Below are 108,099 nucleotides of genomic sequence, written 5' to 3'. Positions count from 1 at the left end.
CTTTCTTATAATTCGCATAGACCAGTGTGGTCCATAGGGGTATTATTGAAATGCATTTTCACGTAGTTTTAGTTCGTTGTGTGACTGATGCTTTTAATGATTTCGACTATGATGTTCGGCACAATTCTATGGCTTATGTGAAAAAATAATGAAAATTTCGCAATAAAATCTATTCCTCCATTTACTTTCAAAGTCAGGACAGTTTTAATAATAGGTTACATATATCTTTTAATATTTTTCTGATTCTAAATACGGAAAATTTAAGAGTTATCGAGGAAAAACTTGAACTGAGGAAGTACTACAATTTCTAACTGAGAGCAGTATTTCATGACTTCCGGAAAACATAGAAACTAAAATCGAAATTTGGATAACTAAATTTAACATTTCATGAAATGTCATTAATTATACGTAATTGAAAATGTTATTGGTTTATGGATTTTCAACGATCTTAACGAATAATTTATTACAATTTATGAAATCTTGACTTTTTAGTTTCTTTTTATGTTTTCTGGAAGTCATAGACTACTTCATTCAATGAGAAATTGCAGTTTTCCTTAGTTCAAGTTTTTCCTCGATAACTCTTTGAGTATAGGATTTGCTTCAGACCCCTCTCTCGTTATACCTACGTAAAATTTACTGAATGAATAAAAAATATAGGTTTTTTCCAAAAAACTTTTTGAGTGACTTGATGTCACTCAAGGACCTCAAGGTCATGCACCTATTCTTCTCTAGTTTGTCTTATCTTCAGACAGAACATTTCCGAATTAATCTCAAACATCGTGCTCTTATAATTCTATGTTCATCATCGTTGATAACGTTCCTTGATAGTATATTACAGGTCTAGAATAAAGAATAATCAAATTATAACACCGTAGAATGACATAGTATCATTTTTGATGTAACAGCGAAAGCTACTCACGTCACAAGTTTTCTGAAAGAATCGACATCTGAGTCCCATACCTACGCAAAAATATTATTTTCAACTCAAGGGTTTGAAAAGTGTGCGCCTATGGTTTATGACTGTTTTGCAATTATCTCTGGCCAAGCGTTTTTATAGACTAGTTCAAGTGACTTTGGATATACTATACCGTGTAGCATCTACCATAAGACTAAAGCGTCCCACAAACGAGCAACTTAGTTGCCAACTAAGTTGGCAACTTGGAATACGAATCACCAACTAGCCCACAGACGGGCAACTTTGTCGCCAACTTGACAAGTCGGCAATTTGGTTGGCGACTAAGTTGCTCGTCTGTGGGTTTCATAAGATAAGGCACGTATCTTTGTTCATAAAGATTTGTCAATATGCTCACATGTTTTTGTACGAATCGATAGAGATAGAAAGCCTCTCGAACCTGCTTATGAAAGTCCATTTTTGGTTATTGAACGATCTGACAAATACTTCACAGTCCAAACCAAACACAAAACAAACCTTGCACTATTTCTATCGATAGATTAAAACCAGCTTATTTATTGAAAGATGACCAGGAGGAAAAAGCATCCCCTGACCTCACTTCAAAGTTCATTTTTCTACCCGTTTTAATGATATGGTGTCTAAAAAAATTATGTAAATTATTTTATTTTATTATTGTGTTACCTGCCCCATGTTATTTTGGTCAGTTTTTTTTTGCCTACATATTTGATTGTTTATCATGTAAGTCAAGTTGTTTATTCTCATTCTAATTGTGCCTCCTTGTATTTAATTTTAACATTGTTGTTTCGTCAATTGCAATATTAATTATTTTCATTAAAATCATATGAATATAAATTCTTCAATATAATATTAATTATTGTCATTAAAACTGTATGAATATAAATTCCTAAATATTTTGATAATAAAGTGGCAAGTCCCTATATATGTAACAATAATAAAGAATAAGAGTTCTGTCATCAGAACACATAATGTGAATATCTATAGTTAATGGAGAGACAGATCGCTCTCAAGCTCTCTGTCCCTGACCTTTAAGTAAGCTGGTAAATATAACCTGTAAGTATGTTTTAGAAAGTGTTTTGTTAATCCTCATCTTAAAGGAAATAATAAAACAGTTAGAATAATTCGAGTTACTCGAGTACCCAAGAATAAAAATACACTAACAAATATAGTGACTTTTGAAAGTATTCTACACATTGGCTGGTAAATTGGTTCCAATTTTGAAAGTTACAATGTTAAAATTCTTCATATACCTAGGTACTAAATGGATTTTTCGAAGTTTATGTCTTTCTTATAATATTGCCATTTCATTAACTTAGATACACTAGTCATATTAATCAACAAGTTTTCTTCGCCAGTTTAGCTACCACAGTTTATATGATCAGTAAATCTTGGGATGAAAAAGCACGTTTAAAATTATATGATTAGAATTTTGCAGAAAGATATCCAGTGTCCATCAATCACGCAAAAATTATTGAAGATTCTTTCGTTAAAAGGAACAAGCACTTTTAATGATCTTCAGTGGAGTCTTTCAGGGACGACTCTTAAATGAATGGATCTTCATTGGATTTCCTTGAAATGTGAATGAATTCCATATAGGTTTATATTATAGAACATGAATTCCAGTTTATGAAATCATGACTGTATGCGGCCCTTTGTAATTTCGAAAATTTGGGAACTCTCTGATACAAAAATGATGAAAATAATATAAACTGAATATTTCTATGTTGAACCACATCAATTTTTAGTGATATTTTTGTAACCAGAAATAAAGCCGTGACTAGAAGTTCAAGGCCTACTTCGATGTCAATAATTCCTATACATTACTATACATTATGAATTTCATAAAAAAAAATGAAATTCGTATGTTACAGCCTAAATATGTATTATGATATACCCACACCAAATTCGATTAGTAGTAAGAATTGTTAAGTCAGGTCGTTACAAGTATAGAGACGAAACCAGAGTTAACATAAGCAGTATCCATCCGTCAATCTGAATATTTATATGCTCTTTACTAATTTCTACTTTCGAATCTATTTATATTTTATAAATTTTTCATTTGAAAACGATAACAATAATTTGGAAATAACGAAAGGATCCACATGAACATCTGTTTCAATCGAGAGAGTTGTAATGATATGGATTCATCAGAGAATCCAGAATGAATACACACAAGTACCAATCAATTTCAAATAGAATATGAAATAAATGCATATATGATTAAACTCAACATTTTAATTTTAACTTTAAACTAATAGTGATAACAATTGGTCAGTAATAACTTTGAATGAGGATCAAGTTCTTCTGTGCTCATCAACAGTTGAAACCATAGAAATATTGGGACTCTTAAATGAAAAAAGAGTTTTTGACCGTTTTTTATTATTTATATTGATACAAACCATATATTGTTATATATTTTTCAAATCCAGAAAAACTAAGCTTTCATAAAATGGCACAGAAATCTAGTATTCTCATTTAAAAAAACATAACATGGGGCTATAGCTTCGTAATTTAAAACCCTGTTAAAAAGACGAGGGCGCCACTGGATTCTACGTAAAAAAGTGCCTGTATAATGTTTTAATCCCAGAGCTCCTATCATCGGTATTAGCGGATATATAATTTTTTTTCGATATGACCATTTTTTCGATATCGCTATTTTTCCAATTTTCGCTTATAACTCGAAAACAAAAGAAAGTGGCCAAAAATGAATACTACTATTGTTAGTTCCTCAGAAATGGTGAATGGAAATAGGGTATCAGATTTTGTCTATCTCCTCTGATTTAAAAGTTGTATTGCTAAAACATCAAAATTTGCCCACCCTGTACAGTTTTTCACTTGAACCTCGATTTTGTATTATTCTAGTAATAAACAAATGAAGGATGTTTGATATTAAATATACCAAACTAAAGAAAAAGTTTTTCCAAAATTCAAAGCACAGAAAGCATTTACAAAACAAACTAAGGAAAACTTCAGACTCTATGGCTGGATGATCAGCTTAATGCGATTCACATTGATTTGATATTACACCTGACGTAGGCGGCTATTATGGTTTTCCATCTCACGGATCGTTCATTCTACGGCTGTCTCCTTTTTTCTATCGCTATCGCTTTTCACACATCAGCTGGTATTGTTTTGACATGCGCATACCAGCTGAAAACAATTCGATATCTGTCCCTTCCACGATCATTCACTTACTGAACCCAGAACGATTTCGAAACAGTTGTTCAACTCAGTTTATATCTGTATCAAAAGGAGGAAGGTTCATGTGATTTTTCTATTTGAATATTAATTTATATGACAAATACCACCAACAAAATATTGAAAAATTGAATTGTCTAATTTTGATATATTTGAGAGAATTTATTACTCTTTAAATGAACTTCAATTCCTTTGTTGTTAATATTCTGCTTTCATCATGAGAAAGTTCCTGTGAATTGTGCTGATATGTGACATATTCGCCTATGAATTGTGTTATTTTGTTTTCTTTTTCGAGAAAGTGAACAGTGTCTAGTGAAAATTCTATTGGATTGGGCGTAAATTTTGACAAATCCAAGAATCGATATAGTTTCCCCAAGGTTGCCAGAATTTGTAGTTCCCTTTCTTTTTGCAACGTCGCATCACTGGATCTGATTTTCCCCCGTTTTGAAGAATATTGTAAGTAACTATGAGTGTTAAGCATATTTTTAAGGAATTCACAAAAATGGACAAACAGGAAAAGGTTTTAGAAAAATATAATTTCCATTTTACTCAATGAAAGGCAGTTTTTATCAACTGGTTGGTCTTAATGAAGGTGATCAATTTCGCAAATCGAAAATACACACAATATCTATGTCATAGTAAAAATCATCCATCCAATGACATAAGTAAATTCTATTTTGCAATAGAACAGAATGATCTATGTTGCTCAGTTGAATGTGAGATTAATTAGAAGTGATGTGAGCTTGTGAAAACAAATACAATAAAAAATTAGAGTTCATCAGATAATTTATTTATGAAAAATATTCATTACGTCAATTAAATGAGAATCTTCTTCAAAAAAAAGATTTCGAAGTGAACCACTATGTTGGAACAAAATTCACATTGAAGTGGATTATGTTCAGATATACCTAGGTCAACCTAAATACCTACCTAATACCGAGAATAATACCTACTTTCTTTCATTTACATCTTTAGATATATCTAGATGTTTTTCGACTTCATTACACGAACAAAGTGGAATCTTATTTCGATTTATCATTCACGATATACTTTCCAAATTGCAAGGAAAAAATCTAAGAACCTGAAATTTTAACAGGATATATTGTGTTCATTGAATATCCAACAATCATTTTATTAGCTACCTTATTGTTTGTGAAAAAAATGCAAATTTTGCAACATGATTAATTATTTCCTTTTAACTCATAAAATATTCCAATCATTGAAAAAAGTGTTATGTGTTGTTCCTTGGGACTTGAACCTGAGAGTCCGACCCCACGCAATTCTCAATGTCAAACACACTGATAATTTTGGCTTATATTAAAAAAATATATATCCCACACTTTTGATGTAAGGTCTTTATGGTGATCGAGTTAATACCTATTTCATTGAAGCCCAATAACTAAAAATTGTATACTTATGTACCTATACACACATGTAAGTATTCAATCTCTGAAAATATGAGTTTTTGTCTTCAAAATTCATGGAAAGTATTCTCAAATGATATCAGTGTGCATACTCGAGTATCAATGCGGTATATCAACTGATTTTTGTACAAAACGAGGTACAAAATTTTGTGCGAATGACTGTTTTAGGTAGTTTCGCTCGAGGTTTCCTTGAAAACCTTTGGACGGTGGACAGATTTTTCTATTCGAGTTTAGTAAAAGCTTTCGATTGAATCAATTGCAAATATGGTTGGCTTTGTCCGAGGCTTTGTCGTATTAATGCAATAGGTATCAGGATCACATAAAATTTCAGCTGAATTAGGTTCATCTTTCCTTGATATGATCCTACTTAATTTTTTATAAACTTACTACAATAGAAACATTCCTCGGAACATTCGAAAAAAAATACGCTGACTTGATGTCAGAAGCTTTTGAGCGCTTGTTTATTCATGCGCCTTCTATTATATTATAGGCTCTTAGGTACGAGCTTAGGTATATGAAATTTGATTTCTTTATCTCATTATTGTCGATTATTTTATCTGGACGAGAAGTTTTGATTATACGATCCTTTTGAATTTTGGCATATGGTTATGGTCTCGGTTGTTGTTCAACTCGATCGGAACTGATGTCGCTGTAATATTAGGTTTTTCCTTTCGATATTCTGCTTTGTCCTGCTTTAATTTATTATAGTTCTGCTCTCGGTTCTGATGGATCAGTCAATACAAAATTTTGCTTGATATTACCTTTTATGTTATATCGCCACGCAAAACCCAAAATCGTATCTATAGTCCTTGCTGGAGTCATTGGAATATAATTTGACCCCCCCCTCCTTTAACTTTGTTACTAAAAGAGGTAAAAAAAAAAGTTTCCTACAAAAGTTTCAGAAATCAGGGGAAGAAGAGCTAGTCAAATATAGAAAAATATATCGGGTGCTCCATTTGAAAAAATGAAGTTGCAATCAATATGTTGCCCACACTGTATATATTTCATTTTTTGAAATCATTTTAAAAAACACTAGTGGATTTCGTGAAACTTTTGTACGAAACATTTTTTGTATCTCTTTTAGTGACAAAGTTAAAGGTGGGGTCAAATTATGGTGAAAAACCCGGTACAGGGTGTCCCAGGCGTAACTTTAAATACTCTTGAATAGGACATTACGAATTCTGCCTTTCTTCCGAAAGATACAGTGAGTGTGAGTTTTCCATGAATATGTATCTTTCGGAAGAAAGGCAGGTCTATTCTGTGAGTTTTCATATTCATGGAAAAAATGAAACCATCATCAGAACCAAACTTATCGGTGGAATTTATTGAAACTTGGGATGTTATTGACATAAGCCGCGTTAAAGTCAGATAGATAAAAGTTTCAATTAATTCAGCCGATAAGTTTGGTTCTGATGATGGTTTCATTATTTCCGTGAATATGTAAACTCACCCTGTATCTTTCCGAGGAAAGGCCGAAATTAATTTTTTATAGTCAATTCGTTATATCATAGTTCTACTCTACCTCTTAAGAGTATGTACAGTTACTTTCGGGACACCTTGTATAGCTCGATTTATAGATTATAACTCAAAAAAAAAATTCAGCTTTTAATAGTTTTTCATACTAATGAATTTTGAAAATGCATGGTATAATATTAGCAGAGGCGAGAGCAGAGGAGAAACAAAGATTCCTTGGGAATATTAGAAAATTTGCAATCGGGACCACATTCTTTTCCTATGAAATAATAACGTGATAACTGACAGATTGCATTGTGTGGTTAGCTCGGTGGTTAGTTATATTGATATACCTCTGGAAATTTCAAAGTGGTTGTAAATTTTAAGTACCTACTGGAATCCCAATTTAATCTTTTGGTTTAGTCAAAATATAATATGAATTGATTCAACCCGCAGCTTTGCATGTTTGATAGATTCGAGGATAGATTATTTAAAATGAGTGTAAGGGTTACTCTCGGGGTTACTAACATTTAGCATATTGAATGACACTGTCGAGAACACTGCAGATTTAACAGAATTTGATCCTATCTCGAATATATATATATACAATGTACCCTCGTTAACTCGAAACACCACGGGACCAAGATTTTTCGTCGGGTTATGTATAGTTCGACATAAACGTAGTTCGAGTTAAACAGGTCATTCTTGATTAAATTCGACTTACAGAGGTAATGAGATATATAGGTAAGCCGAGAGGTAAACCAAATGTTAATTCGGGTTATAGAGGTAAAGAATAGTGATATTTATTCCCTATAATAAGAGTAGATCGTACATAATTGATGAATTTCATGAAAAATGAATTGACAATAGAAAATTTCACAATGAAATAGATCAACTTGTCTTTGTGTTGACGAAAGCCAATTGACAAATTCTAAATATTTCAAGAGTTTATCTGATGAAGAAGTCTGATTTAGACTCTAAAACGTCAAAAGAGTCGATTAATTCGAGCAAGTAGAAGGTTCTGGATTATCATCGGAGCAGGTGATGTTTTTTGTTGGAAGGGCGGTTTGATTGATACTTTTTCAGCAGGGGGGCCATCAAATTCTTTGCTTCAGGCGCCAAAATTGCTCGCGTCGTCCCTGATCATTGAAAGTCAGGATAATTTCGAGATTTGGAGATTAATGCTAAGCATGAAGCGTCATTGTGAAGACGAACTGACGAAATGAGGGTCGATTTTGGATATTTGATTTTTTTCGTTTTTATGTTCTCTTCAACATGTGAAAATAATGTTGGAAGGTAGGTTGGAAGTATAACGGAAGGAAGTATGGAGTTGTTTTCAATTAGCAGCAATAATTTATTGGTCTGGAATTGCCAAATTTATTGGTGTGTTAATTTCTTAAAGCAGAGTGTGTAAACTCGACATTTTATTGTAATTTCATACTATTTCGATGGAAGTGAAGTTGAAGCGCGTTCACATCAGACATGTCTTCACTGTTGAAGAAGCAGAATACAGTCCAGAGTTCCTAAATATCCGTGGCGATGATGTTTCTTTCAGTCTTTCGTCATAATAATAAGATTATATCACACCGCGTTCATAACCGGTTCGAAATTTAACAGCCTACCACATCCATTTTAATGGCTCTCAAATTGGTTCGCGCCTGCTCAGACTGGTATAATCTAGTTCGCTGTATGGTGTACAAAAAAACGTTTTGGTCCTTTATCAGATCTATCTACTTACATGTTATCATTTATCTAACTATACAGCTCCTAATTTAAACTTTAAAGACAAATTCGCGAAGAAAATTAGCATATCATAATAAACAAAATAATCGATTGATATACCTAGGAATTTAAGATGACCACTTCAGAACGCTTTACTCCAGATAAGAAATGAAATGAATTCTTATATATATGTTACAATGTTCGCCTAAATTATGTACATTCTAGGATATTTTTTTTTTCATGGAAATTGGAAACGGAAAATTCAATTAAGAGAACAGTAACATAATAAATATACCTAAAAATTGGATCCTAATGGAAGTATTAAAATTAATCAAGTTATTCAATGATTAATGCTGATAAAAATTTATTCTATCGAACCAGTATGATTTCGTCATAACTTCATAAATTTTATTTCGTTGATTTTTCGAAATTTTCGATAATATTTATCCATCATTATTCAAGCGAATACACACGTGTAGAACAGAACATTTCATTTCTGTTGGTCTTGATATATGCTGGACACGAGAACAAGATATCAGAATTATTTCCATCAATTTTCATTGAAACCATAAGTTTTATTTATAGTCAATTTGATACAAAAACATATTGCAGGGCCACACGGGGTTGGTTCTCCTAGCTCACGATCAAGATTAATAATTTTTAAAGCTTATAATCACAGACAAAAAAATTGAACATTTTATGTCATTATGTTCCTCTTCCTGAAATAAGATTTCTGCAATTCGCTATTTTCGGTATTGCGTAATGCGATATGTATCAAAGGATCTAAGATTGCTATGAAATCATGTCTCAACTAAGATGCATAGAAAACCTAGTGTGTTTACTTACACCTGTTAAACTTTCAGACAATACGGGAGATTTTTCAGATTTATACTTACTTGATTTCGAGAGATAGCATACGTTTCGGATGGCGCATATAGCGTTTACATCTGATATTTCTCTCGATTCTCGGCTCTCGTGACCTTTGAGTATAGAACAATAATATTTTATATTCTCTGCTCGTGACAATCTTCTATACTCTGTCATTATATTCCATTTATTCGATTAAAAATTCGGTAGAAAATGAATTGTGATTTATTGTGAAAGTTTGCAATGTTTAAAATCAGTATTTTATTTTTAAACGGCGAGAGACAGATAGCGGGAAAGCGCCACCTTAAAGAATTCTGGTTGAACAGAACACCAAAGCAACATGTGGACTATCACAAAGTCTGAAACAAAATCGAATCCGTACACACACCAGGTTCTCTATGCATCTTAGTCTCAACTTGTACACACATATTTCAAATTTCATCAAAATCGAACTAGTAAAACGTGAAATATTGAGACTTTGGGAATTTCATCGAAATCGGACAAGCAGAACGTGTGATATGGAAATGTCGGGAATTTCACGTTTGCGTATCCTGAATCGCTTATCCTATTGACTATAGGTGTTCACCATGTATACATGGTGAAGCTTAAATTCTTATAGAAACACTTTCGACCAAATCCAATCATACATATTTAACTTCATATGAACTGGACAATTCCAATGCGAAATATAGTTACGCACAGGTAGTTAATTTTAGAATTAAAAACCTCTGTAACTCACCATGTTTATCTATGTTGAATAAACATTATTATTATTATCTGGAATTTCACGATATATGACAAAAGATATTGGAGTAAAAGCTTAAGAAAACTATACGTATTTCAACATCAGAGGTTAACTTCAACACTGACCCTAAATTGATATTGCACAAAGAAGACACCTCAACAAAAGGAACTGTTCTATGCACCCATAATGCGTCATATTATGTCTGAAAACAGAATATGACAGTTATATAGGAAACAATCGAGGAAACAATAGTGCGTAGCCTAGTGCTAAGAATATTTACAAAACGGGAGATATTCTAACTTTTGAACTCAATTCAGTGTGAATGAGCTCTCAAGACTATCCTCGAGGCTATCATGAATGAAATGGGTTTATGGCACAACGATATTGTTCCCCTTTTTCTGTATTTCAGTATCTTAATGAGTTCATTACAGTCCTAAAATAGTGCTGTAATGAACTCATTACATCATTGTTTTCAGTTATATTTTTCGTTTTTTGATTGGCTACACAGACTTCCATTCCATTCGAATTCGACAAACGTCAATATAATCTAATTTGGATATAGTGAAATGATTTGCAACATTATTCACAATTTCTCTTAATTCTGGTGGTGTTAAATCGATTTCGTCAGACATAATTCACGAATTTAATGCGTATTTGTAAATTATTTCATAATGCGAATCGTACCATTCATATTCAAACTCCGTAATCTGTGAATTTTCGTAACAGTCACACCAACTGTAAAGATACAATAGGACTCCCGAATAACCCAGCACAATAGTGTGCGAGTAGAAATTTATCCGACCAAGAGATAAATGGTTTATAGGCTTTATGCCCGAAACCTAAGAAACAGCAGGTTAGGTTTAGTGAGTATTCTTGCTCTTGATGAGCCAGGACGCTCACACTTGTTCCTTTGGATAAGGTTCGTCAGTAAATGGATTCCCCCTGCTTTAACAAAAAAAAAAAAAGATACAATACAAAAGTCACTAGGATATACAGGGTGAGTCTTTGACTTGTACATATATTTTAACCGAAGATTCTTGAGGTCAAAAGAAACACTTTTTTCATTTGCCATTTTGTCCGATTCGGCCCGGTTAGAAAGATATAGCCATTTTAAATGTTCATAATGAGCTAATTCAGCCCTGGAAACCGGAACACTGAAGTTTTTGCAAGTATAAGATATACCATTTGAACCTTGGAAATAAGCTACTAAATTGGAAAAACCATCATAAACTCACTTTTAACATTCCATTTGTTGAACAAAGTAGTATTTATAATACAATAAATGAGTTATCCCAATTTCATTGACGATAAAGTTTAAATATTTTTCTCTTGATTATCTATTTCATTTTCGATAATCATAACGAATTGAGCTCGCTACCACCCATATTGTCTCAGCTCTGATATTCATAATTCATATCCATTCATTTATTATATCGGATTTATAATATATCGTTGTTTATTTCATTTCGTAAAAGAATTGTCATTTAACCTTACATTCCCAAATGAATAATATTCATCTGTGAAAATTCTAACACAAACTATTAGTCTGTGCTTTCAAGTTTGAACCTCAAATTTCGAGTGTTGCAAATTTAAACACAGCACTACAGCAGTTCGAATAATCTATGTTCTAACCTAAAATATTCATTTTAATTTCCTGTTTACACTGTTATTGTGTTATGATATTTGATATTATGTTTGCATAAAATGAAAATCATCGAAGATTTGAAGAAACCTAACAGAATATTGAAGTTCCATACATATTTTCAAGAAATTTAATAACAATTTCCAAAATAATTGTTTGGATACAAAATAAATAAGTGTGCATTCTGATAGAAAGCGATTCCTTTATGAAATGAAGCATTTGATTTGTTCCAACTATCTCATAAAAATATTGATCTGCATCAATATTTTTGAAGCCATCAGTGTGAAAATATGGAAATAAAGTTTTATGGCTCTGTAATCAATGGAAAATGTTGAAATCCACTTGTAATCAATTTTGTACTATAATATGTACCTACATTATAGCCAACCCTACTACATGATTCATCTTGATTTTGCCATTGAAAATAAATGAGAAATATTCAATATAAATATCCACAATTTCTGTTGCCTGTTTCTTTCAACTCAACTATTTGTTTTCACATTAAAACAATTATGGCACTCTTGGAAGTATGTCAATCATATGCTCTAGGATGAATTTATGGAATAGCAAAAGAATAAAAGTATTCAATCTCAATCAATTGAAAATTTGTCTAGTATGTACCTAGTGGTATGTTTCGATGTGAGTTTGAATGGCCCGAAGAAAAATATAGTGTTGTTCGATAGCAGCAGTCTTTAGTGGTATATTGATGGCTTTCATTATAATGGGACTATTTTGTGAAAACTTTCTTAAACATGGGCTTTATGGGTAATCTGGACTTTTCAAAAAGAATGTTGATTTTAATGAAGTATCTTCTTATTATCAGAGCTGTGCCAAAGCTCAGTAATTTGTAATCAAATTGAGGAGTTGAGGTGAGCTTATTCAAATAACTTCATTTTCAAACTAAGTTGGCTAGTACTTCAATTCTAAAACCTGAGACATGACATCATAGTAAATATTCATTTCTGTGGATTTTTTTCCACGACAGAACAGAGTTGCATTTAGCCAAAGTACCCAATTTTTTTAATTTCACAGATAATTTTTTTTTTTAAGATCAAGTCAAGATCAAGTTCTTTGAATTTCTAGTATTTTTATGGGATGTAATGTTCATAATGAAGAAACTGAAAGATGTGTAGGGAATCTTGTGATCGGGAAAGATGTATCATATCAAGGAATAGCTATATTCCAAAAATCATTTCCTTCGATAGAACTATTTACGAGATATAGCCGAAAATCAAATTTTTTAATCGATTTTCAACAGCCTGTATCTTTGTAACCGGGCCGAATCGGAAAAAATTATAAAGGAAAAAAGTGTTTCTTTTGACTTCAGGAATCTTCGGTTAAAATATATGTACAAGTCAAAGACTCACCCTGTATAATCTGAATTTTTCATTGAATTTCGACAATATTTCACAAAACTTGACTGAAATAGAGAAAATTTCTAATACTCGTTGCAGAAAGCAATTCCAACACTCTATTCCAACACGCATTTGTGTTAGAATAGAAGCCCATTCTGCAACTTGTTTTAGAATATACCATCATTTCATATATCATTAACATTATAATGAAATAAATATTTAAATCAATAAATAGGTGAAACTCCGCCTATTGAGTATTATATCGTTTTATTATTTCGTCACAATATCTGCAACTTTCGACTTTTGACACGCTGATGACGAATTCGTTGTGAAAATCAATTTTATATGGCCGTCCGTAAAAAGATAACTCTCGTTAATGAGCAAAATTAAACGAAAGGGTTCCGTAAATATGTTCGTTCGGAATTTTATTTTCCTGATAATTTCAAAAATACATAGGTAATAATTCGCTCGAAATGAATATTTAGATGTTAACAATAATCAGCTTCGTGCTTATTACCACAAATCGATGGGGTTGAGATTTTGGGTGTTTCAAGCTGATCTCATCATCAGAATCAAGAAGAATTAGTAGGTATATGGTGTAACAAGTGGGGAAAGTCCAACTTTTCTCGCGAGTGTGGCCTTCGTTGACAGTATGTGCTAATTTATTGCTTTTCCATAGAAACGACTCAAAAGCCGAATTTCATTGGTCTACCAAGCGAGGTGTGGGCAAAGTGCCGTGAGAAATAATATTTTCCACAGTATGAGCAATTCATAGTTTTGAAATTGAGTAAGCTATGAAGAATACGCTACTTTTCATAGCAGTTGTAGGAAAAAGATATTTGCATGACAGCAAATCCGACCGGGATGAGATTTTGCGTACATATTCAGAATAACAATTTCATTCGTCATCAGTTAGACGAACCGGCTCAAAAATCGTAAAATGCAGATACATATTGTGATATAGCACTCTGTTTGGGGAAAGAGCGCTGAATAAGGAATACACCTTGTTGTGAATACGAATAACGATAAATTCTGTAATCGTACTACGATGTGTATTTTGGTACTTTTTCACGTTCCTCTGTAGAGAACGGGACACGACACGTCCTGGAGTAGTCGGTGATTCGACGAAATTATACGGTAAAACCTCGGGTAAAACCGTGAGAACGCTTTTCCTGCTCAATATGAAAACACGTTTCTTCGTCTACGTCTTTGATCAGCCGCTCGCATGAAAGACTGTTTTCACATGCGATATTTTATTATTATCTTCTCGAAACTGATTACTGATTTATCGATTTGAGTCATGATTGATACGTTGCTGAAATATGAATATTGACGTTTCTATTTATCTTTAAAAATATTTTGTTTTTCAGTCGTAAATAACGATAACAATGAATATCGAATTCTTTTTAGAGGTAGATTCCCAAGTATTTTTTTTTTGGTTAACTGGTATTTGAGGCAGGATTTCTTGAAATGGTCAATGGTTGTGATATTCAAAATGATACAATCCATGGTGCTTATTGATGTTTTGAAATGTTTAGTATTCGCCACGATGGTTTCATTTTATTGTAATAGTAATTGAGTAATTCGAAGTTATTTGAGACTATAAACGGAACTCGGGGCACTGTACCGTTACCATATAATAAAGTTGTGATAGTAAACTTACACCCAGTTACAGGAACGTTAATTAAAATTTAATGCCGCCATTAAAATTTTAATATCCCAGAAGGATCCTATTGGCTACATTACACAGTTTAATGGAGGATTAAAATTTTAATGGACGCTCCTGCCACTGGGTGTTAGTGTTATTATTTCTATTTCGTAATGAAGTATCTCGTAGTCAAAAACTAAAGTTTTTTCTATGAATTGAGGTAATCTATAAAATAGGAGAAAACAATAAATCATGGTATAAAAATGGCAGGATATTTGGAATGAGAATTGAAAATGTTATCAAATTGATGTGGATTGATATCAAATGTTCTTATTGAAAATCAGAATCGATAATTTCCATCGAAGATGTCGATTCCTCTGAATATTTATTCTCACTATATGAGTAAGAATCCTGAAAAATCAAATACTATTGAAAATGTTAAATATGAATTATTGAATAAAGTAGTCGTTGATAGCCTGTAACAAGAGGAAGAAGAAGAATAAAGTAATGAAAAACATTTGAGTTTATTATTCATTTTTCAGCATCAACTTTGGTCATTTGCCAATACTAACAAATAAGCTGTATTTTTATAACATTTTGGAATGTGTAGAATCCCGAAATCGAATATTGAAAAACCACCTGTCCGCTTACCAGTGCAATAAAATCTCGAAAATCATTTGTTATATTACATAGATCCTCTTAGATCCAGAACTCAAACTCTATTGCCATTTAATTGAGATTCTTGAGGGGTTTGTCTACCAATTACAAGTTATCCCCCTCCAAATAAAATTTTCTTTTCCGGAAATATCCGAATGGGCTATTTTATCGTGGCCACCCCGAGGACCACCCTGAATAAATATTGTAAGTATCAAAAAGAAATTAACCATGTTTTACTGATCGAAACAATTGTTTGGAATAATTAAGAAAGTAGCGTCAATGCCGATTTATTATCTGAGATTAGTATCGTTCTTGATGTTTATTACATTTTTAGCAATATCTCATAATACACTAGGCTCGACAGTGAGTATAACCATAAACAATTGTACCAATATTTAGTGTCCGAGTGATTTTGTTACTGAATACGTATGTATTTGTGGGCCTCACAGAATGCTGTGTGTTTGTGAAATTGAATCCTTTTTTTTTGTGATCTTTTTCATTCAATAGCTCGAATTTTGTTTTTATCGCTTAAATTTTTTTATATTTTTGTAATCTTGTAATTTGTGACAACATTACTTATTTAACCATATTTCAGAGTTTAAAGGCTAAGCCTCAACTCTGTATCACGTTAAAATAATAATAATAATTATATCGAAATTTTCGGTCCCCAATCTTTATGGAATTAAATGTTTTATCGTGGAGGTGTCAATAAGAGATTTTAACGTTGGTAAATTAATTTACCGACACTTTTTGCGTATTTATCACAGGTGTAAATGGGACCTACCGTCTTGAAAAAAAAGAGTAACCCAAAAAAATATTATCATGAATAAATTAAGAAATAAATCGAGAAATAAATAAATTATCATTTGTGATATAAAATTTACGATGGATAATACGAGCGAAACGGAAAATATATAATAAAATGAAATAAAAACAAAGTAATTTCCACTAAACTATTCAATTGTTCACAACAATTGTGTGTCCAGTTTATTTTGAGACCTGCAGGTATAAACAGTAATCACGGAGGTGTGAACCCTCGCGTGAGCCGTTTTGTAATATAACACAGTTCAGAATAACAATAGCCAATTTTTATAAACAATTAAATTGTTTGTGTAGAAATAACTATGTTTTTATTTTATTCATAATACGTTTCCGTCAAGTAAGGACCGAATCCATTACAAATTTATTATACCTACTTAGAAAGGTAGATTTTTTTCAACCAACCGTTCAGTTTCAATGGAATTTTCCCTAGTAACACCTTTTTCTGCTGAGCATATTCACGGATAATGAATTCAGCAAATCCTGAGATTCTTTTATCATTATACAAGTACTAATATCAAGTAGCTTATGTAATTATCACCAGTTCTATAATAGTTATTTACAATACAAGTGCAGAAGGCATTGATATTCTTCCACGAGTTCAAAATTCAAAAACGAGCCACGAAGTGGCGAGTTTTGGAATGAACGAGTGGTAGAATGAGCCTTCTGTACGAGTATTATACATTAATTTCTCTAATTCATTGCATTTTTATTGAAATTAATGAAATATTTCCATAAATATTATTTAGTGATTTTTGCATTGAAAAATGTTGGTTGGCAGAACTGATTTCTTTAAGGCAAATTTCAAATTTCAAATTTGATAAGTGTAGAAGACGCAATTATAAATAAATTCTTCAAAATGTCTGACTCGGAAATGAACTTGACTCCTCCAGAAATAAGAGCCATTGCGGAAGAAGGACTGAACAGAATAATTCCCCAAAAATCAAAAAAAAATTATGAGACTGAATATACCAAATTCAACTCGTGGTGTCAGGAGAAAAACATCCTAATAGTAACAGAAAACGTTATGATAGCATATTTTGAATGTTTGAGTAAGATTTATAAAAGTTCAACTTTATGGAAATCCTATTCGATGTTACGTTGTATGCTCAACCTGCAACGTAACATTGATTTGACAAAATATTCAAGATTGCAAGCGTTATTGAAATCTTTGTCAAGAGAATATACACCAAAAAAATCTAAGATTCTAGAATTTGAGGACATTGAAAAGTTTCTGACAACAGCATTAAATTTTGAATTCCTCGATGTCAAGGTATGTATATTATTCTTGATATTATCACATTTATGAATTTTGGAAGGACATGTTCATAATTTTGGAACAAAATTGCAGGTAATATTAATTATTGGATATTCTGGTGCATGCAGAAGAGTAGAGTTGACCAGCATGACTACAAATGATTTTAAATTTGAGGAAAATTCTGTATTCATTACTGTAGCAAAAACAAAAACGAACCAACAGAGGATATTTGCTATTTCCAATCCCATCTGGCTGAAGTTAATAGCCGAATATTATGCATTACGACCAGCACATACTAACCATAATAGATTCTTTGTGAATTATAAATCGGGTAAATGTACAGTGCAGCCGATTGGTATCAATAAAATGGGTTCGATGCCTAGAAGGATAGCAAAATTTTTAAATCTGCCAAATTCCGAATTATATTCAGGCCACTGCTTTCGTAGATCATCTGCTTCTCACTTGGCAAATAAAGGAGAGGATATAATATCCTTAAAAAGACATGGAGGATGGAAAAGCTCTTCTGTTGCTGAAAGTTATGTAGAAGCTTCAGCACAGAAAAAGCTAGATATTGCTCAAACCTTGGCCAGTCAAATTCCTGCATCTAGCAGTCAGAATTCCAACGTTCAAATTTCAAATACCATACCAAGTACAACAAACATAACCACTTCGTATGAAAATATACCTGGTGTATCATTTACTGCAGGGATGCATTCTAACATTACAATAAAAGTTTTCAATTTTTGTACTTCCAAAAATGAATAAAATATTATAAAACAAATGTTATTTATTTTCATAGAATTATATTAAGACATTTGCAGTATTTCTTCTATAGTAATCCAAAAATATAAGTTTCTAAAGGATTAATATTGTTGATTATAATGATATCCTCAATTATATATTCTCTACATCAATATATATACCAAAATTGTTAGGTTTGTTATCTTGCAATCTATTTCATCAGTTTTTCGATAACTTATTCGTTAAGTAAACATTGTACATAATATTGTTCAGCAAATATATTTCAAGTTATTTCAATCCTTTTGGTTATCCAATGCAATTATTAAATTTATAAATATGTATTTTTGAATTGTACATATTAATATTTTCGATTTTTGTTCTCCCCAGAGTTCGACAATTCTTCTGACTTTATAATCTGCAAAACACATATAAATAGTAACAAAGAAATTTTCAATATCAAGTACTTACTTCTCTTAACCATACAAGATGAATTGATCTTGCTTGATTTTACCTCAGATTTCATGAAGCAGTTTCTTCTATACTATTGGATAAATTAGATATTTGATAACACAGGTTCTATATATTTCTATTTGGCAAGTTCCAGAAATTTCGATATTACTAGGTGTAGAGTAAATATTCTCAATTCTTATTGTTATTGTTCATGACTTCTGAGCAGAAATTAAAATGAGCGATGAATTGACAGATGTAGCCGTGGCGGAAAGTTCGTAGTACCAACATAGAATAATGAAATATCACCATGAAAACTGTGCGTTTCTGATATATTCTCGCACGATTTTGTTCTACAAGATGTGGAAGAATGAACGGAATAACCACAGAATTAGAGAAACAAAATAATCATTCAACTAATTTTGAATAGAAAGACCATTCTCTATTGGCAGACGCTCATCTCACTTCTGCAGACATGCAGGCTGAAAGTGCTCAAGAAAACTACGTCTGCGTTTCAGATTATGAATTTAACGTAGCGTTCGAGTGGTGTAGAACTAATTACTTATCTATCGTCAGCCTCGTGTTACGTGATAACGCAATACACATGCAGACATTCATTAATGCGTTATGTTTTGGCTATTCGATTGGACTTCGGTACTAGTAGACCAGTCAGTGGGGAGCTCAGACCGTAAAATATCCGATCGGATTGCATTTCAATTGTTCTACCTGTGGGTTTGTATCATGCCTGAAAAATTTTATACAGAAAATAGAGCAAACACTGAAATTATTTCGGAGCTAATTTGCGTTTGTTTATCCCGATTTATCCATTCATTCCTATTCTATTTGAATTGATTGAAACCACCATTTCTCGAAAAAAAGGAGAGTCAGGATCGAAACCAAAACATTGAACATGTATCTAACTCTACTTTTTTCCTTTTACCAAAAGTTAAACTTATCATCCTTCATATTCGTGAAGTTACTGATTTGTTAACCATTTTCTTAAATTTAGTAGGTTCAAAAATTGATTAGTTGTTATCGATGTTATTAATAATTTTCTCGTCATGAATTATAATTGAATAAAAAACTAGTATTCCTTAACATTTTATATTTACAGAAGATATATCATTGCGAAGAGTACAGTGCATCCCATTTTGGGTGAGACAGCCAGGTTTCTCGCTTGTTATTTAAGATAGAGCCTTGCGGTTTTCTTGTTCCTTTCCTACTTTTTTTGTGAAACTCAAGTTGGTCTAATCAGATTTTGCATAACTGTTTCCGATCAAGAGATACTGGGCGATTTTGGAAATTGATACTTTTCGGACCCCTCCTTCATCTCCGAAGTTAATAGAAATAATGCTGAGGTAAAAACTACGTCTGAATCAGAATTCTGCGTAGAATCCAGTGGCGTACTCAATTTTTTTTTCGGGGTATGTTTTTGAAGATTGAACATAAACCTATATTTTTTTATGGAACACCCTATATATCATTACTTCGTTGAATTCTTTATTTTTTCCCTTCAAAATGATGATTCATACGATGTAGGTAGGATGTTCAAAAATGTCAAAGAAACACTAAAACATCAAATAATGATGATTTTTTGTTAATGAGCAATGGATTTCTCATATGAAAAAAGGATCAATTGGATTGGATCATCACTAACATGAAAAACAAAACGTATGTACCTACCTAATAGCAACAAATGAATAATACAAAAATTCATAAACATTACATAATATCTTACAGATTAAACTGTTCAAATTGCTGTCCATTTTCCCTAATACATAAAATATACTACAGTAAAAGAATCAACAGTCCCGACGAATTTCGTGCATCAACAGAGGCAGTTTTCCAGGATTTACAAAAATGCCCTTTTATAATATTAAATGCAATCAGGCGTATTGAAAAGGTTTGTCAATTGTGTATTAGGGGAAAATGGACAGCAATTTGAACAGTTTAATCTGTAAGATATTGTGCGATGTTTATGAATTTTTGTAATATTTATGTGTTGCTATTAGGTAGGTACCTACGTTTTGTTTTTCATGTTAGAGATGAGTGTATTATCTTTGTTTGCTTACTTTACTATAAATAAAAATCACAAATGAAAATTATCCAATTGATTCTTTTTTCTATGGGAAATTCATTGCCCATTAACAGAAAAATCATCATTATTTGATGTTTTAGTGTTTTTTTAACATTTCTGAACATCCTATTTACATAGTATCATACATCATTTTAAAGGAAAAAAAATAGCGAATTCAACGAAGTAATGATATATAGGGTGTTCCATTAAGTGTTGAATCTTCAAAACCATACCCCGAAAAAAAATTGAGTACGCCACTGGATTCTACGCAGAATTCTGATTCAGACGCAGTTTTCGCCTCAGCATTATTCCTAATAACTTCGGAGATAAAGGAGGGGTCCGAAAAGTATCAATTTCCAAAATCACCCTGTATCTCTTGAACGGAAACAGTTATGCAAAATCTGATTAGACCAACTTGAGTTTCACGAAAAAGTAGGACAGGAACGTGAAAACCGCAAGGCTCTATCTTAAAAAAAAAAGCGAGAAACCTGGCTGTCTCACCCAAAATGGGATGCACTGTACACATTACGGAATTCCTATAAATTGATGTTTTTTGGAATCAAATAGTCTCCATCAAGTCAATGAGTTATTCGATTTTTATAGGGATTTTTTCATTTAAGTTCTCCTCATGATCGGACAATTCTCAATCAACTTTAGCTGTTATTTGAATTAATATTTCCTTGAACTTTTCCTGAAAATCAAGAATTTTCTGAATATTATATTATTCTCGGTCGAATAAAATGATATCAATACGATCAACACGAAAAACAACTAATAAATTCTACAGTGCTCAAGAGAGAGAGAGAGAGAGAGAACTTTATTGACTACACATCAAACGGCTATCGACAGAAACAGTGCTCAATTATTTTCACTTTCATTAAAGGACTCATCAATTCTCTATAATTCATATTTGTATGTCGTCATGCTTCGTAGCAAATAATTCATTTGACTATTTGATTAGGCTTTCAAATTCATGGATTTCGAGCTAGCAGGATCAATTCTGTATAGAAACTTTTCGTACCAAATTTAATGGAAATAGATTTGAAGTTTGCTAGAAAAGCAGTTTTTCTATGCATTAGCATTTGTTCGATGATTGTTATCTTCTGAAAGCTTCTGAGAAAACGTGACATTGACATCCTTTGTAAGTCCAGATGAACGGAAATAAGTGATAAAAAGTGTCAAGGTCGAATTTGAATCGGAAGCTTTGTTTTTGTAACATACCTTGTTATCTAATTGGAATATTAATGTTCTTCACCCCGTCTCTCCTAGGGATACATGCAGATTGTTTGCGAATTGGATGAATTTTTTTTGACTTTATTACCTACTGTGTTCCACCGCCTTCTTGACCATCATTTATAAAAAAGAATTCACTTGAGCATTTTTATTGTTTATTACATTCCACGTTTCCTAAATCATCTATTCGATTTAAATTTGCATCGGAAAAATATAATATCATTCATTTTTTTCTTTCCTAAAATACTTTTCATAGAAGAGTGTGGAGTTTTCCACACTAAATCTATGAATACAAATTTACCAATCCAACCAAACCAACACCCCCCGCTTTTTTGCTTAGTACAAAACCTACAACGATTCCGACTTGTATTTCTGCATTCTCTGCAGAATGCTTAGATTTATAAAATTCTTGTGAAGAGTTTTCTTGGGTTTTTTAGAACATGGTTCTTGACCAGTAAACAGTTATTTACTTTTCCATAAAATATATTCATTCCTACATATGTTTCGGCCATAAATAGCCTTTTTTAAGGAAAATACAACAATTCATCAGTTTTTTACTATTTTCGTCAAATTACATTTAATAAGTTAAAAATACAAGACACTTTGCATATATAAAACACAAACAGAAACTAACTCTACAGTTAGCGAGGCAGTTAGCTTCTATTAGGCCGGCAAATTGAGTCTCTGCCTAGGGATGCAGCTTGGCTAGATACGGCTCTGAAAAGTATATTTTCAAATACTCCTAAGAACTTAAAATTATTGAACGTTCATATATCTTCGACCTTTAGAAAGATTATAAAGAATTCGGTAAGGAAACTTCGACTTAACACTATTGTGTTAATTTAGAAACAAGGCCTAAATTATTTGTTATTCAAATAATCCTCAAAAATCATATTCTTGTCTCAAGGAGACAAGAATTGAAATTGATTCCAGTTTTTATTAGATAGATTTAGAAAATATGATATGTGTACTGATGAATTTATATTGTTTCTTTCGAGAATGTTATAATTTGCGAAACGAGTTTGAAAAATGGGTGTACGAATAGTTTTCAAGAATGAAGCAAGTTGTATATCACTAATTTAATTAAATCAGATCATCGATTGATAGAAACACTCAGGAAACATTAAACTATTTCTAAAAAATATTCATTTATCTCTTGATACATTCATTCAAGGATTTATTTTTTTCGTTAATTTGGAATAACTGTCGTCTACATTCACACGGATTTTGAGCGTCACTTAAGTATTCACACTGCTCCATTTGTCAGTTCGTATCGAGTTTGAGTTTTACAATGGATAAAAACAAAGAATATGTCTTTCAAATGACGTTTTGTGAGCCGAAGCGCTGAAAATCTGTTTTGTGATTTTAACAGCAGATCACAATATAAGAAGAAGGATCTTACTTTTACATTTGCATTTCAAATTGAAGTTCAAAAAATTTATGAAGGATGGAAAATATTATTAAATTAAAAATGACCAATAAACTCAATTCGAAAACCCGAAAAAACCTATATAGATAGACGTGATTATTGATATCGATATTCTATAGAATAAAGTCCTTCCTACTTTCAGTTTACAGTTCCTTGTTATAGATGTAATAACTAAATTATCAAGACAAAGACCAGCATTTATGTCTCCTTCATATATTTATAATGTCTCATAATTCATTTATCCACTTTTTGAACTTGTAACAAAAAAAAACTATATTATTCTAATTCTGTATATATATATTATATATTATTTATAGAATAATTTCCCTATATGTATAAAAAAAGAGGTCATTCACTCTCGGACGTTAAATTGGCACCATTCATTTTTAGGAATTCCACGCATATGATTATCGTCCTTGACAAAACGAGGGGTCACACTTTGTTTACAAACAATGTGGCTTCAAAATAAAAATTTTTCAATGGTAATAAAGGAAAGTTACGGGTCAAGAATTATATTGCAGCATCATTGACGTGAGTCTAGCTTTAAATATAGAAACAAACGATAATCGGGTGTGTATTCATGTTATATATTTTTTTATGGCATACAAATATTTTTAGGTTGAAAAAAATGACGTCCGAATGAAATTTTTTCGTAAAATTTCTTATAATACATAATAAATAAATGAATTTGTTAACATATCTGTCAAACAAAATTTGAGATCGTTCAGCAAATTTATTGTAACAACTCAGATAATTATCAACCGAGCTATCAACTGATGTTCCTTATCACTTTATCTATCTGTTATCTTTCACGCAAGATAATGTTATTAATCTTCAATTGCTTCGGTCTTTACTTGACGCTCGACTTGACGGAAATTCATAGATTAACTTTATTTGATCCATTATATCTTACAGATGTGAATCACGTTACAACAACAAATTCAAAAAAAACCTATAACCTACTATAAACTTTAAGCTTACAACCTATCCTAAAAATCCTTAACACTATCTAATAATTAATTACTCTAAAGTTCATTTAAATCTTCATCATCCATGAATTCTTTAACACTATAATAACATTTTCGAAGCAAAAATTTTTTTAACGATTTCTTTTGTTGTACAATATGCCTACTTTTCAAATATTGAGGTAATTTATTCCAGATTGTTAGTATATAATGGGTAACATTTTTCTGTATATATGTGCGTTCTGGTTTTTCAACACTTAAATAGGTCTTGCCCCTAGTATTATATTCATGTTTTAATTGGAAAGATATAAAATCATTATAATTATTGATTATATACATTACGCTTTCATATATGTATAAACTGTACAAAGTTAGTATTTTATAAGCAATAAAAACACCTTTACATGACTCATCAGGTCTCAATCTAAAAATACTTCTTAAACAATAAACATCTTTTTTGAAGAATGAAGATTCTATCAACTTCAACCGAATTCGCCCAAAAGATTATTCCATACCTAAGTCTGAACTGCACATAGGCATGGTATGCTGTCAGTGCCGCTTCAATACCAATCGTTCTCGACAGGCTTCTCAATACATAGCAATATCTTGCTAGGCCTGTGGCCACATGTTCGATTTGTGACCTCCAATTTAGGTTCTGATCAATGTACACCCCTAAGAATGATATGGACTCTTCAGCTGCAATATATTTATTTTTATAAGTAACATTCAAAGCATCCTGTTGGCTCCAATCTCTGAATAAAATCACCTTTGTTTTATTGACGTTTATTTCAAGGTCATTGTTTATAAACCATTCATCCATGTTCTTTAAGGCCTCCTCCAAACGAGTTCTACATTCATTAGCAGTGGTACCTGAACAAATCACCGACACATCATCAGCAAACATTACAGTATTATTTGTTGTGACCTGTATTAAATCATTGGTGTAGATTATGTACAGTAGTGGGCCTAGTATCGAGCCCTGAGGAACACCTCACCACCATATTGAATGAAATTGAATATTCATGAACAATAAATGATGAATAAAGGATAAATAGGACTATAATAAAAAAAAAAGATTTTACTAAATTCATTTTTTGATATTATGATCCACTGTAAAAATCACATCTGTTTGAAATTTTCCTTATTTCGACACACAAAACTTAATTTGAAAGACAGATTCTTTGTTCGATATTTTTATTTTTAACGCGCGGCATTCAAGATCCGAAAATATTATGCAAATTTCAAGTTTCCAGGTCCTTCCGTTCAAAATGTATGTATAGGGCCAGCCAACCGCGGCATTGAGAGCCTGATTGTGACATTTAATAAAACACCAGTGATCGACTCATCGACTTGAGTCTCATTCAATACTGCCTGATTCTACAATATGTACTACACAAATATGTTACATCTCCCTTTTTATTAGAAATAAATAAAATTTTCTGTAGATATATTATTTATAGATATATTATTTTCGACTCCCTAAACCTCGGACTAACATACTTGAGCAGGCTCCGGTCTATCGATTGTGCAGGGCTGCTGATGAACTTAAGTTTAATTTGTTTTTTTAGTTCGGGGCGGTTATTGTTTATTGTTGTATCATTGAATGTGTAATTTTGTTTGGATAATTGTTCATATTATTCATTGCCAATATGTTACCCTGTTATTGGGAAATTTCCTGTTGGGTAAAATAAACTTTTATTATTATTATTATTATTATTATTTACAGTAATTTTCCTTTGATGGGTTTCCTGATTTTTCTACCATATCTAGTTACATAGATTCTACGTGAATTTCCTATACTTTGAGTACTTGTAGATAAAGAATTACAATTATTTTGAACATTATTTTCTTCCTCCCCGAGCGGGGCTCGAACCCGCAACCTTCGAATTACTAGTCCGACGCTCTTACCGTTGAGCCATCGAGGAAGTTGAAGATACTCCGCAATGAGGAACCACTAATCCCAGAATCGAGTGTTAATATACCTTACGAACTATATATTTTTATGCTCCGTCGCGTATTTACTAAGATACAAATTTTCGAAATTTAAGGATTTAAAAAAACTACCGGTACTACTGGTTCTTTAGGAAAGTCAATTATTTTCTCAAGTTAATTCATATCGCTAATGGTAATCTACATTTCGAATGTGGTTATGCTCCAACGAGTACTTTCGGAGATAGGAATTTTCTCAGTTCATTCACATCGCTAAAAGTAATCTGAATTTCAAATATGCTTATGCTCCGACGGTTATTTCCGAAGATAGGAATTTTCGAAATTTGAGGGTTGAAAAACTACCCCTGGATCCCTAGGTTTATTCACATGGCTAGCAGTAATCTACATACCAAATATGGTTATGCTCTGACGCGTACTTCCGGAAATATGCATTTTTCAAATTAGATGTATGATAATTTGAATAAAAATGTTGCTAAAATATCCCGAGGTCTATAGGAAATCAATATTTCCTTCAACGTATATTGTCAATACTATACGGAACGGATGTAGTGAATATTTCCATAGGAAATCGTTATTTTGCCGCACGGCACGCCACGTGTCACCGCCTTCGGGTGTTTCCGTCGAACAGTATGCTGAAAACGGTCTGCTAAGTTCACACCGGGGACATAGTGACCGAATGATACGCCATCTGTTCGGAGACTAGCACACAATGAAACAGAAAACAATACATAATTTCAATCATTCGAGATATAGTGTGGGCCTACGAAAATAATGATATATAAATAATTTGCAATGTTGATGCGCGCTGGATTCATAGTAAAACATAATATTTTGTTTAAATGTCTTCAATTTTCGAATTGTGTGATGAGTTGGGGAGAGCTTTCTAGATGAAAATTCATAACTTTTTCGAATGAAGGAATACCACTTCCTGCTTTTATAGTGTGGTGAACAGAAGAAAAATGAATGAAATGGCATGGTCCATATAACTTGTCAGCCCTCGGGGAGGGGGCTAAATGCGATTTTGGGGGTATTTTCTAGTGAAGAATCCATAACTTTTTTTAATGAAGGAGTATAGTCGAAAGTCACTCGGAGGAAGCCAAAATATTTCGATTATACAAGGATTATTCAAGTTTCCAGAAATTTCTTTGCAACCAGCGAATTTCTTGTCTAACAATACTGTCAAATAAACCCCGGTATTTAGCGAATCGCGGTATCCACTTCAAAGGGACATCTGGACGAGCGTTCTTATGAACTCTAGTTCAAGTGACATTAGATATACTATACCGTTTTCTGCTTTTTTTAAAAGTGTTCAAATAGGTTTTGCAGAAAAAAATTACGGTTTTTGTTATTGAAGCATGACGGGAAGTTGAATCGATTGGAGTATGAGGTCGTTTAACAATTTTGAAATTCCAATTCTATATTTATCGTGTCAACCTTCTTTTAGAGGAAAAGAAGGTTAATACTCTGGAATCAATAAATGTTCTCGGAAATTGGCTATGTATACAAATGACTCAACCGCTTCGAATTTTTGTGTGGTCGCGTGGCATCAACAACAGCTATTTTCAGTGAGAATGCCATTGAGAAAAACAACAGGCGCCATATGAAAAATGATCATTCTATTTGGTGCGAATAAATATCTCGATAAATATATATTTGATGGCGAGTATTTGAGTATTCGACTTGATTACGATCCAAACGATAACATCCTTCTTCAGGACACCTATCAATTTTGAAACGCGCTTCAAGGTAACTTAAAATCGAGCTTAAAATATATTAGCAAAATGACTTCCTTAGTAAATAAAGTCAGTTGCCAAGCTAGAACAAGAAAAGCAAATATTTCGATACGAATGTGAATGTTTTCATAAATATATTGAAATAATAATTCATACCTTCTTCGGAAATAATAAGTGTATTTCAAAAATGGAAATTAATATTTTACACTATCGTTTACTTTTTTCTCAACCAAAGCTAAAGATCTCGACGCGAAAAAATATATAATAAATATCAAAAAATCCATTCAATATCTATAGGTCTTTAAGAAGAATCCTTGGTCTTTACTTTCTGAATAAAAAAAAATAACAAAAATTTATAACTCCGAAACGATGTATGACAGCTAGAATTTTTCGTTGAAAAATATTTCATTTCAATTTTATGTGAATAACGCTCAGATCCTGAGAAAAATTTTTTTTTCGATCCTGTGATCTACCAATTCACGATCGTTTTTCAAAAAAAGTACCTAAGGAGGTTTTCGTTATAGCTACGAATTGAATTGAATTTATTATTAAATCGCAAAGTGTGGACATAACAAATTCTAATCATTATTATTATTCTATATTATCATTCTATAGGCGAACGCATTGAGTTTTATTTTTGTTGTATACACATTTCAAAACTCTGAAAATTTCAGAGGAAGTTAAAGATATTTTTCCTCGAACAATTCTAAAGATTATTTCATTAGAAATAATAAATCCAATTAATACTTGACAAACCTTTACAGTAGTGATATTAATTCTGTTCATCCTAATCCTAATTTCTCGTTCTAAAAAAATTTTAAATCATTTATCGAAAACTTAACATAATCGTGGAATTGAAAACATAATATATCGACATGATGATACTAAAAATATGTTTTATCGCAAAATCCTAGCACTTCTTAGTTATTAATTTTTCAATATACAGGGTGATTCACCGGGATGGCCTATTAGACGTTTGTGGAAAACTAATCATGATTTTGAGCTGAAAATTTGCATATCGGGGTTTGAGACAATGATCTTTCTCCCTAAAATATTTTCAGATCTCTACAATTTCCCGGTATACCGGAAACAGACTTCTACCTCCTTATTTCAAATGGTACACCCAGTATATTATTGCATCATTAGATAGCTTTTTTGATGGCAATTTCGGTAATATTCCATAACTTGGGAAGAACTCAACGGTTCCTGAGATATTGGGATTCTCATGAAAAAAATGGTGGCGATGAAGATTCACATTTTTTTTTAATATTACCGCAGAAAGAGCTCATTCCAAAAAATTTTTTTTTCTTTTTCGATTCCGCAAATACGTAGTATTATGGGTTTGGGCCAAAAGTGTACAGGGTGTTTATAAGAGGATCATGAACTTGGACAACTCAAATTCATCAAAACTCAAGATTTTCAAATAAGAACCTATATTTTTTATTATTTCAGTCGATACTACGTCCAAAAATAGTGGAGTTTACCTAAGCAAACCCTATACCTAAAATGAATACTTTAAGAGTTATCGAGGAAGAACTTTAAATGAGGGAAAAACCGCTATTTATAACTGTTTGGCGAAGTCTGGGATTTCCGAAAAACACAGAAAGAAACTAAAATTCGATTTTTCATAACTAAATTTGACATATCAAGAATTGTAATGAATTATTCGTAATTGAAAATTGTATTGGTTTATGGATTTCTCAACAATCGCAACGAAAAATTAATTAAAATTCATGAAATGTAAAATTTAGTTATCCAAACATCGAATTTTAGTTTCTTTTTGTGTTTTCCGGAAGAAACAGACAGTTATTAACACAGTTATAAATAGCGGTTTTTCCTCATTTGAAGTTCTTCCCCGATAACTCTTGAAGTATTTATTTTAGGTATAGGGTTTGCTTAAGTAACCCCCACTATTTTTGGACGTAGAATCAACTGTAATAATAAAAAATTTAGGTTCTAATTTGAAAATCTTGAGTTTTAATGAATTTGAGTTGTCCAAGTTCATGATCCTCTTAAAAACACCCTGTACATTTTTGGTCCAAGCCGAAAACAGTCTTATAATACTACGTATTTGCGGAATCGAAAAAGATAAAAGCTTTTTCTGCTGAAATATTCAAAAAAATGTGAGTCCTTATCGCCACTTTTTTTTTCATAAGAATCCCAATAACTCATGAACCGTTGAATTTTCACCCAAGGTATGGCATATTGCCGAAATTGCCATAAAAAAAATGATATACTGGGTGTGCCATTTGAAATAAGGAAGTAGTGGTCTGTTTCCGGTATAACCGGAAGTTGTAGAGGTCTGAAAATATTTTAGGGAGAAAGATCATTGTCTCAAACTCCAATATGAAAATTTTCAGCTCAAATTTATTATTAGTTTTCCATAAACGTCTGATAGGCCATCCGGGTGAATCACCCTGTATATTTTGCCTTGGCTCAGATGTTAAACTTTTTTCTTTGATACTTTATTTGAGATATTTTACAACAAAATAATTAACCATATGAAATTTGCAGTGTGTTTAGTAACGATTTCGATCAGTAAATTATATTCTTATTAGTAATAATAATAAATTCAAATTATATGAAACTCCTCGGATAAAAATTGGATACTAAAGATCGCAAAGCAATGTTTTCGTTCAACCTTATTTCAACACGGTTGATAAGTTCAGAATAGTTGCTATGACCATGGAGACATATTCTGAATGAGGAACTATTTTATTCCTTTCTGAAGGTAAGACAAACCTTCGCTTTTCATTGGTTTTTTCCATGTTTGAAAACAATTGATCTCAGATGAATCACTTCAAATGAAATTGAATTTGAATTTATTATTATAGGAATGAAGTAGCACTCAAGTGTTGATCTTGGTTTTTGTTTCGAAGAAAAAGATTACCACATTAGAGATAATTTATAGCAATTGATTAGGTATGTATTATTATGGAGTGAAATCTCACCATAACCATAACCATAAAAAAAATCGTTCGTCGAAATGTTGGGAGTACGAATCAGTTGCTATGCAACTCTTGCTTCGAGAGTCAAATGCATGACTCAAAACTTTAGAATTCAAGAAATTTTTTTTTATATTACATTGAATCTTCAAATCAACTGAGGTTTATCCGTAGAATATAAGATTTAATACACTCAACAAATTTGAAATAACCTCGGAAATAACCATCAGACTGTCTCAAAGATAGATATAGGTAAGTTGTTGTATTCCTTCATACTTGAATGAACAGGACTCAGAACAGGAGATCTTCTGCTCAGTTCAGAATTTACTTTCTCGAGACAAAATGACGAAATTTCTTATTTATCCCTATTTCTGGTATTGTGTTGATGCAACTCATCAGATATCTCCAACAGTAAATCATTCTTTACAAGAATATTATTGATCGAAAAAAAAATTTTGACGACTACGTTTACTCATATCTGTAATGTAAGAAAAAGAGGTTTGATAACGAAGTTTGGAGCAAATTACTCGAAATAATTTTTTTAGCACCAATTCGATTGCCCTTATTTCATACTGGGTGTTCCTGAATTGGAGTTACGAAGGAAAATGATAATTGGATAATTTGGATAAAATGTCCCATTAACATGAGCCCGCAAACGCTTTGTTTTCGAGATACACGGTGTTTCTCGTAGTCCTACTTTTTTGTGATGCTTAACCAGTTTATCGAATCTTTATTAACCTTCGCTACAGAGATGGTAAATAGGTACCAAAACTCATAATTGATTCATTTATCACAGATAACTAACTAGATCCTTATAATAATTTGGATTTTACTGAGGATTACTATAGAGAGCTGTTTGAAATTTGAAATCAACAGCAGATACGACAAAACTACAAGAAACCAAAAAGTGTAGTACTAAACCAGAGTTTTTTCTTTTACTCTACCAGTAGTTCACCAAAAAATAGTTCTTGAGAGGAGCTTGCACCCTTCCGGAAAATATTCACCCTGTAGATTTGCATTTAAAATCAGCATATCCCATGATGAAAACTTTTAATTGGAATATCTATACCAATTCAAGTTGAATATCTTATGAAGGGAAGGTGATATGAGAGAAAAACTTGAACTTTAATACCTATATCTAAAACACAAAGCGTTTTTGCGAACTCATGTTATAGGACTTTTTTCTAGAAACACCCTGAAGATATAGTCAATTCAAAACTACAATATTTCAGTATTGAATTTTGTGACGAGAATGATACAAAAACCGAAAACAACGGGTGAGGGTACACCGATGATGATTGCAAAAATCACAGATGGCAAATAAGGGGCGATGCCGAGAAAGCGGATAGATAGAGGAAAATAATAAACCTCGGACATAGACGAGTTCGTAGTGCAATAAAAGTACTCGTCTTGAAAGCGATAATAAACTCATAAACCGTAAAGGGGTCCGATTTTTTACTGACGTATCGATTTCAAAGGAATGTAAAATGATTATTGGTTCATTTATGGAAAAATTTTCGTTCTTCGACTTTGCGAGATTTTTAAATTTCATATTTTGGAAATCTTGGAGGGTGTAATTACCCCCAGTACCCCCCTCTCATTTCTACGCCCTTGTTCTATTAGATATATGCAGCAAGTAAAAATTAATGTTGGCCACAAGAGAACAAATTTCAAGAGAATTATCATAAAACAATTAAAAAACCATCAAATTAAAATGAAAGTAGATTCAATGAGCAATTTCATTTGAATATTCATAGTTTGGTTGCAAATATTTTCGAATTAGAAAATTACCGCCCACACTTTTCATTTGACCCACATAGAAATTTATTCTCAAAAATACATTGAATAACACATAATGAAGCTCAAAAAATGCAAAGAAATTAGGCAGGTGTAACAAATTATGTTAAAGGCTTAAGAGATTACCACCACGTGGTTTTAAGCGCATCAGTCAAACTTTGGTACCCATTCATTTCCTCTCTGGCGCTCCTGCGATGAGCAAACTTTGTACGGTGTACATTCACATCATCTTCTTTCTTTTTTCAAACCATGAAGTAGAGGGCAGCGGCGTACAACAAATTTCACGAAATTATTGTTTTACCTCCTTTGTAATAATTTTTGGTAGGTTTTTTTCAAGAACATTTCAAAAATATATCAGGAAATGAGGGGGAAATGAAAGGCAATAAGGGGCAACGAGATGCAATGAGGGGCAATAAGAGGAAATGAGAGGCAATGTGAGGAAATGAGAGAAGATTAAAAGAAATTAATAGGCAATGGAGATTTATTCCCAATATTTTATTCTATTGAACAAACTCCAAAATAAACAAGATGGGTAATGAACAGAAATAACGAGTGAAATTATTCAAATAGGAGTAACGTGAAGCCACTTGGACAACCTCTTCGCTTACTTCACGTGTTGACTCGAAGATATAACTTAAAAAGTTATCTGAAGTACTGCCGTGCGAGCTGTACATATTGAAAAGCATTACCACCACGTGGTTTAAGCGCATCATTCTTGTTTGAATTAATTCTTGATTAATTGATCTGATTTGTTTTCCTCTACGATTTCGTGCCAACCGAATTCCCATTCAAACTTTGGTACCCAATCATTTCCCCTCTGGCGCTCCTGTGATGACCAAACTTTGTACGGTGTATACGAAGTTGTACCGGGTTTTTCACCATAATTCCACCCCCCCTTTAACTTTGTTACTAGAAGAGGTACAAAAAAATGTTTTCTACAAAAGTTTCACGAAATCGACTACTGTTTTTCAAAATGATTTCACAAAACTAAATATATATAGAGTGGGCAACATATTGATTGCAACTTCATTTTTTCAAATGGAACGCCCTGTATTTTTTTCTAAAAAAAAAAAAGTCTCGGCATTGTATCTATATCTATGTATATATATTTTATTTTGAAATTAAATATTGGTATATTTGTTTTTTGTTCCTCAATGAGTAATCCAAAATTCTAATTCTTTTATAGAATTTTACTGAGTATTTAATAGAAAAATTTATTAACAAAGGTGAATTTAAGAATATCTCATTTCTTAACGACTCAAAGATAATCACAGAATGCAACAAAACTTTAAATTCACAAATTAAAAATAACTGCATGCAAAAATGCTTTTATCGAGTGAATCAAAGCCGTTATGAGCATATTTTGTCCATAATAATAGCAAATTGTATGAAACCTTTACTATAACAGATAAAAGATTAGAAAACTTGAGTGAACAAATAGTATCCAAATTTTTCATACAAGTTTAATCAATCATTCATGTCATGAAGTTTTAATTAATAGTGACTTTTGAAGTATTTCACAAATCGGCTAATGAATTGGTTCTAATTTTGAAAGTTACAGTACAACTGCAATTATAAAATTTTTCATATACTAAATGGATTCTTTGAATTTAATTTTTTCCTTGTTATGATATGGCATTCACTTGCTACACTATATTCAAGCTTATCAACCAGTTAATCTACCACAGTTGAAATGATCCATAAGAGTTATATGATTAGAATTTTGCAAGCAGGTTGGTATCCAATGTCCATCAAGAATGCAACAGTTATTGAAGAGCCTTAAGTAAAGAGGAATATGCATATTTTAATGTTCTTCGTTGTGATCTTTCATGGGCGACTCTTGAATGAATAGATATCTCTTCATTGGATTTCCTTGGAATGTGCTAGCATTCCACTATATTCTTACGTTATAGAACCTGACCATTTATGAAATAATGACGTTGTATGCCTCCCTTCATAATTTCGAAAATTTGGGATAAAAAAATTTTGAAAATAATAAATAACAATATATTCTGTTATATTATTATGATTGAACCATAGCAATTTTTAGTGATATATTTTTGTAACCAGAAATAAGGCCGCGACTAGACGTTCAAGGCCTACTTCGATGTCAATAATTACTGAATGGACTATGTATATATCACAACGTAATCTAACCATATTGGGAACATGTATAAATTTCTTATACTTCCTCTATCCATGTTCATTACTCTATGGTAGACACCGTACCTTCGCTGTCATTTCATAAGGGAGGTCTTGTCAAAAAAAAGTAATCAGAAACATATTATGTCTATAAGTACCTACCGGAAATTTGAAAAATAAATTTAATCTCTTTCGTGAGCTGCATATTCTCCCAATACATGTCAAAAATGGCTCTTACAAAAGAAGGAGAGCACTTGACGTGATTTTGAGAGCTTTTGAGCGCTCATCCATTCATGAGCTTGTTACGCTCTTGGAGGCCACAGAACTATATATTCTGCTTGAGTTTTCTATGGTTCTGATGATGTGATCAGCTTGAAATCTTGTACGAAGCTTGAAATTATTATTTCATTATCCACACAAAATCTCAAATCTTCCGATTTTGCGGTCACGAAAATAAAGACTAATTTTTTTTTTAATTCTTCTGGTTCTTTCGACACGATTAACATGAAATTTTGCATGAAACTTGAAATTGTTATGTTTTATCCAATTTGCAGTTTTAAATTTACCGGAAAAACAATATTCTAATATTTATGGCACATTTTTAGAATTTGTCCATTAACGAAACTTGACCCTGAAAATTTCAAATTTCTCTTTTTGTTTGGCTGTTTTTTTTACGGTCGGACGTCAGGTAAATGGATAGAATCGAATTTGAGAAAAGATTAGTCAGCAGTGAGTCGAACCTCATCGAAAAATACAGTCGACATTGTGACGAAACGAAAACAAAAATTGTTTTATTAAATCAAGGTAAAAAATGAACCTATCGTGGGTATTTCCAAGTGCTGAATGGTTACGTGTAGAAATCAGCTGATTGGTTGTAGCAAAACAACATTCACGCCAGATAAGACATTTAAAGGAATTACATGACCATACATTTCTAAAAAGATTATGCAATCGTTGAAAGTCTACAACACTAAGAGTTTCTTATTATATCAAAATCTCTCACCTGAAAGTTAAATGGAAATCATGCATACTATTGCTATTTTATCTTGTTTCAATTTCTGTTTCATCCGAGGGTTTATCTTTCATTTACAAAATAAAACTAAAGTGTGAGATCTAACAAAACGTTTGCAAATTCGGATGAAAAACATTTATTCGAATAATTTGGTAACTCATTTTATCGACGAGTTCCAAAAATATTGAAGTTTACATGAAACATCAAGCATACGGTAACACGAACAGAGATAAAAAATTTAAGTATCAACCCGTTCAAAATCAAGAATAAATTGAAAAAATTCCGAAATACTTCAAAATCATAAAAATAAAAACGTTAAATGGTAAGTAGTAACAACTCAAATGATATTTCTTGAACGATCAAAATGATTGTATTACAAGAGGTAATTTGTTGACATTTCAATTCACTTTGGGGTCATTCAGTCAATGAAAATCAGCTGACATTCAAATTCCTCGAACACTGACAAACAAATTTGCGTCACAACCAAATAATGATTAAAGACGTGACTTTTCAATGTAATACGTGTCCTCAATCAAATGATTAAACGATTTCTAAAATAATGCAGTTTGATTAGTGAATATAAAATTTCAAGATCGTTAATATTAAACGAACCGCAGCATTAATTTTTCAATCGAAAATTCTCCATTCTTTTTCGCACAATCCAGATTTCTCAATTACAAACGGTATCTCTTAACAAAGCTTAGGTAGAATTTTATCGCTTGAGACCATTTCCGCCGTGAATTACAGACATTGTAACGCAAAGATAGTGATCGGTTCGAAGAAAGATCGCTCAAAAAATACATAAAGTATTTTACATTTTTACCTTCGCCTTGATGCATGTAATTCTCTAACTATTGTTATACCCCAATAAAAATCAAGTTATGCTCGATGTCCTGAACTACGTTTTATTGGTATTTAGGGACAATACTCTGGAAAATATCATTCATTTTCAAAACAAAAAAATTTATAATTAAATGTTCGCCACTTGAAATACACTAGCGATAATTGGATCATGTTATACAAGAAGCTTCTAAGAAGTTTATGAGTTAAAAGATTTTTACGATCATAAATTATGAACTGAATAAAATAAAAGATAGAAAATTGTTGATGCGACTAACTCAGTCTGTGCATACATCAAATGAGTTGGTTCGTTCCCTGATCCATTCCAATATCTATAATTTTAGAATTAAGACCCTGAACTTCAAACAATGGCAATTTTGCTATTTCGATAAGGATGAATAATTTGAATTTGGATGTGAAATATCAATTTCAAATTTCATGTTGATCGCATAACCGAAACCATAGTGTTTCACATCTTTGCAGATACTACCTAGAGATATTTCTCCCGATATGACCGTTCTTGAATTTCTTTTGCCGCTTCATTCATTGAAGCGGCAAAAGAAATACTTATACCTTTGAAACCCAATAACTTGTCATAGGAACTAAAAGAAGCTTTAATTCAGTTGCTGAGCGCAAACAACAGGCCATCCTCAATGATTGCATATTCCCCATTCTTCAAGGTTCAGAAATCTTGGTCTGATTATATGTGAAACACTCTCTTAGGATACCCAAATTTCCGTCTTGAGTAAAAAAATCTGTCATTACTTGCATCAACTTCATCGCCTGAAGAACTTTATGCCATTTCAAACTAGAAAAAAATCTTTATTTTTCATTTTTATTCCAATGTTGCTTGTATGGGTCTGAGGATGAATCTGTTGAAAAAGCTCGAACGCTTACAGAATGCTGGTATCAAATTCATCTACAATATGAGGGGGTTCGATCACCACAGTCAGTTCAAGCAAGAACTAAATTTGTTAACCATGAAACAGTACCGCATTTGGCTTTCACTGCTATTGGGATATAATGTTCTGTTCGTTCTGGGTTCCTGGAAACGGCAATTTGCGCTTTCTTGGAGATGACGTTCGTCCAATAGCGCTTAGCAATCTCACATTGGGAATATCTGCACATCTCACAAATTTTTCCAATAACAGTTTTTCAGTGAGGTTTCCGCAGTTTTGAAAGGGTGTTTCAACAGAGAGAGTCCGAAAGCCGTCTCTCAATTCATTTAAGCTTAGTCTGAAAAGATACAAATCTTAATATGTGTTCATATTTTATTTCATATATATTTTAAAATGTTCTTTATTTATATAGGTATTTCTCTCTTCTATTCATTGCACCTCTTTCCATTCTTTCTTTTTGTTTTAAATATATATTTATTATTAGAAATTTTTATTCAGTTGAGGGATTCAGTTCATATCAAAAGGTAATTTGTGAGAATTTCAGGGGTGGTGAAATTGGTTTACCTCAAACGATTCCAAAATTTTTCGTATTGTAAATAACAAACATGGTCCATATCAAGGAATTACTAACAGAAATATTGTAGCGCACATGGCAATTCAACTTAGCTAGTTATTGATACATTCAAAATTTAAAATGCGTATATTCATAATAAATGGAAACTATGGGAAAAACATTTCGGAATGCTTTACTGCTTTGCGTCATTTTATGTGTCAGTATAAAGATAAAGTTATCAACAATTATCTGAAACAGCTAGATTTTGATGTAATTTGGTGACTTAACGTTGTGTGAGTTTAGTGACCATTGAAGAATTGAAAGTTTTTAGAGCACCTCTGTGAATCATGAGATATCGTGCTATTTTTCACATAAACACATTTGAATGAGTTCGATACCGCCATCAATTTTATTTCGATCAAATAGTTCTTGTCTGGGTTATATATGTGGAAGTGGTTATTTTGTTGAAAGATTGTGCGGACGATTCCAAATTTCAAGGATAGAATATTAGTTTTAATTAGTTTCAAAAGTGTATTAGTGTTATTTCAGAGGACAAAATATTTTCATTTGGTAGGTTAATACGTTTATGAGAACTGATAAAAGTTATGACACTTATGCTTGTTTTGATTGTTGAAACAAGCGGCTTCGAAATGAAAGTTATTTTTATTATTATTACTCTTTATTGCTTATTCATCTATTAAAGAAGTGTGTATGAAATGTGCAATGGGTGGACATATTATGTCCACCCATGTCTTCCAACTGCCAACCCTTTATAACTCAGCATTTTCAAGTAGGAGTTCTCTAAACATACTTTGAAAGAAAAACATAACAGTTATGTTACCTGTTAAAGATATGGGAGGAATAGTTTGAAAAGAAAAATGAGGAAAGATATCGACGAAACAACAACTAGAAAGAAAATATTTCCACCGAAGGACTGTTTCAAGTATCTTTTTAGGCTCATCTTCAATGACCTGAAAGTAGGCTTATGAAATATATCCACAGGGATGCGGTTCTAAAGTTCTTAGTTGCTAGCATCCGTTTATTTTATGCATTGAAATCATTGCATTTGTTGAAGTTTTTATTGATTTAGAATTAGAAAAATTTTGTTGGATTCTACTAAAACATTCTTATTATCCAATAACATGTATAGTTTCTTGTTTCAAAACAGTAATGGCTTGAAATACACGCAATAGGATATAATGACTTCAACTTGTCAATTTTCTTAATAAGAGAGCACAGTACATACGTTGGTTCCGTTGAAAAAAAAAATAGCGGGAATTCAATATTGTTTTCATTCATTATCTCAAGATAATTTTTCATCATTCAAAAGGCAAAACAATTAGAAAGAATTTTTTTCACGACAAAGTACTTACCAAAATACTTTCCAAATAGTTATGGATTCCTCAAAAATCTCATTTCAATATAAACATCAACTCATTTTTCCCTACTTCACTTCACTTTTCCAATAACCTGAGATCATTCATTATATAGGTATTCTAAAATAATTAGCGTTGTGTGAAATATCCGAAGGTTTTCATCTGAAAATTTTATTAATGGTTCAACCTGATATGTTACAGTTGATATCATTATTCAAAATCATTGGTATTCCGAACGCAATATTTATTTGAATATTATTGGAATATTGCAATATTTCATTAATTATTTTTGGTTAGTTTGTTACTATGATGTTCACTGAACACCGATTGCTCTATCATTTCGTCACAAAGTCTGTAATTTTTGAATTTTGAGTCGGAAATGGTCTCCAACTCTCCAAAGATAGGGTTCGACTCTTCGATGAAGAATCTATCCTAAAATTAGACTTTGTTCGTCAGGCTAGTCGTATATTCGATCAATTTTGAATGAATATTCCAAGGTTTAATTAGATAATAAACAAAATCTTCCGTGAATAAAATGGCTATTCGAAATTTTTCAATTTCTAAACTGCATGTTGGATCCGAATGAAATTTTGCGAGTTAGTGTAAAATAAAAATAATAAAAAGAATAACATAAAGCCTCTCACAATTTCATGTTGATGGGTAATCCGAACTATAGAAATTTAAGAAGTATGTATATTGAAAGAAAAGTACACAATATTTCCGGGAATTCAAAATGAGTTGAAATTAGGGGTATTGATATGAAATACCAATTTCAAACTACGTGCCAAATTTCAAGCTGATCACATAGCCAGAACCCAGAACCATTGAAAATGAATTATGAATATTGAAAAAAATACCAAATATTTCCGGGATTCAAAGATTTCAAGCTTCGCACAAAGTTTCTTGTTTATAGCGTTATCAGAATATGGTTCTGATTTCTGCTTGATTTCCTATGGGAAAAACAAGCAGAATATTTGAAAAATACCCCAATTATTTCGTTTCAACAAATTCGTTCTAGTTAATATTTCACAAGAAAATATAAAATAACAATTTTAAGCTTTATGTACCTAAATTTTTGTTTTGCCCGCGCCATCAGAACTATGAAAATAGAAAATTGAAGCATAAAACCAAAACAAATTAAGAGGAAACACTGACGTAAAGTCAGAAGCCTTTGGGGGATTATCATTAATGTGCCAATTATATCCTTGGAGACCACAGAATTGTAGACCTTTCTGCAGGGATGCATTGGGCGAATGAATTTTTATTCGAACAGATTCTTTGCTTCGAATTTTGTTCACGATTGAATATTATTAGTCACAGAGTCCTAGGAGATAGAAAACATAACAAAACACTTATTGAAATTTGTGTATTCCTAGATATTCGCTTAGTCTATTTTTATTTCAAAGAAAATACGCGTTTCTACATATTACACAATATTCCATATCTCTGACCCTGAAAAACAAATCTCTTAATTCAAAAATATCTCAGTTGATCAGCATCAAAATAGCATTGAATATTTGAAGAATTTTATGGTTTTATGATTCAGTTTATTTAGAATTTGAAGAAAAACAGAAATCAATAACATATCCATATCCGAAGACATCAGGAAATCTATTGCATTTCGAGAGCTTTTTGAAATTCCTTACCTATGCTCCATGCACCTACACTGGGCAAAAGAATTAACGCACATTATGGAAATCTCAAATTTATTCTACAACTGAAGGTGTTCTCAATGATAATTATTTTTATCAGAATTATGCATGCATATGTTATCCACTTTCAACGTTTTTCTTCAATCGTTCTGTTAATGCCAATGCAGACATTGCTGCTTGTGCATCAACTTGTAATGGCTCTGTAATTCTGTACCATTGGTAGAGTATCAGCAGAATTGTTTTTTTCAAGGAATAAAAAAAGATGAGATTACCAGATTTTGAATGTATTGGTTCCATTCTGAAATCAGTTGTTCTCGATCAATTCTAGTGATCAATAGTTTTTCTTTCGTTTGATTTTCTACACTCGATCGCTATGCAACGCGAAACACGCAATTTGACCCAAGAGGAATGTGCCCAAGTTTTAGTTTTGCGAGAAGGAAGGTGGACATACACAAGAATTGCAGAAAGGTTTGGAGTTTCCCATACAAGTGTGTCCAGAATGTTGCAGCGATTCAGGGAGACAGGTATGAATGTCCGAAGACCAGGATAGGGTAGACCACGGGTAACAACTGCCATTCAAGAACGTTACTTGAGAGTTTCTTCGTTGAGACAACGGTTTGCAACCGCTCGCCTCCTTCAAAATCAGCTTGAGCAAACTCATGGGGTGTAAATTAGCAATCAGACAATAAGAAATCGCCTCAGAGAATACGATTTAAGGCCTCGTGTCGCGGCAAGAGGCCCAGCTCTTACCCCAGCCCACCGAAGGGCGCGTTTGGATTTTACGAGAGAGCATATCCATTGGGAAGAGGCTAATTGGGCAAGAGTGCACTGAGCATATCTTTCATGTGGACGTCTGTATACAAGGGAACGTCGATCACAATGGTAGAGGCAGAATCTAGACTCATCTGTGAAGAGAACTCTTTTCCAATCAGCCTCTTCCCAATGGATATGCTGGATCTTCTTTTTGTTCAAGGTCTGGAATTTACATTCCCTACGCCCTTAATTCAATTTCTCCTATTTTCTACTGTTGTCTAATCGGGAGACTTTCCTCCCTACTTCATGTAAAGAGGTATTTCTTCTTATCTGTCATTCTTATTTTGATTTGTAGTATCTTTCTTAATTCCTTATTCTCCTGCTCTTTCAGCGTCTCTATTGTCTTCTTTCTTTGTTTGTTGACTATTTCCTCAATTGTTTCAATTTTCAGTTCTTCTGTGATTTGTTGGTTGGTTATATACCATGGGGAACCAACCGCTGTTCTGATTACTGAATTTAGCGTATTTTGCAACTGTATTGTAGTAGTCAGGAAGAAACTTGGTTATAATCTCCTTGTTAGTCGTGATCTGAAAATGAGAGAGAGTTTTTTGAATATTTTGAATCTTGGCAGAATCGGACGTCTCAGTGGATCTTATTCCTCAAAATCTATGACGCAACTATTCATTGTATCAGATAATAGCTCCAGTAGTTCTCTTTGGTATTTTTCTGGTTTTTCGACAGGTGCAGAATATATATTCTGTAGTTGCGCATCTCTTATTGGTATCGCATCTGCGTTGTTTCCATTTCTTATGGTGTTCTGTCTGTCATCAGGTACAAGTTTATTTCTAAATATGACCTAGTATTGGTCGGCTACTCTTTGCTCAGAAACTTGAAGTTCGGGGTAGTTTCTGTGTAAACTTTTGCCGGTAGCCTAACTTATCCTCTTTTATTTTTGTTACTTCATAGTATATGCGCATGATCGTTTCATTTATAGAACTTGTCCATTTCATCCGTCTTCTTGGTAGTCTTGCTTGGGTGAGTGCTGGTTGGGATCCTGCGCAGCACCATCAGCAGTTGAAGAAGTCTTATTCTTCTCTTAGAATGTTGAGTTTCTGGAGGCTTAGCATTCTGTTTGAGACGCCTGTCTCCTTAGCACTCACCGACGTCCCGCATGCTGTCATGTCTAGCGCCTCAATATTACTATTCCTCAAATTCACCATCATTCATGAGTTCCTCCGTGTCGGGGAGGAAACGGCCTTTGGTCGCTTTTTACGATCCGCGGAGCTACGGTGGAAGAATTCTTGGGCTGCTTTCCACACAGCTTCGTCCGTTACCCTGGACAGGGACCCTTTGTCCGGTTTCAGTTAACCGGGTCAGGAAGCACCTGGAATTTGCGGCGGGCAGAAGTCGATTCAACTGTCCTGATTGGTGAATCCCTAAGAATTTCCTAGCCACTACCCTTCATTATTTTCCATTATTTTCATTATTATTGACGTCATGATCAACAAAATAAATCACATGAGTAGGTTTTGGTCTGTTTTATATGATCAAGAGTAGGTTTTTTCCAATTGATATTGGCAAATGGGGTTTTATAGTGGTTGATAGTGGTTATACTCACAAAATCGAATTTTCCCTCGTCCTCGAGGGCTGACAAACTATATGATCTATGTCATTTGATTCAGGTTTCCTCTGTTTACCACATACTAAAAGCGGAACCCGGTACTGCTTCAATCGAAAAAGTTATGAATTTTTTACTAGAAAATACCTCCAAAATCGCATTTACCCTCTCCCCGAGGGCTGAGAAATTACATGAACTATGTCATTTGATTCAGTTTTCCTCTGCACTCCTTCATTCAAAAAAGTAATGAATTTTTCACTAGAAAATACCTCCAAAATCGCATTTACCCCCTCACCGAGGGTTCACGAACTACATGAACTATGTCATTAAATTCAGTTTTCCTCTGTTCACCAAATACTAAAAGAAAAACAAGGTACTCTTCCATTCAAAAAAGTTATGAATTTTTTACTAGAAAATACCCCTAACATCGCTTTAACTCCCCTTCCCGAGGGGTTAAAAACTATATGAACTATGCCATTCGATTCAGTTTTATTCTGTTTATCACATACTAAAAGCAGAAAACGGTACTCTTCCATTCAAAAAAGTTATGATTTTTTACTAGAAACGGCCCCTATAACAACATTAAGTACCCTCTGAGTGGCTAAAAAATGTTGAAAAATATAAAAAATATATGAAAAGTCTATATTGCTTGTTTCAAATAATAAATTACTATCCATTTCCATAATGAAAATCATAAATATACCATTTTTTGCTTGGATCCCACTTTTGGCTTGGAGTGTAATTGTGGATGGGGATAACTTCACACCGGTGAATATTGCCCGTTCCACTTCGGGGGCGTGTTTGGTTACACTCATTGGCTGCATATGTGACTTCTTAATTAACTTCTAATGATTCGCATTGACCAGTGTGGTCCATACGGGTATTATTGAAATGCATTTTTACCTTATTTCAGTTCGTTGTGTGACCGATGTTTTTATTGATTTCGACTATGATGTTTGACAAAATTCTATGGCTCATGTAAAAAAAGATGAATATTTTCCGATCAAATCTATTCCTCCATTTTCTTTCAAAGTCACTTATTATACGACGAGTTCTGAAGAAAATGATTTCGCATCCTAAAGATCTTCATACAAGAAAACATTTTTGATGGAATAACCAACAAATTTTTCATTACATTTTCTGATTGTATCAATGTTACTAGGTACTTGTTTGAGTAATCATGTAGAATAGGCATATGACCTTGAGGTTTTCTAATTTGCTACGTCAAAATAGCAGCTACGTAGCCAGATCGAAAAATCAATCAAGTATTTCATAGAAAATAGTAATATTTCACCATTTCCCGCCATCAGTCGAGACTGTTATAATAATAAGTTACCTTAATCTTTAAATATTAATTCTGATCCTGAATACAAAAAAAATTAAGAGTTATCGGGGGAAAACTTAAACTAAGAAAATACCACGATCTCTAACTGATTTGGGTTTTTTCCGAAAAACTTTTTCATAAGTTTATAAGAATCTCATCAACTCATGAATCGTTGAGCGTATACCCAAGTATTGGCATATTGCTGAGACTGTCATCAACTAACCTATCTGATAATGCAATAATATACTGGGTGTGCCATTTGACATAAGAAAGTAGTATAGTCTGTTTCCGGTATAACAGGAAGTTGTAGAGGTCTGAAAATATTTCAGGGAGATAGATTATCATCTCAAACCCAATATATAAATTTTCAGAACAAAATTAATATTAGTTTACCATAAACATCTAATAATAGGCCATCGCGGTGAATCACCCTGTATATCATTATCATCCAGCCTTTTGCTTCTACTGCTGGACATAAAATTCGCCTTACAAAAACGAAGAAATAAAATTCAATTCGGCAACGTAGCCGCTAATTTGACGTGGAAAATTGGATGTCATTCAAGGATCTCAACGTCATGCACCTATTCTACCCTAGTTTCTTTTATCTTAAGACAGAAAATTTCCGAGTTCATCTCACACATTTTGGTGCTGTTATAATTTTATGCAACGATCAATTCATCACCGTTGACAATTTTCCTTGATAGTTGTTCCGTCAAGTGAATTCGACTCAAGCTATACGGGCAGTTAAATATTTGGAGCCGCATTCAGGTCGAAAAACCAACCCCCGCAGGTACAAAGAAATAGAACAACATCTTTGATGCACTTTGGCACTACATATGGTCATCCTGGAGTCGCATCTAGGTCTAAGAGCAAGAAACAAAGACGTGGACCAATCAGGGACCTGGATTGCGCTTTAGCTATGCAAAATCCAAAGCGATCCTTAACATTCCCAAGAAATTGGGGTACCATATTTAGTACGCTCGTAGCTGTTACCTTGTAAACACATAACTTGTACAGCCAAAATCCAATATATATCAGTTAAGTAATCCAGTGTTTCATTATCCAAATTTAATAGAATTTCAGTTGATTGACTCAACAAAAAACAATAGTATATTACTGGTCGATAATGAAGAATAACCATTACATTAATATCAATAATTATAACACCGTAGAATGACATAGTATCATTTTTGATGTGACAACAATAGTATATTCTAAAACAAGTTGCTGAATGGGCTCCTATTTCAACACGAATGCGAAATTCGAAAAGAGATTATATATCCTAGTGACTTTTGTATTGTATCTTGGCAGTTGGTGTGACTGTTACGAAAATTGACAGATTACGGAATTTGAATATGAATCGTACATTTCGAATTTTGAAATAATTTACAATTACGCATTAAATTCGTGAATTATGTCTGACGAAATTGATTTAACACCCCTAGAATTCTGAGAAATTGCAAATAATGTTGTGAATCATTTCACTATATCCAAATTATATTATATTGACAATGATTGACGTTTGTTGAAATTTGATAGGATTGGAAGTCAGTATAGACAATCACAAAAGGAAAAATATAACTGAAAACGATGCTGTAATGAGTTCATTACAGCTCTGTTTTTAGAACTGTAATGAACTCATTACATTACATGAGTTCATTACAGCTCTGTTTTTAGAACTGTAATGAACTCATTACGATACTGAAATGAAGAAAAGTTATTCACGTCGCAATTTTCGGAAAGAATCGATTTGAGTCCCATACATAGGCATAAATTTTCAACTTCAGGTTTTAAAAAGCGTGCTTCTATGGTTTATGACTTTTTTGCAATAATATCTGGCCAAGCGTTTTTATGGATTAGTTCAAGTTACTTTTGGATGCATGAGTAGATTGAAATGGTATACAATGATTAATTGTAATTATTGTATAATTTAGCGGATTAAGCCGAATACTGGTCAGTTTTTGCAGGAAAAAAAAACAAAAATTCTTTCTATTTTCATAATATTCATTACCTCTATGTCGAGACCACCTCTGAATAGCCATACCGGAAACGATCTACTCCAACCTGTCTCTGTACATTCTGAAATAGTTTTTAAAATAACAGGAGTTTGCTTTGTATGGATGAATTTCTGAGTTATATCTTCTATCGCTATTCCTCGTTGGATGATTTTGATTCATGTTATCAAGTATAATTGTATAAAATTTTTATACGTATATATGCTAATTTTTTAGGAAAATTTTAAGTATGAGTAGATAGCTGAAAGATTTCACGTTTTCTGAATTTGTTCTCTTCATCATAAAAAAAGGGGAATATTATATAAAATACATTTATTCGGTTTTTTTATAAGCTCACCGGATATCACGACTAACGAAGGACAACTAACAACTATGTATTTCCGTTTTGAAAAAATTCAAATTTGCCATGAGTCTCGATGTCTCGCTGCAATGTTCAAACTTACGAAATCCAGTGACTAAAGGACATATTGTATGATAAGCGGCAAGTATAATATTCGCAAAATCCATTGAGAAACCTATCGAACTATTAATAGGTCAAACCAAACCTAGTTAGATTCCGCTTATTCCTGGTTGCCGATATACCAGAAATATAATGTGTTTTCGGTGCTTCAGCCGTCTGAAAAACTAATTATAACATGAAGCTCAATCAACTACTCAGCTCGAAATAGGCAGATCTCGCCTAGCTTTTTTGATGTAGAAAACAAAAGATTATTTTTTTGAAAATTATTATAAACGGGTATTGCAAATGGTAATGTTGACCTAAAGTTTATATTCCACGAACATTAAGATTCCTCATACACCATAACTTCCAAATTGAATAAAATACGTACATACTTTTCGAAGATGCCTTAATTTTCAGAAATGAATTGAAAATAGAGTTAAGCGATGGACTCTAATCACAACAAAAACAGAGGGTACCAGACACTCGTAGCGTGAACTTGTCCTTGACGTATATGTATGTGAGCCAAAATACCTTCAAAGATATCAGATCACTTGAGACAAGCCATCCAGTCCAATGATTTTAGTTCTTAAGAAATACAACGCGTATTGAGACCAAGACGTACACACGAGAGGACACTACTCCAGAAATGGTTTTGAAGGAGAATGTTTACTTTTGTACATTTTCCCTGAAAAACAGTACCAGTTTACAAAGTAGTGCAAAAAGTCAGACAAATCTTGAGAAGTGCTAATACTGGCACTTAAAGATTAGGTTGTGGAAACGTTTTAATACTGCAAAAAAAAAAGCATTCAAACCAATCCAATGAAACGAACGGTGTTGCCTATTAAACTACGTAGTAAGTCCCTTGGTAAATCCGCTCTCCCGAACATGCTTTTGACTGATAAACATAACATCATTTCCTTGAAGTACAACCTACGACCGAGAAACCTCTTAGGTATCTACCTACAGTTTTAGGCGAATGTTCTGGTGAAAAACCTTTTAGACCAGGCCAGACTATGAAGCCCGACATTATAAGACTCTGTTGAAAATTTTTTACCGAAACTAATAGTGTAAAATTTGTATATTCCTGAGATGTTGCAGCGTTAATGGAATGAAATACAAGGAATGACCCAGGTCAAGTTAGTGAGGGGTTGTACCAGAGGGAGGCGTAGGCAATATGTCCAATTTTTTTTCTCCGAACATTTTCGGCACTCAAGTCCTGGTGCACACATCCGACTTTTGCAGTTGCGACGCCGTTGCGGTGTCGTACGCTAGTGTGCATGCTGCCATTTGATTCTTTGTACCACAGCCCGCATGATGGCAGTTACGATCAGTGAGACCAGATTTAGTAGAAATCTACTTTTTTAGTAGATTTTTGGCATTTTCATGGAGTTTTTAGTAGGAAGAAATCCTTTGGTAGATTTTAGTAGATTTTGGTAGTTTTAAAAAATATAACCGAGAAGATTGAGAATATGGAAATTCGGATGTCTAGACTGTTTCTATGAATCAATTCATTGTTCATTCTCATTGAGGTTCTACGTTCTACTTGTTTCTAGAAGAACGTACCTACTTAAACATAATAAAATCATAAAACTTCTGTCGGCTGAAAATAAATACGAAGAATGATGGAATATCTGAAGGGTGCCTCATTGAAAACAGATGGTGTGTAAACTTCCGTTGAAAATATACCATTATCTCACATTTGATATTCTATTCAGTGGAAAAAATATGTCTTACTGGAATTTCATAGACGAATTTGGGTGGCTGCATATTTCAGATTTCGAATGCCAAATGCAAGATAATATTTTCGGCTATCATCCGCATCAAAACAAAAAATAGAAACAAATTTCTAAATAAAATTATAGCATTATTATAACATGCTAAAGAAGGACTTAAAGACGTTACGACGCCGCAACGGCACGGCGGGTAGTGTGCATGCTCCCATTTGAGTCTTTGTACCCCAGCCCGCAAGTACGACACCGCAACGGCGTCGTAACAGCAAAAGTCGGATGTGTGCACCGGGCCTAAATGTCCTATAGCCTCAGGATGCACCGTTCACTAGAAAACTCCAATTTAAGAATAGTTATTTATAATACAAGTGCAGAAGGCATTGATATTCTTCCACGAGTTCAAAATTCAAAAACGAGCCACGAAGTGGCGAGTTTTGGAATGAACGAGTGGTAGAATGAGCCTTCTGTACGAGTATTATACATTATTTTCTCTAATTCTTTGCATTTTCATTGAAATTAATGAAATATTTCCATAAATATAATTTAGTGATTTTTGCATTGAAAAATGTTGGTTGGCAGAACTGATTTCTTTAAGGCAAATTGATGACTTGACAGATAAAGCCGTGGCGGAAAGTTCGGAGTTCCAACATAGAATAATAAAATATAACCATGAAAACTGTGCGTTTCTGATATATTCTCGCACGATTTTGTTCTACAAGATGTGGAAGAATGAACGGAATAACCACAGAATTAGAGAAAGTATTTTTGAAAGTTGGTACAAGATGAAAAATATTTTTGACGATAAAACATATGGAACATGAATTACATGACGAACAATTCAAAATAATAATTATCATGTTTCAAATCGAAACAACTTAAGTATCATGGAATTAGGAAGATGGATATAGTAAATGAAATGAAAAAAATTGGATCATTGTAAAAAGTTATTACTCGAATAAACTCCCACCTTCTTCGTAATGGGCGGGAGCCCCTATTGAAGCCTGAAGTTTTGAGGTATTGAATAATTGTATGTCAACACAGAACTTGTTGATTAGTTTTTAATCATAGTAGTTTGAGGAAAAAAAAGATACCTATAGTTGAGTTGAATTGATTGAATAAATCAGACACAAAAAAACGAGGTCCTATTTATTATTTTGATCTAGAGAATATATATATTTATTAAACTTCAACATGGTAGCAGAGTGCGGTTCGTAGATTATAAAACAGAAGTCTACATCTGGAAAAATTGAATAATAAAAAAGTTCCAAAAAAAGTGATCTGTGGCAAAGAGGTTACCTTGAATAAAAATAAAGAAGCAAAATGTATTTTGGTGGAGTAAATAGATGCCAGCAAAGTACAGATAGGCTTACTAGACGGAAAAAAAAATTGGTCTACTTGGAAGTACAAGATAGGTATTTTACTGAGGCCAGTGAAAGGGGGATTGGAAGTTTTAGAGGGCAAATGTCAAGAAAAAGACATATGATGTTGGTATGCAAATTTTCAGTTATGTAAAACAAACAGATGATGATATCGCAATGCATACTTCGAAGCTAACGAATTTGTAGAACAGTTTACAAGAAGAAATGTACAAAGGTAAAATTACAAATGGAAGGTGATGTCATTGTGAGTTACCTGAAATTCTTCTCATTTATAAAATATTAAAGACGTTGCCTGCAGAGTAATTCCCAATCAAGTCTATCTGGATTTTAATGTCCAATACAAAAAAAAATGTGGACAATTTGACTTTGGTTCACAGCTTTGTAATCCGGCTGAAAAGACGAGCATGCCACTGGATTTTACGTAAAAAAGTGGCTGTATAAGGTTTTAATTTCAGAGCTCTATCATCAGTACTGGAGAAGATATAAATGTTTTTCGATTATAATTTTCTTATAAATTTTAGTTATAACTCGAAAACAAAAGAAGGAGGCCAAAAATGAATACTACCCTTGTTAGTTTCTCTGAAAAAGAGACCAAGGATGGGGTATCAGATTTTGTCTATCTCCTCTGGTTTAAAAGTTGAAGTGCTAAAACATCGAAATTTGCCCGCCCTATACATACTAGTATATTTTATATTTTTTGATTATAAGGGCTGTTTTTTTAGAGCTATAGAACTGTGAATTGCAATAAAACAACGATGGATTATTCGATTGACATGAATTTTATTGATCCGCAAGATAATCTTGTGGCATTACAATTCAAATATGATTTCTGGCATATGACCGCCACGGCTGGCTCGGATGTAGTCCAATCTGGACGTCCAATTTTCGATGACTTTTCCCTACATTTGTGGCCGTATATCGGCAATAACACGTCGAATGTTGTCTTCCAAATGGTTAAGGGTTTGTGGCTTATCCGCATAGACCAATGACTTTACATAGCCCCACAGAAAGTAGTCTAGCGGTGTTGAATCACAATATCTTGGAGGCCAATTCACAGGTCCAAAACGTGAAATTAGGCGGTCACCAAACGTGTCTTTCAATAAATCGATTGTGGCGCGAGCTCTGTGACATGTTGCGCCGTCTTGTTGGAACCACAGCTCCTGGACATCATGGTTGTTCAATTCAGGAATGAAAAAGTTAGTAATCATGGCTCTATACCTATCACCATTGACTGTAACGTTCTGGCCATCATCGTTTTTGAAGAAGTACGGACCAATGATTCCACCAGCCCATAAAGCGCACCAAACAGTCAGTTTTTCTGGATGTAACGGTGTTTCGACATACACTTGAGGATTAGCTTCCCTCCAAATGCGGCAGTTTTGTTTGTTGACGTAGCCATTCAACCAGAAGTGCGCTTCATCGCTAAACAAAATAAAATGGACGTAGTGCGCGATAGGTATTTCGCACAGAACCATTATTTTCGAAATAAAACTGCACTATTTGCAAGTGTTGTTCAGGCGTGAGTATATTCATGATGAATTGCCAAACCAAACTGAGAATAAATCACTTGACAGCTGTTAAATCGGTCGCCATCTTGAACAGTAATGTCAACTTAAAGTTATATACCTGGAAAAAAACACCCGTTACAATATCAACAATAAGAGCAATGTCCGGATCTAATTTGAATTTTTAAACATTATCCGTATACTATGAAGATTTTAATAATGGAGAATTATAAATTAATAAATAGAACTCAAAGTTATCTTCATAATATTCAACATGGATAATTAGGTCGTGAGAACGATACCACGTAAATTTACTGGGAATGAGACCATCTAACTAATGCGTATCTACTTTCTATTAACCTTTGTTTATTCTACTTAGAGGATATCGGTGTTGTAGTATTTATTTGCAACTAGTCGCATCGATAGCTGTTAATGTGTGATAAGATAACAAGAACAAAAACAAATATTACTGGGATTTTCGAGTGTAATTTAGTATACCTGTATTTATCTCATAGGTACCATCAATTAACAATGATGAAGTACGAGTAGATACCGAAATAATACAATGAACGATTGTAGAATATTTCCTGTAACCGAGAATATCTAAAAAAAAATATGAAAATATTACTCATATGGAACCAATCACAACACAATATGAAAATTCATACCAAATGCCATCAAAATCTAATGAGTAGAACACGAAAATAAAGGAATTCCAGGAATTTCACGTTTGTCCCTGCTCAATCTGTTCAATCCCTCTATATCTGGAAAAACTGAAATTCGTATGGGACAATCTGCAAAACAAAACATGATACCATACCAAATTCATTGAAGTCAAATGAAAATTGTAGAATCTGTAGGAAGGCCTTTGCGCATTCGGACGATATATTCGCGGAATGCCCAAATCAAATTACCTAGTTATTAATAATCTAGTTATTTATAATAAAAGTGCATAAGGCATTGATATTCTGACACAAGTTAAAAATTCCAAAAAGAGCTAGGAAGTGGCTAGTTTTTGAATGAACGAGAGTTAGAATGAGCCTCTTGTACGACAATTATACATTATTTTCTGATTCACTGAATTTTTACAATATTTATTAAAATATTCAAGATGCATCTGAAATAATTCCTTGGCAGGAGAGTTCCGAGTACCAAGCTATAATAATAAAATAAAACCCGTGAAATCTGTGTGAATCTGGGATATTAGCCACAGAATTTGAGAAAAAAATTACAGATGCACTTCCATCCACTGCGACGGTCATCTAAAAACAGAAAGAGCAAGTTAAAAATTACAATGTATTTTACTGCAATTGTAATCTAAAAATCAGTAGTAATTTCTACTTTGAGTATTAATGTAATGATAATTTAGGAAATTTTTTTTTTCAATAAAATTAAACAATAGTATTGATTGACCTGACTTTATGAACTTCAGGATTAAGGTAACTAGAAATTCTACAATAAAATGTCACAAAACCACAGAAGCTTTCCGAAAAAAAATCATTACCATGGATTACGAAAACATTTGAATTGCTTCATCGCACAATTCATTAATGTCATAATTCCCCGCTTCGAAATTTAACAAGTACAATTTAGTTCTTCGAAAACAATTCCAAAAAAATAAAAAAGACTTAATCGAGGAAAAGTAGGCCATAAATTGACTCTTTTTCTTTATTTCTAGAATCCCTCCATTCAAACCATACAAAAGGAAATATCCAGTTGTCCGTCTATTGGGTGGGGATGGTTTACCTGTTGGCTGATTGGGGTATGGGAGAAAATGAACCACGACATCGAAACTACGCGGACCAAAAGTCGGATTTCCAGCGGAGACTCTCGGAACAATTCGATGCCGACCAGGAGGAAGTTGATCTTCATCCCTTGAGTAATCAGGTAAGACACATCATCACATCAAGGTTCTAAATATGGGGAAGGTAGGATGGTTCGAATCGATTTTATAGGATCTGTCACTGATTGTAAATCTCGAAATTTCTGACGGGCTATGTGGAATTGTTTTGCTGGTTACGATGGAATTATAGGCATTATAAACTATTCAATACTTGGACTAGTTTTATCTTTTACAATAAGAACAGTAACCAGTAAGTTGTTAATGGATTTTGGGTCAAAATTAAGCAATCTATCTTATCTTGAGAGGGGTTTATACCACATGACATTCTGGTGATCTGCCAAAATTCCAAAACTCCTCTCCCCTCAGCGTCTTTGAGATTTCAGCATTTTTTAGGATAAGTGAGGCAATCCCAAACAATCCTCTGATTTACCGTCTCTCTTTACCACATGCAAGAATTCAAAATACGTTCTTACGTCTTCATTTTTAATTTTATAAAAACCTCATTTTCAGTCTTTGACAAAACTTTGTGTATAATATTTTCTCTTGAATTTCATACAAAAATAATTGTTTGCTCGGAAAGTTTTACATTGCATATATTTATTCTTCAATAAAAATTATAATTTTTTTTCTATTCCAAAAAATTAATAAATAAGGACTTTTCGCAATGACGAACTCTATTATATAAATTGAATAATATGATTATATGAAAGCCTCATATAAATCGATGGTCTCTAGCGTAAAATAGTGTAATCACTTTTGAACAGACCGCTGAAACGGTGTAGACCCCTCTTAAATTTTTCACCTCACATTGTACCTAAAAACTTTTTGTTCAAATACTTGAAAAATTCTAACGAACTTTTGGATACATCATATCCAGTTTCAAAACATGGTCTAGCAATGCGGATTTATCATTTTTGTACTTATATGCTATATTCCAATCTTTGACATAGTATAATTCCCGTCAAAAGTGGTTTAACAATTTGGTTTCTCTGAAAAAGAGTTATTAATTGAATATTGATAAATCCTGAGGAATATTTTATTATAATGATGAGGACATTTACAAATTGTTTTTAAACCTTTAATAGAGCAAAACTTCATCTACAACTTGCTAATTTTTAAGTGGGATAATGCATCACTTTTTTTCTGGAAATCTAATGATTGACAGACCGTAGTGTAATTTTTGTATTGTTTATAATTTCTATGCCATACAAATTTCCACAGCTGTTTATATGGAATAATTCCTTGTTCTATGTATAACGCCTCCCATGGATAGAAATGTAGATATGTATGCGGAAAGATCAACAGTGCTCATTATGCTATATCGCATCAATGATTCCATACCAAATTCTCCCCTTTTGAGTATTTATTACGGACTAGTCTTTTGTCATTTATCTACAATGTTTTGGTAATGCATCGGAGAATTGCAGAGTTTTCATTGCCCAAAAACGAATCTTACGTCTTATTTTCAGTATTGGATTTAGGAACATCTGCAAGCCAATGTTCAATGTTTGAAAGGGAAACAATTCCTACTTTTCCTTGTTTATTATATTCTGAAACTATTGGTTCATGTAGGAACTAATATCGAAGAATTATTATTATCCCGTTGTAACAATACAATTAAAATTGGCAGTTGCGGCGCATTGCTCATCCAAGTTCGAGAACACGATCCATTGAATTTTTAAAGGGAAAAATCAAGCAATCGAAAAAAATTACCAAAAACTTGTTAACACATAAAATTAAATTGAATACATGTAGTGCCACGATGCTAGTCAATATATTTTCACCGTAAATCCTAGCTTTTATCGGTTACAAGTTATGAATTTTTTAAATATGTATTCTCTTCTGATAATAACAGTATGTAAGTAACTGTGGGTAAGAACATAACTGCTCTCTACAACAAGCGTCCGTGGCAGGGAATATTTTTATTCATTTTCAAGAATCCTTTTGTTATTGCATACAAAAAATTCGAAACGATTCATTTATCATTGACTCTGTCTGATATTTTTTCAGTTTTTTTCTTGAATTGAGATATTCCGTGAGAGAAAAGAAATAATAAACGATGGTGTAAATTTTGTAATGTTTTCCTATTGAAATGGGTCGATATAAAAGGAAGTATGAGGTATATTTCCACTATCTATCCTTGAATTATTCTTATAGTTATATACCTACATCTTCAATTAATTGACATCGGAAGTATCTTAAAAAGAAAAATTTATTTATTTCACCACATGAAATGTGATTATTTATAAATAAACTTGCCAATTTTAGACTCTCAGACCTCGGTGACTGATTGAGATCTCAGGAACACTTCCTCTGGAATACTTTCTCATTCATCTTATCATTTGTTAACTAATCTCACTCATTCAATCAATGAATAATTGAATCAATTTTTTTTTGGTTAATTGTCTTCACACAATTCAAACCTTGACACTTTAACCTTGATAATTGGTAGTGCATTGCGATGTTTTTTACGCATTCGGCAATATAATATCAAATTTTGATGTCAAATAATTTTCTCAATCATTTTCCTCATTTTCGATCGAAAAATCTCTTGTTATACCGCATTTTTTTATGCCGGCTCGAGAATCCATGAATGAAAACCCAAAAGAATGCCTATAAAAGATTCTATCTTAAGTTGATATACAGTGCTAACCAAAATTCCTTTTAATATCCCACTTATTTATTGAACAATTGGATCTAACATATAAGAGGATCTTGAATAATATTCCTGGAAAAACAATTGTGGTTTTCATTAATTTTTACAATCCCCGTCATCCATTTTTTTAATCAATACGAAGTTTTCAAAGACAAAAATTTCCATGAAATAATATACTAATTCGATTTTGTCAAAAGCAATTCAGGACACCAGAACTTTCAAGAAGAAAATATACAAGTTCCTATTAAATTTAGAGCCCTATAATATGGCAAGTTATACGGGATAAAATATATATATGTATATGTATATATGACACTGTTTCACTTCATTTTCATGATTTTGTTATGTAATCTGATTTGAAATAAAGTACGATTTATCGACTTTTGCCTATACGCGTAGGATTTTTCCTCGCCGTCGGCTTCTCACTCCTCGCTAAGAGGAACATTCACTCAATCCCAGATATTTAAAATATCAGAAGGGCAGAGCTCGGTCGTGTCCGGTCGTTGTGGTCCCCCTGGTTCTCGTCGAACTTCTGGTCCTCTCACACGTGATCCTTGGACCTGTCCTTCGCTTCCTAGGAATTTTCTCACCGTCCTTGCAGTACCTAAAAGAACAGCTTTTTGCATTATATTACATACATACTCACTAAGACCTAGTTGCTTGATATTTCTCTTGAGATTTGTGGGTACTATTCCTGTTGTTGAGATGATAATTGGAATAGTTCTCGTTGATATCATTCCCCACTGGCGCTTTATCTGAAATTCGAGGTCCCTATATTTTGAAATTTTTTCGACCTCTTTTTGACGCATGTTGTTGTTATTAGGTATTGCTACGTCGATGAGTATTGCTGCCTTTTGTTGTTTATCAACTAGCAATATATCTGGCCTGTTGTGAGGGACTGTTTTATCAGTCAAAACTGTACGATCCCAGTACAGTTTATAGCGTTCGTTTTCTAGGATGGTTTCCGGTCGGTACTTGTAGTATGGCACTTTTTCAGAATTAATAAGTGTTAATTTAGTTGCCATTTCTTGGTGTAGTATCTTTCCTACTGCATCGTGTCTCTCTTTATATTCATTTCCTGCAAACATTTGACATCCTCCCGTGATATGTTGGATTGTCTCGTTCGTTGGACAACCATAACGGCATCGATCGTCAGTAATAGTTCGATCCTTTATGATATGTTTGCAGTAATTTTTTGTTGAGATCACTTGATCTTGGATGGCTAAAAGAATTATTATTATTATTATTATTATTATTATTTTGTATCACTAGATCTAAAAGCCAGTTGCACCATTTGCCTAAACATTGATTAAAAATTTAAACGTTGATTACTCTATGATTTATCAAGAGACATCTGAAATTAATCAATGTTTAAATTTTAATCAATGTTTAGGCAAATGGTGCAACTGGCCCTTATTCTACATGGCATACGCTCGTGTAAGTTTTTTCATTTTAATTCTATCTATTTTTTCATCTTATTTGCTGATACTTCTATTCGAGATTTCTAAAATAACATTTATTTTCTACGTGTATCTATCTAATTCTCATTGAAAAAATTGGTTTGATTTATAAGCGCATAATTCTGGAGTTCGCTGAAATTTAGAAGTGCTATGTGAATAAATAAAAGACTTTAGTTAATAGACTAAAAATTATGATATTTTGTATTCGATTAAGATTGCTTTGTTTGAATCTTACTGTTGACAATTTTCTGCAAAATTGTATTATATGGTAATGGCATTTATGAAGTTGGACTATTACCTACGTTTTCTATTTCTGATTGATATAAGTACCTTCATTGACTGCTATTGAATTGATAAGTTATTGATGATTGTTAGTAACCAGAAAAAAAATATTTTCGACAGCTGAGATAGGACAACGATTTATCGCTAAATATTTTAGTTATTAGGTATATACAGGGGTGGATCCAGGATTTCTTCAAGGAATGGGAGCACAGTACCCAATTCTTTTCCCGTCTTTTTTCCATTTTTTAGAAGCATCATCGTTCAAGGCGAGCGCGCACCCCCTGCGCCCCCAGTATATATACAGGGTACGTCATATTACAGCGCTGAAATTTTCAATTTGTTTTCTGGACACAGTAATATTGAGCTTCATTTGAGCTACATTCTCAAATTGTTAAGAAATTCTGCGCAAAACTTAATGTTTTGATTCATTTTGATTATTCATAAATTAAAATATCTTTGGAGAAACCTTGCACCTACCGACGAAATTATTGAATTTATTTAAGATTCTGAAGGGAAACTAGAAGAATGGAGGTAATACTGCCTTTGATAACCATTGTTGGAAACTCTACTGGGTGTTTGAAAACAGTGCTGTAATGAACTCATTACAGCATTGTTTTCGGTTATATTTTTCGTTTTGTGGTTGTCTTGACTGACATCCGAATTTCGATCCTATCAAATTTCAACATACTTCGAATGTCAATAAAATATAATTTGGATACAGTGAAATGATTTGAAGCTTTATCCGCAATTTCTCTTGATACTGGTGGTTTTGAATCGATTTCTTCATACATAATTCACTAATTCAATGCGTAATTATAAATTATTTCAAATTTCGACACCTAATAGTCAAATTCAAATTCCGTAATCTGTCAATTTTCGTAACAGTCACACCAACTGCCATGATACAATAAAAAAATCACTAGGATGTATAATCTGAATTTTACATTGAATTTCGACAATATTTCACAAAAATTGACCGAAATAGAGAAAATATCGTCTAATACTCGTTGCAGAAGGCAATTCCAACACTCATTTCGCATTCGTGTTAGAATAGAAGCCCATTCTGCAACTTGTTTTAGAATATACTATTACCACTTATGACTTCTCATATAACAGCAAATTTAATGCTTATTCGGAATATATGATCAAATTCGATGAGGATGCAGAAATGAATAAGATATAATTGGTTTTATGGAAAAAAGTGATAAATTTCGTGAAATCAAGAAATGTTAAATTGAAGAATAACCACCTATATTTCGACCATGTGTTATATGACTTTTTTGTTGCAAATCACTTGTATAATTTCCCCTTTGAAGTTAGGCCGTTTTGAAAGTGTACACCCTGTATATATAAGGTGTGTGAATAAGTCTTTCCCGTTTTTTTTTTCAAATTTTGAGCCTTTATTGTGAAAAAATGGTTACAAATGAATTATTGAAAGTATTGGCCATCGCTAGCTACAACTTTTCCCCATCTTTCTGGCAACATACGAATCCCGTTGCGAAAAAATTCGACCGGTTTGGCCTCTATCCAGTCATCCACCCATTTTTTGGCTTCCTCGTAGGAATGAAAGTGCTGGTCAGCCAGGCCATGCGTCATCGATCTGAAGAGATGGTAATCAGACGGAGCAATGTCTGGACTATACGGCGGGTGGGGTAGGACTTCCCATTTGAGCGTTTCTAAGTATGTTTTCACCGGCTGTGCAACATGTGGGCGAGCATTGTCATGTTGCAAAATAACTTTGTCGTGCCTGTCGGAGTATTGTGGCCGTTTTTCTTGCAGTGCGCGGCTCAAACGCATCAATTGTCGTCGATAGACCTCGCCTGTGATCCTTTCATTCGGTTTCAGAAGCTCATAGTAAACCACACGTAGCTGGTCCCACCATATACAGAGCATGAGCTTGGCGCCATGAATATTTGGCTTGGCCGTCGATGATGATGTATGGCCGGGTAGTCCCCATGATTTTCTTCGCTTCGGATTATCGTAACGGATCCATTTTTCATCGCCAGTCACGATACGATGCAGAAAACCCTTTCTTTTATGTCGCTGAAGCAGCTGTTCGCAAGTGAAAAAACGCCGTTCGACGTCTCTCAGCTTCAGTTCGTACGGCACCCAATTTCCTTGCTTTTGGATCATTCCCATGGCTTTCAAACGCTTGGAAATGGTTGTTCGGTCAACTCCCAATGCTTCAGCAAGTTCTTCTTGCGTTTGACACGAATCTTCATCAAGCAAAGTCGCCAATTCTTGATCTTCAAAGATTTGCGGCCGCCCGGAACGCTCCTTGTCTTCCACGTCGAAATCGCCACTTTTGAGCGTCGAAACCATCCGCGAACACTTGAATCATCGACACAACCTTCTCCATAAGCTTCCTGAAGCAACCGATGCGCCTCGGCAGCAGATTTCTTCAAATTGAACCAATAAAGTGAAACTTCCCGCAAATGACGTCGACTCGGCTCAAATTTCGACATTTTCACGATTTCAAAAATTTATGATGCGAAAAAATTTCAACTAATGTGTTAGTGTGGAATTGTTGACAGATGAATAAGCTTTGATTATGACATATGTAACCATTAAATACTCGCACAGTATTGGTGGCGCCATCTCTTACAGAAAACGGGAAAGACTTATTCACACACCTGATATAAATATAACACAATGAAGTTGTTGGACCGAATATGAGAGGGCGATGGCAGTGCAAGAGAGGAAAAAAATCTCTGGCTGAACTCGTTAAATCACGAAATTTACTTCCAAATAAATCTGCATTTACTTGCATTGCTTTTTGATTTCGGGATCATTCTCCGAAATGGGGTCTAGTTCGTACTGAATAACTAGTTTTGTTGAGGAATAAAGGTTGAATATCCGAAAGTCTTTGCTCTACCCAGTGTTATAACTAGATATGATTCTTGAATGGATTTACTCCCACTTTGAAAAACCAAAATCTTCGATTTTTTATTAGTTCTTTTCAATTGTTACTTACTTACAATTATTTTTATTTCTTCTAATCAATTGTCATATGTCTCCAATAACCCCCTTTCCCCTCGTTACGCCTATGGCTCTACCTGAATGGTATCTCAAAATATTTTGTGAAGCTTTCAAATGTGCGAGTAGTGCTTTAAACGTAGCGCGTGTTTAAATTGATTATTATTATTGTGTGATCAAATCAGAAAAATATTACAAAAATGAATTTTGAAGTTATGAAATGTTTTCGAAGGAACTGATTACAACGAAATATGGACGTCTCGAACAAAAAAATTTATGAAATATTGTATTGGTGTTTCACACGGATAGTTTCAGAGCTCTCACATAAGTGTAGGGCAGCAAACAGAACATTAATAAAAAGGAACATTAGAAAATAAAAAAATTATTAAAATTAACACTTACCTTGAATGTCAGTGATGTCTTTTATAACCCTAACAAGGCTTCCACCAATTATTGATTCGTCTACTCATAATATAGGATTTGTTCATAATTAACCAACTAACAGAATTCTAGCGATCCAATAGATGAACAGCATTCTATTACATGCTTAAAATTATTGAGAGTTAAGGACGCATACCTCAAGGAGAAGAGCTTCTTCTTGAGGGATGAGATTTTAAACTTTACCTTTCATTGCAATTCCCCTCATTATTTCATATTGAAATATGTGTTACTATGGGCTTATTGAACGTCGCTGAAAATATCTGTTCTGAATTTGTACCTGCTTAAATATCAGTAATGTTTGCAGAGTAGTGGTGAGAGTGAAGAGATCACAACTAGGGTTCAAACCCTATTTAACATGGTTAAATATAAATAATGATTTCACAAGATCTGAAGTGGTGATCCAAAATTTAATTTCACTATAGATTGGTGGTGTAGGATCAGAGAAACAGGAAAATGATACTCTGTTAGTTCGCCGACGTTTCGGAAAAATTTATTTCCATCCTCAGGGCTCTACAAAATTTACGGAAAACATCATTTGCAACATTGATGAAGGTGTTTACAAAATAAAGGAAAGATGAGCATTACTAAAAGTTATTGACTAGAAAATATCACAGAAAGGATGGTCTGGTATAATTTATATATACAAAGAAGCATTATAAAATTCAAAACATTTTTAGTTTAAAATAAGAGTAAAAATAAAAAGTAATTTAACACATATAGGTACAAACAAAGTACTTACAAGCTAGACAAATGTATCTTCCCAAAATCATCTTATTAAAATTTAAATCAATTCTCCAATATTTTACGTGTAAAGAAATCATAATATGTATATTAAAAACCGGGGACAAACAATGCGACCGATAGTATAGTATATAGTATGCCGACAGACGGAGGTGAAATCAAAGGAACAGCGGACTCGAAACAATTAGGGTAAAAAACTTAGACGTATGTATGTGATGCGCTGAAGTAATGAAGTCGATAGGGGCTAGAAATCTTTATTTTGTTTTATTATTATTCCGTAGTTGGGTATTTGTTTTTAATAAGGAAAAATAGAATCGGCTAAGTTGTTGTATGTCAGCTCTAGAATTTACTGAGTCATGGATACTTATTTGTAACATCTCAAAAATTAGCCGATTGCTCAAGTATGGCTCCCTATTTAATATTTTGACTTCTTCAAAATTAAAGTTGTGACTTTCATTCAGGCAATGTTCGGCCAAGGCTGTTTTAGGGTTGGAGATCGGCAAACGGACAGACCTAATATGTTCCTGTATTCTGGATTTCAGATATCGGCCCGTCTGGCCTATGTAGACGCGAGAGCAATTTAGACAGCTGATTTCATATACAACATTGGAGTTTCAGAAGAGTTGGTGTTCATTGAAGAAAATTGGAATATGGTTTCTGACCCCTCATTTGATTTTGAAACCTTCAAATTAATATATAATTTTTTGATAACTAGCAGTTATTTCTGTTTCAACGGACAATTTTATAGGCAAATTTTTGGTTTCGGGATGGGGAATTGTGTTTCGCAGATTTGCTGTGACATTGTAATGGTAAAACTTCAAGATTATTGTCTCTCTCGCTTACCTTTCAGTGTACCAATTTTCAAACGTTATGTCGATGATATTTTCACTTCCGTTCCTGTTAACACTGAACAACTCGTGTTGGACACTTTCAACTCTTTCCACCCAAAATTACAGTTCACTTTAGAATTAGAATCAAAAAGCGCTCTGAATTTCCTTGACATGAGAGTTGAACGCATGGATGATAATGTCTTATACATTGATTGGTATCATAAACCTACTTTTTCTGGCAGGTATATAGGTTTTCACTCCCATCATGCCATGATACATAAAGTTAACATCATACGAAATCTCAAGTTCAGAGCCTTGAACCTCTCTGACAAAAGGTATCATGAAAAAAACCTGAAAAAGATCAGATCCATCTTACTTAACAACAGCTATCCGGCGCATCTCATAAGCAAAATTTTAGGGGAGTCTCTCAAACCCTCTCTACCACAGATCATTTCATCTGAGGGACCTTCGAATACAATTTTATATTATAACAAACTCATATATATCAAAGGCCTCTCAGAGAGACTATCCAAGGTTATTCAAAAGGAGAACGTCAGGGTGTCTTTCAAAAGTTCAAATACCTTAGGAAAGAATTTTTTCAGTGTTGTCAAAAACCCGACACCAACTCTTCTGAACTCCAATGTTGTATATGAAATCAGCTGTCTAAATTGCTCTCGCGTCTACATAGGCCAGACGGGCCGATATCTGAAATCCAGAATACAGGAACATATTAGGTCTGTCCGTTTGCCGATCTCCAACCCTAAAACAGCCTTGGCCGAACATTGCCTGAATGAAAGTCACAACTTTAATTTTGAAGAAGTCAAAATATTAAATAGAGAGCCATACTTGAGCAATCGGCTAATTTTTGAGATGTTACAAATAAGTATCCATGACTCAGTAAATTCTAGAGCTGACATACAACAACTTAGCCGATTCTATTTTTCCTTATTAAAAACAAATACCCAACTACGGAATAATAATAAAACAAAATAAAGATTTCTAGCCCCTATCGACTTCATTACTTCAGCGCATCACATACATACGTCTAAGTTTTTTACCCTAAGTGTTTCGAGTCCGCTGTTCCTTTGATTTCACCTCCGTCTGTCGGCATACTATCTATGCATCGGTCGCATTGTTTGTCCCCGGTTTTTAATATACATATTATGATTTCTTTACACGTAAAATATTGGAGAATTGATTTAAATTTTAATAAGATGATTTTGGGAAGATACATTTGTCTAGCTTGTAAGTACTTTGTTTGTACCTATATGTGTTAAATTACTTTTTATTTTTACTCTTATTTTAAACTAAAAATGTTTTGAATTTTATAATGCTTCTTTGTATATATAAATTATACCAGACCATCCTTTCTGTGATATTTTCTAGTCAATAACTTTTAGTAATGCTCATCTTTCCTTTATTTTGTAAACACCTTCATCAATGTTGCAAATGATGTTTTCCGTAAATTTTGTAGAGCCCTGAGGATGGAAATAAATTTTTCCGAAACGTCGGCGAACTAACAGAGTATCATTTTCCTGTTTCTCTGATCCTACACCACCAATCTATAGTGAAAATAAATAATGATTATTAATTATTATCATGAAAACTTGATATGTAAAACAGAAAACTCAATACTTTCAAGCTTTATTGCCTTGTACGCGCCATATTTTTTTAGAGTTCGTATTAGGTATTGTGATTTAAACCCTAGTCATCTCGGTTGCATCCATTCACTGGTCAACAAACATTACTCATCACTAAGCAGGTACAAACGATCTAAATCCAAAATTCAGTACAGATGGGCTCAGCGATATTCAATAAGCCCCCAGTAACACAAATTTTTAGTTTAAAAAGGAAATAATGAGGGGAATTGTGTGGATAAGTTTAAGAACACATCCCTCAAGAAGAAGCGCTTCTACTTGAGGAGTGTGTTAGCCTCAGATTTCAAGCATGTAAAAGAAGGCTGTTTATCTATGGGATCGCTAGAATTATCTTAGTTTGCTAATTATTAATAAATCCCATATTTTTACGGAATGTATTACTGAAGTAAGAGTTTATTCATATACAAATAGCAAATGTTTGTTAACTACCGCTTGAAAATTTATTGACAATGCATTTATGCATTTATTATATTTATTTATATATAAATAATTTATTTTATTACATAAATAATTATTACATTAATACCTTGTGAACATTTGTTTTTTCCTCTATTAATTATATCTATATTATCAGCTTTCTCCGTGTGCGTGCGATTAGTTCTCGTGCCAAAATTTTGAAATTGCACTGTCGTAACATTTCAGATGGTATTATAAAATTATCACAAAAAAAAATTTGCTGTAATTTCTATGAATCTCTGTGGGGAGTCGAACTCTCGACCTCTCGAGGTATCACCCAGAATGTAAATTTGAACTGATCCAACAATATCAATTTTCGTTACCAACAATTCAGAGAATTTGACAGTGTATTCGCATTTGAATATAATTTTGCAATTCGTCTGCTGATGTGCTGTTAATTCTCAAGTTTGTGAAATATGCAATTATTTTCAAAAATGTCTCAAATGAAGAAATACCATTTATATCTGGAATATTATTGAAGTACCCAACAGCTGCAAATTTCCCCTTAATTTCCTACCTGAGGAATTCGCTTCAATTTTGAATTGAAGGAACTTGCAAAATAGTATTCAGTGAAATGCGGTTACTGTCAATTTCCGTGAATTACCAATGCTTGGTTACGAAAAATAATATCGTTTGTTCAGTTCAAATCTACATTCCACAGGTACCTAATACCGAGCCTATTACCTCAAGCTCGAGAGTTCGACTCCCCCACTGAAATTACAGCAATTTTTTTTTGTAATAATTTTATACTACCATCTGGAATGTTTCGACAGTGCAATTTCAAAATTTTGGCCCTCATTGCGCAACCAGTTGTAGTTCAAGTTTTTCCTCGATAACTCTTTGAGTATAGGATATGCTTGAGACCCCTCTCTCTTTATACCTACGTAAAATTGACTGAAATGAATAAAAAATATAGGTTTTTTCCAAAAAACTTTTTGAGTGACTTGATGTCTCTCAAGGACCTTAAGGTCATGCACCTATTCTACCCTAGTTTGTCTTATCTTCAGACAGAACATTTCCGAATTAATCTCAAACATCGTGCTCTTATAATTCTATGCAACGATCAGTTCATCATCGTTGATAACGTTCCTTGATAGTATATTACAGGTCGAGAATAAAGGATAATCAAATTATAACACCGTAGAATGACATAGTATCATTTTTGATGTAACAGCGAAAGCTACTCGCGTCACAAGTTTTCTGAAATAATCGACATCTGAGTTCCATACATACGCAAAAATATTATTTTCAACTCAAGGGTTTGAAAAGTGTGCGCCTATAGTTTATGACTGTTTTGCAATTATCTCTGGCCAAGCGTTTTTATAGACTAGTTCAAGTGACTTGGGATGTATAGTATATCCAAAGTCACTTGGGGGAAGTCTGAATATTTCAATTATACAAGGGTTGTCCAAGTTTTCAGAAATTCCTTTGGAATTTATGAAAATATTGCTATCAATACTCTCAAATAAACCCCGGTATTTAGCAAATCGTCGTGGAAACAAGAATGTCCCGATTAGATTGATCTTATTGGCTGAATATTTCCCCTCGTATTCCCCGTTTTTGGTTACACTCATTGGCTGCATCTATTGCTTCTTAATTACTTTCTAATAATTCGCATAGACCAGTGTGGTCCATAAGGGTATTATTGAAATGTGTTTTTACGTAGTTTTAGTTCGTTGAGAGACTGATGCTTGTAATGATTTCGGCTATGATGTTCGGCAGAATTCTATGGCTCATGTAAAAAAAGATGAATATTTCACAATCAAATCTGTTCCTCCATTTACTTTCAAAGTCAGAATTGATATATGACGGGTTCTGAAGAAAATGATTTCGCATCCTAAATATCTTCATTCCACTGAAGGAAGAATTGATTAAAATGAGGTTAACCAACAAAATTTTCATTAGGGGAGAGCGGGGCTGAACGTGCCGATTTTGACAAATTCTCATATGATTCGGATAAGAAAAGTACTATTTCTGAAAGAAGTAGTTCATCATAAGCCAAATTTAATCTACAATAAGAATTCACTCACAGATTTGACACAATTTCAATGGTTTTCAAGAAAAGGTCATTTTTTTAAGCAAAGTCGGGAAGGCACTACCAACCCCACTTTGGGGCGAGTTGTGCCGTAGCTGAGGTCGGTTGTGCCGTTGATAATTAAAGGTGTTTTACGTGAATGAAAATTAATTTAGGATTTAAAAACACAATTTTTTTCAACAATATATTTATTGCTTATACTTTTAACTAATCAACATAACTTAAAATTCAGTTATATATAACAATAAGCATAATAATAAAGAAAAACATAATATCTTTACTTATTTAGCTATTGCAAATATAAAAACACATTTCAGTCAACAATTTGAACTTATTTTTGAACAAATGAGATCAATTATTGAATATATCAGTCTCTCAGGACTACATTAAAAAAAATAAAGAAGATTTCTTCCGAATTGTAAATTAAAAAACTTATATTTGGTCTTTTAGAGAAAACAAAACCAGTTACTCTATAGATGACTGATCAGAATAGCAATTTGGACATACAAATGCTGGGCTTTCTTCATCGTCAATACATTGTGAATGGGCCCAATTCTTGCATTCTATGCATTGAATCCATTTTTCTCTAGGGGCAGAATTAGAATATGCGTCACAACATATGATGCAATACCAATCTTGTTCCTCATCAGAAGTGTCATCATCTTGCAAGACTCTTCTCTTAGCGGGGTTCTTAGTCGTTCTTTTTGCTTGTTTACCTTGTCCCGTGCATTTTCCTTTACCCTTCTTTGTAGTTTCAATCTCTTTTTTCTTCTTTTTATTAGCATGTTCTTCGGCCAAAGCATCCTTCTCTGGAGTGTCCGTAAGAACAGCTGTCTTTCTTTTACGTCCTTTATTGCGTCCAACTAATCGAGGAGGTGCTTTAGGCAGTGGTCTTATGAGGTCTGGTGAGAAAATTATTGTATTTTCATCTCCCGCGTTGTTATCAGCTGATGATTGAGGAAGTTGGAAGCTGCAACAAGGGGTAGTCTCCTGAGAGCATTGACGTCCCACATGTTCTGGATTACCTGATGGTTCAACGCTGCAGTCGCTTTGCTGTAGAATTGATGGAGTAGTCTCAATCTCTATATTGCAGCCGACATTATTTGAGTCATTAAGATATTCAGCAGTCCTTTCTTGATTGTTTAGAGGGACAGGAAAGTGGTCTGTATCTTGTGAGGGTCGATTTTCTGGCATCGGGCGGTCAGTGACAGAAGACGGCGCATAATCTTTGTCTGTGAAGATATTTGGGTCATAGGGCCAAATGCCAGCCTTTTTAAATGCGTTGCTTATATTGATAGGAGTTGCTGCAAGCGGCAAAGCGTATTTTACAATACCTGGTATTTCATAAATGCTCATAGTTTTCCCGGGATTAGTTCTCAGCCAGTTGTTTTGAGCTTTAGAACAGTATGCTTTGAATGGGCCGTTGACACCAACATCCAGGGGTTGCAGACGGTGGGTGCAGTGTGGTGGGAATGATAATAATATAACAGAGTTTTTCTTGGCCTTTTCGATCACATCAATATCAATATGAGATGAATGATTGTCTAGTAGTAATAACACTGGTTCATCAGGACTAGGCTTAGTATGCTTTATGAAATGATCCATAAACACTAAGAACTCTTTGTTTGTCATCCAACCGGATTGATTACCAGCCCCAATACACTCAGGAGGACCACCTCGGATAAACAGGTCCTTAAATTTCAAACGCGGGAAAACAAACATCGGCGGAATCGAGTTTCCCAGAGCACTCACCGCTAGCTCAACAGTGACTAAAGTTCCACGTTCAGATGAAACAATTGCTCCTACTTGCTTTGTTCCTTTTTCAGCCAAAATTTTTTTCGGTTTTAACACAGTTGTGACACCAGTCTCGTCCAAATTCCATATACGTGAAGGAGTAAGATTATATTTTGTAATCAAGTCGCCAAGTTTTTCGAAAAATTGATTTACATTATATCTGTTGAACGAGCTCGCGCGTCCGGCACTGGTAGCTTCTGGTGTTCTTATTGCAAGAGTAGAGTTCCTCTTCAGGAAGTTTGTAAACCAATCCTTGCCAGCCTTACCATTGGTATGCCAAGATGGTGGGATGTGTTGAACATTAAACTTCACGGCACACTGGTAAGCAAGTTGTCGTACTTCTTCTGGTAGAAGACCAAAATAAATAGAGGCACTTTTCAAAATGTACTCAGACAGTTGTGCCTCTTGATCTTCACTAAACACCATTCTAGATTTAAAACCAACCGAAGGAGTAAGTCCACTTTTAATTTTTTTGACATACCTTTGAAGAGTTGTATGGCAAATTTCCAATTCACGTGCAACTGTTTTTAATTTACGTCCATCCTTGATGACTGCATCAGCCGCTCTTTTTAGAAGATCTTGGGATGTAGTTCCCCTTTGAGTTTTCCGCTTGTAATTCCTCATTCTGTCAAAGACAATAAATACAGGATGAAGTATCATGGCAAAAAGTATTTTATATCTTCCACAAGTGCTCGCATAAACTTAAGTATTACAGAAACAATGAAGGTTGCCGTGGGGTTGGTTGTGCCGCGGCACAAGCAGCCCCCCATGAACGGCACATTTTACCCCGTTTATGCGAGTGTGATATTTTGCCCTACATATAAATATCAAAGCGCTCTAAGCATTATAATCATACTGCATAACAAACTAGGATAAACGACAAACATTTTACTAAAACTTTCATATTAAAAGGACGAAAAATGCCAGCTTGTGACCAAAAAGTATTGAGACGAAAATATTTACTTACGTAGAGCTCGAATACACACACATGCACTGACACCCTGTCCCTTCGGCGGACGGAATTAAACTGGCATGCGCATGTCCCGGACTGTTAGGCATTACGTGAATAACTGCTATCTTATATCTATCTCTTTCTGTTTACGAGATATTCGCGTCGGCACAATTTACCCGCGGCACTTTCAGCCCCGCTCTCCCCTACATTTTCTGATTTTAGCAATGTTATTACTGGTTTGAGAAATCATGTAGAATAGGCGTTGGATGTTGAGGCTCTAAGTACGACAAATTAGCAGCTACGTAGCCAGATCGAAAAATCAATAAAGTATTTTATATAAAATAGAAATATTTCACCATTTCCTGCCATTAGTCAGGACAGTTTTAATAATAGGTTACATATATCTTTGAATATTTATTCCGATTCTGAATACGAAAAATTTAAGGGTTATCGAGAAAAAAATTGAACTGAGGAAATACTATAATTTCTAACTGAGTGGAGTAGTCTATGACTTCCGGAAAACATAGAAACTAATAGCGTTTTCGACTGGCTGCACCAGTTCGAATTTATGCGAGCTGATTATGTCATTTAGCACTGAAAAATTTCGAATTAATTCTCACTGGTGCAGCCAGTCGAATACGCTATAAAATCGCAATTTGGATAACTAAATTTGACATTTCATGAAATGTCATTAATAATTCGTAATTGAAAATTTTATTGGTTTATGGATTTTCAACCGTCTTAACGAATAATTTATTACAATTCATGAAATTTCGACTTTTTAGTTTCTTTTTATGTTTTCTGGAAGTCATAGACTACTCTATTCAATGAGAAATTGCAGTTTTCGTTAGTTCAAGTTTTTCCTCGATAACTCTTCGAGTATAGGATATGCTTGAGACCCCTTTCTCTTTATACCTACGTAAAATTGACTGAAATGAATAAAAAATATAGGTTTTTTCCAAAAAACTTTTTGAGTGACTTGATGTCACTCAAGGACCTTAAGGTCATGCACCTATTCTACCCTAGTTTGTCTTATCTTCAGACAGAACATTTCCGAATTAATCTCAAACATCGTGCTCTTATAATTCTATGCAACGATCAGTTCATCATCGTTGATAACGTTCCTTGATAGTATATTACAGGTCGAGAATAAAGAATAATCAAATTATACACCGTAGAATGACATAGTATCATTTTTTATGTAACAGCGAAAGCTACTCACGTCACAAATTTTCTGAAAGAATCGACATCTGAGTCCCATACATACGCAAAAATATTATTTTCAACTCAAGGGTTTGAAAAGTGTGCGCCTATGGTTTATGACTGTTTTGCAGTTATCTCTGGCCAAGCGTTTTTATAGACTAGTTCAAGTTACTTTGGATATACTATACTAACATAATGAAATTTTATATGAAAAACATGTGATGGTGAGATCAAAAAAGTTTATTCAGAATACAAAACTAATATAAAAAACTATTTATTATAAATGGTGAATGAGCAATAACTACAATTTGCAATATTAATTCAAATGAATTCTAGAGTTTTCACATCAGTGGTTGTTCCTTTTTGATAAACTTGTAATCCTGTTGGTTTGTTGGCACCAAAAATTGCTTTTGATATCATTTTCTTTTGCTCTTTCGAATTTTCGATGTAACCTTCAGCAACAGTATTGCTTTTCCATCCGCCGTAGCGTTTCACGGTAAACAATGAAGAAGACGATCGCCGAAAACAATGTCCGGTATGATAAGAACAATGCCTGGAGATCACAAATGAAAATTTGTGGAATGAACTACAAGTTGAAATTGCCACAGATGAAGAAGCAGCCAATAGTTATTACTTATAGATATGCAAGATTTTGGGTATTTTACCAGATGAGTATTTCTCGTTCAGTTCGAGCTGGATGCTGATGGCGAAAGCTGAAAGAAAAATCGACAGTCTCACAAATCAGTTGGGTGCTCACGAGAAAGCATTATTGAGAAGAAGTGAATACAATCAAGAAGCTTTGATTGTAGAAAAAGCTAGTTCAAGCAAACCAAAAATGAAGCAGAAAAAAGGTTTTATTTGCAATTACTGCAAAGCACCTGGACATATAGTTCGCCATTGTATGAAGTGGAAATCTGATGGCAGACCTCCTAAACCAAAGAAGAATACAAGCGGTGATACAGTAGGGCAAGGCAGTAATGTTAATATGTCTCTTCTTGCAGTGACCAGTAGCGTACTTTCTGTCGATTCTGATCAAGATACTTGGTTTGTTGATAACGGTGCAACAAATCATATCACTAATCGAAATGTAGAATTCAAGTCATTCGATGAAACTCACACGGTCACGGAATGGAGATTCCATTGTAGGCAAATCAGAGAAATTAACTCTACCAATGTTTGGTATCTTCCTAGCATAAAGATATCTATTTTCTGTTCTATCTGCACAAGATGAACATCCTTATAGTGAATTTATTTCCGAAGCTGAAGCGTGTTGCCTTATAATAATTTTAAGGCAACACGTCCATCAATTATTGATGGACGAGTGAAACTTGTTGGTGCACGAAGCAGATATGGTGGGTTATTCAAACTGTAAACGAAAGACTTGGCCATCAAAATAAAATACAATAAAATCTGTTAAATCACGCGAATTGGGCATAAACGTGAAACTGGACCAAAATTTGGAACTAGAGAAATGCTAGGTGAACTCATACATTCGGATGTATGTGGACCGAGATGTGGACCTTATTGTGAACTCTCAATCGGGATATCGTTATTTTATTTGTTCAAGGATGATTACAGTCGTTTCCGTTATGTTTATTGCATTAAGAAGGAATCTGATGTCCCTGATGCGCTAAAAATCATGTTAGTTGAATCTAAAGCTGCAGGATATGTAGTCAAACAGCTCCTTAGCGACAATGGCGGTTAATTTGATAGCAAACGAGTGAAAGACATCCTACAATAGAATGGAGTTTGGCAGAGATTAACAATACCACCTTACACGCCGCAACAAAATGGTTGTTCTGAGAGGGATAATCGAACTGTTGTTGAGACTGCAGGGTCAATAATGCACGCACAGAAGGATTTACCACAGTATGTATGGGCTGAAATGATCTACATTGCAACATATATTTTGAACAGGTCAGGTATTTCCAGTATCGATGACAAATCTCCCTATGAAGTATGGTTCGGCAAGAAATTAGCTTGAAACAAATACTGTTACGGATCAATCCAAATTCTATTTAAAAGTTATTCTAGTGGACTGTGTTATGTATGAAATTGTTAATTGGATTGCTCTGCCACACAAGTTTGTGAATTATCCGATATAAAAGAAATTAAATTCGCTTAATTTATGAGATTTGAGAGGAAATACCACCCGGAACAGTCAGCAATAAGAAGGAAAATTCTAACAGGAAAGGGACTCACCTGGTCTCCGTGGATTCTCTGACTTTCCACCTTGAAAACTTAAACTAAACAATCTTCTTCACTTAACTATGATGTGTCCTCTCACGAAGCTGTTAACGAACTTAAAACTAATTGAGTTTTTGTGCGAAACTGCGATTTTTTCCTTATTTAGGACTAGCGAAAAACCATTGAAAATGACAGTGCGTAACGTCCGTTGTGGATGCGGAAAACCAAGTGTGTTAAAATTGTGGAGGGGATGGGAAAGTCAGGATCTGAGAAAGGATTTCAATATGGAGATAATTCCTCTCAAATCCTCGCACTCCGTCAATTCAAAAACAACCCGCGAAAATTCGATTCAATATCGAACAAACACATAAGAACAATAGGAACTATTTGCTATGCTCATATTCCAAAACCTTCTCGTAAGAAGATGGACAAGAAGACTGTCAAAGTTATATTGATTGGTTACAACAATCATGACGGCTATCGCATATGGTGCAAAGAAAGGAAAAAACTGATAAGATCTCGAGATGTTGTTTTCAATGAAAAACTCCTTGACTCTACTGGATCAGATGAAGTCCCTATCATTCCGCCTCCACAATAACGACATATGACTCAGTGGAAGAGGAAAGAAGGAGCAAAAGCGAGTCGATGCAAAATGAGGAAAGTTAAGAGGAGATATAATGATCCTTGCACTTTACGTAGATGATGGTCTCTTAGCTTCAAATAATGAATCACTGAAAGAAGATTTCCCGAGGAATCTGAAAAGTGAGTTCAAAATCAAAATGAAACCAGCTTTCTATTTTCTTGGGTTGGAAATAGAGAGACAAGAAGATGGATCAATTCGAGTGAGCCAAGCAACCTATAAAAGAAAACTGTTAGAACGTTTTGGAATGGGAGACTGTAGGGCCAGTTTATACTCCAATAATAAATTAACGTAGTCAACAAGGGAAGGAAGAAGAAACTAGTTCGGAAGTGGATTTCCCATATAAGCAAGCGGTAGGGGCGTTGGTGTATATCATGACTGGTACTAGACCCGATATCGCTTATGCAGTTGGTTTTGTATCGAGAACTCTCTAAAATTCAAATTTTGCTGATTGGATCCGAGTCAAACGAATATTCCGTTACCTTCAAGGAACCATCAACTATGGAATCACCTATAAACCTCATCATAAGCATTATGGTAGAGAGAGTTTTAGCGATGCAGACTATGGTGGTGGCGAGACTACAGAGCGTTCTACTACAGGTGTAGTGTTTGTATGCTGGTGGAGCGGTCTCGTGGCCAAGTCAGAGACAGTCATCAGTTGCCATATCAACAACTGATGCCGAAGTTGTTGCTGCAAGCGAAGCGGCTAGAAAGTTAGTATGGTTAAATCGTCTCTACTCTGATATTATTGAGCTGAAAAGTGTACCCCAATTAATGGTTGATAATGAGGCTGCAATCTGGTTGACATAGAATCCTGGAAACCACCGTCGCACGAAACACATTTAAATAAGACTTGTTTTCGTTAGAGAACTTGTCACAGAAGGTTCTATCGAAATCGAGAAGGTTGTATCCGAATTTCAGATACAGATCATGACAAAGCCGTTATTCAAGCCAAGACTTCAAACTCTTCGCAAAAGCGTGGGTGTAGACCAGAAAATCCAACAAATCAGTCACGGAGGGAAGGGGTTGAAATCAATTATCTTCTATGTTTTCCCTAATTTGTTTGATATATGAAATTTACTTAGTAGGTGTGTAATGTCAGATAGACAAGTTGTCGTTAAAAAGTTGCGTTTGATGAATGTGTTTTCATAAGTTATTTTTCTTTCTGAAAGCTGAAGACATTCCTGTTTCACAGTTATAGAAATATTTCCTTCAAGTTCAAACTTCAACATTTTCCGGCAAAAGGGAGTCCACAATATTTCGCGTGATTTCTTCCAAATCAGAAGGTAAACTACCAGTTTCAAAATCACTCATTATTATTTAAATTAATTCGATTCTACATAACAATTGTGTTTGACAGCAGATAATAAATATTGGCGTTCCAACCTGACGTTCTCAAGGAAATGGCAAAGCACAGCTCACTAACCTACTAATATTTGAAACTACACATAAACCTACTCCTTTAAAAATAATCATCATTGTGACATGTCAAAAATGCAGTTTTTAATTTTTCGAAAATGTATTGATAAATACCATCAGATAAAATTCTGTATGTAATACGAATTATAAACGATCATTATGGCACACGTCGTGTTATGGGCCTCGCCCGATAACATTCATGACTTGTACCAGAATGATCGTCTTTATGATCCTTATTACATAAATAACTATTACGCACGGAAAAAGGGTCCATTTCGATTTTCTAAATCGACATGTTATAATAGGGTTTTCAGAGCGATGTAATGAAAACTACTTTACATAGCAGTTGTAGGAAAAAGGTTTCATCAATTAACTCTGCTTATTATTATTGTGTGTTTGATAAATGTTTATTTTTGTTCAAGGTTGGTGGCCATACAAGATTGATGGTTTTGAATCCTGGGACAATATGCAAGCCTCTCAACTACAGGGAACTGGAATTCTATCAGAATATTCAAGAACAAGACATCAAATTGTTTGTACCCAAATATAAAGGTAAGCTGAGTAGAATAAATAAGAAAGTGGAGCCAGGCAAAGACTCTCGTTTTAGGATATAAGCAGTGCCCTTTTCAGATTTTTTCCAAATGTATACACAACACCTCCAAGATGAAGTCATAATTTATTTTCGAAATTCCAATTGATATATACATAGCTGATAATGAATATACGTGCATTTTTTGCAGACTGAAGAAATATAGGAGTATGTAACTGTAACAGAAAGTTTCGGTAAAAAATGACGTCATCTTGGATAATCAATTGTGGTTACGTTACAAATCATTAGCATAGTTCCTACATTAGAATGTAACCTTTGTATAGAAGCTTTGAAACTGAAATAAAAACTGAAAAAAAGTAACCGACTGATTTGTGGTGCATGCATAACACTCATGAAAACATTTAAAAAATTTTTGATGCAATGAATCTTTTGTGGCGAAAAAATGGTGAAAAAACATCCTTTTGAGTTTCCATTTTGATTTTTGTTTTCTCATATATCCTTCAAATTTTTGTTATCTGTATATCTGATGTACGAATGATTGATTCTGTTTGAAAATAAAGCATGGAAGTCTACATTCTATATTTATCTTCTCGTTCTATTATGTGAAATAAAACAGTAAAACTATTACAGTTTTCATTTCTATAAATCCCAAACTTGATAAATGCAAGCGGTTTTCAAAATTTTCAAATATTGTTTTATATATTATTGTTCATTATTGAACAAGAAAAATTTGTAATTGGTGAGGTAAGTAATATTTTAATTAAATGATACTTGCTCTGAAAAATATATAGAATTCACAGAATTGAATTTTTCAACTCTGGGAAGTACTTATCAGATAGTAGTTAGGTATTTGTGACAAAAAAACTTGCGCATTGATGCAACAATAGTCCAATTTTTTTGTTCAGAAAAGTTTTATTAATTTGTTGAAGGATCAATTCTGTGAAAATCGTATGATTGACTGGGGGGATTATTTTGTTGGTTATCCCAAAATCGTTTCCTTGTTTTATTGAGGGTTTCGCCTGCCGTGCCATGGAGTGGCTGACAGACAGACTGGGAAATGGCAACCGATACTATCCTGATCGAGAAAACGCTACTACGTATCGATCTAGGGGTTTGTATGGACGATCCTCCTTTGTTACGGGTTGGAAAGGCTAATTATTTTTTTTTTTAAATACCCCTTGCAATATCTCAATCCTGTATAAATAACAATTGAAAGGATTGCACAGCCAAACATATTTGCTGCCTGTTATTTTTGGATGTAGTTCTCAATATAATATTCATTACAAATTACTGGTGAAAGTGAAAGCAATCTAGCTGCAAGGTATAGCTGTAGTGTGGTATCGTATATATTTCATGGTATCGTTCTTTTAGCGCAGTTTTATAGTCACCCTCTTAAGGTCAAAATACTATCATATTTCGTGCAAATTCAATGAATCAACCTCGCTCACTGATGCACTAAATGGTAAATTGGTTCTATAAACCATATTATCTACAAATATAAACGCTTTTAATTTCACCATACTAATTTACCAGTATCAGAATTTATTTACATTTGATGCGAACAATTTATTTCGATTCGCTTCGGTTTTATACAATCGGAGCGAAGGTTCAATATGTTGTCGATATAAAAAAAAACAGTAAATTGTATGTATTATATGTTGCCCTAGCAGACAATGTAACCGATTCGATCAATGCTAATGAAATTTTTCAATTTTCGTCTTAATGGGTCTTGCTTGATTTTTATTGCATCGCAAACTATGTTTGAATATGCTATTGCATATTCAATGAAATGTTGCGTTTGATATTTCAGTTTAGTCCGTTAGCTCATAATTGCTTTTACGGCATTCCTTTAAATTGAAAAAATATACCTGAACCTACAATATTGAAACTGCTTGATTAACAACTACGTAATTTTGACGTAAATACATCAAGAAATCAGTTATTAGGTACCATGATAAAAATTGTTGGCTGTGTTACGAATCCTTTCGGGAACATATTTGTTTGTTTCAAAATATTTTATGAAATACAGGCTTCGAGATTATTGTGGTTATTATTATTACTATTGTTCATTTCTGCAACAAAATCCTTGAAAATTTTTATTATGAAAAATTTTCTAAAGAATCAATCACTTTCTATACCTTAAACAACCATTTATCAAAATATAAATCATTGTTATCATTGTTTTGTTCTTCATTGCTTTCGCTGCTTCTGTATTAGATTTTAAAAAAATTAAAGAAGAATAACTTCAAGGAAAAATATCCATGTAATAAGGAACGAAAACATGATGCATGCCAAATAATTCTCAATAACATGATTTTGCTACGAAATTAGGTGTGTATCATGTTATCTTCAGGAATTAGCTTTAATTATACTGTGAATTAGTTGTGAAATTCATTTCTTTCTACATGAGGTGGCGAATTGTTTCAGGCGTGATGCAGGCAACATTATGTAGTGGCGGGAAAATGGACAAAAGGTACAGTCCCAGTTTTCGAGATGACCCTTCCAGAAATAAGACTGATCGAAAAAGGAAACGAGAGGACGTTTTGAAGTGAGTACCCCTTTTTTTTAGGAAAAACTTTTGCATATTGCAATAAATGAATGCCAAACACCTTCTTTTTTCATACATAAACATTCATATATCAAAATATTAATTTGAATCATGTTTCAAATGATTATTTAAATATATACATTCCGAAACGGATACCACTTTTTTTCTTAACCTTCGATTCCCATCGCGTAATACAGGGTGATTGACAGGGATGGCCTATTGGACTTTCATGGAGAACTATTCATAATTTTGAGCTGAAAATTTGCATATTGAGGTTTGATACAACTTCCTACTACTCCTACTACTTCCTTATTTCGAATGGCACATCCAGTATATTATTGCATCATTAGATAGCTTTTTTGACGAAAATTTTGGCAATATGCCTCATCTTGGGTAAAAACTCAATGGTTCATGAGTTAATGGGATTCTTATGAAAAAAATGGTGGCGATGAGTACCTACCTACCCACATTTGTTTAAATTTTTCGGCAGAAATTTTTTTTCTTTTTTGATTCTGCAAATACGTAATATTATAAGAGTGTTTTGCGGTTTGGACCGAAAATGTTCAGGGTGTTCATAAAAAGACCATGAATTTGGACACCTTGAATCCATCAAAACTCAAGATTTTCAAATTAGAACCTATATTTTTTATTAATTCAGTCGATACTACGTATAAAAATAGTGGGGGTTACTTAAGCAAACCCTATACCTAAAATGAATACTTCAAGAGTTTAATTCTTCATAAACAATACCTAAAACAGAAGTTGTTTCATATACCAAAAGTCCGATCTCCAACTTTTTATTTGATATATTTAGTTATTGCAACCTACATTGCAATTCCGGTACCAAAATATTTTGAATACAGTGTATATTAATATTTTTTATTTTCACCCTATCATTATTATATTGAAGGTAAAATAAAATTATGCTACCTACTCATTTCATAGTTTTATTTGGAATAATTATTTTTTCATTTTTATATTGATAATTCATTATTCATCTAATTTTTGTAGAATGAAAGTTCATCACACGGGGAACCCTAAAGACGTTTTAAAGAGTATATCTCATGCTGACAACACCAATAAGCAATATTTCTTGATGCTTGAGAATATAACATCCAAATTCACGCATCCATGCATATTAGATCTTAAAATGGGTACCCGGCAGCATGGAGACGATGCTTCGGCTGAAAAAAGATCCAAACAAATGGCTAAATGTGCAGCAAGCACTTCCGCCACTCTAGGGGTTAGACTTTGTGGAATGCAGGTAATAATATATTCAATTTTTTCGACAATTCGTAATATACATTAAGTTTCCGGCAACTATCGAATTGTTCGATATCGAAGGTTGACTGGAGTTTCAATAGAGAGTTTGATAGACAGATAGGTGTATATCTAGCAAATACCACCCAATAGCGCAAATTAATGTTATTTCCTATTACTCTAGAACTACTTACAATGTGCCTATCATTTCTACACAAGTTCAGTCTTGTATAAGTTGTGTCGATGTAGAAAATATGATTTGAGGTGGTGCGAATCTTCATGAAATATAATTTTACTTGGTTGGCTATGCCAACCATATCCATAATAGTAGATCCAGTGTTGAACCTCAGATGAAACCATGTATTCTACACAACATATATGTTTTCTCAGCATTCAACATACAAAAAGGTTAAATATCAGACACGAATATGTTGCTTTAAGTTCAGTGATGATCCTCATGGATAAATCGATAAATATAAATTCACCGGCTAAAAAACTGCCCCAATTTCAAAGTTGGCTTCCGCGCGAACTGCTCATTTGATTTTGATGTTTTTTTTATTGTAGATTGGTTTCTTAGTAACGAGGCTATGTCAAAAATTTTAATTCAAATTTTAATTTGGTCATATACGGTGTGCAAAAATGAGACGAAGTTTATTTCCCGAAATTTGCAACACCCTGTGGAGTGGATCAGCTACAGCAGCATTCACCTTGAACATTTTGGTTTTTTAATCAGGACATTATCACTGTTTTTACTCGAAATACACTGGCCTCGGACGAAGACTTCAATTAAAAAACTAACAAAAACATGAAAATAAAAAATAGTGAACAAATTTTACGGGGCTAATATCAAGTTTGGCCTCCCCGTGCCAAGAATTGAATTACTGCATCTAATCAATAAGATATGTATTAAATTCTTGTGAAATGGCATCAAATTCTTCCTGAAGTGCAATTCGCAGATCATGGAGACTGTCGGGTAAGGCAGGTGGGTGACGAATGCGTCTTTGAAGTTGGTCCCAGAAATGCTCTATTGTATTGAGATCAGGACTGTTAGCTGGCCAAACCATCCGTTCAAATATTCTTCAATCAATATTTCCTCGTGCTGTTCAGCATTATTTTGCATTAATATGAAGCATTTTTGAATTAAAGTGAAACTGTTGACAAGCTCTCAATGTTGATTATTTTTATTTTATTTATTCGAGAAAACAGGAATACAAACAGGATATACTCACAGCAGTATTCACAAATTACAACTAAAAAATGTATCAATAAAAAGAAAAAAAAGCTATATCAAACACAACGAACTATGCAGCTACAGAATCCGCAGAAAATAACATTTGAGCCTATGTCTTAAAGAAGACAAGGAGGTATTAAACAGATCGATTTCTTTGAAATCAAATTCATTTGTTGAGGACGTCATTCTACACAATCCAATATTTTTACATACATTCGTCCTCCTGAATGGAATATAAAACACGCCATGAGATCTAAGCCCGGTACATTGATCTGTATTCTCTCGATCAGATCTGGAACTTGGAAATAATTGTTGATAATTTTGAATACAAAATCGACATCTTTCGTCGATCCTCCAGAGTAATGAGACCGAATCTTTTACGAGCTTGTGTATAAGCATGGTTGAATATTATGAAACTATTTCTGTAAGCCAAATATCTCATGAACCTATTCTGAACTGCCTCCAACCGATTGATGTAACAGTGATACTACGGATTCCATATTACAGATGCAAAGTTCAATCTACTGTAAACGAAGGCATAATATAAACGCATAAAGTACTGTTGCTACTGAATGATCGGCTTCGTCAAAAAATATAACCCAACATCTTATTGTATTTACTTATTATTGATTGAATATGTTGATCGAACAGCAACTTGGAGTCGAGCCTCACCCCCAGATCTGTAGTAGAGGAGACTCGACGAAGCAAACCATTGCGGGTAGAATAAGAAAATTCAAATCTATTGACGTTTCTAGTATAAGTGATAACACTGATAACGAAACATTTTGAAAATTAAAAAAAAAAGAATTGATTCTACAATATTCCTGAAGCCTATCCACATCTCCCTGAATCAATATGCAATCCTCAAGACTCTCAATCCTCCTAAAAATCTTGAGATCATCAGCAAACAATAAAAATTTAGAATAATGAAAGTAATCCGAGATGTCATTGACATAAATCAGGAATAAAAGTGGACCCAGGTGAGAGCTCTGTGGACCACCTGAGGTGCTGATAAATATTTCGGATCTATTTCCATTCACCATAACAAATTGCGACCTTTTCTTCTGTTATCGATCTGTTAGCGACCACTTCTTCTGTTATCGATCACATTTTCACAAGAGTAAACAGATTAATAATTGACAAAATATACTTGCAATCTTCCACAATTGAAGCAACTATCACGGATCATTACGGGATATTTCTAGCCGTGAAGTCACCAATTCCGGTGGTAGGAAGTAAAAAGCCTGAAACGATATCGACAAAATCCTTTATCGATTTCAATAAACTATTCAACTATTTACAGAATGAGAGCTGGTCGAGCGTCTCAAATGATAATGATCCACAGGGTGCTTATAGTAAATTCTTAACATTATTAAAAGAATACATAAAGCTATCAACCTACTTCAAACGTGTCACAAATAATCAAAAATTTAAAAAAATCCAACCGTGGATTACTAAAGGGCTAATCACGTCTATTAAACAAAGGGACAAGATGAAAAAACTTTTTAGGAGGTATCCTACACAAGAAAACAAGAGGATTTTCAATAATTATAGAAACACATTAAATTCATTAATCAAAACTACCAAGGACTCATATTATAGAGAAAAAATTGCATTAGCTGGTAATGATCTGAAAAAAGTTTGGGCAACAATTAATCAAATAGGTGGCAGAAAGAAAGCAAATAAGGGTGCTCCCAAAAAAATCAATGTTGACGACAAAATTGTGGAAGATGCACAAGGCAAAGCGGATGGGTTCAATGAATTTTTTTCAAGCATAGGCAGTCAAATGGTTGAAGAGATTAAGAAAAGAGCTAAAGGGAGAAATGAAAGACTTTGGGATTCAAATAAACCAAAATTTTGCTCTGCATCATCTTCTTTTTACATCAAACCAACGACAGTTAAAGAGATAATCAATCTCATAGCTACATTGAAAAACAATTCGGCTCCCGGACCTGATGGTATAGCAGCTTCGCTCATCAAAAAAATACACGCGTTTATATCCATTCCACTAGTTCACATCATAAACATCGTCTTTTCAACCGGCAAAATACCATCGGAATGGAAGGAATCCTATGTTTCTCCCATTTTCAAATCAGGTGATCGAACCAAAATGACAAACTATCGTCCGATATCTGTTATTAATAACTTTGCTGAGATATTTGAAAAATGTTTGAAAGACAGTATGGTTTCAGAGAGGGTTTGTCAACAGCAGATGCCATCGAGGAGCTCACGAACAATATTAGGTGCGCCTTAAATGATGGAGAGAAGGTTTTGGCTGTGTTTTTGGACTTAGCCAAGGCATTCGACACAGTAACGCATGATTTGTTACTCGAACGTTTGGAAAACTGTGGATTCAGAGGTTCTAGTCATACATTATTTGAGGACTATTTAAAAAATAGAAAACAGAGTGTGAAAATTGACGATAAACTCAGCAAGCCAATCTTTGTAAATACTGGTATACCGCAGGGAACAGTTCTGGGGCCATTACTGTTTCTTATATTTATAAATCAACTCTCCTCGATTCCAAACCTGGACATAGTTTCTTATGCTGATGACTCAGTGATTACTTTTAGAGGTAAAACATGGGAGGAAGCACGCAAGGCGGATGAAGGGGGTTTGAGATTTGTTGACTCTTGGTTAACGGAAAGCTGTCTTAGTCTGAATGTGGCGAAAAAAAATTCTTAACTTTTTCTCTCACAATGAGTACCCAACCAGATGACCGCCTTCTAACTATCCATACAACCCACTGCATTAATAATTCTAGTTGCAACTGTCCTTGTATAGAAAAAGTAGATCATGTTAAATACCTGGGCATCTTCATCGATCAACACCTCAGGTGGGATAGGCATATCACCTATCTGGTGGAAAGACTCAAGGGTATGTTCCATACTTTCTACAATTTGAGATATGTTCTTTCGTTGGCTGGAATTATTAGAATTTATGAATCAATAGTGGTGTCAATTTTGAGATATGGAGTCGTGATATGGGGAAGTGTACTAAATAGTCATTTAAAAAAATTAGAAATCACACAAAACACCGTGTTGAAGATTATACGTAAGGTGGGAAGAAGATATAACACCAATAAATTGTATTCTGAAATCGGAGAACTTAATATTCGACAAATATACATTAACGAGAACATCTTGAATCAGATTAAGAGGGAGAAGACAATGATTAATCACCCATACCCAACTAGATATGCTAGCAATCAAGCAATTATATTGCCACACTTTAAGAAAACACATGTTCTACACAGTGCACTTTATCATGGTCCTAAGCTCTACAGCCATCTACCCATATATTTGAAAAGCAACATCAATACGAGGAGCAGGAAGTATAGAAGTGAGCTCAAAAAATATGTAATGGAGAATTAAGTCAAATTGTGTGGCATCCTCTGTGGGGGGTGATGGTCGGTATTTTTCACTTTTCGCATTTGACTTGTTGTGGGAAGATTCCTGGCCATGTCGGAGTTCACACTGAAAAGGAGATCATCCTAATGAGCACACTTTGTTATTAGAATTATTTCACCTCTGGCGTCATCTCGGATAATAGTTATTAAGATATTGTTGTGTAAATATATGAATTGTACAGAGAAGTAATGTATCGAATTTTATTCATGGAAATATTTGAGGGCTCTATTGACATACAAGCTTGCTTAGGTCATAGAGTTTCTCATAGTTTTACCTGTGTTTTGAACATGTATTTTTGGGATGAATAAATTTATTATTATTATTATTATTTTCGAAATGTAAGACGCCAACCAACGTGAAATACTGCCACAGACACCCATCCAGGCCAACTTAATCAACGAACTACCAAGACTTGTCGAACGCCTTGCTAAAATCCGAAAAAAACATCTACCTTCCTGAATATATTCCAAGAAAGACGTTAAATTAGTTTCCACGCTTCCACCCCTAAAGAAGCCATGATGTTGGCCCAGTATTATGATATATTTTCAACATGATGATACAGACACTTGTACACGAGGGATTCAAAATATTTAGGCAAGTAGGACAAGATACTGATTGGACGATAACTACGAGGTGTAATTGGTCGCCCTTTTGAACTGGGATAATCGAAGAAACCTTCCATTCATCTGGAAATTCTCCTTCATTAAGTGATTGATTATATAAAATATACAGTGGACAACTAAGGCCATCAGCACATCTAGATAAAAATAGAGATGGTATGTTATCTGGTCCAGCTCCCTTCGAGGGATCTACATTTTTCAGTGCCTCTACAATATTCTCCCGGCATAAATGAACACTCCTCAAAGATCCTTCACAGTACGCATTTCTGACGCGGAATATCAGAGACTGGTTCAAAAATGCTCTCAAAGAACCTCGCAAACAAAGTACAAATATCGGATGATATCATGGCCACCTCATTACCCAGTGTCATACTTGAGGGAAACTTACTTTGCTTGTTACGATGTACGACATATTGGAAAAAAAATTTCGAGTTCTGATCTATTTCGTCTTCACAGCTTTGAATATATAGTCCATTCAGGAATTATTGACATCGAAGTAGGCCTTGAACGTCTAGTCACGGCTTTATTTCTAGTTACAAAAATATCACTAAAAATTGCTATGATCCATCATAGAAATAATCAGTTTATATTATTCTCATAATTTTTGTATTCCAAAAATCTCAAATTTTCTATATTACGAAGGGGCGCATACAGTCATGATTTCATAAAATGAAATTCAGATTCTATAATGTAAAAATATAGTGGAATGCTATCGCATTTCAAGGAAATCTAATGAAGATATATCAATTTCTTAAAGAATCGCCAATGGAAGATCTCATTGAATATCATTTAAATATGCATATTTCTTTTCACCAAAGGCTCTTAATAATTTTTGCATTCTTGATGGATACCAAACTGCTTGCAAAATTCTAATCTTATGGATCATTTTTACTGTGGTGTAGAAAACAAAAAAAAACTGGTTGATAAATAGTATAGCTTAGTGAATGAAGAATCCATTTAGTATATGAAGATTTTTAACATCACAGTTGTACTGTAACTTTCAAAATTGGAACCATTTTATCAGCCGATGTGTAAATTACTTTCTACTCATTATTTATTGAAACTGTTCATGACATGAATGATTAATTAAACTTGAATGAAGAATATAGATACTATTTGTAAACTCAAGTTTTCTATTTTTTATTGAAATACTTTTATACTATTTACTATGAAATTACATAAAGTATTTTGCCCATAACAGCTTTGATTCATTCGCTAAAAGCATTTTTGCATGAAATTATTTTTAATTTGCGAATTTAAAAATTTTATTGCAATCTGTTATTATCTTTAAGTAGTTAAGGGGTGAAGAAATTATTAAATTTACTCTTCTGAATATATTTTTCAATTAAATACTCAGTGAAAATTCTATAAAGCAATTAGAATTTATTAGATTACTCAATTAACAATACTTAATTTCAAAATCGAATATGAATAATAATAATAATAATAATAATAATAATAATGAATAATCTTTATTTCAAAACAATTCAAGTTACAAACAAGAAGAGAAATGAAACAGTGTCAAAAAAGAAATGTGGTTCTTAATCATGCAAAAAATTCTTCCATACTATATGGTTCCATGTTCAATAATAAATTAAAAACTTTTTTTTTGAAAGGTTTAAGTTGATCAATCTTTTGTATATCCTTTGGTAATTTATTAAAAAACTTTAAACAGCGGTACTCTGCTTGCTTTTGAGTTGTTGAAAGGCTATGTTTTGGTAAATTGTATGATAGTGTTCTTGTATCATAATTTTTCTTGAGATTCAGATATGGAGAAAACAGATCTTTATGTTTATGAAAAAATATTAAACATTCTTGAATATACAATGCATAAAGTGTTAAAATGCCGTTCTTTTTGAAATATCCTCTACATGATTCTCTGAATGATATTTTTTCTATAATTCTTATAGCTTTTTTCTGCAGTATAAACAAAGGCTGAATGTTTCCCGAACCATAGAAAATAACACCAAATCTCAATTTTGACTCTATAGTAGCATGATAGACAGTCTTTATAATTTTTGTACTCAGATATTTGGCAATTACTCTCAAAGCATAAATGGATGGACCTATTTTATTACTTAGGTGTTCTATGTGTTGTTTCCAGTTCAGTTCCTCATCGATGTGGACGCCCAAGAATCTAGTGGCCTCCGAAACCTTATACTTGCAGCAATTCAGAGTTACATGTTGGGGGACTTTTAAGTTTGAATTTGGAGGATGGAATACTATCAAGTTGGTTTTGTCCTTGTTCATGACCATGTTGTTTTGAGCAAACCAAGTTTCGGTATATTTCAGTACCTCTTCAACCAATTTCTTGAGATCTGGCCACAGAGACTCTATAACCAGCAGATTCTTATCATCAACATAGTCCTCAAAGTTCACTCTATCCTCACTCCAATTAAGGTTCAATGGGTAATCATTAACATACACTATGAAGAGGAGGGGACCCGCTATGCTTCCTTGTGGCACTCCAAGCTTCAGTTCTTCTGTTTCTGATGTTATTCTACATCCATCTGCATATATCTCTACTAACTGAGTCCGTTTAGTGAAGTACGATCTTATCCAATCCAGGGCAGGTCCTGCAATTCCATAACCTTCTAATTTTTCTATAAGATTTCCTATATCTAGGCAATCATAAGCTTTCGATAGATCCAGAAACAGTCCCATAGATAGATCTCTGTTCTCAAAAGCACTTGTTATCTTTTTCACAAAGTTGAATATGGCCGTTTGAATCGATCTTCCTTTCAAATAACCGTGTTGATTTTTGGTGAATATTCTGTTTTTCAAGAGAAATGTCATGACTTGTCCACAAAAAGCTAGCTCAAAGATCTTAGAAAAGGATGGTAAAATACTGATGGGCCTGTAATTTCCAAAATCATTTTCATCTCCCTTCTTGAATATAGGTCTTACTATCGCATTCTTCAATCTGTCTGGAAACATTCCCTTCTTTATTGAATTGTTTATTATTATTCTTAGGGGTTCCAGAATTTCTTTCATACACTGCTTAATGATGCTGTTGGATACACCATCAACTCCACTTGTTTGTTTATTTTTCAAGGATTGGATAATATTTTCAAGTTCTTGCAGACTAATAGGCCTCAAATAAATTGATTCATTCGCTTGTATATTGATGTTTCTTTTTGTATTTATATATGGGTTGTTCATTGTCATATCCAGAGCATGGTTCACAAAGTATTTGTTCAGTCTATTTGAGATTGCTTCAATATTGCCTTCAATTGGGAAATTATTTTTTTCAGGCTGACTTTTGATGGAATTTACAACTGTCCAAGTTGCTTTGCTTTTGTTGTCCGATCTCTCTATTATTTTTTGATATGCTTCTTTTTTTATTTGGATGAGCATTCTATCATATTCATATTTCGCGTTTTTATACTGCTCCTGAAATCTCTTATCTGATCTACTGCAAACTAACAGAACATCTAATTTATTCTTCATACTCCTCTGTAATTCACTTGGGCACTTATACTTATGTTTCTTCTGTACAGGAAACTTTTTTAGAGGACAAGCTTGATTGAAATGTTGTATAAATAAATCATGGAAACAGTTAAATTGTTCGTTAACATCATCTAAGTCATTGAGAAACAACCAATTTATAGTTCTCAGGTTTGTTTTCAATTGGTTCAAATTATGTGAGGAGTATATTCTTTTCCATGTGAAAGTTTGCTTAGTTCGGGGGCCCATTAAGGTGATGGTCTGAGCTGTGTGGTCCGAGATGTGATTGTCAAGAATGTTAGCATAGTATGGCATGTCAATAATAAATAATAAACTATAGATAATAATAATAATGTGTTCACATTCAAATGATGAATTTAAAAAATTCATGGAGCATGACCGAAGTTATATTATATCAAGCTATATGAAAAAGATCTATAAACCTATGCATCTTAGTTTACAGATCTTTTTCATATAGCTTGATATAATATAACTTCGGTCATGCTCCATGAATTTTTTAAATTCATCATTTGAATGTGAACACATTATTCCAATTTTCTGCAGAAGAGGTATTAATTATAATTGATAATAAAATAATTCTCCCTTCATAGATTCATATAATCCTCATGATCACCACTGTCATAACAAAACATCCATTCAAAAATCCATCAATCCAGCATTCAAAATAGTGCTCCTTCAACTTTTACCCTTGAATATACTTGAAAAACTTTTTGTTTTTTTTTTCTAGAGTTCACTGTTGAATAAGACTGCCATTTTCAAATAACCATGTTTCCTTCAGATAAATGAACTTCACATTTCATTGCAAATATTCTCTGTATTCACCATAAAATCGTACTCAACTTATTATATTTTTCTGTTTATCAATAAGAATTTTCCTTTTATTTACTGTTTTGAACTTGTGACCAATTAATTTTATGTAATGTTATTTTTGATTGACTGAAATTCAGATGCTTTTTGGTCAAATTTTATCCAGAGTGATATATTGGTTGCTTTTGGTATCAAATCATTCTTTGAAGGTGAAATCGTATTGCACAGGTTTTCTTCCATTAATAATCCAGGCTGTAATGACTTGCCTTCTTCTTTTTTCAAACAGTACTGTGAATAATACTCAAATAAACTAATCAATGTGTGTTTGAAATTGATACAACTTTTTAGTTTCAAAATTTCTTGGATCAAAACCAATAATACAAAACTGAAAAATCTAACCTCCTGTCAATGACATTTCCAATGCCAACCCGAAATCTGCAATTCAAAATATTACTGAATGGGCCATTACCAACTTAATTTCGATTTTCCACAGCCACCCGGGATGTCAATAATTCCTGAATGGACTATATCTACGATTATCTGCCCCTATTAGCCGCTTAGATGAACTTCTAAACTTTTTGAAACTTTCAAAATCACTAGGTTGCCGTTAAGTTTTCCATCTTTTGTGAATTTTTACCTTCTTTTTGATAGTTTTAATTGTTAGCTTTGAAAACAAAGTGGACAGCGCTTACAACATTTTCTTTCAAGTACATACCGCTTAAAAATAGATATCAACACCCAATAGAATCGATCAACATTATCATCAATATGGTTATTATTACTAAGAATGACATGTCAATCAACCAGCAACAAACCTGTATCAATTCAATACCATCATAATCTGCATTTTTAAAACTTAAAGTATCAATACAAGCAAATTTCCTAAGGTAAACTTCCGATCTGACATTGAATAAAAATTCCAAACTATGGTGATGATTGTCATCTACAACTAGTGAATCAGAACAATGTTGTAAATTATTAACCTTATAGTCATTGCACCAAATGAGATCTAATATTCGGTTGTTATAAATATGTACATTATTAAATTGTTTCAATTTAGAAAAACTTAACACATCTATTAAATCAACAAATTTGTTATCCACATTGGATGGTTCCAAGTCAGATCCAGAATCCATCCAGTTAACTGATGAGCAGTTGAAATCCCCGCACATCACAACCAATTCATCTCCCATCTCTCTTACGTTTGACTCCAACTTACGAATGCTGAGACCGCAACCTGATCTCCAGGGGACAAATACACGCAACACAAATAGACTCTTGCATTGTCAATATTCCACTCTCTTATGGGTTGCAACCAACACTCCACCGCCGTATTTAGAGGAACCAGTAGTCTCTCGATCTCTTCGGAAGACAGTATAGCTCTGCATATCGACAACTACAGGATCAAGAATGTCATTATTTAGCCAAGACTCAGTGATGACAACAATATCGAAATCGCACGCTTGAAGATCAACCCTAAACTTATTCAGCTTAGTTCGTAATCCGCAAACATTCTGGTAAAAGACGTGAAAAACCATAGACGGAACAACACAATAACGTAAAAATGAAAAATAGCACCTTAAGTGAGCTTACCCAAATGTTATTCCTGATGGATTCGAAATATCTTGGAAACATCATTTTTTCTCACAAGGACACTGCCACCCTGAAACCACACATATCTGAATCATGTTGACCTTGTCCTCTCACGTACAACCCTGGATAGAATCTTATTTCCTAGGGTGAGATGATCATTGATGAAAAATCTGTTCGAAACACCAGATACGTTCTTTGTTTAACTACGTTTAGCTTTAACGGCATACATAAATCGATCCTTTTCAATCTTAGTAGTGAATTAATAATAATAATAATAATAATGTTCATATTGGACAATATCCGAGCAAAAATCGACCGAAGTTCGCAATCCTCTGATCTCATCCCGGATGGCGCTCATTCCAGCCTGTAATGCCTGAACAATGCGTAGGATTTATCTCTATTAGTGTGACGTCACACACCGCCATTTTTGGTTGTCCTGTCAGTGTTCGGAATCCAAACAAATAAATTGTCATTTAAATTAGTTCGGTGTCGTTGAAGGATTTGGCTTATTTTCATAAATAAGAGTATTTGAGGAACGATTTCAGTATTAATTGATAGACAGAAGGAACGAGGTTAATACCAGTAAGTTTGAATCCTGTATCATTCCCCAGATTTTGTATGAAGCCTTGTTTATTAGTTGAACTTCAAGTTCTAACTTACTGGCATTAATCTCGGCCTTCTGTCTATCAATTAATAGTAAAATCGTTCCTCAAATAATCTTTTTTATCAAAATAAGCCAATTTTTTCAACGACAACGTACTAATTTGAATGACAATTCGTTTGTTTGGATTCCGAACACTGACAGGAGAACTGAAATGGCGGTGTGTGACGTCATCACTAATAGAGCGTAGATTAGTCAAAAGCGATAATTGACTACGCGCGATTCGCGATATCGGAGCATCTGCCATTCACATGGAAAAAAATTGTGGAATTTTTCTCCACAGTCCAGGCGATTTCTTATTCAAAACATTGGTACAAACAATGCATGCAGGCATAATGAAACTTCACAGTGAAAACACAATGGAAAACTTCACTGAATGATAGATACAAATTTAACCAATATCGAAACTTCACGTACGATACAATTTCAAAACAATTGAAGAACTCTCTTTATGCATATGTTGAAATACTTTGAAATTGAGAAATTTTTAATGGCCGGTTTTTTCTGCGATAGGTGTATTTTGACTTGTTCTTATGGTTCCAGAATCTTTTGAATGAATATTTTTCAGAATTTCACTAATTTCATAAAAAATTCAGAATAAAGTATGAAAAAAAAATTAATGAAATTAGAAATGCTGATATTTCTTGCTCACATGGGATCCGCGGCGGTATTGTGTTTTTGGAGTTGCACAACACAAGTGTTCAATCACTTAGGTGCATGATCATTTTTGTATGATAAATCATTAGAATTCATACATATAGAAGTATAATTCATATAGAGACCTACTGTACTCATTAATCAATTTGACTTGAAAACACCACAACTTGATTCCAAAAAAAAAAAGCGGAGAGTCTCAGAATCTCAGCCCTTACAGCAATCAGCTTCAGGTCTTCCTTAAGACTTGGAAGCCGTCGCATGTCAACTCTGCATTGAGTTAATCAGGACCTGTGGTTCCACCCATTTTTCAAATGTTTGCTGTATACGCATGACTGAGAGACTGAGAACTATTCAAGTTTCTTGATGTATTGCCATTATATTGAATGATCTGTTATAGAAAAATCTAATGAAGAAATTGAATTGAATAATTTAATCTCAACTGTTTTTTCAAGGTATATCAAGCTAATATGGATAAATATATGAAAAGAGACAAATATTGGGGAAGAGAATTGAGTGAGGAGGGCTTTCATGATGCCCTTTGCACCTTCTTTGATAATGGTTTTGGTTTAAGAGTATCAGTTATAAAAAAAGTAATAACAAAATTGGAACAACTAAGGGGAATAATTGAGAAACAAAGTTCTTATAGGTTCTACTCTTGGTAAGTTGATGATCGTCATTATCAATTAAAATTTGTTCAATTTTTAAAAATCGTTTTATTTTACACTGTTATAGCGATATACGAAAGGGTTTCAATATGTATTTCTTTTTCAGTATGTTCAAAGATCTATATTTATATTTTTAAAATATCAAAATAGAACAAGCATACCGATTTCAGATAATATCGCTTGAGCCTAAGGAAGTTAACAATATGACAAATATGTTTAGTTTATGTCTCCTTGGTTTACTTACTTTACCTTTTGATTAAAAAGGTCCCTACTACTTGCCATGTATAATTATAACTAGGTAATCCTTGTTGTGTATGTGAAATAATAATAAATGGAACACTTACGAACAACATAATCTAATATGCAAATATTCTTATATTGTTCACACAATAATCCATCTAGATTTATCTATTCCATTAATGAAATTACTGTGATGGCGCCCTGACATATCAAAGTATAACAACAATGGATTTGCCTTGGTAAAATGAATATTGGAAACTTCTTGTTTCCTCGAATGACTAAAATTCTATATAAATGAATTTGGAATTAAGATGTATGTGGATCTTTATGAGGAAAATTATTTTTTTTTAATATAAGTTCAGACTTCTTTGTCCTCAACATGGTGAATTTCAAACAAAGTCTTTATTTCATTGCAGGATTAATTTTAATTAATAATTCCTATTTCGCCAATATGCACCTAGTTGTAAATCTATGATATAAATAATTATCAATTTCGGCAAAATTACTAGAATCGTTTCAAGATGATAACTAAGAAAATTGCAAATTCTAAACATGATACCTGGAACTCAATTGATGTTCATATATTTTGGTTGATTATTGAACTTCATTATACAAATAAATAATAATTTAGTTTTAAAGAATTAATTTATATTGTAAGGCCTTTTCACCAATAGATTTATAGTGATTAAAGGTCAGGAATAAAGAGAATTATTATAATTATTATACCATGATTCAGGAGTTATTACCGATTTCATTCATGGTTTCTTTTCAGTTCTTTACTAATCGTCTATGAAGGAAACGGGGGCATTCCCTTTGTACCTGAACACCTCAACAATTTTGACACTCGCTCTTCAGAAGATAACAGCAGAGAAGTTCCATGCTTTTATGATGCTGATACAAGTAATTCTTCTCTTGACTTCAACTCAAGTCAAGATGAAATATCCCAAGATTCGCATCTCAGAGTTTTCACAGAAGCAGCAGCTAAAGGTGTCAAATCAAGTGAGTAAATATGATGTTACTAGTGGGTCCGGCAGATGTCCTGATGGAAATTCAGGTTTCGTTTCGTAAGCACCATTGATTTCGGAAATATGAAGAGCATGTTATCATCACAATTTTGATTCCAACATATTTGTACAGTCGAATTCGCGTGCTAATGGGAAAATGCTGTACTCAACGTGACAACGTTGGAAAAACCTCCCCCTCGACGATCGAAACCACAGTACCTGAGGCAGTTAAACCTCGAAAACGTCTATCTTTTATTCATTCCCAAAAGGGTGGTTTTTCGAATATAGCGCAAATATCCAATACCCGTAATGCTTATATTTGCTTTTGCAACAAATTCACATAATATTTATTTTCAGATGAAATGTCAAATTATTCTGAGCTCTGACGGATGCGAATTTCAATCTCGAAATTCCAGAAGTTCATATCAAAAATGCCCACCTTCTTTCTAATGCAGAACATAATTTGTGGACCAATTTCAATCCAACCCCATGATCGGCAGCCTACCACTTGAAAACTGATTACTTAGTTTGCTGGTGGTTCTTAAAATTTGAAACTCTGTGGTACTCAGAATAAGAAAGATAGACCAAACATATGTTATATATTCGAAATCAGGGTAAAAAGAGCTAGTCAAATATAGAAAAATATACAGGGTGTTCCATTTGAAAAAATGAAGTTGCCATCAATATGTTGCCCACTTTGTAAATTTTTCGTTTTGTGAAATCATTTTAAAAAACCTTAGTCGATTTCGTGAAACTTTTGTAGAAAACATTTTTTTGAACCTCTTTTAGTAATAAAGTTAAAGGGGGGGTCGAATTATGGTGAAAAACCCGGCACCTATCCTATGTCCAACAATATTAAGAAGACGCGGATCTACCATATTGGTGATAAATTCTCTGGCGTCTGCAGTTGTTACTTTTTAGAATTTCCGGTTAAAATAGTACCTCCTTCATAGTGTTCAAAATTTTTAATTCTGAATTGATTTTGTTGATTTTTCTGACGTTTTTATAGTTATTCTGGTATTCAGCAAGGAAAAAAATTAGACAAATAGGAGATCTTAAAAATCGGTCCTGCCGTTCTTGCGTTAAGAATGGTGTAAATAACCCAATTTTCTTTTGAATTTCTTATTTCGAATTAGCACAAGTATCATCGATAATAAAACATGTCTTACTTATTCTAAATTCTGTTATAGGTAATTTTTTCAACATTTCCGAAGAAACAGTATTCTTAGACACCCCGCCGATGCCATCTATTCGGACTTCCAGCCCAGTGTCAGTTGACAGTTGGATGATGTATTCGAACAGCAGTAGCGACGAGTACTCGTTATCAGGAAATTTGAATGATGGAAGTTCGAATGAAGAGACATCAGATTTTGAACCTTCTTCTCCACAAAAAAACAAACATATGTGAGTATTACATTGCGAAAGAACATCTATATATAAGAAATATTTTCTAAGAAATAGTAGTTTTGATGTCATCAATCTGAAATGATTTATTTTTTTTTAATTCTAACGTAGAACATATTATTAACTCTTTTATATACCAATTCTAAATAACTAACCTGAAATGAAATAAAAAACAATGCTATTTTCTGAGAATGAGGAATTGAAAAAGAAATCTAAAGAAATTCTTTTATTAATCTTTACAACTGAACTTGACATACATGACATTCAGTAACTTCGTTTCTTATTCAAAATTTATATTCAACAATTGAATAATTTGAACACTCTACTTTCAAAGTTACTAATCACTGTTAGCCCTATCATATCTCGTAGTTTCCGAAATTGGACTCTTGATATGGGTTTTGTAAAGATGTCTGCACACTGCATCTTAGAATCAACATGCTCGATCTTCATTACACCTTCTTTAAATTTTTTACCCTATTGGTGTCATCATTGTAACCATCAGGCTGTCTCATATAAACTTCTTTTTGAAGTTTACCATATAAAAAAGCTATTTTCACATCAAACTGTAGAAGATGAAAAATTTTTTCCCTTGCTGCGCTACTCAACCCTGATCTTCTTGTGTCAAAACGAGCAACTGGACTGAAAGTTTCTTCATACTCAATCCATTCCTGTTCATTGTGAATAGCCTTTTGCGCAGGGGCGGATCCAGGGGGGGGGCATGGGGGCCATGGCCCCCCCCCTCGCGGACCTTATAACTATAAAAGTGTATCCTGAATTCCCGAAAAATATGCACTCATTAAGTTTTAAATTTTTTTTTTTCCAATAGATAGCTTTAGTTATCTGTATTACGCGTTTAATAAGTCCGATCGGGTTCCACAACATAGCGTTAGAAAGATGAGATTTTGTACTACATAATCTTTTGCGACAGTTTTGTGATAAGTTTACTCAGCGCGCGTTGAAGATGGACAAAATAACAAAGAAAAAATACGTTATATTTGAGTTTTTCTTCGATAAAGGCGAAAATGCGAGCCAAGCGGCTGAAAATTTGAATAGTGTTTATGTTCTTGATACTGTAATAGCCAATTACGCGCAATTTTGTTTTCGTCGATTCCGTTCCGGTAATTTTTATGTCAAAGATGCTTGATGCTGGAGACCAATTGTCTAAAATATCGACAAAATCAAGGACATTTTCGGGTCCTGTTTCCATTGCTCAAGAGTTGAAGATTGCGTAAAAAACCTTTTTGAACCATTTGCAAAAGGCTGGTCTCAAGAAGAAGCTAGATGTATGGGTACCACACGAGTTACTGCAAAAAACCTCTTGGACCGAATTTCCATTTGCGAATCGCTGCTGAAACGCAATAAAATAACCCCATTGTGGAAACGGTTGGTGGCTGGTGATGAAATGTGAATGACTTACGACAACGTCAAGTGAAAACGGTCCTAGTAAAAAAGCGGTGAGCTGTCGGAAACGGTCAGGAAGGTTTTGCTGTGTATTTGGTGGGATTGGCAGGGAATTATCTACATAAGCTGCTCCCCTATTGACTCGGATCTGTACTGTCAACATTTAGAACTTCTGAAGGAAGCAATTGCCCAGAAGCAACCACCAGGAGAGGAATTGTGTTCCTTGGGGACAACGTAAGGCCACACACAGTAGTGACTCGCCAGAAGTTCTTATGCATCCACCTTATAATCCGAACCTGGCACCAAGGGATTATCATATCTAGCTGTCCATGGCGAACAATTTTGCTGGTGAAAAATTCGTTTTAACAGAGGCTTGTGAAATTCGACTGTCTCAATTTTTCGCCAATATCGACTAGGGCTTCTATGAGGGAGGCATACACAAACCTTCATAAAAGCAACAAGTTATAGAACAAAACGGCGCATATTCGAAAGGAAACGGATCATTCTAACTGTGGTAATTAAATCTTGATTTTTATGCAAAAATAATGATTTTTTTCTATACCTCATACTTTCTTGTGCCCGAGTTTTCTCATGAAATACATCTACATATATTCATGAAATTGTTCGAACTTGTTTTTGTACTACAAATATTTTGGAAACTGAATATGATATGATTTACTAAAATACATCTTTCTATAAAAAAACACGTGTCTTGATAGGCACCAACAAAAAATTCCGCTATTTTGCTAATCGATATCAGCCGTGACTTTCTATGGCCCCCCCCTCAGACATCGCCTGGATCCGCCCCTGCTTTTGCGACCAACCTTGCTTTGAAACGATGAACAGTGCTATCCGTTTTTTTTTTACACGAAAAATCCAACGATCTTACAAATCTTTACAACTTTATGTGCATCATATCATTGATATTCGAAAAATTGCGAATTTTAAACTAAGTAGACCATCTTTAAATCTGATCAGTATAATCAGATTAGGGTCCGTGGTATTATTTGCACAAGAATGGTTTTAAAATTTTTAAAGGGGAAGCAACAAACTTTCAAGGCTCCATTTATATTAATTCTCGATTTATGCCTATTAGAAAATGCACGACTGATTGTTGCTGGCGACTTTAATATTGATTTACTTTCTGATTCGAAAGAATCTAAAATATTTTTATCAATCTTAGAAACATACAATTTACATGTATCCTTTATGACAGCTACCAGAATAACTTCTGGTACTGCTACTTGTCTTGACAACATTATTTCAAATATCAATGGAATTGTTACTATTGTTGAAGAACATTTGTCAGATCATTCAGGTCAGAAATTTAATTTTCATAGTGATAAATGCTACATTAAGTCTCCACCAAAAAAAATGATTAGAATTTATAACCAACAAAATCACCAGAATTTTAGTGAACTTTTGCAGGGAGTTGATTGGTCGTGGCTTTATAGTATACCTAATGAAAAGATTGATGAATTGTGGGACTGTTTTTTAAATAAGTACATTGAACAATTTCATAGTGCATTTCCTCTCGTTACTGTTGATGTGTCCAGAAAGGCCAGAATCAGGCTGACACCAGAAATTGTCCGTTTGAAAGAACAACTGGACATATTATTTGTTTTATCTAGATATAATTCAGAATTCATTAAAATATATAAGGATGTAAAATGTCAATATGATGCTGCTTTGAGCTCTAACAGTAGGTATTTTTATTCGTCTATTATTAACAACTCACAAAATAAGTCCAAAGCAGTCTGGAACGTAATAATTAGAGAGGTTACAAATAAAAAACGAATATTTCATAACAAGCTTCCTTCGGGATGTACAGATAGCGATTTCAGCATGCAACAAATGGTGGAGAAATTCAATGAATTTTTTGTAAATGTCCCGTCCATATCTTCTCGTGGAACAAATGTTGTTGAAGCATTGAATTATAATTCAGTTCAACGAGTTGCTAATTCATTTTGTTTATTTGAGCTTCAAGAGTCCGAATTACTGGCCGTTCTTAAGCAGATGAAGAACAAAAGTTCTTCGGGACATGACGGATTGCCCATGAATGTGATTAAGCAGCACATTATGAGTATTCTCAAACCCCTTTGCTTCCTAATAAATAGTTCTTTTAGAGAGGGAAATTTTCCTGATGCACTTAAGATATCGTTAATCAAACCATGTCACAAAAAGGGAAATGTAGATGATCTTTCAAATTATAGACCCATCAGTTTGATATCATCGTTTGCAAAAATTTTCGAAAAAGTTTTGTCGAATCGCCTTCTGAAGTTCTTTTGTAAATTTAATATTTTATCTACCAAACAACATGGTTTTATGCAGGGTAGGGGTACAGAAACGGCAATATTTGAATTCTTACAGCATATTGTAGTTTCTCTTGAAAAAGGTGAAATACCAGCAGGTCTTTTCGTGGATTTCCCCAAAGCCTTTGACACTGTTGATCATACAATTCTTTTATCAAAGCTCGAAAGATATGGTATCAGAGGGGTTGCATTTAAACTGATTCAAAACTATCTGAATAATAGGAAACAGATGGTTGTAATAAACAACGGTAATAAAAATTTCATTTCATCTGACAGAGAGGTAATCATGGGTGTACCGCAGGGAACAATAATGGGTCCACTTCTGTTTACGGTTTATATCAATGATCTTCCTAATGTATTTCAATCGTACAAGACAATTGAGCACCTTAGGCGTGAAATAACAGTAAGAAAAACCATGGATACAATTCTATATGCCGTTGACACGAATGTTTTGATATCTTGCCCAAGTATTCTCACAGTTGAGAATAACCTTTTGAATGCTATGTCAGAGATCGAGAACTGGTGTACAAATAATTGTCTGTTTCTAAATACGAGTAAAACTAATGTAATGATTTTCTCGAATGTTCGATCTAACCTGACTTATCCAGATAACATCTTGTTCAATAGTGATGAAATTCATGTTAGCTCACAGACTAAATTATTAGGAGTTACAATAGACAAATATCTGAATTGGGAAATGCACTGTAACTCCCTCATAAGTAGGCTTAATTCAGTAATATACATGTTAAAGGTGGTAATAAATCAAGTTGATCTAGATTGTCTGAAAGCTATATACTTTGCGAACTTCCAATCTTTACTCTCGTATGGAATAATTTTTTGGGGAGGTAGTACTCAGGCTAAGCGAGTGTTCATAGCACAGAAACTAGCTATAAGGACAATTAATCAGATGCCACAATAGGTTTAATGTATACAGAATTTTGTTATTTTTCCGTAAAAATAGATTTTATTTTCTTAAATGTGTGAATATAAATGCTACTAGGAGGATGTATGAGTACTTTTATCCTCCTCATAAATTGTAAGCTACTGAATTTAGTACATTTTATTGTAGCATTAAGATTTATAATTATCCTCCTAGAAGAATAAGAGATATTCCTGATTTTACTTTGTTCAAGAAAACTGTTTCTTCAATTTTAATTGACTGTGAACCATATTCGATATTAGAATTTGAAGTGTATTGTAAAAATAAAATTTAGAATAGAATGGAATATCTTCTTTTCTGTTGTTGTATTATTTAGTTGATTTTTTTCCCTAATTATGACCTGTTTTCATTTTGTTATTTATAGCAATTTTGAGAATAAATATCTATCTATCTATCTTCTTTAACAAATCCCCAAAATTGTGGAAATATTTTGGGCAAATTTCCAAGGGTAGTATAAATTAACTAATTGATTTTAAAATGCATTCAAAACTTTCTTAAAACATAAAATCATAAAAATCTTTCCTGAAAAATTACGAATATTAAATATTTATACATTATTAAAATTAATTATTTCAGTAGCAACCTACAACTCAGCGATTTGGATATAGAAGATGAAGATAGCTTAGCCCCAAATTCTTCACACAAGAACCACACCAAGCGACTTAGAGTAAAAAGCAGAAACATGTCTGTGGCATCTGTTAGCACTTTACGATCATCAGCTCCAGAACCACCGAATGTTGATGTGAGAATGATTGATTTTGCGCACACTTCTTTCGTCACAAAAGATGATAAGACCAAACCTACAGCTGTACATCACGGACCAGATGGCGGATTTTTGCAAGGACTCGACAGTCTTAAGAGGTTGCTGTCGCAGCTTTTAGAAGGTTGATGTAAAACTGTTTGGAAGGAGTTTCTGTTGTTTTCATATATAGGCGACGTTAATAAGATATAAGGTTAGGTCGCATTCCTGTCAGGAAGGTGCAATGTAGAAAAAAATCTCGAAAAAGAATGGTGATTGGATTGAACAACAGAAAAATTATTATGGAATAATAGTATTTAAGGACTTGACTTGTCATTTCCAATCTCCCAGTGATATATCACTAACTCTATAGAGTTAGTTCTTGAACTCTATAGCCCATGAATTGGGCAACAAATTATGTGATAAATAGATTAGGATATTCAGTTAATGAAAAGACCCCAATTCCTTTTTGTTACATTCCTGAATGGTATCTACTACATTTCAGAATATTTTACAGAAGATTACTATGAGGCTTCTGTATGTTTGACATTTATAAAAGATTACAGAAAAACCTAATGAATTCTCAATAGTGCTCCTGTGAATATTCTTCAATCAAGGCCTTGTTCTGGAAGTAACAAATCAGGACTATGAAATTTGAATGAGTGAAAATAATAATTCGAGAACAAACCTCCAAAACAATTGCCGACACATGGACAAAAAGATGTTACGGAAATTTCGAATATTGCATTTTCCCAATCTTTTCAGTTTGTATTTCAAAATTTTTTCAACCATATTCTAATCGATTCGGACCCAAAGGCAAAAAACTTCATTAATCTACACAAAATAAGAAGAGGTTAAGATGTCAATACTTTGAAGGAAGTATTTGTAATTTATTTTGAATTTAATTCAATAAACAGTATTCTTGTACAAATTGAGAGCATGGAAGATTGTTGACTGACTTGAAATCTGTTTTATGCTTGTGGTGAGCTGATTCGGAAGAAATCAGTTAATTATATTTTCATTTTTTTGCTGTGATCTGTTTGTACAGTTTTGAAGATGTTAGTTTGTTCATAATTTCTTCACATTCCAGAATTCATGCAGAATGTAACCTTATTTGACATCTCAAAATTTCAAATTTTAATATTCAACCTACTGCATTTTTTACATCCCAATACACAAACCCCCGAAAGACATCCAATATCATTTGAAAACAATGTTTAAAGTAATAAAACATCCCAAAATAAATTGATTTGATTCATAATTTCACTATCAATAACTATCAGATTTGTTATACCCTTTCGATCGCTCATTTCCAATTTATAAATTGAAATGTCTATTGTTAATGCAGATTTTTCATGGTTTCGCGTTTTTTTTTTCAATTCAAATATTGTCGTTACAGATTTCCTCTTCAGTCCCATATTGGGAAATCAATTGTCATTTTTGGATGTCTCTCAAGTGATTCCTTGAAATTGAGGACTTATTTAGTAATTTTGGATTATGTAAATGAAATTGTTTCGTGTTCAAATTGTAATCTTGTTGAATAAAAATGAAAAACATAGAACTTTAGTATTATTTCGTTTGGAGTATATTGATAAGACTTGTCCTATTCATTGTAAAAATGTCTGAAAAGATCAAATAAGTTATTATTAATAATTTAGAAAGATTCAATTTGATATTTATTTGAGGAAAAGATAATAAAGATCGTTCCAAGAAGAAGTTGAATATTGTCATTGTAATTTTTGGAATTCTGAGCCTGGAGTGGTGTCGAGCAATTTGGTTCGACTCACTAATGTATCCCTCCTCAAATTCAATTTTGTCCGTCTGGTCGGACGTAAACGCGATAATTCTCCAATGGATAGACCTAGTAACTAGAAATTTTCATGTTATGCTGGGCTATCGAATGTGTTAGAAATGTTGAAAATGGACCAAAAATCGAATAAGGGCTCCACAAATATGGTTGTTTGAAATTTTGTTTTCCTGTTAACTTCAATACTACCAATTCAAACATAACGAAATTTTGCAGTTAGATGTGAGATTCACATCTTGTGTGGATTCCTATATACCAGGAGCCCATTACGCCAAATCAGTGCATTGTTGTAATTTTTCTTGTTCAAATAATCAGGAAAAATTGTGGGGATATTTGGTTGGGGTCATAAGTAGTCCTATATGAATGTCAGCTATTCGGATATAACTGGTTTTCCAATATGAATTATAAAATTTAAAATGGATATAATGGCAATAATGTATCATTTATTGCCATTTCGTATGTCATATGAGTTCAGTAGATTGGCATTTAATCATGGAAAAATACACGCTTCAACAACGTTTAGATATGTTTCTGTCAGAATCAATGTTCATTTGTGGATACTGAGAGAGATTCAAATGTTGAGGTTGGCGTTTTTGTATGATTTCCGGCAGTTCCTTGCATGAAGTAATCATAATCATTTATTGCATCCCATGAAACCAATTTACATTTATATAGGACAGGTCAAAAATTAAGTGAACAAGAAAAAAAAACCACACTAAATATTCAAACCAACTTGAAACAAAAATATTCTTCTTTGCTATAGAAACACTTCTCTAGTAATAAATCCTTGATAATTTTTTTTAAAACTCAAATACTCAAGATGCTCAATTCCCTCTGGTAGGTGATTGAAAAGTTTGATTCCAGCATATATGGGTGATTGTTGAAATTTCGTGGTTCTGTGAGTAAGCAGGTTATATCCTTATGTCTGGTATCATACTTGTGATATTCAGAGCACTTTTTTAGGCTATGTATATTCTTACGAATAAACAGCGCAAGGTATTAAATATATGAATACAAGGAAAACAGTATTCGATTCTTGATAAATGATGGTCTACAAGACTCCCGTACTATGTGTTTAATTTCTGCATATCAACAACGAGGGTGTGCCGGAAGAGATAATTAAGATCTTAATTATCTCGAAACATACACAGGGTGTTTGTAAATTCGACGTGGTCCTTTGAAGAGGTCGTAGTAGAGGTTGTTTGCAACAAGTCTAAGTGGATGGTTACTAATGAGCTGTAGCTGAAAATAAAGATTCACTTTAGAGAAGCGGATGGTCTCTCAAACTCATAAAATCTCAGAAATGAATGGTGTTAAATGACTTCACCTTTTTTTGAATCTAGTATGTATTACTCAGAAAAAACTTCAGTGAACTATGAGTACAAACAATGTACATTTATTTCCTATCTCATTAGCTTTTTGGAAAGGTATGAATGTTATTATTATTATTACAGAAGAGTTGAGGTTAACATCTACAAACTCACATAAAAAGAAATTCACACGAAATGTCATTGTAGAAAATAGGGCAAAAGGTTTACTCTAGTTCACTCAAAATACTTTTATAAAGGAACACTCGCGAACCACTGTCCAGAGTACTCTTGAAGCTGTAAACCAAGCGGACATTCACTACTGTTGTCGGAAGACCATTTCAGGTACTGAAATCCTTTCGGAGATTAAGTGATTTTTGCTGTTTAAAAGTCATGGCCACGCAGTCGTGTGTCAGCATTCAGGCGATAGAGATGAGATAAGTTTACGTTGAACAAGCCGTATAGCGATCTGTAAGTAGTTATCAAATCACCCCTCACGCTGTGTCCTGCGTGAGCGAACTACTGCGAGCAACGAGACCAAAGCGAATTTATCAAACCTTGGAATATAATAGCGCTGTCCTACGTGCAGTCGTATCGGTCGCAAAACTGTTTGACGCGAATTTCGCGCGATGTCCGCGATCAAATTATTTGATATTTCTGCGCGAAATTCGCGCGACTGATCATCCGCAATGTATAATCCCAACCATATATTTGTCTCGCCGTGTCATGTTTGTAGATTTCAGCGTAGGACACTGAAAGTCGCGCTGCTCGCATCGCTCGCGTACTCGACAGTAATGCTGCTCGCCAGCTCACCTCTTTTTAATTTAAGAAATGGTGACATTTTCCAATTCCGGCAGGTGTTAGGTTAGAACCACCTAAACCCTGCCCATGGAAACACCTTATGAATTGAGGGAAATGACTTGAAGATTTAATCACGTCTTTCTCTTTTTTTAATTTTTTTTCCGATCCCGTGGAAGATTTGATAACACTGACCCGAGATGTAAAACACCTGGAGAGAAGGTTAACATATGTGGAGAGGCTTTCCATGATGCGTCTCGCTCCATTTACTACTCGTCGTCTGACCCTATCGCTGTGTCCTGCGTGGGCGAACTATTGCGAGCGATGCGAGCGACGCGGCCAAAGCGAATTTATCAAACCTTGGAATATAATAGCGCTGTCCTACGTGCCGTCGTATCGGTCGTAAAACTGTTTGACGCGAATTTCGCGCGATGTCCGCGATCAAATTATTTGATATTTCCGCGCAGAATTCGCGCGACTGATCTTCCGCAATGCACATACCCTATGTCCTACGTGAGCGACTAATGTTACGACGCGAGCGACGCCAATTTTATGTACTAAGCGAGCGATGTGAGCAGCTCGACTTTTTTTGTCCTACGTTGAAATCTACAAACGCGACACGACGCGACATAAATATGGTTGGGTTGGGATTGTGCATTGCGGAAGATCAGTCCGTTGTCATACGCTTGTAGAGAAACAGTTATAATGAGGTGGTCAAGAAAACGTAAATTATTCATATGTGAGAATGTGGCTTTAAAAATGCTAATTGTAAGACGCAGAAAAATGGGAAGAAAGAGAAATCCAACAAATTAAATATTTTTGGAACGAAGGAATTTTGGAGAGTCTCACCACTTATATAAACAATTAAGGACTTCTCCAAATTTATTCCACAGTTCCTACAACATTTGACTATATAGAAACAATCAAAAAAAATCTAAGAAATACGTAAACCATTACTGAATTGAAATATTTTTTTTCAATCTGCATGGATACCTACGTATTACATATAAATAAGGTTTATTTATTATTACTCAATGATATATTAACCTCAACTATATTTATTTCCTTCAAATGGATATTTCTTCAGCATTAGTAATATAAGTTATGCGTAAATAAATGAAGTGGAATAATAAATGATGATTATTGGTGGGATTTCAAATAAATTATTTATTTCCATGAAACTAATATTTGTTTGACCATAGATCCAATAAATGATCCATTAACTATAATGCATTTTCGATAATATCAAATAAACACTTCTCCCAGTGTATATAATACTATAGTTAATTTGTCAATCTCACTTGTTTCCCCCAGTTCATCGGCAATTCTACTCCATTCTCTATCCACCAACAGTCGATTATGATATCTTTTATCAGTCTTGTCCCAGAGTATACTGGAATTTCTAACAGCCAGTATTAAAAATTCGTTTAAATCATTCATTGTAGAGCGGTCGAAGTAAACGTGCCTGCATCAACAAGAACTACTGAAGTTCGCGCGAATTCCGCTTGGAAATATCAAATAATTTGATCGCCGACAGAGCGCGAAATGCGCCTGAAACAGTTTTACGACCGATACGACTGCACGTAGGACAGCGCTATTATATTCCAAGGTTTGATAAATCGCGTTTGGTCGCGTTGCTCTCATCGCTCGCAATAAATCGCTCACGTAGGACACAGCGTTACCCTATGTCCTACGTGAGCGACTAATGTTACGACGCGAGCGACGCCAATTTTATGTACTACGCGAGCGATGTGAGCAGCGCGACTTTTTTTGTCCTACGTTGAAATCTACAAACGCGACACGACGCGACATAAATATGGTTGGGTTGGGATTGTGCATTGCGGAAGATCAGTCCGTTGTCATACGCTTGTAGAGAAACAGTTATAATGAGGTGGTCAAGAAAACGTAAATTATTCATAAATATGTAAAAATGTGGCTTTAAAAATGCTAATTGTAAGACGCAGAAAAATAGGAAGAAAGAGAAATCCAACAAATAAATTTTTTTTGGGACGAATGAATTTTGGAGAGTTTTATATGAACAATTAAGGACTTCTTCAAATTTATTTCACAGTTATTATAGATTGCTTCCTACAACATTCGACTATATAGTGAACATTTGACTATATAGAAACAACAAAAAAAAAAAAAAATCTAAGAAATACGTTAACCTTTACTGAATTGAAATATTGCATGGATACATATTACATATTAATAAGGTTTATTTATTATTACTCAATGATATACCTATTAACCTTAACTATATTTATTTCCTTCAAATGGATATTTCTTCAGCATTCTCAATATAAGTTATGCGTAAATAAATGAAGTGTAATAATAAATGATGATTATTGGTGGGATTTCAAATAAATTATTTATTTCCATGAAACTAATATTTGTTTAACCATAGATCCAATAAATGATTCATTAACTATAATGCATTTTCGATAATATCAAATAAACACTTTTCTCAGTGTATATAATGCTATAGTTAATTCGTCAATCTTACTTGTTTCCCCTAGTTCATCGGCAATTCTACTACATTCTCTATCCACCAACAGTCGATTATGATATATTTTATCAGTCTTGTCCCAGAGTATACTGGAATTTCTAATAGCCAGTATTAAAACTTCGTTTAAATCATTCATTGTAGAGCGGTCGAAGTAAACGTGCCTGCATCAACAAGAACTACTGAAGTTCGCGCGATTTCCGCTTGGAAATATCAAATAATTTGATCGCCGACAGAGCGCGAAATTCGGCTGAAACAGTTTTACGACCGATACGACTGCACGTAGGACAGCGCTATTATATTCCAAGGTTTGATATATCGCGTTT

The 108,099-nt window shown here is 33.6% G+C and overlaps 3 protein-coding genes and 1 non-coding gene across 6 annotated transcripts; 2 read left to right on the top strand and 2 right to left on the bottom strand.

Moving 5' to 3' along the window:
* Positions 1 to 4,119: 4,119 nt before the first annotated feature.
* Positions 4,120 to 102,286, top strand: LOC123681107 (inositol hexakisphosphate kinase 1). 3 transcript variants are annotated; one of them, XM_045619313.1, is made up of 9 exons: positions 4,120 to 4,585; positions 53,951 to 54,159; positions 76,268 to 76,397; positions 78,823 to 78,943; positions 79,955 to 80,207; positions 93,103 to 93,308; positions 94,328 to 94,554; positions 95,750 to 95,963; positions 101,196 to 102,286. In XM_045619313.1, exons 2-9 carry the CDS (start codon positions 54,010 to 54,012, stop codon positions 101,503 to 101,505), a joined length of 1,611 nt encoding a protein of 536 aa, XP_045475269.1. In that variant the 5' UTR covers positions 4,120 to 4,585; positions 53,951 to 54,009; the 3' UTR covers positions 101,506 to 102,286. The 3 variants fall into 3 exon arrangements, with proteins under 3 accessions (XP_045475269.1, XP_045475267.1, XP_045475268.1); XM_045619311.1 differs by having other exon boundaries at positions 101,193 to 102,286; XM_045619312.1 differs by lacking the exon at positions 4,120 to 4,585 and adding an exon at positions 38,802 to 39,051 and having other exon boundaries at positions 101,193 to 102,286.
* On the top strand, positions 17,392 to 18,448 carry LOC123680884. Its single transcript, XM_045619002.1, has 2 exons — positions 17,392 to 18,342; positions 18,425 to 18,448. The coding sequence occupies exons 1-2, from the start codon at positions 17,866 to 17,868 to the stop codon at positions 18,446 to 18,448; spliced, it is 501 nt and encodes a 166-aa protein (XP_045474958.1). The 5' UTR covers positions 17,392 to 17,865.
* On the bottom strand, positions 26,463 to 26,535 carry Trnat-agu. Its single transcript has one exon. It is a non-coding gene; the product is annotated as a tRNA-Thr (tRNA).
* On the bottom strand, positions 68,001 to 70,582 carry LOC123681105. Its single transcript, XM_045619310.1, has 2 exons — positions 70,412 to 70,582; positions 68,001 to 70,069 (listed from the first exon to the last, which is right to left on the bottom strand). Exons 1-2 carry the CDS (start codon positions 70,501 to 70,503, stop codon positions 68,116 to 68,118), a joined length of 2,046 nt encoding a protein of 681 aa, XP_045475266.1. The 5' UTR covers positions 70,504 to 70,582; the 3' UTR covers positions 68,001 to 68,115.
* Positions 102,287 to 108,099: the final 5,813 nt, after the last annotated feature.

Source organism: Harmonia axyridis, chromosome 5, assembly GCF_914767665.1.
Source record: "Harmonia axyridis chromosome 5, icHarAxyr1.1, whole genome shotgun sequence".
Taxonomy (NCBI): Eukaryota; Metazoa; Arthropoda; class Insecta; order Coleoptera; family Coccinellidae; genus Harmonia; species Harmonia axyridis.
Note: the sequence above shows the minus strand (reverse complement) of the source record. Positions and strands in the feature narration are given on the sequence as shown.

Excerpts from the sequence above, each read along its gene's own strand:
- LOC123681107 (XM_045619311.1), top strand. The coding sequence starts at position 54,010 with ATGGTTTACCTGTTGGCTGATTGGGGTATGGGAGAAAATGAACCACGA. Across the intron at positions 78,944-79,954 it reads AAACGAGAGGACGTTTTGAA|AATGAAAGTTCATCACACGG; the intron begins GTGAGTACCCCT and ends TAATTTTTGTAG. Across the intron at positions 93,309-94,327 it reads TCTTATAGGTTCTACTCTTG|TTCTTTACTAATCGTCTATG; the intron begins GTAAGTTGATGA and ends GTTTCTTTTCAG.
- LOC123681105 (XM_045619310.1), bottom strand. The coding sequence starts at position 70,503 with ATGCCTAACAGTCCGGGACATGCGCATGCCAGTTTAATTCCGTCCGCC. Across the intron at positions 70,070-70,411 it reads TGTGTGTATTCGAGCTCTAC|AATGAGGAATTACAAGCGGA; the intron begins GTAAGTAAATAT and ends TGTCTTTGACAG.
- LOC123680884 (XM_045619002.1), top strand. The coding sequence starts at position 17,866 with ATGACTACAAATGATTTTAAATTTGAGGAAAATTCTGTATTCATTACT. Across the intron at positions 18,343-18,424 it reads CTAGCAGTCAGAATTCCAAC|GGATGCATTCTAACATTACA; the intron begins GTTCAAATTTCA and ends CATTTACTGCAG.